Source organism: Drosophila innubila (assembly GCF_004354385.1).
Source record: "Drosophila innubila isolate TH190305 chromosome 2R unlocalized genomic scaffold, UK_Dinn_1.0 1_C_2R, whole genome shotgun sequence".
In the NCBI taxonomy this organism is placed as follows: Eukaryota; Metazoa; Arthropoda; class Insecta; order Diptera; family Drosophilidae; genus Drosophila; species Drosophila innubila.
The window spans coordinates 18,997,128-19,139,750 of record NW_022995374.1 but is presented as its reverse complement, the minus strand read 5'-3'; the positions used below and the strand labels follow the sequence as shown (position 1 = coordinate 19,139,750).

General features: G+C 35.8%; 14 protein-coding genes and 1 non-coding gene across 24 annotated transcripts in view; 5 read left to right on the top strand and 10 right to left on the bottom strand.

Moving 5' to 3' along the window:
• Nucleotides 1–14,208, bottom strand: part of LOC117785158 (homeobox protein invected) — a 46,162-nt gene extending 31,954 nt beyond the window's left edge. For both annotated transcript variants that reach the window (XM_034623063.1, XM_034623065.1), the window contains exon 1: nt 12,650–14,208. In XM_034623063.1, the coding sequence (XP_034478954.1) occupies nt 12,650–14,087 (1,438 nt within the window). In that variant the 5' untranslated portion in view covers nt 14,088–14,208. The remainder of the gene's footprint in view (nt 1–12,649) is intronic.
• A 10,930-nt stretch (nt 14,209–25,138) lies between these two features.
• Nucleotides 25,139–45,294, bottom strand: LOC117785607. 6 transcript variants are annotated; one of them, XR_004617518.1, is made up of 12 exons: nt 44,628–44,965; nt 42,595–43,938; nt 42,391–42,526; nt 41,519–41,757; nt 41,276–41,430; nt 40,891–41,058; nt 40,624–40,814; nt 39,564–39,955; nt 39,272–39,408; nt 35,534–39,207; nt 32,346–33,796; nt 25,139–25,155 (listed from the first exon to the last, which is right to left on the bottom strand). XR_004617518.1 is itself a non-coding variant. In XM_034623708.1 (12 exons), exons 2-12 carry the CDS (start codon nt 42,745–42,747, stop codon nt 32,448–32,450), a joined length of 6,189 nt encoding a protein of 2,062 aa, XP_034479599.1. In that variant the 5' UTR covers nt 42,748–43,938; nt 44,628–44,968; the 3' UTR covers nt 30,744–32,447. The 6 variants fall into 6 exon arrangements, 5 of the variants coding, with proteins under 5 accessions (XP_034479599.1, XP_034479598.1, XP_034479597.1 ...); XM_034623708.1 differs by lacking the exon at nt 25,139–25,155 and having other exon boundaries at nt 30,744–33,071; nt 33,477–33,796; nt 44,628–44,968; XM_034623707.1 differs by lacking the exons at nt 25,139–25,155; nt 44,628–44,965 and adding an exon at nt 45,096–45,294 and having other exon boundaries at nt 30,744–33,796.
• On the top strand, nt 34,149–34,764 carry LOC117785609 (translationally-controlled tumor protein homolog). Its single transcript, XM_034623709.1, has one exon. It carries the CDS (start codon nt 34,174–34,176, stop codon nt 34,693–34,695), a length of 522 nt encoding a protein of 173 aa, XP_034479600.1. The 5' UTR covers nt 34,149–34,173; the 3' UTR covers nt 34,696–34,764.
• Nucleotides 45,295–50,655: 5,361 nt separating the features above from the next.
• On the bottom strand, nt 50,656–58,424 carry LOC117784343 (protein quiver). Its single transcript, XM_034622052.1, has 6 exons — nt 57,833–58,424; nt 55,656–55,767; nt 55,508–55,599; nt 53,454–53,510; nt 51,899–52,045; nt 50,656–51,143 (listed from the first exon to the last, which is right to left on the bottom strand). Exons 3-6 carry the CDS (start codon nt 55,554–55,556, stop codon nt 50,899–50,901), a joined length of 498 nt encoding a protein of 165 aa, XP_034477943.1. The 5' UTR covers nt 55,557–55,599; nt 55,656–55,767; nt 57,833–58,424; the 3' UTR covers nt 50,656–50,898.
• A 1,020-nt stretch (nt 58,425–59,444) lies between these two features.
• On the bottom strand, nt 59,445–66,357 carry LOC117784342 (aquaporin AQPAn.G). 2 transcript variants are annotated; one of them, XR_004617415.1, is made up of 5 exons: nt 66,136–66,357; nt 61,118–61,344; nt 60,556–60,699; nt 59,789–60,311; nt 59,445–59,717 (listed from the first exon to the last, which is right to left on the bottom strand). XR_004617415.1 is itself a non-coding variant. In XM_034622050.1 (5 exons), exons 2-5 carry the CDS (start codon nt 61,307–61,309, stop codon nt 59,682–59,684), a joined length of 795 nt encoding a protein of 264 aa, XP_034477941.1. In that variant the 5' UTR covers nt 61,310–61,344; nt 66,136–66,357; the 3' UTR covers nt 59,445–59,681. The 2 variants fall into 2 exon arrangements, 1 of the variants encoding a protein (XP_034477941.1); XM_034622050.1 differs by having other exon boundaries at nt 59,889–60,311.
• A 5,689-nt stretch (nt 66,358–72,046) lies between these two features.
• On the bottom strand, nt 72,047–72,120 carry Trnan-guu. The gene has a single exon. It is a non-coding gene; the product is annotated as a tRNA-Asn (tRNA).
• A 1,957-nt stretch (nt 72,121–74,077) lies between these two features.
• Nucleotides 74,078–95,400, top strand: LOC117783645 (aquaporin). Its single transcript, XM_034621153.1, has 4 exons — nt 74,078–74,854; nt 87,213–87,397; nt 94,168–94,521; nt 94,951–95,400. Exons 1-4 carry the CDS (start codon nt 74,839–74,841, stop codon nt 95,137–95,139), a joined length of 744 nt encoding a protein of 247 aa, XP_034477044.1. The 5' UTR covers nt 74,078–74,838; the 3' UTR covers nt 95,140–95,400.
• Nucleotides 95,401–95,928: 528 nt separating this feature from the next.
• LOC117784432 lies at nt 95,929–99,184 on the bottom strand. The gene is made up of 6 exons (XM_034622167.1): nt 99,077–99,184; nt 98,750–99,008; nt 98,524–98,690; nt 96,876–98,457; nt 96,671–96,810; nt 95,929–96,612 (listed from the first exon to the last, which is right to left on the bottom strand). The coding sequence occupies exons 2-6, from the start codon at nt 98,815–98,817 to the stop codon at nt 96,437–96,439; spliced, it is 2,133 nt and encodes a 710-aa protein (XP_034478058.1). The 5' UTR covers nt 98,818–99,008; nt 99,077–99,184; the 3' UTR covers nt 95,929–96,436.
• Nucleotides 99,185–99,671: 487 nt separating this feature from the next.
• LOC117784977 (DCN1-like protein 3) lies at nt 99,672–102,870 on the bottom strand. Its single transcript, XM_034622844.1, has 4 exons — nt 101,967–102,870; nt 101,761–101,892; nt 100,798–101,131; nt 99,672–100,727 (listed from the first exon to the last, which is right to left on the bottom strand). Exons 1-4 carry the CDS (start codon nt 102,157–102,159, stop codon nt 100,385–100,387), a joined length of 1,002 nt encoding a protein of 333 aa, XP_034478735.1. The 5' UTR covers nt 102,160–102,870; the 3' UTR covers nt 99,672–100,384.
• Nucleotides 102,871–103,817: 947 nt separating this feature from the next.
• Nucleotides 103,818–109,071, top strand: LOC117785681 (Usher syndrome type-1G protein homolog). The gene is made up of 6 exons (XM_034623855.1): nt 103,818–104,098; nt 105,776–105,864; nt 105,974–106,117; nt 106,188–106,409; nt 107,185–108,219; nt 108,849–109,071. The coding sequence occupies exons 2-6, from the start codon at nt 105,842–105,844 to the stop codon at nt 109,012–109,014; spliced, it is 1,590 nt and encodes a 529-aa protein (XP_034479746.1). The 5' UTR covers nt 103,818–104,098; nt 105,776–105,841; the 3' UTR covers nt 109,015–109,071.
• LOC117785679 (multidrug resistance protein homolog 49) lies at nt 109,009–119,382 on the bottom strand. Of its 2 annotated transcripts, none has more exons than XM_034623854.1 (9): nt 119,301–119,382; nt 116,142–116,289; nt 115,885–116,078; nt 115,409–115,654; nt 115,304–115,340; nt 112,980–114,534; nt 111,425–111,864; nt 109,928–110,536; nt 109,009–109,854 (listed from the first exon to the last, which is right to left on the bottom strand). In XM_034623854.1, exons 2-9 carry the CDS (start codon nt 116,268–116,270, stop codon nt 109,105–109,107), a joined length of 3,960 nt encoding a protein of 1,319 aa, XP_034479745.1. In that variant the 5' UTR covers nt 116,271–116,289; nt 119,301–119,382; the 3' UTR covers nt 109,009–109,104. The 2 variants fall into 2 exon arrangements, with proteins under 2 accessions (XP_034479745.1, XP_034479744.1); XM_034623853.1 differs by lacking the exon at nt 119,301–119,382 and adding an exon at nt 117,045–117,339 and having other exon boundaries at nt 116,142–116,297.
• Nucleotides 119,383–121,136: 1,754 nt separating this feature from the next.
• On the bottom strand, nt 121,137–125,660 carry LOC117783592 (protein piccolo). The gene is made up of 2 exons (XM_034621047.1): nt 125,530–125,660; nt 121,137–122,674 (listed from the first exon to the last, which is right to left on the bottom strand). Exons 1-2 carry the CDS (start codon nt 125,531–125,533, stop codon nt 121,254–121,256), a joined length of 1,425 nt encoding a protein of 474 aa, XP_034476938.1. The 5' UTR covers nt 125,534–125,660; the 3' UTR covers nt 121,137–121,253.
• Nucleotides 123,647–125,668, bottom strand: LOC117783593. 2 transcript variants are annotated; one of them, XM_034621048.1, is made up of 3 exons: nt 125,530–125,662; nt 124,875–124,907; nt 123,647–124,670 (listed from the first exon to the last, which is right to left on the bottom strand). In XM_034621048.1, exons 1-3 carry the CDS (start codon nt 125,531–125,533, stop codon nt 123,811–123,813), a joined length of 897 nt encoding a protein of 298 aa, XP_034476939.1. In that variant the 5' UTR covers nt 125,534–125,662; the 3' UTR covers nt 123,647–123,810. The 2 variants fall into 2 exon arrangements, with proteins under 2 accessions (XP_034476939.1, XP_034476940.1); XM_034621049.1 differs by lacking the exon at nt 124,875–124,907 and having other exon boundaries at nt 125,530–125,668.
• A 1,722-nt stretch (nt 125,669–127,390) lies between these two features.
• Nucleotides 127,391–129,488, top strand: LOC117785418. The gene is made up of 3 exons (XM_034623407.1): nt 127,391–127,510; nt 128,213–128,766; nt 129,085–129,488. Exons 1-3 carry the CDS (start codon nt 127,492–127,494, stop codon nt 129,382–129,384), a joined length of 873 nt encoding a protein of 290 aa, XP_034479298.1. The 5' UTR covers nt 127,391–127,491; the 3' UTR covers nt 129,385–129,488.
• Nucleotides 129,489–130,948: 1,460 nt separating this feature from the next.
• On the top strand, nt 130,949–133,700 carry LOC117784666. The gene is made up of 3 exons (XM_034622468.1): nt 130,949–131,100; nt 132,437–132,990; nt 133,289–133,700. The coding sequence occupies exons 1-3, from the start codon at nt 131,097–131,099 to the stop codon at nt 133,586–133,588; spliced, it is 858 nt and encodes a 285-aa protein (XP_034478359.1). The 5' UTR covers nt 130,949–131,096; the 3' UTR covers nt 133,589–133,700.
• The last annotated feature ends 8,923 nt before the right edge of the window (nt 133,701–142,623 follow it).

Sequence of the window (142,623 nt, the reverse complement as noted above, 5' to 3'; positions counted from 1 at the left end):
TATAGCTTTTAGCTAAGTGTTTATAGATCAGAGTTAGACAATAAGCTGATAGCCTTTTGTGCACTGAGCACTTACTTGAGACATCAGACTTAGAAATTATCGCAGGCTGACATTAGTGTTCTCCTTTCTTTCTCGAGTGTTCCCCACTTCGCCTGCTTTATCTTAACTCTGTCCTACAACTCGGCTACTCATCCAATTACTCTCTTCTTAACTTCCGCAACAAAATTAACTTTATCCTATATTTATCTGCTTCTCTCTATTTCTTCTCCGCCTGGTTTTTATTTTTAATACTTTCTCCATTATATTTTCTCCTCAACTTTCAACTTCTATAATTATTTTCTATCTTTTTGCGCCTATCATTTCCTCTTATGTAAGTTGAAAACTTTTCCTGAATTTTCCTCTCTATATATATTCATCCTTTTCTAAATTCCTCCTCTTACCTTCCTTACTTTTATCCTTCTCTGCTTTTTTCTTCTTAATTATCCTCTCTCCTTATTTAGAACATATTACAAATTTCAGAAAGAACCAAAAAATTAATTTTTAAATATCAATTATCTCCATTTTAACCATTTGTTAAAAGTGTTACTCACAATCAAATTGGAGAGTTTTCCCAGCTTCAATCTTCCATCTAACCCCATTTTTCGAGCTGTACTAGGAAACTGTCTTGGCCTAAGTTTAAGGCCAAATCGAACTGTTGACCAGCTTTTATTCTGGCGCCCCTCTCTTCAGCAATTCGCTTCTTATTATTTCCGAGAAGAAGACTTAGAATCTCTCAATTATCGTGCACTACAAAAAGTGTATATTTACAGAGCACTTGAGGCCTGATGGCAACACTGTTGTGCCACAATTTGAGCCGAGTTTGAGATGAGCAACAACTACAACAACTTCAGTTTCAGCTCTTTTTTAAAGCCCAGTTTTATGTGGGTTTTCTCGACGATCACAACTTTTGTTTCTCACTAATCTCAGCTGATTTGAATTTGTTGGCTGTTTGCTGTTGGCTGTTGGCCACACAGCTTTGAAGACCTTTGAATGGCACTCAAGTGTCAAAAGATTATGAGTTGGCCAACTCCAAGTTCAACTCCAACTGCGTATTCTGATTGGACTGCGGTTCGAAATTGTTTCACATGATAATGAAGCAGTAATTCCAATAAGTGTGACTATCGCTTTTACTGCGGGCTGCACGACACTGAACAACTCATCATCATCGTCATCATCATTGTTATGATCATTGTGATCATTGTGATCATCATGATCATTCTCAAATTTAAACTCAAACTCATGTTGATCATCACGAACAAGTAATTAAAGTGAAACAAGTAATAAACAAACAATAAGACAAGACGAAGACGCCGACGCCAACAACTGATTGAGAGGGGGGAAGAGGAGAGAGGGGAAAAGGGGTGATATGCAAAGCGGCAGCCAAAAGTGAAACCAAAGTCATATAAAAAAAAAAAAAATAAAAAAAATAACAAACCAAAAGCCCAGCTCGCTTCCCAATTAAACTTGACAAATGCGGTTGACCACACACATGCAACAAAAAGAGAGAGATAGTGAGAGAAAGAGAGAGAGAGGGGGAAAGACAGATCTCAGTTTCAATATCACTTTTAGGCCCTGCTGTCGTGACCAAAGAAGATTCCTCTGACTGTCTGTCATTCACTCAAAGGCATAAAATAATCAAAAACCAGACAGACAGACAGACAGACAGACATGTCAACTGTATGACAGTCACAACAACAACCACCACAGCATCCACAATCCATAACAACAACAACAACAACTCCATCCACAACATGTCAATGAGAGACACACAAATTCCTTGTACAAGTTTCCCAACTAGGCCCAAAGCAATTTCAAGCTGTGTTCCCAAAAGGGTGTTAGTTATGTACCTCAATTAACGCCAAAAGAGCCGCATTAAAGCTGACTACAGTACGACCCCGTTAAGTGGCTTTGATCAGATTAAAGTAATAAATGAAAAACTTTGAGCTAAGCAATCTAATTTAGTTACATATTATTTAATTAGCAAATTAGATTACACAGATTTTGAATAACTCCACCTTTAAGAGGAAAACATTAGCTGCAATCTGATTAGCTTAAATTTTATATATTTTGTCATTAATAAAAAATTAAACTGAAATTATATTTTTCATATTTATAGTAAAAATGATAACGTTCTTATTTTAAAAATTTTAAGACTTTTCCTCCTTTAGTGGAAAGTTTCCTAGTCAAACTATTAGCTCAAGATAAAAATTTGTATGGCTAAAAATTGTATTTATATGCCTAAATTACCTCAAACTTACAAAAAACAAAAAAAAAACAATACAGAAAAAGCAAATGAAAACACATTTTAAAAATCTAAAACAATCTATCACAAAAATAAAACATTTATCATAAATATATTAGATTACAAGTTTTGTCCTCTCCACAAAAGGTAAAGTTATCTTCCTCCACTTTTAAATTATATATTCTTTAGCAAGTTCACTTAATTATGTGGAGCAGTCAAAGTAAATGTATCTACAAGATACAAAAGTGATTTGTCATTATGGTATCTCAATTTTATTGCACGCGAATGTGATACTCAGATTTGTGAATCAGATTCCAATTCGCAGGTGTCAACTCAAAATGTTTAACTGCAATTCAATTATGCTCTAACAAATTAGTTGTTAGTTAAACAAATCTTTTAATTGGGCGAAGACAACAAATCAATTGAATGAAGAATGAACCTGAACTTTAAGTTGAAGTCGAAACGGAATTTTAACTGAAACTAAAAGTGTTAGCAATAAATAAAGAAATATGTAGGTGTGGTGATAAATATAGATAAAGATTTATGTATTTAGCTTTAACTTAAACCAGTCGATACAAAAATAATTTATAGTTATAATAGATTTATTTATATAATTATTTAAAATCAAATGAAAACAGCACAACAAAAATAGATCAGCAATTAAAATACAATTGAAATTTAAGAGAAGGAATTTCAAGTACCCAAGTTTTAAAATAATATCAACTTTTGAGGTATAAGGTTTAAGAAACTAAAAATTTTAAAATACATAATTATCTTAAAAAAGGTTATTGGAATAAAATAAAATGTAATTTAAAATTAAAGAGTTTAAATTAAAAATAATATATGGATAAAGATATATAAATTAGATGTATACAACAGATAATGTTCAGCTACAGATACAGATACAGATACAAAGTCAAACTGAGAGCAATAAATAAACGATTAAAAACCACAAACAAATGTGGAATTGTGGCTGCCGTCAGGTTTAATTAGTTTTCAATAAATTCTTTGTCGACTTCTCATTCTTATTGTTGTTGTCAGTGTCGTTGTTGTTGTTGTTATTGTTGTTATTGTTGTTGTTGCAACAACCGCCTGCAGAGTCATAATGAGGCTTATTTTGATTATTTGTTTATTTGGTTTGGCCCGTTTGGCTTTTAATGCATGTTTATGCCCTCTGATTGACTGACTCTTTGACTCTTTGACTGACTGACGGACTGGCAGTCACCTCGTGCCAAAGATTGATCGCATTTGTATCTGTGTGGCGTGGCCGTGTCATAATAAGAAATAAATACAAAAGAGAGAGAATATGAAATACCTGCCCAGCCCACTTTGGGCACGATTATCGCAGATATACATTCAATATTGAGATACTCGGTCTGCGGCATCGGGTATGCTGATGAATGAAGTCATTTGCTTGTAGAGAAATATTTTGACAGCTGTAAATATTGACGGCAAGCCGTAAAACATTCCAATTTTGCTTTGCTTTTGCCCCGTTTCGTTGCCTCGTTTCCAAATTAACACAAATGAAGTTATAAAAATGATTTTTATATGCCAGCAAATGTTTCGATTCATCCGAATTCATGTCGAATGTTGACTGTTGAATGTTGAAACCAAATGCGGAAACTTGTCTTCTGGCGTTGAGCTGAGCTGAGTTTTGTTTTTGGCTTTCTGGGTGGTCCCCGGGGTACCTTTATCTAAGTCTACGAGTACGTTACGTATACGCACTGTGTTTGGAATTTGTCGGCATGTCGTTGGCCTCCCCACAACACAGCAGTGTCATAGTCCGTCCACCGACTAGCAGATACCCTTTACTGTCACCTTATCCAGTTTGAACTTGAACTGATTGTGAGTTGAAACTCAACCGGTTTTTACAGCTGCCTTGTCACTGTGCATAACTATGAAAACTTAATTTTGTGTGTAAATATCATATTTCAAGATCATCAAAAATAAACAAGTGAAAATGCTGCAGGCGGGTATGCTCGACTAACAGCTACCCTGTACTCAGCGTAGGTAATTTACTCTTAATACTAAGACATAACTAATCAAAAATCGAAAAATATTGATATACAATTCGAATATTAAGTACAAAATTTAATAATAATTATTTCTGTTGCTGATGCTCATTAAGCCTTTAAATATTATTACTTTTTGTATATTTGTTTTAACATTCTAGTGCTAAGAGTTCTTCGAAACTTAAGGTTATGACACTAGTACTAGCATAGTAATAACATTTAGAGGTGAAGCTACAAAGTATTAGTTTCAAACATAAAATGGTTAATTTAAATGAAATGTTTTTAACTTCCAGCCCTGGTTTTCAATGTCTACTTCGGGTCTCAGTAAACTAACTGAGGATATCTTAGAGTATATCTTAACCCCAAATGTCAAGTTCATAATATATCTATTTAATTAAAGTTTACTTCCATTATTTCGTAATGAATTTAATTATATAAAAATGTTTGTATATTTATTTTCACATAAATATACTAACATATTCTTGCATATCATTACCATATAATTTTTAATAAAAAAAATTTTAACTTAAAAGTCAAAAGCTATGTAATCAAAAAATACTTTGACTTGAAGGTATTGTATTTTATCACAGGGACTGCAAATATAAGTTGAGGTTAGAAAAATCAAAGTTAGAAAATATTATCATATTATCTGAATGGAAAAGTTCTAGATATAACATTTTTGAATAGGGAATCGTGGAAGCAACATAAGCTTTATTTTTAATTTTCAACATAAAAGATAAGTTTCGAACTAAATAAAAATTTATTATAGTGATAAATAAATTTCTTTTCTTATTTAAAAAATAAATGAGATAATATTTTATATTATTAGTTAAAAATCAAAGGAATACTCTAATATGCAATTTTTATTATAATAATCTAAGAAAAATTATTATTTTTAATTTTTATAACAAGAGTTAAAAATTATATAAAATAAACATTTAAGAAAAAAATAAAGAAGAAACTAAAAAAAGAATGGCATACCCCACCTTCATATTTGCTGGGTATACAACAGTTTGACGCAGATTAAACTGTTTAATAGATACTGAGTGCTGGGTATAACAATTAACAGCATTTGCCTCAGCAATTTCAGTCCATATCTACGACAGACTCAACACCAGTAACAACTGCAACAGCAACAGCAACAACTGTGACAGACAACAGCAACATCAGCAACAACAGCAACAACAAAAACAACAACAAGAGCAGCAGCAGATCACATTAACCAAATGCGGTCAGCAGCACAGTTTAAACGACATTTTTGCTGGCTGATATGGTCTCGTTTTGGCCTGGCCCAAGCTGGACAGTTTTATTGGCGCATGGTTGCAGCAGTTGTTGTTGTTACTGTTGTTGTTGTTGTTGCGGTTGTTGCAGCATTTGTGCCTTAAAAGGCGCTACCAGGTTGCTGTTGCAGTTGCAGTTGTTGCTGTTGCTGTTGGCGATAACTTAACAGTGGAAATTAATTTTTGTCACTTCATAAATCGCCTCGCTGATTGCCATGGCCAAGAGGCGTTGAGTTATGCCTGTTTTTGACCCAAAATTGTGTTAACAATTAGAACAACTCTAGCTTTTCATTTCGTTATAAGCAACAACAAGAATTTTCCTAAAGGAAAATGCACAGCAACAAATTGTTAGACAAGTTTGTGACTGACTTCAATGGCTCAATTTGCCTTTTAAGGCTTAAACCAAGTGGTTCTACAGGAATTGAAGGTGTGGTGGGAGAGGGGGGTGAAGGAGGAGGTTCCTCGGGCTCGACGTCTATTGCCATATCGTGATTATCATATGACGTGACAGCTTCGCATACGCGTATTTATGAATGCATTTGGGTCATAAACCATGTTGGAGTTTTCTTTTTATTTTTATGGCGCTCCAAACGGAAAACTATCGTGGGCTTCAAAAATACTAATACTAGAAAATAGTAGATAATAATAATGTCCTAGAAAATAATACTCAAAGCAATTTTAAAAGCCATTCCTTGTTTTTATTTATTGACAGTAAATCAATAATTGACTACGCCCAATAAAAAGCTGGAATTGTCCTTGTTAATAAAATAACAATAGGAAAATATATTGAAGATATTATAAATCTTCACTCTAGCTGCTATCAAAGTGCAGTTTTAATCATAATTCTAGCAGCACGATATTTGAAACTTGGTTTTAAATAATTTGTGGTTTATCTAAAAAATGATCAAGTTTTTTTTTAATTTAACTTAAATAATTTTTTTATAGTAGTTTAAGGTATTTGATGCTTGTTTTAAGATATCATTAAAAATATAAGTTTTTGTGATTTTTTCTTAAGATTCTTTTATTTAATTTTCAAGTTCAATTCTATTAGTTTAAAATTGTTGTATTTATTTTACTTAATTATTAAAAAATTATTTTTATTACTAACTTCATTTTAGACTTCTTTATAATATTTCAAAATTCTTAAAAATATAGTTTTGAATTCCTTGTATTTAAAAAAATAAATCGCCATTTTTAATGATAACTATTTTGTTACTTTGTTTAAGTTCCTCGGACTTACTTTAAGATATTCTTTGAATATCGAAGCTTTATTGAATGTAATTTAAGATTTGTTGCATACAATTTTAAAGTTTTGTATTATTAGGTAAATATTATTAACATTTATTTTAATAGTTATTATATAGGTATTTAAGATATATTTTATTTTTGTATAATAAGACATAGTAATATTATTTCAAGCATCTTTAAGAGTAGTTTAAGTTTTACCGTGCTTATTTATAGATTTCTAGTAAAAATTTCAAGCAATTTTTTTTACTATTTTTCTTTTTTCACAATGAAATCATGATAGAATCATATTCCTGAGGTCATGTCTCATGGCGAACTTAGTAATTGGCCAGCCTAACTACTTGGACACTTAAGTTGAGAGTTGTTGGCCCAACAGTTGCACAACGAACACATGCAACACATGTGGCAAGTAGGTCGCCACATATTGATTCGAAACAATGTCCGACAATGATGAGGTGGCATTATTGATGGGCGGACCCCTCAATCATAATTATGAGACCTCCTTGGGAGGAATAACCTTTGCCAACCCCTTCCTCATTCCTCCCCTCCTTTCCTACCACACTTTCAATTGAAAATTGTTGCTGTATTTGCAATTGCAATTGTAAAATTGTGATAAACTGCGCATTTTAATGGGCGAAAGTGGCTGAGAAATGTACAAGAAATGCTTTTAACTAAGAGAAATGAGAAATGCCAGAGAGCAGGCAGCAGTGACAAAAGGAGAGTGAAAAGTCGGGAGTCTTCTGCTGCTTCTTCTTGCTAATGTTCTGGTTTTTGCATCTGGCAAATGATTGTAAGCAATTTTCTAAGCAAATGTTCCATTGAGAAAACTTTTCAAGTCAATTTGCAGCGCGGAAAATTCTTGAGGCGTGCGCGGAAAAGCGACAAGGGGTGGCGAGAGAAGCGGTAGAGGGGTGGGGAGTAGGTAATTGCAGGCCGGGCTGATGGGTAATTGAAATTCGTTTGTTTATGTTGTCATTGTTGTGGCAGCCACAGCAGCCGCCGCGCCGCTTGTTGCCTGTTTGTTGTTGGTTATTTTGTTGTTTTGTTGTCGGTTGTTGGTTGTTCTCTGTTGTTCTCTGTTGTTCACTGTTGTCGCTCGTTCTGGCCAAAATGGAAAATTACTTAATGGTTCAGTGGCGATCGTTGCTGCTGTTTTTTCCCCTACTGTTTCAGAGGCTACTGTTAAATGAGCGCCAAGTGCTGGACAAATGTGAAAATTGCCAGGTCCATGGTGAGGCTGAAGTTGGCCCAAAGAGTTTATCGAGTTTGTTAGCTGTTAGCTGCTAGCCGTCTCAGCCATATAATTGGCAGTCAAGCAAGCTGTAAAAGCTTTTATCCCCAGAGTGTTAACATCGCATAATCATATCTTATAGAGAGCAAAACACACATATGAACTTTTAACACTTTAACAAAACTTCTACAACTTGAAGGGCAACAGTTAGTTAAAAAAATATGTTTAATAATCTTAAATGTGCTTTGATTTGATAAACAGAGCTTTCATTTTGTATGTTTATTCGGAATTTAACCAAATTGTAATTGTATTGATTTAAAATCGATTATTTTACAACTAGAAGCCCAAATGTGAGTTGTAACATTTGTTAAACAAGCTTTAATGTGCTTTGATTGGATATAAATTTAGCCAACAGTAATTTTATATAATCTGATAGAATTTAACAAAATTGTAACTGTTTTAGTTTAAAAAATAAATATTGATATTAATATTTAAACATAAATAAATGTACATATTATGTTAAGCTTAAATGTGCTTTAAACTGTAATTATATTATTTAAATCAATTTTTTTTAAATAAGGTTTAAGCTCTAAAGTGCTTTTAAATATTTTTATTTGAAAATAAACATTTCTATGCAAATATTTTACAATTTATTTAATAAGCGGTAACTATTATATCTTATTTAAATTATATGTTTCATTAATTTTGAGCTTTAATGTGCTTTGTATATTATTTAAGATAATAGAGCTTTCAGTTGAATATTATCAAACAGCAGTTTAACAAAACTGTAACAAGTGTAAACATGTTTATTAACAAATAATATTTTAGTTTTTAAAAAATAATTCAATTAATCAAGAAAATTAATTGCAGTTTAATAGTTAAGACTTCAAAATTAAATTAAATAAATTGACTTTAAATTGGTTTGTTTGGCGACGCTTCTAATTTAAATAAACTTTATATATTATAGAGATATATTATTATAATCCACTGTATTTCAAGTTATAACCAACTTACTTCTATAAATTTATTTAGCTATGCAATTTTCTAGACTTTATCAAATATCAAACACACACTCACACAGCATTAATTTGTCAAATTAACACCTTTTAATAATATTTAATAATTTTTCTTGTCACAGCCACGACAATTTTTCAAAAGCGTCAAATTTATGAGCATTATTTTGGAATTTTGTGTGCACTTAAATGATATTTTGTTGGCCCCTTTTGATGTTGTTGTTGCTGTTGTTATTGTTGAGCAAATCTCACGCTAAATCATTGTTGCAGCTGAAAGCAACTCCAGCATTGGCTTGAACTCCAGTTTCAACTGCAACTTCAGCTTCAGCTTCAACTTCAACTCGACGCCATCGCCTACAACATTCATTCAAATTATGGAACCGCAATGCGATCGAGATCTCGTTTTAGTCACGCTAAATTTAAAAATACAACAACACCAACAAAAAATGCATAATAAACACACCTCAAAAAAAAAAGAGTGGAGAAAGAGACAACAATAAAAACAGAGAGAGGGGGAGTGAGAGAGAGAGAGGGGGAAAACGCTTCGTTTCGTTTCGTTTTGTGGTTAATTAGCGAACGCGACAAACCCACCTAAAAGCGTAGATTTATGCACTCAACTCTTGGATTCGAGATTGGAATGAATACGAATATATGAGAGTGAGAATGAGTATGAGTATGAGTATATAAAATGGGTATGAGTTTGAGGATAGATGAGGCAACGACTCAGTTGACAACTGAGTGCCCGCAATTACTCAAATGAATGCCAGTGACATTAATCAGAGTAATGAGCAAATTGCCGGAACAAATCGTATGAGTATAGGTCTAAAACTAGCGAGATAATGAATCCATATCAGTCATTGAATGATTACCCCAATGAATAACTGAGTATGACAATGTTTAGCGCTTTTCTGATCTGAATTGAGTCAGGACATATAGATAAGACTGAGGCGATTCTAAGAAAAAAGAATCACAACACGGGATCTGTAGAAATTCCTTGAGTTTACTGGAAAAGTACGAGTATATTAACAATATTACAGACAATATATTATTACAGATAGAAAATTTCTGGAATCACAAGAGAACACGATAATTTGATAAGTGATAGGTTTTTATGAGATTAATTCATATCATTTCGTGTCTAAAGAATGTCCTTGAGAATCTCTAAGAATTTCATAAGCACTATTTCTTTGATTAACTCATTAAATATACTAGATCTTAAAGATAGCATTATTCTTTTAATTTTAATTTTAATCAATTTGTAGAGATTTTAATCATATACAAATTACACAATATTCCAATTTAAATGATATTAAAATTCTTAATTATTTGCAGTACTCCAACTTATTAATATTATTAACTAGTAATATTAATTATTCGAAATAATATAATTAATATAAATCATCATTTCATTTCTTCTTCTTTCATTTTTTATACATTTATTTTAAACTTTTCATTAATCGATGGAAATGACTTCCAAAATAAATTGAGTATTTCTAAAATTACATAATAAACTTATTTTAGGACTTGTCAACTATCATTTAATTAATGAACTTTTATTTACACTGATTTCATTAATTTAGTTAGTATTTATATTTGTAAATACTCCTCAATTACTCATACATTCAATTCCAACGTTTCAGTAATACATGTAAATGTATTTCCAAATAAATTAAATAATATTCCCATTACATATTTAAGTTACTTAAGAACTTCCAAACTGTCTTTTATTTAATACACGTAATTAGCTTTTATTAACATTGATTTATTACTTAATATTAAACATATGCTGTGCAGGCTATTATTAGGCCAAGTTAATGGGAATGGCTAACAAAATGACTAGCTGCAAATCGCACTGAAACGTGGTGAGGGTGGGGGTGGAAATGCAACCCCCTTTTGAAGGAGGGCAAAGGATAATAATGTAGAGAGCGTTGCCACATCAAATTATTAGGCAAACGATTACACCAAAAATTCTCTGCGGTGGCATAAACTAAATTCATGAGTGCCATGATTCCCAGAGGAGAGAAAGAGAGAAAGAGAGGGGTTGAGGGAGGGAGAGAGTGAGAAGCACGCGCATAATGAGCTTAAGTTATGTTACATAAGCCATAAGGACATAAAAACCACTCGAGCAGACACTTCATGAGTCCAAAGTGGTTGTGAATGCGGATGTGCCAAGGGTGAGGGTACTCTCTCTGTGTGTGTGTGTGTGTGTGGTGTATATAGATATGTGTGTGTGAGTGTGTTTTGTGTGGATTGAGCGTGTCATGACTGTGTGTTGCCCTTTTTTTTGGTGGTGGTTGCAAACTAATGAGCTGCAGATTGACGCCGAGAGTCGAAAGTCGAGAATTGGGAGTCGGTAATAGGGAAACGGGAAACGGGAATGCTCTGTGGTTGCCAGTTTGTTTGCTCAACTGTTTACGAGCCACTCAACCACTCAACTACTCAACACTCCCCACACCGACTACCCAGATTAGAGTTTGTCTATGAGGACTTGTCATCAAAATTCTAAATAGCTCCTCTATCAGCAACGGACTTGAAGAGATTCCCTTACACTCCTGTCAGGATCGTAAGGATCAATTCTTAACTAGGAATATTGATAAGGCAGCGATAAAAAATGATATTTAATTAGTAAACCATTTTGAAATCATCGATATATAATACATCGATTTAAAGGTTGTTTTTCTGTTTTTGATTAAACTGGTACAATTTTATTGCGTTTCATTCTTGAAGAACTTAAAAACACATTTGAGAAAAACATAAAGTTAGTTAATCTAAAAATATAAATTTTATAACATTTTTCGAGGTAAGAACAATATTTACTGCGATTTCATATTGCATTTGTATACATTTCATTTAAAGTTAACCTTTAGACATTTTCATCTAATTCCACCAAATGTACAATAGCACAAATCAAGGAAGTATATTGCATAATACTAAATAATGTTATTGAAAAATTATTTAAATTAATATTGATTTAATCGAAATGCGTCCTACACTGATGAACAAAGTGGCAGTTTTGAAAATCATGAACATTCGTTTAAAATATATTCTTAAAAAATCAGGGTTTCTAAGAGAAAAATCAAAAAAAAAAAAAAAAAAAAACCTACTAAAACTAATGATTTTACAATTAAGAATTCTTCTCTACTTTAAAAAATGTTTATTCTCAATCTATTTCTTAGACAATAGTATTGCTCCAAAGTTAAGATTTTTCGTTTAAAAAACAATAGTAATAGTAGTATGGAATTTGAATATAATACGCATTATTTTGTCGAAATTTATGCACAGAAAAGTAAAAAAAGGAAAATTTCGCTTCTACGATTTTTATTTTGTAACAAACAAATTGAATAGATTATTATTTATTGATTGGATGTTCCGTGGTATTAGAACAGTAAATTGATCAAGAAATAATACAATATTAAGTCGGATTCTGATCTCGTCAACAATTGTATTCTATCTATTGCCATATCTTCACATTAAACTCAGAAATTGAATTGCTAAATTGATTAATTTTAAATATGATTTTTAACTTGATTTTTTTCCCCGATTTTATCGACTTATTACTATCGATAGCTCTTTGAAAGTAAACTCACCTGAACTGGGACGATCGCTGTAACGGGTGCAATAAACCCACGCTGGCCACACAATGGGCGTGGAACTGGTTCCACTCCCACTTCCCGTTCCCGTTCCCGATCCTGTTGTGGCATCCTCACTAGATTTACTTCCTGCTGCTGCTGCTCCTGGAGCTGGCGATGTGGCATTGGATGATGACTTGACCAAATCAATGGCTGGCGTATTGTTGTTGTTGTTGTTGTTGTTGGTGCTGCTGCTGGTGGCGGTGCTGTTGGAGTCGTTGCTGTTGCTGCAGATGTTGGCCAGCGAGCTGGAGAAGCTCAGACTGGGCTGTGTTTGCACCTGCAGCTGGGATTGGGAGTGGGACTGAGATTGGGCCAGATTCAAAGGTTTCGTTGTCTTTCGGGGCGCCTTCAAGGGGGCGGCGGCAATGGGAGGCGTGGCAGCCGCAGCTGCGGCCGCCAAACGTTGTTGCAAGCGTGTGCCGAAATCCGCTTTCAAAATATTATCGATGCTGAATTTAAGAGCGCGTTCTTGAAAGTTATCCACTCTGAGATTGTTGTTGATATTATTAATATTATTATTATTATTATTGTTGTTGTTGTTGTTGTTGTGATGCTGTGTTTGCTGTTGTTGCTGGTAGCTGTGTGGCAAGTGTTGCTGCTGTTGCAGCAGCAATTGATGCGAATGCGTTGCATTGCCAATGCCCAATGCCGTGGCCGTCAGCTGAGCAAGTGCATCCTGTCCCGTTGTGGGTTGTCGCATCGCAGCTGCTGCCGCTGCCGCCGCCGCCATTTGCAGCTGCTGCGTCATCTTTGGGGCACGCAAGCCGCATCCCAGTGGCATCACAGCCGCTGTGAGGGCATTCACTCTGGCCGCCGCCATTAGCTGCATCTGCTGCTTCATCAGCTCCTCCGCATAGAGCTGAGACTTGCGCAGGAATTCCTCCTGAAAGCTGGCTGGTGTTGCCACCATTTGGGGCAGGCAGGCGGTGGCATCCTCAATGCTTGGCGGTTGCGGTACGCTGCTAAAAGCCGACGGACGATACAGCTGCGACATGAGCAGCCGTTGACGTGTGGCATGTGCGGCAGCTGCCACCTGCGACTGTTCCTGCCCCACGCTCAAGACGCTGTTCTCACTGCAGCAACTGGCCGCATCCGCGTCCTCCTCCTCATCCTCCTCCGCTTCCCCCTCCGCATCATCCAATATGTTGACCATATGCTCATCGCAGGCGGAGGATCCTTCATCCTCATCGCCATCCTCGGGCTGTTGCAGCTGCGGACTGTTGCCGTGGCTGCCACTTGCCGCCAGTGGCAGTGGCAAGCAATCCGGATGCATCGCAATCACGGACTCGACTCCCGTCTCTGCTACCGCTTGCGTTTCCTGTGACGAATTCGCGTTGTTGCGTTTCAGTTGCAAATTCAGCGTCGGTTGGCGACTTGCGGCCAGCGTGGACATAAGTGCTGCCAGTTTTCCAAGAGAAACGTCCAAATTGGCCTCACAAAGTCGCCGTCTGCATCGTTGACGAGAGAACAATTTATGACACAGCCAAAATGTTGCTTCGAGCTGAGACGCTGCACACGAATTATTTTATTTTATTTAATATTTCATATTGGCTTTAAAAAGTCGCCTTCTGCATTGTCGACCAGAAAACAACTAAAAGTCAGCTGACAATTAATTGGAGACACAGCTAAAGCGCTGCTTCAAGTTGAGACGCTGCACACAAATTATTTAATTTAAGTTTGTGGAGTTTGAGTTGTATTTAATATAATTTAATATGCGCCTTAAAAGTCGCTGCCAAATGCGCTGCTTCGAGTCGAAACGCTGCACGCAAATTTAATTGTAGTTTCACTGATAAAGTTGTTGTTGTAAATGTTGTCAGCCCCATCCCCTGCTATAGTTTGTGGGCGTGGTAATGTCTCTTAGCCCTGTTTGAGCTGTTGCAAAGCCGTCGGCATTTTTAAATAACACAATTTCATTTACAATTCACAACTAGTCACACACGCGCACTTTTGTCACGTCTCGCCGCTAGATGGCGCTTTGCCCGCTTTCAATATTCAAACATAAAAACTATTAAACGTTCCGACAGGCAGAAAGACAGACAAACAAGCAAGCAAACAAACGACGATAATAATAATAAAAAAGTCTCTCGCCCGGTTTCCGTTACGTGCGCTCTGCCAGTCAGCTGAACCAACTGAAGCTCCCGCGAACTTGCAACTAAACGAGACGGCAAAAATTGAGCAAGAGAGCGAGCAGCGTCGTCTTTCGTTTTCGTTTGCTGGGCCCAAAACCGGAACGGCAATAAGAACAAAACACACACACACACAAGCACAATAGAAATACACATGCTCTCTCTCGCTTTGACGCTGTGCGCTCTCGCAATTTCGAATAACCAATGGGGAGCAAGCTCACGCGCTCGCATTGCATTGGTGTGTGCGTGTGAGGGTGTGGGGCAGTTTTTCGGTATGCACACAAGCGTTGTCTCGCTCGCACAGCAGCAGCAGCACTCTGCTCCCAACGAGCAGGCTGTCAGTTGAGGTTATGTTAAGTGTTTGTATATTTGTTAATTAAGTGCACTGCCAGCGTCGCATCGCGTCGCTGCTTTCAGCCAGCTCCTTCTGCCGGCTCCTGCTGCTGCTCCTTCTGCTGCTGCTGCTGCTGCTGTCGCTGCTTCGATAGCTTGTCTTTTTGATTATGCGCTGCAGCATTTAAGTCGTAAATCTCCAACGTACATAAGTTGTTGCTGGCTTGTGGCTGCGCATCTGCAGTCCTTTTACTGCCTCCATCCTCTTTTCACACACACACACACGCACACACATACATAATATGTGTGTGAATGTGTAACACATGCTGTTGTTGCTCTTTGGTTTTTTTGCTGCCTCCTTTCATGTCTTTCGTTCGCATTTTGCTTATTCAATAAAATGAAAAAATATAAGAAAATTGTTTCGCTTTTTGATGTTAATGTTGATGTCATTGTTGTTGTTGTAGTTGTTTTTAGTCTGCGCTTTATAAATCACCACCGCAATTTCGTTCCAACATCTGCTGTGATTTCATAATTGTTTTTGATGCCTTTTTTTGCTGCTTCACACACATGCGCGTGTGTGTGTGTGAGCTTGTCTAATTGGCCCAAGTTTGAGGTTAGGTTGCATATGGGAAATTGACTGCATTAAGCTGTGTGTGTGTGTGTGTGCGTTCAGTATTCCACTGGAATAGCTACTGTATGTAATAAAACTATTTAGACAAAAAAACGAATGTTTTTAAATTTAAATAGATAAATAGCGCATATGTATGTATTTTTAATATTTAAAATAGTTGAGCCCAGTAAGTGCGTTACTTAAATTTATTTTTAAATTTGTTTAAGTGAATTTTGGAATTTTTCAAAGTAGTTACTTGTCTGACTGTATGTTTGTAAGTGTGTAGGGCAGCTAATTAATAAGCCACATTTATCTTATCGGCACGCATCTTTCAAAATGGCCCATTAAAACATTGCTTTTAGCTCTTTAGACAACATCCGTTGGCCATAAAAATAGAAATTCCAGTGTATAATTGTGTTATTTTATTTTTTGTGCTTGCTTCGATGCCGTCGTCCAGCATCGAAAGCTGTCCACGCTTTATTATCTGACCAACAAAGTGCCACGCCCCAATTGCACACCCAATCCAGTTTAATAACTTTGTTGGCCCGCTTTAGTATTCAGTTTTCAGTTACGGGCCCAGGTCGAGGTCCGATTCGGGTTTGGGTTTGGGTTCGGGCCCAGATGCCGACGCGTCGATAACGCAACCAACAAATTAATCAAGCTTAATTTCAGCTCTGATCACAACATATTTACACACAGTGTTGCCACAATTTCAAGGGCTAAAATAGCTAAATGGAAAAAAAAAATTGCTAGAATTAACTACAAAATTTTTAACCATGCTTTAAAAACACTACAATTTTATGAAAACAAATAATACATAGTCTTATGTTAAACTTATAATATAAAAAGTGCAGGTCTTATGTGAACTATATTTCCTTTCTTTTCCTTTCATTTATTATTTTTAACGTCGACTACGAGGAGTTGACAAAAGTTGAAGTTAAACTTAAATTAGAAGATATGATTTGAAATAAATAAAAATAACTTATGAATAATTTGAATTTAAAACAAACAAACAAAAGTAAAAAATATTTTAAAAAAGCTTTAAGTTTATCGTATAAATTGTAATATTTAAAGCTTTTAATTTGAATATAAAAATATTTACTTAACCGACCGACTTAATTTTTTTTTCTTGACCGACTTAATTTTTTTTTTTTAAGTATTCTTGATGTTATAGACTGGTAATTTCGTGCAGTGTAGTCAAATCTATTCTGAAATTAGTCAGATTTATAACTAAAATCCAATCTTAAAATTTTCCAGCTTAAGCAGTTACAAAATAGCTAAATCTAGCTAAGGAGTAGCTAAAATGGTAGCACACTCCGAGAGAGCGGGAAGGAGAGTGGCGAAGAGAGAGAGAGAGAAAGAGATGAAAGAGGCAACAATTATACAGCGATTAAAAGCGGTCGAGAAACCCTAGACACGAATTATGAATAAAATTAAACGCAATTGCTCAAATGCGAAATCGCAAACCATTTCCCCCTTCCCCTCCCTCTCACCAGTCGATGATGTACTCCATTAACCCCCACCCCTCACTCCACCCCTTGCTTTGTCGTCGTTCCATGAAAAGAGACATGATTAAAGCTGCGCACGAAACGCTTTTCACATAAAAGACGCCGCTTGGAGCGCGCGTAAGTCGATCTCGCTAGTTAATCGCGCAGAAAATCTTCATCAGAAATGGACGGCAGCCGAAGCAGCGGCAGCGGCAGCAGCAACCGAAGCAGCGGCAGCAAAAAGTCAAGTTACTCAAACTAAAATAAATACAATCAAAACATGAAGCGTACAACACAAGCAATAAGTAACGACAACGACAACAACAATAACAACAGCAACAAAGACCCAAAGCAAAAGCAACAGCACAAAAATAAAAGCGCGCCGGCAAAACATTACAAGAGAATCGCAGTCGCTGTCGCTGCCGATTGCCGACTGCGAAGTCGCAGCAACAAATAGCATAATCGCACAAAGAGAGAGAGAGAGAGAGAGAGACGTGGGGCAACCCAAGGGGTCTCTCCCCACACAATTTAGATGCGACCCAATAGATAAACTTAAAGAGGCTTTTATTTAAACAAAGCGCAGCGCAGTCGTTGAGTCTGCGACGCCAGACAGACCGAATAAGAGAGGGATAGAGAGAGAGAGAGAGAGCGCGGCTTTTGGGTGCTGTCTTTGCTGACGCGCAAAAATGTATGTAGCTTACAAACAAGCAACATAAGAGAGCAAGCTCAGCTTTGACTGCATGCTCACTCGCTTGCACTTGCAGTCGTGCCTAGATGCATTTGCTCTCTCTCTCTCCTTCTCTCTCTGTGTGCCGTTGGCTCGTTAGGCTGCCCGCGCTCATTGTCAATCTTATTGGAATTGCAGCTTTGTGGCTGATCTTTTAATCGAATCGTAGCATTTATTATTGCGATTGTTGTCGTTGTTTGTTGTCTAATGCCGTTTAGTTTAGCAAACAATGGACATGACAATGTCATAAGTCAGTTTACAAAATGGCTACAACTGTTGCGCAAAATTAATAAATTGTGTTGCGCAATGCTCCAATTGGAATCGTTTTCTGATTTGATTTGTTTTGATTTGCTTTGATTTCTTGTCATGTTTTGTGCTTCATTTTGTCTCAATTTATGTTTGTTTTGCCCATTAACAGGCAAATAACAAAATGTGCTTACGTATCGATATTTAAATACATATATACACACACACATAGGAAAACAAACATGGCTGCGTGTTGGTCTAATTGCAATTAACACATGATGAAAACCGTTGATTGCCCTCCAAAAAGCGAATAAACGATTGCATCGAGCTACCACCCCCTCCGCCTACCCTTCCCCCAACCCTTGACACGACAGTTGAGCGGGAAAATCAATAAAAGCCAAGTGGAAATTGTATTTAATTGACAGCTTAACGATTTTCCACTTGCCATGCAAATTGATTCTAATTGGACATGAAGTGGGAGTTCGTTCGTTTAGATCTGATTGGACTGCGTAACTGGCAATTAAACCTAACTTACTTTTTAATATAGAGTGCACAAGTTTTCCAATTACAAATTAATTAAAATTTTAATAATATTACACTGTAAGTTGACGTCAAATGCGTTATTTTTGTTATTATTTCTCAATCGAATAAATGATTTGTAATGAAAATATATAAAAAAGATATTGTTGAAGTTTTAAATATTAAGTGAATAATTTTTCCTGTCATAAATTAACAAATATAATTATAATTCACTTTAAGTTTACTTCAAATGTCTTTGAATTTCCATTTCTTAGTCAACTTACATTTTTTAAATGAAAGTATAAAAACGGATATAAACGATATTGTTAAAGTTAGCTCTAATATAGAGTAGACACCGAAAATTAACTATTGTAAAATTTATAACAAATGTAATAAAATAATAAGAGTTTAGTTAAAATGATTTTAGTTTTCATTTTTCAATCACATGAAATTTTTTATAATTACTAATAATTTCGTTAACTTAACAAAGAGGGTATATAAGAGCTCCTTCCTATATAAGGTTCATATATTTTAGTTGATTATAACTCACATTTATCAAGAAATTGGCAAACCATCAGAATAACTATTGTAGGGGAAAATTGAAAGGGTTTTAAATGTCACAATATGCGGGAATAAAATATGAATTGAAATGAATACACTTAGTCAAAAAAGTGAATTCACATAATCAGAAATTAAAAATATATATTTTGTAGTGTTTATTATTTAATTTATTTTTTACTATTATTTTTTATGGTTCTTAGAACAAGTTCAAAAATTGAATATAAATATGCATTGAATTTAACTATTTTTTGTAAAGAAAAAAACAAATATGGAAATTTTGACTTTGTCATAACACTTGCTTGACAAACTGTATGTATTTATTTATGGATAGTGTGTTCATTTATTTAAACAGTTTACATTCAATCAAAAGCTATAATCAAGTGTCATTAGTTGCAAGTTGTCGCTCCGCCTTAACAATCTGTTTGACGCTCCACTTCCAATTTGAATGCCATTTCCAATTTGCCGACTCCATTGTGCCAACTAGAATATACATATACACACACATATGTGAATATGTAATGCAAACAAACAAACGCGACATTTGAACCGGACAGACAATCACCTAATTACATACTCGTGTAACGGAGAGAAAGAGAGAGGGAGAGAGCGGGTATGAGAGCTTTCAAAGCAAGCTTAAGGGCGGGTAGGGGTAATTGCAAGGCGATGGCCTGTCGTCAGTTGTTGTTGTGGTAAGCAAATAGCATTAAATAAAAGGTTAATAAATAGCAAACAAAAGCAGAACAAACTGAACAGTAACGGTGCTTGCGGTTGAGCTTTTTTCAGCAGCAGAGCGAAGAGAGACAAACACAATATGGCGGACAAGGCAAGCCGAATGCGCTGACAGCAGCAACGGCAGCAGCAGCGCAGCAGCAGAGAAGCATGTGACATGGACATGTGTGTGATGGCCTCGCTGCGCTGACTGCGCTGCTTGCGTGCATTTATTTTCGTGTGTGTGTGTGTGTGTGTGTGTGTGTGAACAGTTTGTAACGCCTGCTTATTTATGCTTATTTACTGGCCTCCAAGTCCTTTCAATTTAACCGACGCGACGAGACGCAACGTCGACGTTGACAGCGCCGCTGCCGCTGCCTATGCAAATGTCAATTGTCAGTTGTTGTTGTTGTTGGTGCTGTTGTTGCTTGTTTATTTTGTATATGCACAACAATCAACTAATTATGGCTTGTTAAATTGCAGCCATTGAAATGACCATTTAAACCATTCAATTTCGATTCTCCCTCCACCTCCTCCTCTACCTCTCCTGCTCTTTGGTAAGGACATCGTTTACTTAACCATGTGTCAAGTCAGTCTGTCTGTCCCCCTCTCTCTGTCCACCATTCGCCTGTCTCATGTGTCAATTGTTGTCTTGGCCTGGCTAAAATGCCCACAGCATGCAAAATATATATTTGATTTATCGCTGATATCGCCAGATTCGTTTTGAAGCTTTGACAGCGAAGAGGAAGAGCTTTCACACAGTCTCCGTCTCTCTCGCTCTCGCTCTCTGTCTATCTGTAGAACGCCCACGAGATGTTGCAATCTATCAACAAGTTTATACGGCAGCTTAAGTCGCTTTAAGTGATATCGACTTGTTTGAGATGTGTATATCTGAAACCGTTTCTATTTTCATTTTGCTAAAATTTTCAGATTGAATTTAGATTGAGATAGTGCAATTAAGTCCGACAAAGTGATTAACAATATATTTTAAATACTTGGCCTAGAATTAACGTAAAAACTTAGATTTTATTAAGTGCTGTAAAATGACAAGTGAAAACCTAAACAGGCCTGAATACAGTCTTTATCTTAAGTAATATTATTCAAGAGTTTTAGCCCCTTGAAATAGAAAATGATTACTTACGATTCATACATTTAATTTAATATTTCACAATCTATAATTTAATTTCAGCTTGAATTTGAAACAGTGAAATTTCAGTAATAGAGTCATGATCTTAACATGAATTTCTTATAAGTTTGAAATTTTCTTATTAAGTAATTATGTTGGCCTAGTTGATTACAAAATCAGTTGACTCTTCCATACGCCACAAATAATTCATAATTAAAAAAATAAAGAAATAAAAGATTTTAATTAAATCGGACTTAGCTGCCTTATAAACTTGTTAAATGTTTACGTATCTGGCCAAGATCCTGACGCCTTTGCAATTTGTTGTACACGAATTGCAATTTGCTCAAAATTTATCGCAATTTAATCATCAGCATGGAAATATGCAACAACTGCAACAACAACATCAACTGCAACAAAGCAACAAAACTATTAACGCCAAACAATTGCAACGGCGATGGTGATGATCTTTCCACCTGCTTCGACTTTTACAGCCCCTGAGGGCAACAACAACAACGACAAGGAGCAACAGCAACAACAACTAAACAGCAAAGGTCAAACTCAGTTGCCGTTGCAGTTGCAGACAGGAACTGTGTGCAACAAACAGATGAGGCAACTGCAAAGTCTTTGCCTTTATAGGTGCATTGCCTGCAAATTTGCATTTTTAACACATTTAACGGTCTTTGGGAACAAGACAAAACAAAAACCAAAAAAAAAAGGTTTCAATGCGCAACAAAATTGATTTGTTCATGACGAACTCATTTTTGAGGTTATGCACAAATAAATGCAGATGCTGATGCGGATGCTAATGCGAAAGCTAATGCCGATGCTGAAGCTGATGCTGATGGTGATGCTAATGCAGATGCAGATGCTGACAGTTGCATTTAAGCCCGTTAAACACTCAGAGAAATATTTGAGATTCAAGAATTCAATGTCGAATACTTAAATGATTTCTTAGACTATACAAATTTGAAATTCATTTATTCAACTGTTTTTTTAGCCCCTTTCATCACACAAAAATAACTAGCCTTTATTTTTGTACGTTTTTGCAAAGTTTTTCCGCAATTTAACAAATATACGTCGATTTTTTATTTCAAAAAATTCACAACAACAGTAAAATGTAATATGTTTTTTAAACATTTTGTTAATTTCAATTGCACAATTTTATCTAGAAACTAATTTGAGGATCAACAACTTAGAGAAACATATTATCATGTTTAGTTTGAGGATTTTTAATTTTCCTATAACTACTTAGAATAGGAATATTGGAAATATAAGCACATACTATATATATATATATATATATATATATATATATTTGTCCAATAAAGACTTTAAAAAATTGTTCTAAAAATATTTGTTATAAAATTTATATAAAAGAAAGCACTTAAAGGAATAGAGATAGAGGAGGAATGAAATTGAAAGAGAGTGGAATATTTAAAATTCAAATAAAAGTAAATTTATGCTTGACGTTCTTACTCACTTTTTTCTCAATTAAATATTGTTCATTTATAAGGAAAAATTGGTATAAGAAACACTTAATAAATGATGCTAGTGCAAAATTACTTTCTAGACTTTGTTCGATATGGCCTTCTGCTTGTAGAATTCTCTCAGTGCATCCAGAAAACCAAAGTGCTCTTCTAGAGAGCAATATTTTACATTAAAAATACTTTTCCTTCTACTTGTTAGTTTCCCTCAGTGCAATCAATTAACAAAGCATTTGACATAGACTACTACATGATCATTTCTCTCAGTATAATAAAGTATTATAAAGTCTTTCATTTAGAGTAAGTAATATTTAATCATCAAAGTTTCGTTTCTTTCTACTTGTTAATATCTGTCAATAACTCCATTTAATAAAGTTATTCTTCTAGAGAGCAAAATTTCATCATGAATATTTATGTTCTTTCTGATTGGTAGTTTCTCTCAGTGTGGCCAGATAACAAAGCATTTGGCCCTCGGCCTCGGCAGCTGCATAACAAAATGCAAAATGCGAAATGAGAAATGTGAAAAGTTTTCAAAGCGAAATGCCAGCGATGAAAGCGACTCCGATTCGCAATTAAGCGAAATGTTGCTCCAAACTTAATGACTAACTGTTAACGGTTAACGGGTAACTGCTAACGGTTAACGTGGAGCGGTTAACGGTTAATTATGCGACGGATTTCAGTGTTGTTGTTGGGGTTGAAGTTCATGAAAAGCATCAGCTGGGAACGGAAAGGTCGAAAGGTCTGAGGTCTAAATCTAAATCAAAATGAAACTCCCATTCACATATATTTATATTATTTTGGACTTGTGACCAGACTGAGAATCGATCAAACTTGGCCCAAAGCTCATTTAACTTTTGTCTCCGTTCTGTCCTGGCCAAAAATGTCAACATGGCAAAAAGAAACCAACACAATTCTATTGATATTTGCTTTTAGAACTGATTTACCGTTGACAACTCGACGACACTTGATGCATGCAGAGTGACAGACTGACAACAACAACAACAATAACAAATTGGCAGAAAATGGCTAACAAAGTAACTGTGAAATCAATAAATCTGCTAAATCACAGCGAAAGTGTTTCTTGGATCTTCTTTACAACTTAAACTTTTCATCGACAATTTTATTATCCCATTTTAATTTAACTGTGTCCTTTTTTTATTATATTCTCCTGTTTATTTCCCCAAGTTCTTGTGAGAAATAATTGATACTTTGGTTCTAGAATTTAAATACTATTCAGCTGTATAAAAAAAAAGACTTTAATCAATTTGTAAACTGTACATTTTTATGTTTATTTACGTTAGATTACAAGGAATTAGTTGATTGGATTCCCTAAAAGTGTTTATTGGTTTTGTGAACAATATAAAGTCTATAGTTTAAAGATTACACTGCTAGAATTTTATTGATATTCGCTGTGTCAAAACTTGATTACATTTAATAGAGTAAAAAATGCACCAATTTCAAACTGTCATGACTTTGTTAAAACTAAACCGATTTTCAAACGGAATATCATTTTGATAATGGTTTGGCCTCTAAATTCATGCTGCATTCAAGTTTTTATTAAATTCGATCAAAAATTTTGAAATTTTGAACATTTAAAGTTTTGAAACACAAGTTTTTTACTTTAAACAAACTTCTTATAAACATTAAACATTAAACTTGATTTTAAGACATTTAATTTTTTTCTAAAAAAAAAGTCAGACAAAAATGTTGAAAAATTTGCTAGGTCCAAAATCTGACTAACTTAAATATTTTTTTTTTATATAATGACAACAGCCAATAAATTGAGTTTGAAAATATCATGAACTTGTCGAGGCTTGGGTCAAGCAGAAGATTCGCTTGAGGGAGAGAAAAGCAGAGAGTTGGCTAAAAAAAAGTGGCTTAAATCAACTCATGACAACGCTAACGAAGCAGTCAGCAAACAACGACAACAACAACAACAAGAACGATGCTTAACAAACAAAACAAACGAGTGAAAATCGGGCCAAAACACCTTCCCACCAAGGAGGAGGCGAAGGAGAGGAAGAAGGAGCGGAAGAAGAAGGAAAAGAAGGAGTTGCCAGAATCTGGAATTGAGTGCAAAATATGGCGCAGAGTCAGCTACCATTCCAGATTACACACAAGAAAAAGGGAATGGAGTCCAAGTTGGAGTCGGGAGTCGGAGTTGGAGTTGGAGTCATGTCTTTGCATTTGTGGAATCCATGTTAGTTGGCGTCCTAGGCGCAGTTGGCACGTCATGTAGCCAATTAAAAGCGAAATACGACAAGCGAAAATTGTGGCGAGCACTTTGAGAGCCGAGCGAGAGATGCACAAGGAGCAGGAGGAGCAGGAACGGAAGGAGGAGAAGGAGCAGGAGGAGCAGAAGACATCCAAATCGCAAATGCGAACTCACAGTCACGTTTGCCAACAGCCAGACACAAATCTATGGCCCGCAATCAAATTAGGCTTGCCCCAAGCTCCTATACCCTATCCCATACCCTGTATCCCCCTGTTCCCAAGCTCCATTGTGACCCAGAGCGAGTTGTCGATGTCGATGTCGAGGCTGAGCATAAGGATGTCTGCGAGGGTTGCTTAAAAAAGTAAAATTATTTGCATTTCTAAAAACTAATGCAAAAAAAGAAGCATTAAACATTTTGCGATTTTATGTGGTTTTATTTTTAATTTCTCGCTTGTAAAATCTCTTATTTTCCCACCTTTTTTTTTGAAGTGACGAGAAACATAACAATAATAATATTAAATTTTTTGTAAATGTTGTACTTGTTTTTGATTGTGGTGAATCTTTTTTTTAACTTTGTAAAATCTGTAATTTTATTACCCTTTTTTAAGTGACGAAAAACATATTTTAAAATTTTTATTTGCTAAGAACTATTTATTAACTAAAATTATTTTTAAGTAAGTAACTTCATAATAATTTTTATAAGGGGACAAAAAATAACTTTTAAAATGTTCTCTGAAATTTCTCATTGAAAACAGAGAATTTCCGTATTTTTTTTGTTTAAACCTTCTAAAGCCTGTCATTTATTTAAGCTTATTGTAAAAGGTGACTCGAAGTTTTTCCACATCAAAGTTTATTTTAATTAGCATTAAATTATTTTCAAAACTATTGCTTAAAATCACCAGCTCATATGTAATTTAAAAAAATTACAAAGAACTTTTAAAAAACTCTTTAAAAATAATTATATTTAAAAATGTAAATATATATTTCGACATACAAAAATATGAATAAAAAAAGTTTATTTTCACAAAATAAAATATGCTTAGCATATAGGTATGTACATTTATAAAAAGTAAAGTATTGTTTCCTAGTGTACTTGAGTAACTGTCGATTCAAAGTTAAATGAAATTGAGTTATGGAGATTGTCAATCTGCTAGTCGAACTTTAGCCCTGTTACAACTTACAGAGCGACCCTCGTATGGGCCACTCACACATACTCAGCATATGTGCTCGAGTCTTTACTTAATTGCGACCTAATGCGACCTAATCAGTGCATGAGATTTCAATTGTGGGCCAGGCCAATATGCTAATCAGCATTTGTAGCATTATTTGTGTGGCAGGGGTTCAAAGGTCACACAGATTTACATGAGGTGGACACATCTTGATACGAGAGTGTCAACGTACCGTTAACGAACATTTCATGGATGATGGCTTTTCCTTTTGGCCAGGCCAACTGCAAAGCTGGCTAACTGGCAACTGGCTAACGACAACCGGCAGCTGGAACATTGGCAACATGACACCTCGACATGACAACAAAATGAGCTTCTGTTGCTTTTTTGAGATCACAACAACAACAACAACAACGACAACGAAAACAACAACAAGTTTGAGTGACAACTGCAACGTTGCTGCTTTCAAATAGTTAACACCAGAGTCAAAGCCTAAGCCATTGCTTTGGGCCGGTTCCAATGCGTTTTGGGCCTTCAAACGCACCAAATGCATGCGAAATCCAAATCGAAGCCAAACAAAAAAATACAAAAAACATGTAAGAACGTTGAACGTGAAGCTGCTCGACTTTTAAATGCCCAGCAGTCGTTCCATTTTTAATATAAATACTATACTATTTACTATAATATTTTTTTATACATTATATATTCGATAGTATGAAATATTTACAAAAAGAAAAACAAAACAGTCTCATTCAAACCGCTTTTTTAGTTTATTTAATTATATTTTATTTATCATCAACTAATAGCAATTGACAAGAAAATTATAAAAAAAATTCAAAATAATATTACAGATTAGAATTTTAAATAAACAACTAAAAATATATATAAAATTTAAAACTGCGGGTAAATAAACCAAACTTTTATAAAGTTGTAAGGTGAAATATTCAAGTATTTAAACGCTAGATCGTCAACCACATAAAGAAATTCCTTCTAAAGTATATTTTTAAAATTTTCCACTTCTTTTTATTTTCGTTTGTGCAAAATTTTAAAGAATATTTAAAGAATTTATAGTAAAATAATTCGAATCTGAAATAATACAAACGGCATAAAAAACTTTTAAATTAAAGCCAATAGCCAGTGTTGGTAAAGTAATTGTTTGCCGTTGAAAGTGCATTAAACTATTTATAACTATTAACTGAACTATGTATATTAATTATCTTTTCTGTTTACTAACCGATCCAGATAAAATGTTCGGCCAACTTTCACAAAATTGGACGTATATTCATAGAATATATAGAATAGCATACAAATTTATAGAATAGCATACAAATGTATTAAATTACAAGACTGTAGCCTTAAAATTGCCGCTAATATTCGATATTTTCCAATCTGCATAAATAAACTTTATATGTGTGCAGAACATAGAAATATTGACCCAAAAGTTGGTAGCTCAAACTTGTATAGTTTCTGATATCTGCAAAGATATTATCACAAACTCAATAGCCTGCATATAATTTGATAACTGGGCTAAAAATAAGAAAAAAAAACATAATGAAAAACGAACAATTTTCACACCCGAAACGCAGTCAGTTAACTTGGCTAACAGCCACACGGGCCAACTTGAAGGGGAAGTTGCAAGTTAGAGACGCAGTTTGGGGCATGCAACATGCAAAGCGCTTGCCTTTTTTTGATTCCAACTAAACTGGACATTTTGGCATTCATTTATTCACAGTTGAGTTTCAGTTTCAGTTTCGATTTCGGTTTTTCTTTAATGTTTTTTTCCCCATTGCCTTAATTGATTTTGGCGCTTTAACGAGGCGCTAAGTAAACAAACAGGTTGGCAGCTTCGTCAACGCCTGCAGACTCCGTTCCCGACTCCGACTCCGGCTCCGTCTCCGGCTCCGTCTCTTTATGTTAAAGTGTTAATTGATCTCTGCTTGAAATTGCAATTTGTCAGCGCCAAATTGTGTAAAGATTTCAATAAAATCGTTGGACTCCGACTAATGTACTCCGGCTAAAGAGATGCGATAAAGAGTAGGGAAAGCTGCAAACTGAACAAATTAGAAATGAAGAAAATTTAATGAGGATGTTTCTTTTACTCTTCAAATATTGTACTCTTCATTTTTGTGTATATTTTTATTTTCTAAGAAACAAACTTTGTTAAGTACTTATGAAGAAGTTTAATGAAAGCATTATTGAATAGAGATTTCTATAATGCTTCGAATTAATTTTTTCTCAATCTATCTAACTTAAGAATCGCAAACTAAAAGAAAGACTAAAAAGTTAGGAAATATTAAACAAACTCCAACTGTAAATTTATAACTTTTCCAAGTGTAGCTCTCATCTTTCGTTATTTAATTTTCTTTCCACAATATTGAAAAAAAAAATTGCAATCAGTAACTATTATATTGGCAAAGTTTTTCCTAATCATTCCAAATGTAACTTCTTGCTTACTCACTTTCTACTTCAGATACTCCAAATTCCTAAACATAGATAAAATAATATTTTTCTAAAATTCTCATCGATGAATCGATAAGTTGTAGCTTATAAAAATAAGTATATTTCGCATTACAAACCGTCTGATACTCTATTACCTTTAGACTTTTCAGTATATTCCCAGATTTATATGTAGATCAAGTCATAGATTTCATAGATTTATTTCGCATGCTGAGATTGTTTTAATTAGCTATCAGAATTGTGAGAATTCTTTTAATCGCCGTCAATGATGAAATTAGCATACCTTGATCAAAGTCCTTAATTAAACGTATATATAGACATATATGTAGTCATATGAACTAGACTATATTACGAGTATTTAAGATTCTATGTAGTATATTTTTGGGGAAACAGTTAAAATCGCCTTATCGTCATTTGTTATTATTATAAACATTAATTTATTTTCATTTCACATACGATTTATATGTACTATTTATAATAATGTTGTGCTTTAGTTTGTTTGTTTTTTTTTTTATTTTCTTTTTTTACAGTGTACCAAGTTTATGTCGTCTCTATTATGTAGATTATCATATGAGATACTTTTGTAATTGTAATTTCTGTTTTTTTTCTCTCAGTTTTTCGTGTTCGTTTTTCTTAATTACCACAACAAGCGTTTCCAGTTTTCTTATTTGATTTACTAACAATAACTATTCAATATGTATATATTTATTTATATATATACTTATAAAACAGACGCGTTCTGTACGAAGATTTCGAGCCAAAGTCTCCGATATTCATTAGCATACTATAGATTTGAAATTTAGTATGTAATGAGAGATTTCGATTCGAACTCGTAGCTGAGAACGTAATCTGCATCTATATATTTATTTCTTAAATATTTCTATATATGCGAAATGGTTTACCAAATTGTAAATAGTTGAAGATTTTTATACAGAGACTATATGCATATTTAAGCTATTAATACTCGTTTGGTAATTTTACATAACCGTTAGTTAGAGAGCGTTATCAAACAGTTTAGATGCGATTTGGGCGAGATTTGGGGAGATTTTGGGAATTTTTCGAGGAAGGGAAAGAGTTTAAGAAATTGCAACTGTCTGTGTATGTTGTTTTGTGTATTTTTCGCTGTAAACAATTTGAAAATTTACTTAATATATATTTTTTTAAATACAAATACGCAAAATGGCTGTATCGGTTTTATTATTATTATTATTGTTTTGTCTGTGTCTTCTGTTTAATTATTTCTTCATGCAAAAAGAAGAAGAAAATGTTTAAAAACTTTTAAGTACATATAAAAAATATTACATTATTCTTGACGTTACATACATATTTACAGTTATGAATTACGAATTACAGTTAGAGTTACGAGTATTTAAGCTAAGAAATCTAAATAAATACGAAAAATAAGCAAACCCATTCTTGTCGCCCCCGGAGGCCCCAACGAGCGTCTAATGAAAGCTATTTATCATTTAGCATAACTATCGATTATCGGTATAAATCGATTATGATCGTTTATCGATTATGCAATTTGCTGAAATTAATCGGAAAAAACAAACCATGCACCAACGAGAATTCAAATCTAAATATTTGTATTTTATTTATTATATCATTTGTTATTATTTTTTCTATTCAATTGAAATTTTAAACAGTCTGTGTATGTGTTTGTATGAGTGTGTGTACGCTAAGTATATATACTCTTTGTTTAATAGATTTTTTTCGTGTTTTACCCGTAATTGTAGTTGCAAATTTCAAATGAAAATAATACACATCACAAAGTTCTTCATGGAGGAGGAGAAAAGATGATGAATCAAACAAATGGAAAAATGGAACCCAATGAGTTCTATATAGAGTATTATAATTCCTTAAAGGGTCGCCGATATATATAAATAAATATATATATCTGTATATCTAGGTGTATATTAAGTACATTATGTGTAAGGTACAATATACAAACATGCATTTATCATTCGCATACGACTAACTACATATGTGTATATATATATTTATGTCTGTGTGTGTATCATGTATATAGACAAGAAGAGACATTAGTTTTCTATATAGCGGAAGTCGGGGTTGATTTATTTCTCTCAGTTTATAAAGCTTTTTCACAAATGCCTTCGCCTTTCTTTTCTCAACTCAACTGAAATTTGAACATAAAAAGATAATAATAAACAAATCAATAGTGATGTTTTTTTTCTTTACTTGAAATCGCAATAATTATGTATATTTTTTTCTGCTGTTGGTTTATGAAATTTTTCGGTTGTTGTTTTATTAATTTGTTTTTAAGTTGCATTTTTGTTTCCATTTTTATTATCGCTTGCTCTTATGAATCTAAATTACATGCTAACGAAAGTACAGCTACATATATTAATTATACTTTATTTAATGTTATTATTAAATATATTTATATATTTTTATTTATATATATGTATACTATTAATTTTTTTGCATTTTGTTTTGGATTTAAAATATTTTTTACTCATGCGCAAGCATTGAAATTTGCTTTTTGCAGTTACAGTTACAATTAAAAGTATTACCTTGTATAAAAATAATAATAATATTATTATTAATAATAGCGTACATTAATAGTGTTGGTGTATGTGTGTTTTATGTGTGTGTTTCTGGTTGTTTGTGGGAGTGTGTGTGTGTTTGTTTACAGTAATCCCGCCCTTACGATAATCACCAAAAACATTATCGTTATCATTACTTCCGTTTTCACTTTCACTTTCTCTCTCTATCTCTCCCTTTCCACATCCTTTCATTTTGTGTTTCCATAGTTAAAATAACTAAATGTAGTTTAATGTTTTTGTTGTTACAGCATAAGTTAATTTAATTTACGTACATTGAAAAATGTTTTGCTCTCTCTCTCTCTCTCATATTAATTATTAGTATTATTATTATTATTATTAAATTATTATATTCTGTTTTCATATTTATTTTTGTTTTGTTTGTTGTTTACGCACGCTGCCAAAACGCCTATCGAGTGGGCGTGGCAGCGTTGCTAAAGCGCGTGGTTCTGAAACGGCAAAAACAGCTCAAAAAGCCAACAATGCCAAATGTTCAAGTTGTTTGTTGTGTGCCTTGGTTGTGTGTGTGTGTGTTTGTGTGTGTGTATGTTGAGTTGCCAACTAACATTACATTTCTAAACATATTTATTAGCATTATCATTTAAAATTATTATCAAATATGTACAGTTTGCTATTTAACACATGAGTTTATAGTTTTATTTCCTTTCGTTCTTTATGTTGCATTTAATTTAGGTTAGTTGCTGGCTGAGCGCGATTGCGATTCTATTCATTAATTAATTAATAATTAAGCTTTATGGTTAGGCGATCTTGAAAATAAGACCTGAATCGTTTGTTACACACATAATCTAAAATTAAGCGAACTTTGTTATTGGTGGCTTTTTCTCTCGTTTTATACACAATAGTATCTTTCTTACTTTCTTCTCTCTGTTTTCATTATCTCTGCAGAATTGAAGCAAATGTTTAGCAAAGAAATCTACAAAGTACAATTTACATTAATAATCATAAGAGTTACTAAATCATCACGCTCAGTTTGCAGCAGCTTTTTTCCGCTCTCTTTTTATATATGTTACAAGAATTTGTAGAATCTATGGGATTTGTTTTTGGGGCGAGTTGTTGTTGGCTCTCTCACAATTTTAAGATATACTCTGATGTAGAATATTTCTTGGTTTTATGGTATGCTAAATATTATCTATATATATATATGTATATATATACGGGATTGCCATCTAGGCAGACGTCTGCTTGCCGTGCTTCTTCTTATTGTTCGCCAGGCAGAGCGCACAGCAGCACTGCGAGGGCGGCTGCAACAGTTGCCCCAAAGCCAGCATTAATGGACTCGAGGAGGATGCCGATGACAATGCGGATGTCGATGTCGAAGTGGATGTGGATGTTGCCAGGCTAAGCGAAATGCCGCTGGGCAATTGTAGAGTGCAACATGCTGCATGTTAGCTGATTTCCGTGTCTCATCTGTTGATTGTTGGCGTTGCATTCACATTGCTCGTTGTTGCATTTACTCCACCAGCTGCTCCTCCATTTCCATTGCCACTGGCTGCTGCTCCTGCTCCTCCTCCGCTGCCATTGTTGTTATTGTTGTTACTATTGCTGTTGTTGTTATTGTTGTTACTATTACTGTTGTTGTTGTTGTTGGTAGTTGTAGGCATTACAACGCCTCCATTGTTGGCACTGGCAATCTGACACACTTGCTCCACCGTCAGCTGTGTCTTGCCCACCTCCTTGGCTCCGGCTGTTGCCACATCCACAGTGGCCACATTGTTGTTGGCATTGCTGCTGACCAGTTGTCTTATTGTTGTGGGCGCGCCTCCTCCTCCACCTCCGCCTCCAGTGCTATTAACAGTTGTGCCCAACGGCAGCGTACGCGTCAGAATTGCCGAATTGTTAAGACGTCCACGCAGCACCTGCTGCAATCCAGCTGGACCCAGTTGCATCTGCATCTGTCCCGTGTTGTTCTTCTGCAGCGGCTTCACGTTGAGCAAACTGGTGTAGAGCACACGCTTATCTCCCGCTGACACGGGCACCTGCACCTGTCCACCACTCGTCTTGAGTTTCTGATGTTGTTGCTGCTGCTGTTGCTGTTGTTGTTGTTGTATGGCTGTGGTGAGCGGTGCTCCCGTCTTGTTGAGCACCACTGTGGTGGCTCCCAGCTGCTGCGATGCCTGACTGACCAACGCTTCGGCTGTGCTCACCGAACCGGCGCTGCTCACGAAGTTTAACTTGAGTGGCGCCTCCTTGTAATGTAGCTTCTGTTGACCCACCACATTACCGGCGGCCACCGCAGCTTGGAGTTCACTGGCCGTGGCAATTGTGAAGTTGCCACCGCCTCCACCTGCTCCTCCGCTGTTGCTGCTCGTCAGGAAGATTTTGTTGGCCTGTTGTGGCGCCGCCTGCGATGTGATTATTGCTGTTGCCGGCTGAAGACTGTAATTGTGATTGGCCGCAATTGCTGCTGCTGAATTGGGTTTCTGTTGTTGCTGCTGCTGTTGTTGCTGCTGTCCCGTTTGTTGTTGCAGATTCAGGTCGGACACCAAGAGCGGAAACTGTGCCATTTTTATAACCTTGCTGAACTTTTGCAACTGCTGTTGTTGTTGTTGCTGCTGCTGCTGTTGATGCTGCATCGCTTCGCCGCCATCCTGCAGGGTGAGCTGCTCTCCAGCTCCACTGGCCACCAGCTCATCCTCCTGCAACATGAGCTGCTGCAGCTGCTGCTTCGTCAGCTGAATCTGCTGCTGGGCCACCGCCTGTTGACCCACCTTCCTTTGAGAGAATTTACGATTCAGCAGCAGTTTGTTAATATCTGCAAAAGTCAGGGGAATAATAATTAATATCAAGCAATCAAACTTAAACAAATTTTGATGCAGAATCAAAATAGAGGCCAAATAAAGATAAAATTGACATTCCGCAAGAAAATTTGACAGTTTCAAGTCGAACTTACAACTGTTTGTTAAACTTACAACTCTGATTTACGATACCTGATTTAATTTTGTATTTTATGTATCTTTATTTAATTACGCCAAAATTAGCCTTGTAGTTTATGTCAGATAAGCCGATAAAAACTAGATTTCGTAATATTGTCTTTAAATAGTAGACTTAAATTATTCTTAAAGTACTTAACCTCTCAATATTTACAGGGTATTCATTGAGTCAAAAACATCCCATTCTTAGCGCATCATAATGAAAATCTACAAGGACATTATCACTGGTGACGAGATGTTCACAGACACCTATAAAATGAAGCTTGTGGATGAAGTTATCTACGAGGTACAGGGTAAATTGATCAGTCGCAATCAGGACAATATTATCCTTGCCGGTGCAAATCCATCGGCGGAGGGAGGAGTCGAGGAGGGCAACGATGATAGCGTTGAGACAGGCGTCGATATCGTATTGAATCATCGTCTTCAAGAATCCTTTGCCTTTGGCGACAAAAAATCCTTTACACTCCATCTCAAGGACTATATGAAGAAGGTGCTTGAGAAGCTGCAGGACTCAGCCCCCCATCAAGTTGATGTCTTCAAGAACAACATGAATAAAGCAATGAAGGACATTCTGGGTCGCTTCAAGGAGTTGCAATTCTTCACTGGCGAATCTATGGATGTCGAGGGCATGGTAGCAATGTGCGAATATCGGGACATTAATGGCGAAAGTGTTCCTGTCTTTATGTTCTTCAAGCATGGTCTCGATGAGGAGAAGGTCTAAGGACGATCTATTTGCATGCTATATATATTTATTACTTTATTAAAGCGGTTTAACATTGAAGCGATATTATAAGTTTTGCAATTTGTCATTTTAAAAACATGTAGTTCATTCCATCAGTTAGAATTAAAATAGAGGCCAAATAATGATTACATTGGCATTCCGCAGGGAAATCGGTTAAGACTAAACAAAGTTATGAAAGTTATGAAATTGATGCAGAATTAAATTAAAGTTGAGTCATTCATTTTTTATGAAAATCGATATATTTAACTAGTTTGATCTTCAAAACAAAAATAATCGTGGTAAAGTAGTTGAAAATTTATTCCGCGAAAATTGAGTTGTCGCTTTTTTGGTGTATTTTTTCATCACTAGCTTCGACATTTGCAATTTCTCAATGCTTTGTCGTCTCCTTGTTGTGCTGTGTACTACACTCTCACAATTTTTGGGCAAATATATTAAAACAGGTCAGAATCAGTAGATAGACTTGAGGAATTTTGAATAGAGCTTTGAGTAGTTAGCTACTTGAATAAACTTACAGTTCTGTCAGTTGGAAATACCTAAGGGTTGTAAAGTAAATCAGTAAATCGGAATCTCCACTAAAGATGATCGACTTGTTTACTCTTCTTTCCCCTGATTAATCTTTCAACTTCCTATACAGGCTGACCTTCTCTCTATGTTTTTGATTAATCCTCTGCTCTCTGTTCTCTCCTCTCGATCATCTCTCTCCTCTTCTCTCTTCTCTCCTCTCTCGATCATCACAACACACAGTCTATGGGAAAAGTGCTTGAAAAGTGTTTTTCAATATGTTGCTAAAAATCATAGTGTAACGTTGTTGTCTCACCTGTGTTTTCGGGTCCATTTAGCTGTCGCTTTTGTGTCGCACGTCCCGCCCACACGATCTTGTTGCCCACCGCAGTGGCCGACTCCGAGGTGGTGCTGGAGAGCACCGCTGTGGTTGCCACCGCTGTATTTGTGCCGCTAACTTGACGCCACACAATTGGTTGTTGCTGCTGTTGTTGCACCAATTGTTGTTGTTGCTGCTGCTGATGGGCGTTATTGTTGCGCGTGGGCGTGGTCACAATCAACGGTGTGCTTGTCGTTGTCTGTTGTTGTTGTTGTTGCAGTTGCTGCTGCTGTTGTTGTTGCTGCTGTTGCATGTTGGAAATGCTGTGCACCGCCAACTGTTGTCCACTTGCCGTATTGATGATGTTGACACTTGAATTCGACGAGGCATTGGAGGAGTTATCATTATCATTTTGTAGCTTAACATTTGACAGTGTTATGACAGTGTTGGGACCCAGGGAGGTGCTACCACCGCCTCCGCTCTTTTGTATGGCATAGGTAACCTTCTGACCACCAACTTGAGCAGCGGCTGTCATTATCTCACCACTGCTGGTGGTATAAATCATGTGGTTGCCACTGCGTGTTGTCACAATGCTCTGTGACGAGATGACAGCCGGTTGTCCACCAACAATATCACGCTGCATTTGAAACAGCAATTGTTGCTGTTGCGGCTGTTGTTGTTGCTGCTGCTGCTGCTGCTGTTGTTGTTGTTGTGGTGTTGCTTGTCTTTGTTGCACGGTCACATTGCGCAGCTGCGCCTGTTGCAACTGATGCTGCAACTGTTGCTGTTGTGGCGTCAATGTCAACGGACTGCTGCCCGTGTGCGGCGTAATTGTCACAATGTCACCCACCGCTGCACCACTGCCCACGAACTCAGTGCGTGCTATGAGCTGTGTTGTTGCTGCTGTTGCACTTGCCGCAAATTGATTTAACAGCTGCTGTGTGACAGCAACTTGTTGTGGCTTCTGCTGCAGCGGCAACTGTTGCAGTTGTTGTGGCTGTTGTTGTTGCTGCTGCTGTTGTTGTGTTGTTATCTGGGCGGGTATATTGAGCAGATGTTGTTGTGGTGCAGTTACTGCTGTTGTTGTTGCCGTGGTGCTGGCAATCAACGTTGGCGCTGGCGTTGCCACTGCAATGGGCATTGTTGTTGCTGCCGCAACTGCAACTGTTGTTGTTATCGTTGCTGCATTGGCGGGCGTTGGCGTTGTTGTTGTTGTTGCTGCCGCTGCTTGTGGCAACACTGTTGTTGTTTTTGTTGCTGCTGTTGTTGCTGCTGCTGTTGTTGCCAGCTCCACAGTTTCCAGCTTCACAGGCACCGCAACTTCCGTCACTATTGGCGGCTCCTCTTTAACAGGCGGCGGCGTTTGACTAAAGAACAACGAAGGACGCTCAGCAACCAGGAAACTGGAACTTCCCACTGGTGCCACATTGCCTCTGTGATGACCACGATGACGTGGCGTGCGTTTCAACTCGTTGGAATTGTTATTGCCCGCCGTTTTGCAGTCCAACAGATTGTCAGCATTCTCAACCTCATCGACAACAGCTGCTTCTCCATCAAGGATGCCATTCCAAAAGTTGGTCGCTTGATTTAAGGCCTTGGGATCATCCATGCTGCACTCTTGCAAGATGTTGACCAACATGTGATCATCACCCAACAGATTGTTAATGTCATTGAGGGAATCGCCACCGCTGAGATTAAACTCCAATGCTGAACCGGAGCCGGAACCGGTGTCGGAGCAGTTGCCATTGTTGTTGTCGGGACTTTGATTGCTTCTGCTGCTGCTGTTGTTGCTGTCACGAGCGTAGTCCAGCGCATAGGCGGTCTGCAGCAACTGTGCATCCGCATCGAGATCCGTGTACTTGAAAGCGCTGCTCATAAACTGAGCATCGTCATTATCATCAACTCCGCTGCTGCTACATTTGCCCAGGCGACTCAGCTCGATGCTAATGGGCGTGTCCTGTGTCCAATCCACCAAGGCGCCATTACACAGCTTGTCATCGTGATTCGCTGGCTCCTGGTTGCTGTCCGACAACTCATCCGTGGGCGTCTTGGGTCGAAAGTGCAGCCAATCTCGGCGAATCTCCGACAGCAGCTCATTGCAAATGTCCAAACGCTGACTGGATGTGGGTGACAAGCCGCCCATGTAATCATAGGCATCGTTGTCATCCTCTGTTGGCGTTGCTCCTCCCATTCCCACTCCAGCATTAATGTGCAATTGCTTGTTGTGCAGTCGAATCACATCGGGCATTTGGTTGAAACAACGCACCTGATTCTGTTGCTCCCACTGTTGCAACTTCTCCTCCTGCAGCAGCTGGCGTTTCTGTTGTTGTTGCTGCTGTGCCTGCAACTCCTTCTTGACCGCCGTGTGCCTAATGATGTTGCTCAATTGTGCCAGATTCACATCATCCTCGGCCTCATCATCGTCCATCAATTCGGCAGGATTCTGCATTGTTGTTGTCGCTGCAGATGTTGTTGCTGTTGCTGTTCTTATGCTGCTTAGTGGCTCATTTGAATCATCGGCATCGATTAATTCACGTTTTATCGTTTTAGCCACTTCTTCAAGCGTTGCAGTTGTTGTTGTTGTGGTTGTTGCTGCTGCTGCCGCTTGAGCGGCACGTGCGGCGGCTGCGGCTGCCGATGTGGATGCCACCGGTTGCTCATCGAGAGCTAATCCTAATCCATCAACATTCTCATTGGCATCCGCATCCGCATCCATTTCCTCTTCCACTTTTATCACATTGAATTTTTCGCTAATGCTAACATTCTTATTCATATTATTACTACTACTACTACTACTATTGTTGTTGTTGTTGTTATTATTATTAAACACGGTGTTGTTGTTGTTGTTATTATTATTGGAACGGTGGTGCTGATGATTGGCATGACGTGACTGCTCCATTAGCTCATCGCAGCTCATCTCCTGCTTTAGTTCCAGCTCCTGTTGCTGTTGTTGCTGATGTTGCTGCTGTGGCTGCTGTTCTGCAATCTCCACCTCCTTAGTCTGCGTTGTTGCCTGCAGCGTCAATGCCAAGCGTTGCAAATACGCTCGGGGCAATGGACGCAGTGGCAACAAACCCGCCGCCGCCTCACTGGCCACGCCCCCATCTAAAGCAGCGCTGTTGAAACGCTTGGCGGCATTCAGTTCACGCATTTGTTGCTTTTTACGACGCAAACGACGACGCTTTAGACGCGTCTCGTGGGGATTCTGTTGCAGCGTCACCGCCGAGCTGTAAACGCTCAGACGTGAGATATTCTCATCTTCCGTGCACACATCATCATCATCATCAATCTCTTCCTGCTCCTCCTCCGCCTCCGCTTGCTCACGCTCTGTTGTCTCCAGTTGCTCCTGCTTGGGCTGCACTTTATCGCACAGAGGCTCCACCTTGAGAACTGTCTCAGTGACCACCACATTGCCATCTGCTGCTACTGTTGTGGTTGTTGTTGTCGCATTGCTTGTGGGCAAATCCACGACGGTGGGCGGGGAACTGGGCTTGGGCAGTAACTGCAACGGTTCAGTTTGATTCTTGAGCGGCTTGTGACTCCGCACCACATTTTCCAGCACCGTGTAATCAAACTGAGACCACAAGTCATCATATCGGCTACTGGCACGATCCAGCAGCACACGCCCACCACGCCCCAAACGTCGACGTGCAAAGCCAATGCAGCGAGGTCTGGAAGTAAGAGTTCATACTTTAAGTGACTTCAATTAATGTCAGATATATTGATAGATCGCACCTGGGATAGTTGATCGAGGTGAGCGTATAGCGATACTTGGCATCGGGCCCAACAGCCGCACCGGGCGGCAACTCATCCTCCTCCTGGTTCTCATCCGGCGACTCCCAGGGCCAGCGACCTTCACGATCTCCACGCATCTACAAAGATAAGGACGAATTGGTTAGTTAGTTGAATTACTTGTAGTTTCTTCATACAGGTTTCTAATATAAAGCAAGTTATCACTTGGAATTTGTTTGCAAACTTAAAATTAATTACTTATGATTATTATTTACTTAATGAATTAAATGCTTACCCGCAGGTAGTTACTGCTGACTTTGCGTCTAAATGCAAACGGCGCTTCCTCTTCGCTCTCGGAGCCCAGTTTGTTACCATTCTGGTTGCCAACACCGAGATAATCCTCCTCCTCGCTGTCCACATTTGACTCGTTGTTCGCCGGTGAAGCGCTCTGTCGATGCAGATGATGCAGATGGGAGAGATGCGCAGGTGAAACACCAGACGCAGATGAAGCCAGGCCGAGACCAGGCAAATACTGTTGTTGCTGCTGCTGCTGCTGTTGTAGTTGCTGTTGCTGCTGATGTTGTTGCTGCTGTTGCTTTTCCCTTGGCAGTTTATGTTTGCGCTTCCTGTACGGTCGCTTCTCCTTACGACTGCTGCTTCCATTTCCGCTGCCTGCGCTGATGCCTTCTAAAAGTACAACAAAAATAATCAAAATTAACTCTTGATTGTAATTTTTAAAATACAAATTATTTCGTATATATAAATAAGTAACTCTTGTTATGAATATAAATACAAATTTCGAACATAATAATTGTTACATTTAACATTTTGTTTAGATATCATATAACTTGAAGTTATTTAGAATATAAATTTGTTTTTATTACGTCAAAGTTTTTCTACATGTACATTTTAATTGATTTTAATTGATCTGTAATGGTTTTGTTCATCAAATGGGCAATTATAAATATTATTACATTTAACTTTTTCGTTTAACAACTTTTTCATTCATTTTCGATTTTAATTTAGAATTTTATATAATTTAATTGTTGATTTACTATTTTCAATAATAATTTTAGCCATCTTGCTAAACTTTTTGTTGTAGACGGCTTTTAGTATTATTAAACATATCTAAATATAATTATTTTATATTTTGTATTTAGATTAAAAATAAAAGTTTGATTTAATCTATTTCAGAGTACATGAAAAATAGATATTATTTGTTTTCGAGAAAACCACTTTCAATAAAAGTATGCCTGGGATTAACGTTTTCTAATCTGGTTTTCTTAAATGCTTGGCTCTTATTTGGAATCTCTAGTTGTACCTGAGCTGAGTGAGTGATGGTCCACTGTACTTACCCATTGTCATACTCGATGTGTTCAGGTACTGCGACGCCTGCGCATAGACGGCCGTGTTTCCGGCACCTCCGGCGGCCAGGATACCCGGAGGTAGGACACCACCTGCTGAGAGTAGAGCACCCGTGCCAGTTGTGCCACCTGCCGTTGCGCCTTGTGAGTATTGATTCGCATACAATGAATTGTACACAGGTCTGCAAATGATAATAATTATTGAATTATTTGTAAAAGCTTTTCAATATCAATTGCAATTGCAGTTTCAAGACGCACCTCGAGTTCTTGTATTGGGCATTGAGCTCAGAGTAAACGGCACCGTTAAAGTCGCGCATCTCGACGCGTTTCTCAAAGATGTTGACTGTCATCTTGAGATGATCACGCTTCGTCTCCTCGCGTCGCCTCACCATCTCCAGTATAGTTGTGGCGCGCTGCAGATCGCGTCTGTAAAAAGCAACAATTAATTAGTATTGTATAAATAAAAGTGTTTTAAAAATATTCTCAAATCTATCTGTATTTTTATAAAGTTCAAATACGGTAAGAAAACGAAACGAAAAAACGGTCTTTTTGATATTTTCTGTCTTTTTTAAACATTATAAATATATTAACAAAACCTTTTTCTGGCTAAAATTGTCTTTTTTTGTTATATCTCATTACTTACCGCAGTTTGAGCATCTTTTCGTAGGAGGCTTCGTCGTTTTTGCGATTCTTACGCGTTTGCATTTTCTCGGTGCGCCGTCGAAATGCCAGATAGGGATTATTGGAGCTGGCGCCAGGTCGGCTCTCTGTCTTGACGGTGAGTATCAGCGGATGTTGCTGCAAGAGTGGAGAGTGGAGAGTGAAGAGCGGAGATAACGAAGATTGCAGAGAGAAACTCAAAGAGAATTTGGGCATCTTAGCTTACCATCTTGAGGCGCTTGTTCAGCCAGTAATCGTACACGGATATGCTCGTCTCATCGTCCTGGTTGAGCAGCGTTTTGGCCTCGTTGAGCGTGACGACCGTCTGACCGGAACTCTTCTCCAGCCGATCCATCATCTGCTCGAATCGCAGCTCCGTCAACTGCAGACGCTGCTGTTGACTCAGCCATTCCTCATCTGCGCTATCCATGTCATAGTCTGGCACTTCCGTATCCAAACCCAGCGCTGTAAGAGTTTCAGGTTCATTAATGAGAAATCGGTAAATATGGTATCTAAATACGAATTCCAATTATTTGTAAAAGAATTACAAAAACAGAAAACAAATAATACAATTTAGGGACACCAAAATAAGGATGGAATTAACCATTAAAAGAAAACTAAGAAACATATGCAGAGTACAAAAGCTTAGAAAATTAAATAAACTAAGAATTCAGAGTACAAAGAACAGGAAATTTAAAAAAATAAAAGAATACAAAAATTTGAATTTTAAATTGCGTTTTTTGACCATATTTTGATGTATTATTTATAAAAGGAAACTGGTTATTATAAAAAAAAAAAGAATTTTTAAGCAAATGATAAAAGAAAAATGTTTTGAATACCAAATACCAAAATTAAAAGTAATTTTTTTAATTCTTATCATGAAAAAGTAGGAAAAACTAAAGAATAAAATGTAATGAAACCAAATAAATATGAAAAAAGCATTATAAATAAGGAAATTAAACCAGACAATGATTAGAAGGAAAAAGAAATGAAGTTTTCAAAAATGTAGCTAAAAATTAAATGCTTTATAGTTTTGTATTCCCCATTTTTGGTGTTCATTGATCAAAATTGAGTATAATTAAGGAATTGTCTGCTTACGCTGCATGTGAATCATTTGACGTGGCATCTTGTAATCCGGCGGATAATACGCATCGTAAAATGGTTGATCCGTCTGCAGGACTTCGGGTGTTGGGATAATGAGACCAGTGCAAATGGCGCGTTGCAAATGATGCTCCTGTTGGTGTATGGGATAAGATATTGAAGTAATCTTTATATGGTAATTAATAGATAGATCTAACTCACCGACTCCTCCTCCTTCTCCATGCCACTGGGCATTTGGGGCACTGCGCGATTAATGGCCGAGTATTCGGGCAGATCGGGCAGCTCCTCCGCCAAGTAGATGGGCATCTGCTTGGACGGATCCAGATGACGTGCTCTAAACGATAATTTTGACATTTTGTGGCTGTTGTTGTTGTTGTTGTTGTTGTTGTATGGAACGTTTTGCTGATAAATGTGTGGAATTCTATGTTGTTAATGTGGCTGTTTTGTGGTTGTTGGTTGTAGATTGTTGTGGTGTTGTTGTGATAAAGGTGATAAAGGGGACTCTTAAGTTGCTATTGATGCTATGCAGTAACAATTGCCAATAACAACTGACAACTGTGGATTTCTACAGCAGCGATCTGTTGCTGTTGTTGCTGCTGTTGTGGCCTCTGATTCTATGCAGAAGTCGGCCAACAGTTTCGTTGTTCTTCTTGTTGTTGTTGTTAGCCTCACAAATGTGACGTCTGTGGATGGAGGAGATATGCTGCTCTTAAGCGTATGCAACGGCGTTGATATTAACGCCAAACGAGTCTTATTTGTTGCTGTTGTTGCTGCTGCTGTTGAATGTAGCAACTGTTGCTGCTGCTGCGGCTGTTGCTGCTGCGTTTGTAGCTCCTCCTGCGCCTCCTCTGCCTCCGCCGACTGAGCACCGGGGCTGCGGTGGCAATGGCTGCTGTGCCAGCAAATATACGCAGCCCCTGTGCCCGTTCCCCTCTCCGTACCCACGTCCTGGCTCCGGTTGCTGTTGTTGTTGCTGCTGCTCCTGTTGCTCCTAATGGGATGTCGCTTAACTACAGCAACTGCTGCAGTTGCTACTGCTGTGTACAGAGTTGTGTCCAATGTAACAATTGTTGTTGCTGCTGTACTATTGCTGTTGCTGTTACTGTTGTTGTTGTTGTTGCTGCTGCGGCTACTTCTTATGTTGCTGCTGCTGTTGTTGTCCGCTGTCGCTGCCGCTGCCTCTGCTGCCGTCGTCTGTCGCTGCTGCTGTCGTTGCTCGTTATATGCGAACAGCGCTGAGAGCAACAACAGGGCCAAAGAGATTAGTTTATTGCAATTACGACGACAACGCAGTGGTAGCAACAACAATAACGAGTCCAGCAATTGTGTCGACGACATTTTTCACGTTGAAATCGAAAAAATTATGTGAATTGGCATAATTACGTTGATCAAATTTGCACATTTCAGTTCATCTTTATTCGAATTAATGTTTTTGTTTGTTATTGTTATTATTATTATTATAGATTTCTAGTTGCGTTGTTGTTGTTATTGATCTTCTTCTTCTTGATATTCCTGTACTTTTCAGTTGCTGCTGCTGATAATAATCTGCAAGACAACAACAAAACAAATAAGTAAACAATTCACACGCACACTCACTCAAACACACACACACACACGCACACACTGCGATTATCATACAGCAACTGATAAAAATAAATGCGCGCGCGGGAAAATTTTGTTTTTGCCCGTAAATTTGAATTGCAACTGCACACACACACACATACACATACGCCTAAAATTGCAGCTCTCACACACATGCATGCTTAATTTTGTTATTGTCTTCAGATGCGTTTAAAAACTCAAGTTCGTAATTTTGTTCCACCCAAAAGTGATGAATCATTTTCATTCTTTTTTGCCCGCAGTTAATTCGGTGTGCGAAATGATTTAATCAAACAGTTGTAGTTGTTGTGTATAAAATGCGAAGCAACAAAAATATGCATAATCATAGGAAAGGCGAGAAGAGATAGAAGCAGAAAAGCCGCGCCGCCGATGCGAGCGTAAAAAAGGCGGCATAAACAAACACACACGCGGCGAGTTCGCCCAAACAAACGCGGCGAATTGCACGAAGAAAAAACACGAAGCCTATGCGCAAAATACGATGAAAAAAAACGTAGCACTTCATGTGGGTTTTGTTTTTTGCAATTAATTGCTAAAGCAATGCTTATTTTCAGCAGCGATATATTTTGAGGCGTTTTATTTAATTTTTAAGACACTTTACCGCGCTTTTCACACACCTGCACGCACAATTTTGTTGATAATTCGTTGAAAAATTTACACAAATTTCACGAATTTTGCGTATAGCGTGGTTTTGCTGGAAGCAGTAATGGCGGCCAGAGCCGAAGACTAACGACGACGCACAGCACTTCGAGGCCGCGAATTATTTGACATCGTCATCGGCGTTATTCCAAGCGGCTTCGGAGCAACAATAATAAATATTATTTACACAGTGACTAATAAAGCAAATAATGCATGCAGAAAATATATTTAGGCACTACATTAAATTATTTTGTTATTTATTTCCGTTGCACACACAAGACACAATAAATATCGTCGGAGTGAGCAACGGCGTTAAAGATTGTTAGCACGGCATACAACTCTGCCACTCCGAAGCGTGCACTAGTGCCGCCCTCTGGCGAGCTACACTCGAATGAGTGGCAAGCGTACCGAAAAGATTTTTTTCACAAACAAGAAAATCGATTTACATTTTTCACGCACATTTTTTTGCACTTTATTTGACTTTATCGCGTCAGAATTGGGTGGAAATCATGTGCTTTCACTGTATTTTCGTTTCCCGCAGCAATATAAGCAATATTTTGACAGTTTCGTCAACAAAAACGTTTAAAATTGTTTTTCTTCTGCGGACACGTTTTTACTTAATGGCGGGCGGCCATCACGAATTGATACTAAAGTGTTTTCGGAGTTGAACGCTCGTCGTAATGCTGTGGAAATTATTTTGGGTCGCTCAAATTGCGTTGCATTTGACGAATTCGAATGGGGTTTTTGCTAAAATTTGCAGAATATAATTCTAAATTTAATGCATACAATGGGAACATAAGCATTCAGCTGGAATTGTTTAAATTGTTATTACCAACACCAATACCTTGCCAGCGATAACGATAACAACTGTGGCGCCACATGCTGTCTGTTTTGCAAAACATAAATACGCCACCTATGGGTTTGTTTTAAAGCTGATTTGATCAAAATACGGAAATAGATTAATTTCTGTTAACTTGTTTTTTCCTGCAACATGACTGCTATTAATGTTGCTTATATATTGCTAACATGTTTAATAAATACCATTATCGTAATGTAAAATAAAAACTTTTTTTAATATTCAGGCGCTAGTAAAAATTACTGGCTATGTCTCGGTGTTTGTCTATCGATGTGCGACTCGTTAAAATTTTAAACCAGCAGAGCTGCAAACTATCGATTACCAATAACAGGAACGATAAAAATACTAGAAAAAGGAAATTTGATTGAAAAAACAGTTAGATTCAAACATAATTTCACATTCAAAGCTCCGTTTTTTTTAAAGCCATTAGCTGTTGAATTATTCCCAATAAAAACATGTAAATTGACATTTAATGTGCTTTATTTGTAAATTGTGAAAATTTGTGGTAATTAGCTTAACTTCCAACGAATCGTTAACTTTATTATTTTCAATTATATATTTGGTGATATTCTTGAGAGTATGTATTATAATTATTTCATGTGTATTTAGGTATTTAGGTACATTAATTGAACTTTATACAATCATAGAGTTGTATGAATCTAGTGCTTTCGGATCAGTATATAGTGCTCATAGGATAACCTGATAATATAGCTAAATAATGTCTTGAGAAACTCTTCTTATACAGTAATGTACTTGTAATTGCTGTTTCAGTTTCGGGTATTGTCTTAAAAAGTATTAAGAATTTACAAGCTATTTTCATTGTGAGTAATTTATAATGGATTACATTCATAATGTTTAATACTAATTAATAGCTTAATTAAAAGTATCGCATATTTTTGGAAGATTTAAGGCTTAACGGAAAACTGAGCAATATGAACAAAAGTGAAAGCGTATTTATACTAAAAACATGTATTTGTATTTGTATTTGTATTTGCTTATTGGATGAATATAACAAATTGAAAAGCTTTATTGTCAAATAGCCCTCAAAAGCACACAAAAGCCTCAAAGCTTAGTCATCACTTGCTGATCTATCGATTGTTAGCAGTGATGAGCCTCACTTGCTGATCTATCGACTGTCAGCAGTGATTACTCCAGCGACGATATCCCCATTGTTGTTGTTGTTGCTGCTGCTGCTGTAGTTGTTGCTGTAGTTGCGGTTGCGGTTGCGGCTGCTGCTGGTGTCGTACACATTCATACAGTAAATTGTGGCTGGCCCTGTGGCCGAGTGCGAATGCCTCGCACACTTGCATATGACGGACTCACACACATGGACACACACACACGGGCACAGGGCCGTGCCCACTGGATGCAGTTGCTCGCAATTGAACGCGCGCAGTTTGGCCTGCCCACAATTGGAACGTATGTGGATTGTAACGATCGCGATTGTGGAACAGCTGTCGCGACATTGCGGCTACTGTCATGGTTTGCGATGGCGTACATGATGAAAAAATTTAAGTCAGACAGTGGTGGCGTATGTGAAAAAGCACCATAGCGATATTAACTGTAATTAAAGCGCCTTCGCGTGGGAAGGAGTAGGAATAAGGGAGCAAGCAGCTGCGAGAGAGCTTTTTCGACGGAGCGAAAAGGCAATGCCGCAAACTGTGCGACTGCGACTGCGGCGCCTGTGCAGCTGTTATACACTGAGAGGCTGTGAGCAAGAGAGAGGGCGCTGACGAATGGGGTTAACTGAGCGCAGGCCTTTGTTATACACGTTAAATATGTTTGTATGTGTTTGTATGCATATGCAAGGAGTGAAACTGAAAGTTGTTGTTGTTGTTGTGCCGTGTAGTTATCTAAATCATAGAAATTATAACAGAAATCATGATTGAACGAAAGCTGCGCGCGCTGCGTCTCAGGATTTAAATGGGGATTTGAATATACAATGTACAATATACTCGTACTTAGGCGCTTCTGAATGAACTCAACAAAGGAATTAACAAAAGCAAATATAGGGGGATACGTATAAGGAAATGTTGGTTTTTTCTTGAGTTCGTGTTTGTTGGTTTTTGTTTTTTTCTTTTTTTTTTTTGTCATTATAATTATGCAATATTCATCAACCAATACCAATATCATTGAAATATTAACTGTTTATATTGGTAAAGTCTTTGATATTAATTTAGTGCTTTTTGTATTGTGAGGAATCTATGGAAATGGGTCGAAAATTCAATTTGAAACGCGCCTAACACTACTCGCATTGTAGAAATTGACGATTGCTTTATGAGAACTGAATTGTAAGTATTTTGTGCTTTATTGTAGATCATTTTGTGGGTCGGATATGCACTTGAAACTTAAGAAACGGATCAAAATGTCTGCAAACCCAGGATAAGTATATTTTTTTTTAGTAATACCAGGGCTGGGCAAATTATACAAGTATGCTCCAATAACGAAAACGGAGCTCGGTAAGCCAAGTTAGCTAGTACACTCCCAGCCCTGCTTTTTAAGATGGTCCTTTCATGCTGATACAACAAATTTATCAATCTGACTTTATATTATGTGGATCCTTTGATATATCCCAAATTCCAGTTACGAGTGCATATCCCAATATGAAAAGGGTGTCTTTTTGTGTTGTTGTACCTTAAGAAAACTACGATAGAAGTGTCTAGTATAGAGTTCTATGTTTTGTGGAGAATATTAGAAAAGTAAAAAGATTGTTAAAGTAAAGAGAGTTTTGTTTTTAGTTTAGAAAAATGTATACAGATAAGATAAAGATATAAAGAGATTGAGAGATAGAGAGAGAGAGAAATAGAGATTCAGAGAGATGGTTTTTAACTACAAAAAGTACTAAACTAAAATGATATATTTTTTCACTTTTGTTTGCACTACAAATCTGTGTGTGGTGATTGTATTAAATTTTGTTTGGTTTTGTATTTATTTTAATTTACTAAGAAACTGGAAACTGCATTATCTTTCAATCAAATACTGGTTATAAGAATATTGTCCACATTCACAAACCAAAATTGGTTATTATATTATATATGTTAATGTTAGTATATATATGCATATTGTATTATGTATTGATAGAGTCAAATAAACCAACATACCAGAAATTAATTCAAACAAAACTCAATTCAAAACCGAACAATACTAGAAAATTAAAAAAAGGGGGTTAGTAGGTTTGCCAAGTGTTAAGAGTTATTACAATAGCTTCCAAATTTCTGGGGTGTATATAGTGATGCAACTACAAGTATTATCTATAGGCCGGGTATCTGAAACTGGATCAGTAATCGTAGGGCAACGAAATCGTAAAAGTTATCGTTATCGAAATGAGCGGATGGTGCACAACGTTGAACTTACCTTGGGATTTGTGACGATAGATCTGATGATATAATCGGGGATTTTCTTTATGAAGAACATGCGTCACAATTGGACGGAGATGAATTTGTATTATTTATAATTATTTATTTTTCTTGAAAGCATGTCCTAAGGTTGCTGTTGTTGTTGTTATTATTGTTGTTGTTATTTATACAAGAGTAATTAGTTGAGCAAATAGTTAGTAACTAAAGCCAGTACTAAGTAAGTATATATTTTACAGATGGAGAGTGCAGGTTAAGAAAAAGTTGAGAAAGGTGAGTGAAAGTTGAGATAAATTACAAAGTATGTATTATATGTATATATATAGTACAAAAAGCAAATACAAATGTAGTATGTAAGTACAATGGTATTAAAAATGTTTATTTCTGATTAGCCAATTTGTCAATTACATAAATCATAAATTGTTCTAAGTTCTTTTAAATTTAATATATGCCTAGAATACAATCTATAATAATCGAATAATCGAATGATTGAATAACAAATCAAAAGCTATATTATAATCGTATGTTTAAGTACAAATTGATGAATTGAGTAATCGGTATTTAAAACTATCACTAGCATGAACAACAAACATGAGGACCATGACAGTCGAGCTGCCCGACCACAAGATACCCTGTACACAGCTTTACCCGTCGAGTTTCTTTTCAATATTTCCAAAAAATGATTGTATGTCGAGTAATCGAATCGGACTTTAATTTTTCCTATAGTTTTTAAATTCCAGGGTATACGAGGGACTATGTAATTGGGGTGTTTTTGTTTTTTTTTTTTTAAACTTACTGACTAATTATCACTTGTTGAAGGGCCAAACCAAGGGACAGTGAAAACCATGAACATAATTCTTTATACAAATTGAATAAAATTAGATATTGTTGTATGTAGCAACTCCTGGAGTTCTAGATGATATGATTGGACAAATAGCTTAAAGTCTACTGATCATAATAATAATTGTAATTATAAGAAGAAGAAGAAGTGTTTGGAGTTGGAGTAACATTTTGTGGTTATATCGAAGTTCTTGACTTTGGAATTCAACTTGATGAGCAAATTTTCATTAATATTTTCATTATCATTTTGAGTTAATGCGGCAATTGACAAGCATTCATCAGACTTGATCATTGCACAATACTTAGATTCCGATTCGGTTCGATTCAATATGGACACACAGATATATAAGTATATATGTATATACAAAAAAAAAAAAAACATATTTATACATTTGCTTAAAAATGTAGTACGCATGTATGTACGATATAATACCCTATAAGCTTACTTAAGATAAATTATCATAGATAAACTTGTGTTTGGTTTTCTTCTGATGATGATGATTTTCAGATTGGGATTCTATAAATGTAAGTAACAAAAGTGAATGATGAAATGTAACTACAGATACGAGTACCTACTTAAGCGCTACATGCTTTAGCATTAACAACATGCATTTCAATTCAATTCAATTCAATTCAATTTCAACTTTCAAAATTGTCAAATAGTGTATTCATATTCGTATTCGATTGTGTAGCAAACATTCCAAGTATTCAAGTATGTTGTATTGTGGCAAGTGCAACAAGCGCGCATTTCAGTTACTTTCGATTGTAAATATATCGATATATTTATATAAATATATTGTGGATTGTACTTGTTTCAATAGAGCAGGAAGTAGAAGAATAAGAAGAAGAAGATCACTTTTGTCAAATGCAGCACTTCTTTCTGTAGAAGTTTCATATGCATCATCTTATATCATAATCATATATTAAATATGTGCGATATCTACTCTTTAAAGATTATTGCTTAGAACTGTGCGAAACTTAAATAATCAGAAGTTGGCTACAAATCAAGTGAAATTAGATGTTATAGATGTGTTCAGAGGTATGCTGAATGTCTTATATTGTATATTGTATATTGTATTTTGTATGTCGGGTGTAGGCTGTCGCGTGTAGGGTATATATGTATGTGTGTAACTCTATGTACTCTTTTAACGCTTCTGGATCAATCTATCGATCTATTGATCTATCGATTTATCGATCTGTCTATCTGTGCACTGACAACTGTACTACAAGTTGGTGTATTAGCCATGGCATTGTGATGATCATGAGGTAATGCTGGTAACCCTTGTACTTTGCGAATGAGTATAAACTTGGACTAGAATTGCACATATCTTCCTCACAAAAGCACATATGTCCATTGCCTGAACTTTCCATCATGCACACGTGATCGACCATGAATAAATTGATTTGTAACTGTGACGTACACATGCGTCGCACCACCTCGTAGGCTGCAACGACACAAGCGGGAAGAAGAAGACCAAGAATTCATTCATTGATTCAGATACAGAACTCATACAAACTACTCGTTCCACCCTCTTAATCGATAGGCCGATAGGTATACACAGAGCGAAAATATCAAGTATTTATAACTAAAAACTCTACATTTCTAATTTGATTTCTGACTAAAAATAAAATTACTAAAATCAAGGTTCTCAGTCATATGTTAAGTGCGAAGAAAAGAAATTGAAAAAAGCCATTTCATATTTATTCATGCTAAATCAAGAGTTTTACTTTATTCAAAAAGCTGTTCCAGAAATCTCTAGAGATTTTGAAGGGAAATGTTTTTGAAAACAATGTTAGTGTTCCTAAAATGTCAGAGATTTAATATTTTCGAACATATTTGTTTATTTGCATTTTTATTCAATTTTAAGATATTTTAATTCAATTTAAAAAATATTTAATTTGGTCAAAACTCTCAAATTTACTTAAGACATTTGAAAGCAATGGTTACTTTTTTTCAGGAACACAAACAATTGCTTTTGGGTTGCTTTAGGGCTGTTTTAAATTTGTAGAACACACATGTATAATATTTTTACAGCATAACTAAAGTTTTCGCCCAGAAAACTATCTTTTTTATCAGTCTAGTCGGTTTGACACAAAAATGTTTATGCCTATTTTCGGTAATAAATTTTAAGAGTCGCAAATACTTAATTCGAGTTATCTTTTCTCTCTGTGTACCCCTTTGATTTCTTGGTTCACTCACGTGATCTCTGATGCCGCACCATTTTCACACAGCAGCCGTTGCAGGTCATCAGGGGCGGCTGATCGCGGGGCAGGGCCGTGTAGTTGAAGGGATCCTTGCAGCGTGCATCCGTCCATGAATCGCATTCATAACAGTAAATCGAACGCGCTGCAGTATAAAGCACAAACTGTATTATTATCGTATTCTTATCGATGTCTTATCAATTGCTTTTGCCGCTTTGCTCCGAACAGAACTTCAGTCAAAGGCAGCAATACTGGGACCTATTTATATATATACAATTCTACAAGCAATTCTACAGGTAAAATTCACATAGAGGCAGGCAAACAAAAAATGCAAGAGTGTAAAGCAAGAAAGCATTCACTACACTCAAAGTTTTTCTACAAATTGAAAAATAGGTAAACAAAATTAATTTAAAAATGCAAAACTATTTACAAATCTATAAAAATTATAAAAATTTGAATATAATTTTGTTCTACAAAATTTAAAAAACATTGCTAATTGGTCGATTTAGTGTTAAAATAGCCTGTGATGAGTTTAATTTTTATCTCAAACTCATTTTAAAAGAGATATAAATTGTAAAAATATAACGACTGTGGCAAATCTAAGATAGATAAATGTACAAGTGTAATATTATTTTAATTATAACTACAATAAAAATAATATGATAATCAAAATTTAATTCAATTTTATTTAAGAACTTAGCAGTACACAATTGACCATAGTTGTCATATTTACATAAAATAAAAATGATAAGACTAATAAAAAAACACTCTTAACTTAATTTTAATTAAAAATAAGTCCAATACATGCCGCATTCAAATTAATTATATGGTACGGAACAACTCAGGTGGAGTTCCGTGCAAATATCAGGCGATTAAAAGAAAATTTTCAAATGTTATCATGCAAAGTAGAGCACACACTGTGTAAAGGATAAAGGATGCTGCTTGGAAGTGTCTTAATCATGCACACATAAAAACACACACAGATTCACACGCACACATACATAAGAGATAGGAGAGATTTAAAAACTAGAAATGGGATAAGGATAAGGATAAGGCATCATGAGGTATATGGATTGCAATTGCAATTGCAATTGTGGTTGCGTTTGAACATATGCTGGCAGGTTTATGCCATGAATTAAATGATAATAAAGTATGCATAGCTTGAGATAAGAATAAAGATAATGTAGTTCACATTGAGTAAAGCAAAAGCTGTTTGTCGCTAGATTTAAGGAATTTCATGATGATTTTGTAATAATTGCTTTTTTATATATGTAGACATACATCAAAAGATTTGAATATTAAGTTGGTATCAAAAACATTTATAGTCAAACTGTTGCGTATTCACAGAGCCTTTCTCAACATAAAAGTCTCGATTTTTTTTCATTTGACAGTTGACCAATTTTTTAAAGTTACAATTAAAGTACATATACTTATGCATGACTTTTGTATTAATATTTGTTTTTTTTTTTTTTTTTTTTTTGCAAAAAGGTTATAATGTAATAAGTATATATTTAAGCATTTTTTATATAGGCAAAGGATCAATGGATTCATACTTTGACATTCGGCTGAGGCAGATGGAATCCATACGAATGTTAGAAATCCAAAGATGGCTGCAAATAAACAATGAAAGGAAGAGCAAAAGTAGAAGACAGAAAAATGAAAATGAAGTTCAAAGGTTGCGTGAAATAAGGTTGAAATTAGAGACATTTACAGAGAGCCTCAGCAAGCAGCGTCAAACAATGGAATGATGCTTATATTCTTGAATATATCTATTTAAGAACAGGTTCGGGAATTTTAAATTGATTAATTGAAATCAAATAGTAAAATCATGTCGCATTTTTATCCTTTTTTAAATAAATTCAATAGCGACATAAAGAAATGGATTTTTCTTTTGAACTTTGTGGGAAACTGGTTAAGCCGTTTATAAACTGTTTAACAAAAATCTTTTCCATTTACAAACTGGTATGTTTTTATTTTATAAACTTGATTATTCCATTGATTGGCAACTGTACCTGCTGATGGGGACTTGAACGGGGGACATACAAACTCTGGGAAACAGTCAAGTTAAAAGAACCTCACCTACTGGAGATTAGCGAGTGTAAAGTGGTAGAGCAGCTGTCGAGGATGGGGAAATTTCTGTTTTTTGTTTGTTTGTTTTTTTACATAGTTGGTGAAACAGTTACGCTTAAAAATAATGCTATACATAGTTTGGTAAGTTGACAATGCATTTATACAGTGTTTTAAACGACACGTCCTTCACTTTACAAGGTGTTATACTTTTGAAATAATTTTTTTTTTGCAAGACAAGTTACGATACGATACAAGCACGACACATTTGTGACCATCGCACTTTCAATGTGGAACAGAGCACGTGTGTACAGACACGAGACTGCTACGAGTATTACCAGTAATCGTACCAAACTAAACGGAACGAAACGGAAAGGAAATGGAACACAAACCAACTGATGTGGCATTTACGAATAACGTTTATTTTACAGGGAATCACAATGGTCGAAACGTGGCTTTGAGTATTCTTGCAGTTACTTTTATAAATATAGTTTATCTTTTTTTTTTGTAGAAAGTGTTGGCAAATGCCAAATATTTTTGCAAGTAAAAATTTTAATTTTTTTTAAATCCAAAAAATTTTATACATAAATTTATAATATTCAGATATCCTTTAATTTCATCTATAGATTCGTATTAATTTTATTAATAAAACTTTTTAAAAATTTAAGTAAAATTTATTTTCAATTAATTTCTCATTCTTATTTCAGAAGTGTTTAATTTAATTCAATTAATTAATAAATTAAACCACTGCAAAAATGCTTTAAGCTTTGTCGCGCCAAATGTACTTATAGTTGGTTTTTTTTAGTACGAATTCGAAACTAAATAAACAGAATAATGCACAAATAGCTTAGTAATAACACAAAAGTTAAAGAAAACTAAAATGAAGGAAAGGAAAACTGAAATTGAAACAAACGAACGGCACAATTTTGAAACGAAATGAAAGTAAAAACTTACTTGGAAAACAATTATCAGCCGTACCGAATTTTGCCAATGCCAAAATAACTTTTGTACAATTTTTACATACGCAGATGGAAAATATGTGAAATGAAATTTGTAAATTAATTGTAAGCTAATAAATTGAGAGAAATTGAAATCGAAATTGAGTTAACATATTTGTTGTAGATATAAAACATCTTGTCTAATAATAATATTAATTTAACAATCAATATTATTTGATTAATATTTTGTTTATTTTCATGTCACATCACACATCTCACATCGGTCATACGACCCCCGTCGCAAGTGTGAATACGAATTCGAGTATGAGTATGAGTATGAGTATATGTGAATATATGAACGACCCTCTTCGGGGCACATCTTCAGACTGCTAGGCTATTTATACACTTCACTCGTTCTATATTGGTCCACAATTATTGTAAAAACAAAAGTCCATCTGCCAAGTTGTACAAGTATGAATTGATTATCTAGTCGTAGTCGTCGTAAATAATCTGATTCTTTGGCTTTGAAGTACACCCTTCGATAGAGCTAATAAAACTTGATGGCACAGCTCATCGTAATGGTGTCAGACTGTAGTGATTACCTGCCAAGGCTAGCAGCCACTTTCCATCTGCGTTTTCTCTGGTCCACATTTTATTTCAAAATTTAACTTCTCTTTCTCTTCTTCCTCTCCTCCTGTAAAATATATTTTCAATAGCTGAATTTATAGTTGGGAACATTTGGAGGTATACCTGGTACTCCGATACGATATGGCTTAAACTTGTGAGTGGTTTCGGCATTAATGCGCTAAGATCTGCAGCGTCTCAACTTCATAGCTGTTTTCTGATTATAACGCCATTGTCACTGAAAAAAGAAAATATCTGAGTAGATATAGTACCTAAATTATGTAAAATTGTAGCAAATTTGTTTAAGTAAGCATATTATGCATCTTTTAAATTTATGAAAAGCTAGAAAAATATATGGATCTTAATTTAATCATCATAATAATATCTTCGCTAAAAATTACGATATAAATTTCACAGTTTATTTTACAATATTCTACAATAAAGTATAAATATAAACGTTTTCGTCATATTTTCATTATATTCTCTATTTATATTCTCAGAACTTAAAATGATAAACTTATAATTAATTAATTTTAAACAAAAAAAAACCGAAATAAATATACGAATATAATTATAGGGTATATGCCTTATAAATGTACAATTTACATCTTTATTGTCAGCTGAGAGTTTTAACTTTACAAAATCAGAAAAAGAGTAAATTGCAATTAAAAACTTTTCAGAATATACTTTAAATATTTTTTAACATTATATTTCATGACAAACAGTTAATATGACACATTTATGAGCCATAAATTCAACTCGATGATTATCAAATTTCCACCTCAGTGGCCTCTCAAATGGGTACGTCATTATAACATGGTAAGTGTGTATGTAGATATGAACATATGGATATATTTATATATATAAAACACTAATAATAGCAACGCATAACCTCTAATAAGTGTTCTAGGTCAATGTGTGAGACCAAATAAAGATAAAGTCATGGCTGATGTTGATGTCAATCGAGTGTGTAGGAAATCAATGAATGTGTCTGAACATTGAACTCATACTACGAGTATATAGTAAGAATCTATATAAATATATACATATATATATATATGTAGATATTGATGCCATCAATATTGTCTTGCCACATCAAGTTTGTTTTCCACTTTATTTTCATTTACATATTGATCTATCTAAGTAATTCACATTGTTTGATTCGCATATTTACAATGAACTTTGGCAAAGTGTCAAGAAATGCGGCAAATTCAACAAGTTTTTAGTATTTATTTATTTTATGTATGCCACTATGCTTCGAGACTGCACAAGAATGTCGCACAATTCTGTATTGATAGTTTCTTTTCAGGTTAAGGCTTTGTATACCCTAACACAGGGTATTATAAGTACGAGTATATCACCAAATGTATGGCCCATTGATAAATAACATTGGGTAATCTTGTTTAATATAGTTTCTATATACATAGCATACTTTTAAGATCCTTTACTGATACAACCAGGATATACAATTTTTTTGATTTTGACGCATGTTTTAAAGTTGCAAGTTAGGCAAACTTTACATAGAGTATTATTATCATTGATGCAATGTTTTTCTTTACAAAATTATGAATGATTTCTTAAACTGGCAAATCGTAATTAATATCATATATAGACTAACTTAAAGGGTATCGAATATTTGGCATGTCAAAAACATATTTTTTCTTATTTGTTTTGATTTAGAACAACTCGAAAGACTTGAGAAATTTTTGTTGCGAAAGATGCGCAAGCTTAAAATTGGTTTTATATCGTATTTAAGAAGCGTCCACTTTTGAACAGTGGCTGATTTAAGTAGGCGGACAAGTGCTTATCATTTTCACTGATAAATGGCAGTTATCACATGGGCAAATAGGATCATGGCTTAAAGCGTGTGATTAACTTAATGGCTTTAATTATTTGCTGCAGTTAAATAAATGTTGGTCACTGGTTGCCGGTCTATTATTATTACAGCTGAGATGCGAGACAGGCATAAATAGAGCAAGAGACAATGTAAACAACACACACACACACGCACGCATACGCACACACACACACATTGCAGCAGCAGCAGCAGTGCATTTGCTCTCTTTTCGAACTGACACTCTCACTCTCATTTTCTCGCTCGCTCTCTGCTAGCTAGCGTGCTCTCCCTTTCAGCTACCTTTCTCACACGCACTTGCAGCAAATGCTGCTACTGCTGCTGCTGCGGTTGCTGCTGACGTCGCAGTCGGCGTCAGTTCATGCATTGCAAATCGTTGTTGTTGTTTTTTTTCGAACTTAGATTATGAATTGAATTATGCAGTGTTGTTGAATGAAACTTTGATTACCTTATGCTGCAGCCAGCTTAATTGATTTACACTGTGTCACAAAATGCTGTTTACACTGTCCTGCGGGCAGCTTCAGAGGTCACACTGCCCGTCGCGCAGGTGTTTCATAATATTCAAGTAGAAATCGATTCAGCAGCTAAACTGGGCCAAAACCAAAAAATAAATAGCAACACCTCTAATGCAATTTACACTGTAGCGTCTATTTTGGCCGTATGCTTTTTAGCCGTTTTCGCTTTTGGCTTTTACAAGCTTGACACTGGATTCGTATTGATTGGATTTTCTTCAATTTTCAGTTGACACTCATCAATATTTCTTTCAACACATTCACACCACAGTGTACACTGATTTCATATGCTGCCAAATACAGTTTTAATTCACAGAACATTTGTATTTTTCACAGATATATTATTTTCATATTATTGGTGACACAAATTATGTTAATTTCGTTTTTTATTGCATTTATTTGAAACGGCCGTGAAGGTTGTGTCTTTTTACGCTAGCAGCCAACACGCAACGACGTCAACTGAGGCTGTGCGTCCAATATTCCGATTTTCCGATTTCCTTGCGTTCCTCGTGAGTTTTGGCGCATGTCACTTTGGGGCTATTATCCAACACTATTTACATACATATGCTCGTTGAGCTTTTGGCGCCAATACGACACAGAGCTAAAGCTCTATAACTGAGCTTTCAAACGGTTATTTAAATGTACATTCATTAGGACATTAATTCATTTTACGCCGAGCCCGAAAGTATGTAACAGTGCTGCCAGAATATTGTGGGCTAAAATTGCTAAATTGAAAAAGAAATTGAAAGAAAATTGCTAAAAATAGCATAAAAACATAACATAATCCTATAAAAAAAATAAATAGTTTTCTGAACGGATTTAGGACAGCAATGTCGATGACATCCTGGACAACATGTTCAAATATTTCGAGCTCTGAATTGTGATATCCGACAACTTTGTACACAAAAAAGTCGTCTGCCCAAAACTTTGTGCTGAAGAAATAGTTCTCCCATTTGACAAAATGGATTTTCTTATAGCATTTCATTAAAATTTTTTAACTTTTGTAATTATACAAATTCTAAATCTAGCAATAAATAGAAAAAGTTGTAGTACCTAAATCATTTTCTAAAATTGCTGGATTTATGCAACAAGTGGAACTTTTTTTCTACTAGAGCTCGAAAGTATGCAACACACTTTACAGATTTTGATTTCGGACTGCAAATTTTTTTTCCATACAAGCTAAGAAGTATGCATTACATTTAATACTAAGTATTAGGAGTGTCGTCAAGGTATGCAAAGTTTATTGAAAGTATGCAATAAATTTTGGTTTTCACAACGTAACGTAGCAGGTTCAAATAAAAATTTTGAAATGAAGTCGTTTCTAGATAGCCCGAAAGTATGCAATGCATTTTACAATGTGCAGAATTTCGGAATGAAATTTGTATTTTATGCACGCGCTAAAGAATGCAACAGATTTTGCATATAGTTTTCTCTCAGTGGTTTTCCAGAAGTGGGATTTTTGGTTGGTTTTCGGTTGGTTTTTTTTTAAGTTATTTTATCTTTCATTTATTGTTATAATGAACTCATGATGTAAATACATATAAATAATTAGAAGTGGTTGTGTTAAGCACAGCTTATATATTAACAAATATTAGTTTAAACAATGAACTCGCATAAATAAATACATAAATACTTGTACATACAATAATTAACACGTATACGCAGAATTATTCAAGACGAAAACGAAATGGAATCGAGAAATTTAAATTATTGCATACATTTCCCTACAATTCATGTGGATGAGCATTTGGATTTGGATCGAGCTGGGATATAGAAAGACGATCCTTAGGCATAGTCGCGGGTTCCTTCCAATTTGCGTAGCTGTAAATGGAGAAATGATTTGAAATTAATAAAATTTAAACTGTTTACATGTTAGATATTATTGTATTTACAATGTGAGTGTGTGAGGGTGAGTGTAAGTGAGTGTATGTGAGTGTGTGTATGTGTGTTTCAATAGAAACTTTTATCATGCCAGGCCGCAAAAGCTCTCACCTCACGTTCGTCGGCATGTGTGCGATATTTCTCAGACGCCTCGTTGTTCTTGGGCAACTCCTTGGCCTCGAGCACCTGAGTGTAGAGCAGAGCAGCCGCCACACCGCCCAGCACTGGTCCAGCCCAATATACCCAATGGGCACTCCAGTTATCGGTGGCAAAGGCGGTGCCCACTGTGCGAGCCGGATTCATGCTAGCACCTGTATAACGAATTGTACCCAAATGTCCCAAGGTCACAGACATGCCAATGGCCAAGGGTGCTGTGTAACGGGAATCCGGCTTGTTGGGATCACAGGCACCAAACACGGTCAGCACCAGGACCAGACCCAGGAAGAACTCAATGCCCAATCCCTGCAGCTCGCTGATATTGATAGCCAGGCTCGTGTGGCCAAGACCATTGTGGTAGTCCGAATCGAGCAGTGTCTGCACAGAATATTTAATTACAGATTAGTTTAAAGCAAAGTAAATATTACTTTTAATTTTTACGAGTTATTTGTGATTACAAAAATAGGAATTACAAAGTAGAAAATTATACAATTATTAAATACATCAACAATAATTAGTAGTCGACTTTTATTATGAAATCAGTCTTAAAATTATTAAAGCAATCTTATATATAATTGATTAATAGTTTTTTAATATTTAGAGGGTATTGCAGGGTATTTACCTTGACAGCAGCTGTGCCCGCAATAGCACCCAGACACTGGAAGACTATATAGAAGAGAGCACGGATCACGCTAATCCGACCTGCTACCAACATAGCCACGGTAACAGCGGGATTAACATGGCCGCCACTTAAATGACCAACGATCTAAAAACAAACAAAGGAGATTTATTAAGTAATCGAAGCACTTATTTCGACATGAATTGTTGAAAAATGAAAACTTGAGATTTAAAATTTTCGAAACTTCTCATCAAAATCAAGAGGTAAACAACTTAGTGAGCAAAGTTAATAAAATTGGAAACCAAAATAAATTTAAAGGCCAAACTAATGATTAAAATGACAGTCCATTTGAAAATTGGTTCAGTTTTGACAAAGTTATGAAAGTTTGAATTTTATAATATGAACTTGATATTATTCACTGACTTAAAATTTGTACTGTCACAGCTGAAAAAAGATTCCATTTTAATTTTTAATTATAATTATTAAAAAAAAAAAATATCAAAAATTAGATTATTGCAGTTGACTAGATTATTTATCCAATTAGAGTCAGCTTTTGTCTACTCACTGTGATGGCCATGAAGACACCTAGTCCAAAAGCCAGTGCCTTGAAGGTGCCATCCTCAATTTGTGTACAGGCACCACAGGCAAAGAAGTTCAATATGAGATTTCCAATAAATTCTCCAATCAATGCCTGCCAAAATCGTTGATCCTTCGACTTGAACTCATTGAGGCCCAGGGAATACTCGAATTTGCCCATCTTTAACAGTTGCCGATCAGCTCAACAATGACACACTGAAAAACATAAAAAGAAACAAAATACAAATCCATTTTTATTAACTATGCACTCGACTTGGAAGTGAACAATTGTCAAACATGAATCGTCGGCATCGTCCAAGTGAACGATGACCGCATTCAAATGCAGTTCTTAATAGGGGTATGACTAAACTAGTCGCAATGGATATTAATATGGACATGGAACCCAGTCTGACACTTAAAGAGAAGACGCGACGCTGTTGACAGTTATATCCGTTAGTTTTCATCGTTGATTTGACACTCAATTGGCCATAAAACACCTCCATACTCACTAAAAATGCATTTCATTAATAGTTCTTAGAATTTGCATGGAACAAAAGTTAATTTTTATTATGCATTATAATTTAAATGCAGTTTAAAGTAGTACCAAGATAGCAGTGAGTACTCGACTGGCGGTTATTCTGCAAGAAGAGTGCTAACTGGGTTGGTATGGAAATAATCAAAGATGGTCGATAAAAATTAAATTTTCTCGATAACCAAAATTTAAGTGCAGAATCAATTTGAAGTCCAAATTATGATGAAAATGGCATTCCGCATGAAAATCGGTTAAATTTTGATGAAGTTATGAGAGTTCAAAGTTTTTGAAAGTTTTCGATGAAAGGAATTTAAATGAAGAATCAATTTATAGTCAAACTCATTATCAAAATGGTATTCAACATGAAAATCGGTTGAGTTTTAATAAAGTTATGTGCGTTTGAAATTATGGAAATGGTAAAATTTCTTAAATAAACATCATTGAGATAGGCAGCTGCAACAACATTGACATTGGCAACAACATCAGTTTACATTCAATTAATCATAAAATCTGTGCAAATATTTGGTCATAAAAATATCAGTGGCAACAACACTTCAAACTCTCAACCCCATTACACTTGTCCGGCGGGATTAACAGCCACTTCTGATTGTTGGCCAAGGCAAAAAGCCTACTCATGATATGGCTATAACAGTGGCTAACACTCGTACTGTAGCCAACAGCCTATGGCCAGATTTGGTGCAAGTGTCAGACGCAACGCGGCCAAGATCAGTTGGCAGTCCCAAAAATGGGTTACAAGTGGTTGACCATGCCCCCACACAACAACAACAGCAACAGTAACGGAGGTAAAAACAACAACAGTAGCAACAATTACAACGTCATCATAGAGTTAGATCTATGCATTCTAAATTTATATTTTAGCCATTAATATCAATCAGCTTTACACATTGATGCATTTGAGATGAAAGTCTAGCATACAAGTATGTCAAGTTATTCCTATTCGAATACCCTGTAAATGTAACGGATGCTTAAAATGGGTATGATCTATGATAGTTCTTTGACTCACTTTTCTTAGCTGAATAGGTAAGTAATACAATTTACAGGGTATCTGTTCAAGTTATTTATCGAAAAATGTTGTATTTATAATATAATAATTTTTTAAGTTATTCAACTCAAATAAAATTCATTGAAGCTATAAATCCTTAACAAAAATTACAAGGTATCTACTTTCACTAGCAATTTTATTTGAGCGACATTTTTTTTTATATTTTCAATATTTTAAGCTATAACTATTGATGTTAAGAAAGCTTAAAAGTATCTAAAAATGACTTACAGGGTATTCGTTAGTCGTGTATTTTTCTCTACGTGTTTTTATGCCACTCGAGTGTGTATCAATATCAGACGAATGACTTTAAGTGTTCTTTTGATATCGAAACCTCTGCCGCATTTTAAATTAATTGACAGTGGACGCTTTTAATAGATATATGCATGTACAGTGGGACGAAGAGGAAGCAGTGAGGAGTGACATCTTCTTTAAGATTTTCCATAAATTAAACTGGTGAATTGACAAATATATTGTAATTGATTAATTAATTAATTGACAAGTGTGGATCGTTTCAGTTAAATGCTAATTTCAAGTTCAGTGATGTCATCGAATTTCGCAAATGACACTAAATAAATCTTTATAATCGCATAAATCAGTTAAAGTCCAAATTGTGTTCAAGCTCTCAAACGAGTTTGTCTGGAAAATTCTCGAATTTGAATCATAAGTATAATTCATTTAAATATATAATATAATTTGAATTTATATTTATTATTCTCACATTTATCATTGAAAATGAATTACAAGTATTATTCATCTAACAGCTTGTACAGGTAATGAAATGTAATGCTTTGTATAAATTACACATTTAATGAGTTTTACACACGGTTTTCCCAATGAAAAACCACTGAATGAGTGATCAACATTCCAAAGTATCTCTATTGTGGGATAGAGTATCTAATAGATTTCGCAAACACCTGTACACCGATATAACCAATTGAATTCTGTCAAGTGGTTAACAATAAGTACAAGAATAACTAGAGCAATGATAGCGTGTAATTAATCAGATGCAGCTTATCTGATAATGTTTAGTTTTAGCAAGTAATGAAATCAGCCCTGACTGATTAAATATACTTAACTCATGGCAATAGAATACAGTATGATCCATATATTTATTACCCGTGAATACGAGTACCCAATTCCGTAATACTCATATTACTCGCCAATTCGTGCGTGATATTTTCCATAAAATCGGTTCGCCCACGTCAAGTTGAAATGTTTGTTCAACAAATTAACGCAAAAGCTCTGAACGAGGCACACAAATTAACTGAATTCTTGCACACAATGCAACAAAAGACGCCGCCACATAATATAATATTATTAACAATATTTGCATACTTATAACAATGCATTCTGACACCTTCCAAAAGCCACACAAGCTGATTTTTAAATTCCTAAAAATCGAATAAAAATACCACGAATATATTCCTGTCGAATGTTGTGTATAATTTAAGCTGATAGTGAACGACTGGGAGGTACCCAGTATTAATTACCTAAATTCTGTCGCTGCATTTCTTTGTTTTTCAACTACTTTGGATTTTTAAGAGTATAACTTATACATTAACATAACTCTTTGTTTCTATTTTACGGAGATTTATTCCGCATAAATATTACTAATAATAATATTAAATAAAACGGAAAATTTACTATTTCTAAGTAAATGAAAATTATTTCTATAATAATAATAAACATATATTATAATTATATTAATTATAGTAACGTTGAAATCTCTATTAAAAAGTGGAGTTTGTTCCCATGTTATCTTATTGAGGAATCTATAAAAACAATATAACAACATCACAAAAAAACCACACACGGAGTCATGAACTGCATTAAACCTCATTGTTAAGCTGAGTAATAACCATAAAAATAAAGTGCAATCAAAGATATTCTCGCCTGAACTGAAATGACTTTGTTTTAAGCTCTTTAAATAAATTAACGCATAAGGAAATTAATTTGCTTGACAATTACAAGTAAATACAATTTTATTGCCCTGAACAAAAAGTTCAACGTTTCAGTCAAAATGTGTGAATTTTCCTTCATCTTTCGTGTGAAACCTCAAGATTATAATAAAAAAATACAATGAAAATAAATATATAAACTCGTAATAACGGGACAGCGTAGGTGTCATTTAAATTTGAAAAAATATGATGTAATTGTCAGCGGGATTAGATTAATTTAGCAGCTGGTATAAAGTGTTATACTCATACATTGTTATACGCTAGATATGTAGACATGTCGACGGAGAAACAGAAGTAAGGCTGATGACATGATTTGATATCATCGTCGCATTTCTTTTCTCTATGGCAACTTTATCACTTAAAAAAAGTCATAAAATTTACTTTAAATTGAAATTTGTATGCATCGCCAAATGTTGTTCAACTACAAGTAGAGCTCAACTGCAGATGGTACCGATTGTCCAGTTGTAAATTAATCAAAAAAGTTTTCTACAGCGGAGTTACACTTTTAGAAAACAATGTAAAATTCGCTTAAGTCAACATAAAAAGTAAAATGCATTTAAAATAAAATAAAATGGGAAAAATAGATCTTTCTTTTGTATATTATTTCATTTTTCTTAATAAATATAAATACAATTGGTTCTAAGAACAAGCTAAAAATAGAAATATTGTGTTCCATTTGACTTAAGAATATTTTGTAAATATTATTTTTTGTTAGAGGAATTACTTGACGTACTATACATACATATACATCTACTATATATATAAAATATATAATATTAAAATGACTTTTTTTTAATCTGTTTCCCAAGTTAGTTCTACTTTGTGTAAATATACGTATTTTGGGTCAATCTCAATACCCTTCATAATTGTACACTAAAAGTTCGCATCATTTTACGCTTCGCCGCATGCGCAGACAGTGAAAGCTGCCTAAAGAAAACCAGGAGTATAATATGAAATTAGCTTAAGATTGATGTAAAAATGTAGAATTTATTGTGGTCGAATTTGTAAACTATAAAAAATTAAACAAAATAATATGAAAAATAAAATGAATTTAAATCAATTTGATCTTTAATGACTGTCTTCACTGTTGTTGCTTGCAATGTGTATTTATTTTAATATATTTTGGCAGCAATGCATTAATTTAAAGCATATCTCTTTTATCTCTTTTATCCCAGAATCATTTGCGGTTAATTTTAATTTTTGTTGACTCACAAAGATGGAAAATAAATATTGCATTTTTGTTAATTTTAAACGATTTGTCAACACGTGTGTTTTGGGTGCAAATTTTGTATTTGGATTTGCGGTTGAAAGAGCAACAAAATAAAAAGTGAAAAGGTAAGGAAGGTACAAGTTCAAAAAGAGAAGAGAAGAAGATTCTATACAGTAAACACTGTGGAATAACATAATCGTGTACATTTGCTAATTGGCATATTGAAAAGTCCTTGTGTATTTACCTTTTTAAATAATTAACTTTAACAGGCTCGACAGCTTGTTGACACCTCTGGACATGCAATAAATGCCACCTTTTCAAATGATAAACATAAAAGTCTTTGCAATAACGAAACGAAAAACACACACAGAGTTCACTTAACGACACTGATTAACTTATTTCGATTGACACGCTTACAGGAGTCTCTCCCCTCTAAGCGATCCGCGCACTTTGACTCAACAACAAACACTGTGCGCGCCACGAAAATCGCAACGCTCGAAGACGGTGAAAAAGCAAAAGCGTCAAGCGCAATGCGTCGCACAGTGGGAAATGTCGGTGTAAAACTGATCATTAAAATATTTTATAGCTAATTACGAGTGATTAATTTCATATAATTACAATTCCACTTTATTTAGCGTCGTCATTAAAAAATTAAAGTTACCAAAATGATTCATTGTTAGAAATTTGTTTTATCTCTGTTAAATGTTGGGTAATCACTTGTTCCAGGAGCTATAAACTTTGTCTGAAAAGAAATGTGCCAGTCTAGGAATAAATTTGCATTTTAACTTTTGCTATTTATTATAATTATTACATGGACTGCATTAATATTTATTAAATAATTGAAATAGCGCAGCTGTGGCGACTTATCTGTTGTTTTTTTTCGTTAACAGTATCGCTCGCCAACGGCTTTTGGGTTATAAAAGTTTGACGTTAAAAATTTATTTCAATTTTTAAAAATAAAAAAGTATGTGTGCTTTTTAGCCAATTAAAATGTGTATAGTGAAGTTTAAGCTAAGAATAAGCAAGTTTAATGTGTAAAACCATTAAAATAATTGTTTTTCTCATACAAAATATGCTAATCTTAAAAGTTTTGAATTTTATAAAGATTTATTTTGTCGGTTGCTTTTACTTGACTTTAAGTAATAATTTTTTTGGAATGTTAAATTAGTTATATTACTATCAAATAAAAACCTTTTGCGATCATAATTATTTAAAATAAAAATTGCATTAAAGATCATTGAATGTATGTGTGAATCAATTGCACCACTGTGCGCAGCTACAGCACACGACGTAATTAGCAGAGAGCAAAAAACAATCGGTAAAAATGTGAAGTCTACATAGGTGCAGCGCAGGAGGAAGAGGGACAGCCTTAAAGAGAGAGCCACTTGTGTGACAGCAGTGAGCATGAGCAGGAGGAAGAAGGAGAGCAAGAGAGCGCGCGCGCGCAGCGGCATTAAACTGAACTAAGGAGAAATGTTCTAGCTGTTGTTGCAGTTGTTAGGTTACCGTTGAATGCTGTAATGCTTATCAAAATGAAAGATTGAGCTGTGGAGAGTGTGGAGAGAAGGCGGAAAAAGGAAAAAGATATGGAGACAATGAAATTAAGTCAATACGCAGTGTCAATTCGTGACGTCATTCGAACTTCTTGAGCAAACAAACTTGTGCAATCAGCAATGAGAATTGTTTTATGATCTGTTTAATTACTTATTTAAACATTTATAGGTGCAAATATGAAATTGGTACAACGCCCCGTTTGCTACAAAAAAATTCCACAGTGCCTGAATTAATTTAGTGCAATTTTCATAGGCGCTTATCACAAAAAAAAACAATAAAAACAATTTGTGAAATGTTTTGATTTTTAATTAATTTAGTGCATCTCCAATTTTTCCATTGTGCCAATTGCCATAAATTTGTTATTTACTTCACATGACACATTGTAAAAGTCGTCACGTTCAATTTGCTTTAGCTCTAACAACCTCATCGTGACGGTTATTAAATGTGGGTGTTTTCAATGAGATCCGATTTCATATTGCCAAGTCCATGACATAAGTACGACAAATTGTTGGTCATTAAGTATTATGAGTTAAATGAAAGTGCTACAAAACTGCGAGTAAGTTCTTTAAGACTTTTCAAGTGTTTTTAATAAATATTTTTTATTAATGCTCTCTAACACTGTTAGTAAAGCAAAGATCTAATGATTGCCTCACTTTACATTTTAAATGAGAATATCCTTTTTAATTTCCCTGAAATCTCACCAGAAGCACTAAATAATTCCTAAAGCAATAAAATTACCTAAAACATATGTAGCATACTTTTATGAGGCGTCATAAATTACAGTTGGTTTGTGTCCTTGCTATTATCTCTCGGTTTCCTTACTAATTACATTTTTTTCAAATATTTTTTTTTCTTTGAAACTTGGCAAATAGTTTTCACAAGTACCCCTTGCGAATATGTAATACATTGCATAATTATTCAAAGAAAATAATAGCATTAAAAAACATAAGGCTAAGCGTAAATAAACTCAAGAATACAAATTCTTTTTGATATTCTTTTAATTAAAAAAAACTTTGTAACGTTTTAAAAGCTCTAGATCTTATGACCAATAGCACACACTGGAAACTTGGACACATAATAGCACGAAAATTGTTTTAAATGAGCAGTTAAGTTTATAATATGTATTTATTAAATTTTCTATTACTAGCGATAAGGAAATTCCACTCACACATCATTCCAAGCACACGCTGACTTTTCATTATTCAAATTTATATTTGACGTGAACAACGCCCAACATTGTGTTGTGGAAGGACAATTGTCCTTGAACTTTGGGGCGCAGCATGACAAGACTGCTATTTGCATGCCTATTCCTCCTACTCCTTCTACCCCTTATCCCCCACTCGGCGGGACATTGCGAAGAAAGTTATGATAGGACCGTGAATGACTTAAGCTTTTACCTGGCGGGACATTGACTAATGAAAAGCCGGAAATTACCCGGAGGGTCAATCAATTAAGCAAATTAAACGTAAACTGCGAGTACACAATAAAATTTCTAGCTGAAATAAATCAAGTGCGGAAGTTTCAGCAAAAAAATCACATGCAGTTCACAATTTTCTGGAGCCCATTAAATGGAACTGTTTTAAGTTGCGAGATTTGCAAATCTGTTGCTTATCAGTAACATATGTATAGCTCATACTCATTCCGATTCCCATTACGATTTCCATGCTAATGAGTCTCGAACAGAACACGTACTTTTTAGCTACGAGATACAAGCTACAAAAACAAAACAAAAGCCGTTTGCAGCTTAAAAAAAAAACCGAAAAAAAATAAATAAAAAATCGAAAGATAAAAAAAGTAGCTAAAAATTGAATTACTGTTCTCGGTATTCGAGTCTAAGCAAATACGAGTATGTTTTTATACAACAATTAAATAAACACAAATGGCAAATTTCGTTAAAATGAGTCTAAAAAAAAAGAAACAGAACACAAAAGCCCCAACACACGCACTTGAGTGTGTCAATCAATTCTCGATATTCTTTTTTTTTTGAACTCAAGTGTTGCCGGCATTAAGCGAAAAAACCTAAGAAACTGAAAACTAAAACCATAATTGTTAATTGCCTGCAATTTTTTGGCAGCGCACGCGCCTCGTTTGGCAGGAAGTGCCCCAAGAAGACGACGCCTCATCTATCAAATCTCATCTCATTTAAACTTATTTTATTTCAAGTCAATCGCCGACTCTTTGTACTCTTCCGATGTGTATTCCACTTGATAAGCAATCTATCAATGTTTGAAAGCTTTCATCTCCACATTTAGACAGAAAATCTTCAGTGCTTTAAAAGATAGCTCTGTAAATCGATGATATATTATTTTCAGTTTATATTAATTACAGACACAATTTCATAATAACAATTATGATGTTTGATCGACATAAAGATAAGTCAATTTTCAAGATATTCTACAATTTTCATTACAATTGCTTCATTGAAACAGAAGTTATGAAACTTATAACTGTAAATCTATAATACTTTGATTTTCAACTGTTTTCAAGCTCAACAGAATAAAAATCCAAGCCAAAGACTTTTGAAAGAACTCAGGACGAATTTAGTGTAGAAAAAGAGGCTTTAATTTATATATGTTGTAATTCTGAAATGTCTATCTTCAATATGAGATTCAAAAGGACTTTTCAAACTAAAAATGTCTTCAACGACATATTTGTTTAAGATTTTTAAATTTTTGTTGCTCTTATTTAAAAAGTTTAAAAGATTTAATTTTATTTTAAGTAGAGCAGAGTATCTGAAAGTCCAGTGAACTCATTGCACACTTCTTTGCAGGTAAGTAACTCATTGCTGGGTAAGAGTACATATAAAAAGATTGGTACTCAGCCGATAGGTGTTCATTGATGTCTGGGCCAAGTGGAGCTTGTAGGACGGATTAATGCGTAGATTTTTCCAGTTTATAACAGTTTGTATGGCAAGTTTTTGCCATTATTTAACAGGGCATATTTGAAGTTTGAGTACATTGTTGAATTGGCATTGGCAAAACGCCCCCGCAGCCAAGTTAAGCGAATTTCCCACGATATGCGTGTGTCAAATGTTGGCAACAACTTGTCAATAGCGTCTAACAATTTTGGGCCAACAATAACAACAGTTAGTCTTAGTCATGACAAGATAAAAATTGAAAAGAATTCAACAAAGTATGAGAACAAAAGCTGATGACAAGCGACGACCTCAGAAAATGTATCTGAATGTGAAATATTGGGTACATATCGGCGGCTCTTAGCCATAATAAGCCTGGCTAAAAGCGATGGCGCTAACAAATTTGCATTAGGCGGTATCTGAACAGTTTGAAAGGGGAACAGGTACAGGAACAAGTACAGATACAGATACAGCTTAAGATACAGATACAAATACAGCTACAAGTAGAGGTTGAAATACTCTCGTATTTCAGATTGATGGATGAAGTTGAAGTTGCGTTTTGAAGTGTCAAAGCTGGCGACATTGACCTTTATTTGTTATTTGCATGGATGTGTGTGCTTCGGCCAAGTTAATGATCATCCGGATCATAGTAATTGCACCGCTCAAATTGAACCAATTTTCACAAAATTTGATCAATATTTTTGCATTTTTTTTTTTGGCAATTTCATGGCCCGTTTTGTACTGACTCATTGGCGTTTATTGCTGGCAGTTAGGTTTTTTTTTTTATTTTGACTTTTTGCCTACACACAAAATTCATTTCATGATTAGCGCCGGCAATAACTGTATATCATTCGGGCCAACAACACGGCCAAAAACGATCGCTCGAACTTTAACTGGATTCCATTTGAAGCCGCAATTTCTTGCCTGGAAGCGCACACTTACAGATACTTTTTTAAATTTCGGCTTTAAAGCTCGAAAAGCTGCTTCAATGTCGCCATCGATTGAAGGCGCGGATTGTGGGTGACAGCGGGGGCCAGGGGTGGGGGGAGTGGCTATTGAATGATTTTTGAAAAATTGTTTTCATTGTTGCAACAATAAACAGGCCGCAGGTTAGAGTTATTTTTTGTATACCCTGTATACAATATATCACTCAACGGGTGTACTGTTTTTATACTTAGATTGGAACATGCATCTAATTTACCAATGTCAAATGTCAATAATAAGTCAGTTTGCTTTAACTAACTTTATTTTCTATTTATGATTTACAGGGTATCTGCATGTGTTGCTTTTGAGTGTAACGTGTTTCATTTATTTGTTTAGTGCAGACCATAGAGTTAATTGAACAAACTATACACACTTTTTGGGCATATTTGCTACCAATTGCGCATAAATAACCTGTAAATGTGTTAACGTGAAGGGTATGCTGTGCTTGTGGGAATAACAACTCTACAAAATTTCAACAATAACATAATTCTAAAGTAGAACAAATAAGATACTAAGAAAAGTCATTAAAATTCAATAATTAACTGTCAACAAATATTTTGTAAATTTGACTTAAATGGGAAAAAATCTTAAATGGAATGAAAATCTTTCTTCTATTTCTAAGAATTTTGTAGACAAAAGTTTTTAAAACAGAGCTCATTTTCTGAAAACTAAGAATTTTCGTCTAAAATATTTTTTTGTTTAAATCTTAGAACTTTTGTCTACAAAAATGCGTTGAAAACCAAAAAAAATAATTATTTAGTTTCGCCCCCGGGTGGACTCGAACCACCAACCTTTCGGTTAACAGCCGAACGCGCTAACCAATTGCGCCACGGAGGCTGTTGATAACATCGAGTACAAATACATCCTTTTTTATTAGTCTAGGTATGTTGACGAGATTTGCATGGACAACTGATAATTATGTATGTATTGTACTATTTTATTTATTAAACTTTAACTTACAACAGTTGACCAAAGGTAAATATTAAAATAAAAAAATTAAAATAAAAATTTTTAAAAGTAATTAAAATAGATAAAGTATATACCGAATATTTAGATTGAGTTATAAAAAAGTATTCAAATATGTACATTATACATATTTGAATAATTTTATATCAAACTTTTGTTTAAGCACCAAAGCCCCAATTCAGGCTTTAAGTATTTACAATTATAATTGCCCAAAAGCGAACCCAAATCGGTATCTTTACCGCCCCTCTCATAAATAGAAAATCTGTCTGAGCGGTTATTACTTATTATTGTTTATCAAGTAACAAAAAAAAAAAAAACAAAAAAATGAAAGAAGAAAAAAGTAACTATGATTGTTTTCGTTGTTGTCTGTCACTTGTTTTGTCAATAAGTTTGCAACTGTTGCTTGGGCCTGAAATAAATATGACAAGGTTTACGTAGCTCTATGGCTAAATCGGCATTCCCAACCCATTAACTAAGGCAAAAAAATAAATAAAATAAAAATACTCTAATGTGCAATAATAATCAATATTAAAGCGGAACCGAGACCGGTGAAAATTGCTTTGAAAAGTGAAAAATGAATCTTTCCAAGCAGAACCCATTAGTGGGTGGCAAGAAAAAACTGCTCTAATGTGGTAAACAACTTTAAAGGTGGAAAGCAGTGAAATGTAATGGAAATGAAAAGTATCTGATATCACACAGAGTGGAGGTTGTGCTTGGATTAATTTAGCGTAATCAGTTTAAACGGATTAAGTTCTCCATACATTGATAAGGCAATCAGTTTTGTGCCTATATCATATCATATCTGAAGTGGCAAAATGTTGTCGAATTAAATGTAGTCAAGTTAGCACTAAAGTTGAAAAGTGGACAGTTAGAGTGTGTGATTGACTAGCAGATATCCTGTAAATGGGTTAATTTATTTTATAATAAATTGTATTAAATATTTCAATTAAAAATAAGATAATAAATATTACAAATTAAATTGTAAAACGCTTTACATTCGAAGGTTTTACAGAGCAGATAATGACAACAACTATATCCTTTTCCAACTTTACCACAGGGTATAACTAGTGAACTAAACAGTAATTAAGTTGCTTAGTCTTAATCCCTAAACAATCGTTAAGCGACATATACCCTAAGCTGCCTCGGTTGAATGGTATAACTAGCTGGATTATTTTATATAATTTGTTTTTTCCACAATTTTTATATAAATAATATTTTCTTATTAAATAATTTTTCTTAACTAAAGGATGTCAGAGCATGCACTTTGCTCACTTCATTCCAGGGTATACGTAAAAATCTGAGCTTTCAATAGCTCGCCCATCAAGTTATTTTGCTTATCACACACCTGCATATACCCTGAACAAACAGCGCTTACAGGGTATGCAACTGGTATGCAGAACTATTATAAAATGTGCTAATTAAGTCATAAGGGCAACCACAAATAGTGATGTAAAAACATTGATGAATTGACTTTTTAGCATGAAATATGTTATGTTATATTATATTTATAAATATATACATATCTTGACTAACTTCTTATATATTTATATGACACAGTGATGTTGGGAAATCAATGAATCGAATTTTGATTTTTCATCGATGAATCGATGTTTTTTGCATCACTAACCACAAGTACAATCCTTTAACGACTATAAAAAAAAACAACAACTGAAAACTGAAAGCAAAAACGACAAGCCCAAAAAAAACTAATAATACTGAAAACCCAACGGCGCAGTCGCAGTCACTGTCGCCGCTAACACAAGCGGCAGCGACGTCGACGTCGCAGTCAGCACCTGGCCGACTGAGAGTATATCAGTTACAGACACAGCGCCAGCAACGTTTATTTGCGCTCGAGCAGCGAACGTGGCAGCAAGCAAAAGCAAAAGCAGAAGCAAACGCACAAACGCAAAAGCAAACGAAAAAATCAAAGACAAAACAAAATCAAGTGCGAGGCGAATCGAATCGAAGCAATAAATCAGAGTTCGTCAAGTGTTAACAATAATAATTTCATTTAAATTTCAATTAAATTGTGAAAATTGTTATTGTTAATTGATTATAATCGAGTTACGCGCTTTCATTTTCGTTTTTCAATTAAAAGAAGAAAATAAAATTTGAAAAAAAGAACTAAAAATAAAATACATGCTCAAAGAAGTGGCAATAATTAACCGTTAAGTGAAATTGTCATTGCAAATTGAACAATAAACTCGAGAAATAATAATAAAACTCTTAAATCATTATTATTTTTGTGTTGTAACAACATTCAAAAAAGGCGCTTTTCAATTTTTTCCAATTCGATTTCAATTTCGAATTCAATATTTATGGTCAAGTGGTAATTGTGCAACACCAGCAGCCACTTAACCTTAACAATTATTATTATTATTTGGCAATAAGACATTTGGCACAATAATTTCATTCAAGTGCGCCAAAAAAGCAAACTTTTACCGCAAAAAACGAAAGCAAAGCAACAACAACAGTAAAAAAACTCAACGAACCCACGCGGGCGCTAAACTCTAGCGGCAACAACAACAACACCAACAACTAAAAAAACAGCAGCAACCAAAGACAGCGGAGAAGAAGAAATAGTGCAAAATGGTTGAGAAAACAGGTGAGTAAAGAGTGAACAAGTGTCTGAAGTGAACATGAACAATTTAAAAAAAAAGAGTTAAAAAATAAAACAAATATTTGTGGGAAATTTCAATTGAAGGTTAACGGTAAAGTGCGTGTGTGTGGGAAATTTCAATTGGCACTTTAATTGTTGGCACGAGTTTCAAGTTTTCAAATAAATATTGCAATGTAATAATTAATTTACAGTTTTATTAAATCAAATAAAAAATACTATATATTTTTGATATTTATTTAAACATTTTAAAAGAGTTTTACTGTAAGTGAAATAAGTGTAATAGAAAACGTATGATAAATATTTAACAAATTAAAAAACCATAGCAAAGATATGTAAAAAACATTTGAAAATTATTAATTTATAGCAACACTTATTATATCCTGTGTCCATGAAAAATTGGCAAATAAGAATATAATATGTTCAAATATTTCAATTTTCAATGAACTTTAAAAATAGTTATTGTTCTCTTTTTTATTATTTTTATTTATTATTATTTTAATATTCATGATTTTTTCCATGGCATTAATTTAAAAATGTCAGCAATTGTCATTGCATTACTTCACAAAGGCATAACTTTAGTAAACAAAAACTTAACTTAACTGAAACTTGCAGCTCGTAATTTATTTCCTTCTATTTTAAAGTTCCTCTGCAAAAGTTAAAACAAATGCAATTACAATAGAAAGCAAAGAAACTCGACTTGTTTGTAAACAGCGATAAAGTTTAATGTGCAAATAACTCGCAAACCACTTTAAATTGTTAAAGAGGAAATACTTTTACTGTTTAAGAATATAACTATAAATAAAACGAGAAATTGTTTACTTTAAAAAACCAGGATTGTTTGCTGACTACATAGATATATTACGCATACATTCTTAGCTTTTACTTATTAGCATTATTTCATTTGTTTTTAATGAAAATGTTATGGTTATATATTGTGTTTTATATTTAATTTTCAAAGTTCATCAGAAAAAAGATTTAAAAAGAATTGCTTTCTTTTAATTAAAATACATTACCTTTTATAAATTTTCTATGCACGTATACTTAATATTTCTGAGGCTCATTTACATATAAAACAAATTACATTTTAAGCTTTATTAAGCAAATTGATATAACAATGAACTTTGAATACATATAATTTATCACAATATTTATCTAATCGAATTGTTTTTATATTGTGGGGATAATAAACACAGAAGTTATACAAGAAACTGTATCATAAAGTGTGAAGCAGCTTATCAGCTGATTGTTAGGGTATCTCTTAGTTCACCTCAAGTGTTGCCAAGCTGAAATATCAAGCTAAAACACAACAAAGAAATTTAAAAATAAACCCAAACTGAGTTGTATTTTTAAAATCCAACTGTAAGTCATTCAATTCTTTCTTTTTTATATGTAAATTTGCCAAGAAGAGCTGCAGATAAATGTTGAGCACTGAAATGAGTGTTGTAAGTCGCAGTATTAATCATTTAAAAAAGTGTAAAATCATTGGCACACGTTTAATCAAATATGCATGCTGAAGATGCCAATTGTTTTTTAATATCTTTGTGTACTTTTGTTGCTTTTTATCAATAACAAGATAATTACTTTTCAATATTTTCACCGCTTTGTTGCTTTTATGGCATTTGCTTCCGTGCCATTTGATGCTGTTGCCAATGATTTGATTTCTGAGCTGAAAGTTTTCATGACACAACTTCAAGCAGCGAAAGAGCGAGAAAAAGAGAGAGTGAGAGAGAGACAGGATGATGACTTCCTCGACGAAAGCTGGCCGTAATAAAAACAATAAAAGAAAACAGCTAAGAGCGCAAGTGAATGAACTGAGATTACGCGCCATAAACTTGGCCCGAATCTATTGGTATTATGGCCACATTTGCGGTCTATTTGCTTCCAACTGGCGTTAAATTCACAGCGATAAGAATTGAATTGATAAATAATAAAAAAAGACAAAAATATATATTTGCCAGGCTAATTAATTTACCGAGCGACTAATGCGATTTCCGTGAAGTTCTTTGACCAGGCTAATTAATGTCAGCCCGGCTTGTTATTATTTAAACAATTGTTTCAACACACCGCGCACATGAGAATTACAATGCCAATATTTGATTTAAATATTAACTGTTTACGCTAAACAGTGTGCAACTTGTTTGGCTTTAATAATGCGGCTAAAAGCCACTTACATGATTTTTCAGCCTTGGCATTGAGGCCATTTGTAGATCTGTGTGTTCTACAATTGATGGCATGGCCATAACGAGTTTATAATTTCTCGCTCTCTCTCTCTCTCTGAACTGCGTCTTGGCCAACATCGTGAAATTGCTGGCAATCGGAAGTCGAGACGCGTCGAGGCATTAGACTTTTGCGTAGTTGATAAAATTGTGACTTTAACTACACACAACTATTTCATTTTAATCGCCAGTCAGTTGACAGTTGACAAGTGACAGTCATGACATCACGGTGAAATTCGCATGCGCACAGTGGTGCAAAATATTATGAAATTTTGTCGTTAATCAATTTACCTGACCCAGAACATTAACATTTGAATACAAGAATTTTAAATATAAATCGTTATTTAATAATTTTATTAGAACTTTGAATTTGAATTTATATTATTTTGAAAATAATTAAATAAATTATACAAATGAAATTATAGAAAGTATTGCATTTATTGATTAACTATTATAAACATTTGAAATATTCCGTATACAATAAAAATAACAATTTCAATTTCGTAGATTATTATTTTCCTGGAGCTAAATTAGGCCCCAATTCTCTGGAGTGAAGATTTGAGGTTGGGTTTCAAAGCTTAAGGGGGAAAGAAATTGAGACGTATAATCATACCCACGTGTTATTAATGAATGCGGCTTATAATTAAGTTATTAAGCTGGCGTTCTCGGATTTAACAAAAGTCTCTAAATAAGATCTTCCCATGAAAACTTTTTGTTAACGTAACTCTGATTAAATCATAACAACGGCATTCATTTGATTATTTTTATAAAACAAATTACAGAACCCTAGCTCCATTGCAATGTCATCTAGAAGGCGAATTAATAGCTGTCATGCGATCTCCGAAAATCTTTTTATTATTTGGGATTAATTACATTTTACACAACAATTACAATTAAACTTAGAAACATTATTCATACAAAGATTATACAGATATCACAGATTCATTGATTTTTGCTGATTTGCTGATAATTTTAAAGTTGTTTGATATTAGTGATTATATAGGGATAATCCATATTAATACCAGCTCTTTAGATCTTATGTAAGGAGTTGAAACTCTCATATAGATTTAAAATTCCATATTACATATCTTCAGATTTTATTTAAAGAATCAAGCCATTATTTATTATCATGAATTTGTGGATCTTTCATAAGAATTAAATGATTATCTTATTACAGAAGATCTTTGAACTTTAAACAAGCAAATTTCTTGTCAAACGTTTGATATGAATCTAAAAAATATCAGCTATTGTTAATTAGATAATTTGAATAAAATTCGCAAATGTTTTTAGTTCATCCAATAAATGATAGAGCGGTGACTATTAGCCTAAAGGAGGAGTCCCCAAAGTGCGAATTGGCGCTGATTTATCGATATTGTAATCGAGCCAGCTTAGGGGCATAAATTAGCAGGCCATAAAACACACCTCCCGCATACAAATCGAGCTCGAGACCGAGTTGACTAATTAATGAATTTAACATAAAATTTATGGCCAAAACCGAAATTTAAGCTGAAACAGGTTTAGGTCACAAATTATGAAGAACTGCGTTGCACTTTGTTGTTGCTTTGGATGTTTTAATAAAATCATCACCTTAGCTAGTCAAGTGCTGGGAAATAAAGAGCTTACCATAGTATAAAGAAATCTAAATAATCCGAATAAATTGATTAATTGTAGTCGTGGGATGAGTTGAAAACAATTTAATGTTTGTCTTTTGTTTTGGTTTTTCATTAGCGCGTACACTCAAAATAATCTTACCCTAAAATTGCCTTAAAAAGTACATTTTCAAACTAAAATTTTGAAAAACTCTCTATATAGACATAAAATTTCAGAAATTCCCTTCTAAAAATTACGAATCAATTTTTCTTAATCTAGGGAATTCAAATTTAAAAAAGCTTTTAAACAGACAGACGAAGCAAGTAAATTTAAGAAAATTTTTTATTTCTAGAAAATTAAAATATATCAATTGTATTTAAGTGAAGTACTTTGTATTTTAAAAAGATATATTTCTCAGTATAAGAACATTCTTTTCAATTTTAGCTCAATTCTTAGTTTATGGCGATTTTCTTAATTGTAGAAAGTTAATTTTCGGAGTGTACAGTTCGCCAAGGGAGCTAGACAAAAGGCTAAAATTAATGTGTGTTGCCAAAAACTTTCATAAAACATTAACAAAGATATGAGTATTCTCATATGTGCAAATAAACATACGTAAATTAGACAAATTATGCGATATTCGCGTGATTCCAGCTCCTAAATGTGTAGCTTGTTGTTCTCTGAACCTATTCAGCATTTGCTTATGGCCATTTGCCATTTACCATTTACCATTTGGCATAATGAAGTTGGCAGCAGCTGTCACATTGACATTGCTCATACGCCGCGTGGTGCGTTCATCAGACAAGAATACGCAGTCAATGCCACGCCCCAAAATGAACAGTGCTAGTGATTTCTTTTACAGGATTTGGGTGTGCCACAACACAGAAAAGAAGTGGAAAAAAAAATAATATAGGCAAGCCTTTGACACAAATCAAGGTGTGTGTGGCACGTGTGGCAAGTAGAAAGGTGCAAGGTGCGCCTACTATTGCTGTTGGTCAAGGCTTTAGCTGCACCTTGACGTTGCCTTTCTTACAACATCCTTTTTGGCCAAGCAAATGTAGCACGTAGCATGTAGCATGTAGCAGGATGTGGCAACGGAAGTCAGTTGCAACTGCAACTGCAGCGACCATAAATTTGAAAATTTCTTGGCCATTTTTCGCGCCACATCGCGTGTCCAAAGCAAAAACTCAAGGTCAACTCATGTTTAAAGATATAAATTTCACACACTGATCAGTCAGTAAGTCGGTCAGGACTAACAGTTTGATGTATATAACAGGGAACAACCGAGAACTCATCTGAATACACGCATTCACTCTGATTCGATCACTCACACTCACACCCATTATTCAGCCGGTAGTCAGTCGAACCTTGTCATTAACATTTACCATTTATCTTATCAGTCTGCGCATTTCTAACGCCCATAAATTGTTGAGGATTGTCGGAGCACATGAAAGGCGGACGGACACTGAAGATTGTATCTGAATGCGAGTACCGCAATTTGAGTGCGAGTATCTGTGAGCCATGCCCACAAGTGGGCAAAAATACGAGTAGTCAAATTCAAGTTGTCAATCAAAAAATCACATTCCTTTGCTCATAAATAGATTGTGAAATTCAAAACTTAACTGTCGAAATACCCCATTTTAAATAAGATACAAATAGAACTGTATATAATTTGATTAAATTATTTGTCGAATGAATTTAATGAGTAATTTGTTAAAGACAAGAATAAATTTATACAATTTTACAGTAGAAAATATATTTGTAATTGGTACCAATAAAATTCTATTTTATATTAAATAACATATAATATAATTTTTTTTAATATTCACATATTTGCCGAACTTACGAAACTGCCCTCGCTTCAAGCTCCTTGCGTTTTATGCAAATGCCTGCAGAAATTTCCTTTGTGGCCATAAGATTTACAGTTAGCCGGCCAAGAGTCAGTGGCAAGGTCGAACCGTTGATGCCACAATGCTGATAGGGAAACTACCCGAGACGAATAACATTTTGAGTCTGAGTGCAATCATGGGTACTCGTTCTTAAGTGACCTTGACATTAGAACTGAAAATGTACAGTGTTTCTTAGTAATTCAACATATGTATTTATTTATAAACACAATGATTTGCCATCAAGAACAACAACCACAACAACAATTGCAACACCAACAACAATTGCCACAAAACAACAAGATTTTAATCTTTCGAGCCAAATGCGGAAGAGTCTAAAGCTAAAAAAAGCTGATAAAAACTGTGCTTCTACCTGTTTTGCATAATAATTTTTGCGAGTACCCAGTTGAGTACGAGTGCCAGTATTCATCTGCGCATTATTCACGAATCGCTCGTTATTCACGCTGAATTGTATATGGGTTACCTGTTAATTGCTACCTGTTAACTGTTACCTGTTTACCTGTGCCACTTTTCCCGCTCCAGAATTCACAGAATTACACATGCCGCTGGAATGTCTGCCAACTGGCGCTAGGGGGCGTCTCTGCACTGCTGTCGCTACCAATCGCTGACATTTCTCAATTAAAAATCAATGTTATTTGTATTTGATAACAGGTTGTTCAAAGCGCACTCACTAATTAATTTCATGTACTCGTCGTTGTCTTGGCCTCGAATCGATTTTGTAGAAAAAATGCTTCAACTAACTGTAGACAAAAAAACCGCTGTTAAAGAAAGTGCTCATAATTTGTTAATTGAATCAATTAAAAGCCATTAAAACAATACTCACAATTTATTTGCACAGATTTTCGTGTATCCATGAGATACAATCAAGTTGTAGCCTTGTCTTTACATTTTTTATTTATTTTATTTATTTTTGTGTGTTGTTTAAATCCATTCAATGTCTTGTCGTCACGCCCTCACAAGCAAAAATAATAGTAATCATAATAATAATAATCACCTTTCGTTGGTTGTTTTGTTATTGTGATTATTGTGTGTTAATTCGATTTTATTATTGTGTTGTGTTTTTTTTTGGCAGCAATTATAATTATTAATGTGGCCCATTCATTTGCTTTTTGGCATTTTCTTAGACCCATTTTGAAGTCAAGATCACTTAAGATCAGGCCTCTAAGCACTAGATACTCATCTATAGCCCAAGGATGTGACAAACCTACAATAATAAATTTGATGTGATCTGCACACGACACACCCAAAATTAGAGAAGGTTAAGGCGAATCCATGACACAATTCTCCCTCTCTTTCTCTCTCTTTCTTTCCTTCTTTCTAACCGTAAATTTACGTTAATAAGTGGTCCCATAAAATAATGTGAGCAATTTAGATTATGCTGGCCATTGTCGTCTCTTGGCTCAGACAGAGACTGATAAGATTTGTCCAAATCCACAGAAGTGGAAGTGGACTTCTGATTTCATTACTACTCTTGGCTTTCAACTTATATATGCTGATAAGCCAGCATGGAAGCCAAAATGGTAGCCAAATTGTGGCTATCTTTATCTTTATGGGCATTATCCGGGTGGTAGTCATAGTTTTAAGGCCATAAATTCAGTCCATACTTGTATTTGCTCTACGACTAACTGGGGAAACTGGTAAATAAGAAGAGACTCTCACTCTAATTATAATTCTAGAACAAATATTTTTTAAATATTCTTTTAGCTTAGTAAATAGCTGAGTATCTTGTCAAAATTTGGTTTATTTTGAGCAAATTATGTCAATGTTGACGACTAAACTGACTTACAATCCTTACTTGACATTAAGACTTCATTATAGGCTCTGATAGATGGATTAAAAATATAATCACAAAATTGAAGAGAATCGACTAAAGAGTAACTTTTCTTGTAAAACAATAGGTTAATTTAAAGACTGATTGACTCACTAAAGGATTGATTTTTTAATCAATTACAAAGCTTAAGTAATATTGTAATATAAATAAAAGAAAAGACAGAACTTAAATAAAATGCATCTTAAAAGGGAATATTGTTCTAAAAACTATTATAAATACAGCTAGAAAATTAGCCCTAAGATTTTGTAAATATTTCATCCACAAGCTGAAAAATCAACAAAAAAACAGTTACTTACAATTAAGTTTGTCAAAATCACTTTAAAGAAACCTGGCCAAAAATAAAGCCATATTAACAACTTCAAATTCTTGAATAAGAAACTCATTCTTAATATAACTAAGCTATACCAATAATTTATAGGCATATAGCATTAGAGTGTTGGAGTATGACATACGAATACTTATCAGAAATATGTTAACCCATTCCAATTCCCTCTTGACCATTGGCAAGGTAAAACCCATCAATTATAACCTGACTCACAGTCAGTTCGGGGTAATATCAAAAATAATGTACAAGCTGAACGAGCCTATCAACTAAATGCTGCCTAAAGCCAGTTGGCTAAAAGTGTTAGTTGGTCTAAAAATAGCACATATATTTATGATATTTACGTAATAAAAAATGTTAAACTTTGCTAGTAATATTATTTCATTTGGCGACAAGTAAAACTTAGCACCTTTTTCATGGTCTGTTTGAAATTTTAATGTCAGTTTCAAATCTCCCATTTTCAGATGACACTGCAATTCAAGTTGAAAAGCGGATTGAAGCAAATGTTTCAATCAACAAAATGTTGGTTTCATTGAACTTGAATTGTGAATTGTGATTCTGGGAGCCTCGATGAATGGAAATGAAAATGATTAATAGACTTGTACTTGTTGACCGTTATGGATAGAGCTATTAATGATGAGCAGCACTGCTTTATTGATTGATTGACTGACTGATTGATTTATTGATTTATTGTCGCACACATTAGCATCACTTGTTTCGATCGGGCAATTCAATGCAATTACGAATTTGACATTTTGCAGCCTTCAATTGCCACTGATTTTTTTTTTGTAATATGTGATTTGTTATTGTTGCAACCACTGTAACCACTGTAACGACTATTGCAACCACTGCAACCACATTTTGCATTTGCATAAACAAATTGAGCTCACAAATCGCTTAGCATACAATGCGTTGAGCGTGAATTAAACAAATGTCCAATGCAAATAAACCATAAATTTTAACCATATGCTAATTGAACTGATCACCGATCACCGATCTCAGTCTCAGTCGGATCTTGTCAACAAGCTGATCTCGTTTCGTCGAGATTTATTTATGATTATTTTCTGTTTTCAACTCCAAATCTTTTCATCTTTTTCATCAACTGTGGGTGTAAACTGTAGACTGTAGATTTTCGACTGTAGACGGCAGATCGTTGACAGTTGTGGGTTGCTTTTGATCTCCCAACTTATTGCAACTTTGTGAATTTAAATTAGCTACACATTTAAGCATTTACAGCGTATTATCTATATAATACACCCGCAGAGATATTTTTCATATACAGTTCAAATCTCCTACAAACTAATCAATATTTAATAGATTTTTTTACTTAGTTTTCTTTTGATAAAAAGTATAAAACTATAACATAATTCTTTAAAGGAAATATCATAATGTAGTCAAATCAAAGTTGTGTTCTATTGAATGACAAAATATCATTTATTTAATTATTTCTTTTGATATATATTAACTCTGTAATCGTAATACTTTTGTACAAAAGTTTCAGCTCATATAATATTTGATAATGTGAAATAATAAAATATTCTTGCCAAACTTTATTAAAAACATTAACTTATAAAATATATATACCATTTTCTATTGCAATATTTCGAATGTAAAGATCATAAAATTTATACAATATATTTGAGAGTATTTATATCATTTTTGTGCGATAGTTTTAAATCGATTTCAATTTGTAGAGTTTAAATAATCAATCTCTTAGTTAATTTACTATCTTATTATACGCTCTACTACAATTATTCTGTTGTTTTCCTTTCTATTATAATTTTCTCGGGTTTTCATGCCATATAAACTGTTTGTTTTACTAATAATATATTCTTAAAATTGTTGATACTTTGTGAAATTTCAATAGCAAAATAGCTTGGAATTTTTATCGCCATGATTAACGTTGTTTGATTATATACTCTGTACAGTAGTCGTATTCAGTTAATGGATTTGGATTTGCGTTGTTGTGCTAGTCAAAGTCTGGATGTGATAAACCCATATAATAGATAGTAATTTCCTCCCAGTTTTTCTTCCCCCATTTCGCATTTTAAGCACGATTGAGTGCATTCTGATTCTGAGATTGCACAACGATTCTCGTATTTGCCACACGATATGTTTTGAGTATGTTCAATGAATCTGAATGAAATGCTAGTCAAGCGATTGACGTTGTCATTGTTGTTGTTAAAGTTGTTGTTGTTGTTGTGACAACACGTTGCCAATTGTTTTATGATGTGACTTAAACAGTTGCACCGCTGATTTAACTGTTATTCTTGTTAACACCCCTCCTCAATCACCCTCCATATAACTGGCGCTATGAATTTGTCTGTCCGTTATCATAGTGTCATGGGACTGTGGCCAAAAAGACAACAACAATAACAATGGTGAAAATAAAACAACGACAACTTATTTATGAAGGCGTGAGCAACATAAAAAATATGTATTTAAAAAGATAATTTAAAAACGCATTATTAAATTGAATAAACTATTAATTAAAATAAATAAAACAAAAAAAATTAAATAAATTTCTTTTGAATTATATGTAGTATGTATCAAACTTGTAGAGCTGATTTAAATTAAATAAATGTCGCTTTAAATGAAGTTGATAACGTGGCTTATCATAAAGAGAAGCAACAAAAAAGAGAAGTACTTCTGATGCGTTGACACGCTTCCAACTGGCATTAATTGATAAGCATTTTCCCTATTTACATGCGGATTACGACCAAGTTTTATTACCCCATTTATGGCCTTGGCCTAAAGTCCTTTTGTAAGACCCCGAAAAGTGAAGATATCAAATAAGTACTCTAGAATTATAGGCAATGTGCGTGCTGTGCTCACAGCCATAAAATAACAGTACAGAGTGATTAAGTCAAAACTGCTCGACTATAAGATACCCTCCAATCACTTGTGATTCAACTCTAGATTGCTTCATTTGTTTTCCAATTATTGTGAGTTTTTTGCGGGAATAAATTTTTCTGTAAAATAAAGGGATCGACTAGTAAATACCCTGTACCCTATAAATTAATTATTTACAGTAATTAGAGTATAAGTAAAGAAGCAGAAAAGTTATCAATGTGGTCGACTAAGAGATACCCTATGCAAACATAGTTTGCGTTAATTTGTTTGCCAAAATAACAAATTTAATTTTTTTCAATAAGTTAAAGTATTCTTTACTTATCGCCTAGTACACCTTCCACCCATTTAATGGTTACAGGGCATGGAAACTTGTGCATTAAATGCAACAGATAATCGTAAATTGTGCTAATTGAAGTGTGTGTAAAACGACAATACGAATTATTGAGATATTTATGCCAAAACACGTCGGAGAATTAGCTATATAATTAACACCCTCAAATGCGGATCGTAAATCAATATTATTATTAATAATTATTGTATTGTTAAGCGATACTTTCAATATTTGATTTATTCCATTGTTTATTAGTGAATCAAGTATTATATATTGCCAATATTTAATCTAAATAATCGCAAGTATTCACTTAGTATTCAATCAGACGCAATTGCAAATGAGGTGCTAATATAACGTTATTATTTGTTTAAACAAATTAATTAACACCCGCTGTTTAACATTGAGCTTAGATAAACAGCACAAACAACAAATTACCGCTAACTAAATAAATGGAAGGAGGAAACAATGCGCAGAGTGCGATTAAACAAATTAATTAATCAAACTGTGCGAAATTATGAGTCTCATTAGCTTGTGAGATCTTCAAGATCAAGATAATTACATTAAGTAGACTATGCGAATTTATGTAGGGATAAAGAAAGTTAAACAACTATTATCGCTTGTAAATAAATAAGAAAACTTTTATTTCTTGTAAATATACTTATATGTTGTAACAATTATGCAAAAATATATATTATTCTTTAAATTAGCATTCTAAAAATTTGCCGAAAAATAAATGCTATTTATTACAAAATATTTATTTTATGAGCTGTTAAATAAAATTGAATAAGATAATAATTTTTTTGAGTAAAATTGAACAGAGGGCATTAAAAATGTACATGGTATTCTGATTATGAAATATAATATTTTATTTATTTATTTATGCACGACTAAAAGCAGTCGGCGAAGAAAAAAAGTCATAATAAGGAATTATATGTTTAAATTTTTAGAAATGTTACCTCGTGCCAGTTTAAAAATATTATTCAAAAATGTGTAAGGTAATTTTTAAGTGATTAAATTTAGTTGCAATTTTAAAATCTGGCATTATAATATTATTTTAAATTTAAGTAAACATTTTCAGAAGTTAAATTAAATATATAAATTATGTGAAAAAAGACCACAAATTTCCTTTTTATTAATTGCAGCTTGATTGATTAAATTAATAATGAATTAAAATTTGGCATGCGCCGGGCGAGTTCTTAATCAACGTGTTGACAATAATTGAATTAATACTAATTTTGCTTGTTGTTGATTCTTAATCATAATTTTTTTCTTCCATTTTTTGTATCTTTGTTGCAGACATGTCGAAATTCGTTGGCGTTGCCGATATCACGGAGAACAAGAAAATCTGGCGCATGCTGCTCGGAGAGTTGGTGGGGACATTTTTCTTGGTATTCATCGGTGTTGGCAGCACGGCGACCGGAAATCCAAGCGTAGCACAGATAGCGTTCACCTTTGGCTTGACGGTGGCCACACTGGCCCAGGTAAGCAACTGGCAACTGGCAAGCACTAGTATTTTTCAAGCGTTGAGATTGCCATCAAAATTGTGATTGAGATTGGGCCAATAGCGTTACCAATACTTGTATGTCGGCTGCTGATCTGGTCAATAGTAAATAGTAATGGCAAAATCATGCGTTCAAGGACACGCCACCGCCGCGTTACACTTTCGGCCGGGCCAAAACTCATTCACAAGTTGCATTCGCATTTTGGGCAAGACATTGGCATTTAAACGACAAACGGCAAACGGCAAACGACAAACTTCAAGCGAACAACAAACGCATTAAAAAAAAAACGGCAATCGAATGTTTCAAGTCGAAGCGTTGGCCGCGTGCGAATGTAATTTACAAAATTGAAAGATAGATTTACAGACGCACAAAGATACAGATACAACCAACCACAAGAGCAACAGATACAGATACAGATACATATACAAATACAATTCGGTGCTCTGATCATGATCATTAGCGCTGCACACGCTGCGTATGAGTAACGCACAATGTTTCTGAATACATAATGCGAATGATGTGAATGCGAATGCGAATGTGAATGCGAATGTGAATAATAAATGCGCACTCGCTGCGAAAAGCGTCTGCGTCGGCAATTAACATTAATCAACACGCAAAATATGCAATTAGATTATTATGCGTTTAATTACGTTATGCTTTTGATGTTGTTCGTCTTGTTTTTTTACGAATTTCAAATTTTAAACACTTGAAATTTGAATTGATGACAACTCTATGGGCATAATCAAGACTTATAGCTGACATTTGGATCATATCTAACTCAGCAATTACTATTTAACGTATTTTTAACTACGTTCTTGTAAAATAAAGAATATTAGTATTGATTAATGGCAGAATCAAGGCAGCAAACTTTCAAAATAAGATAGATTTCATTTAATAGTGTACAAAAAAATTATTTTATTCTTTTAAATGTGTAACAATTTTTTTTTAATATAAATTATTAATTTTAAAGATTGCTTACATTTAATAAATCTAACTTAAGATATGGATTTTATTATAGTTTTTCTACAATTTCAAAATAAAGCTGAAGTAAAATTATAGCTAATACTATTTATACAAAGGAGTGTAAATTTTATGTAATTCTTTACTTTTGAACCTGTTTCAGCTTACTACAAGAAAATGCATTTATTTTCTTATTTGTTTTAAATATTTTTTGATTTTATAAGTCTTTAAAATTGTTTTATAGCTAAATGGTAAAAGGCAGTTTTAGGAAAAAACTAAAAATATAATTGTAATTTTTAAATAAAAGTCCCGAAAAATATCACGACATATAATTATAATAAGGGATGCAATTGGAGAAATTATATTTTTTTTGATTATTATTTATCAAAGTTTATATACACAAAGAGTTTGGTTCAAATTGAAATGTATTTGAATTTTGCAAATTTTGACTGTTATATGATAACTAAGTATTCTTCGCGATATGCTAGATATCACGATAAGCTGACAGTCACACGTGTGCACGCCATGAAATAGTTTGTTAGAGGAATATCTCTGAATGTATCTGCCAGTGAGGTTTTCCACACTTTCGCCAATTGGTAAGAGATTCGTTACGATTGCCCAATGCACTCGACAGGTGAAAGATACGAATAGTCACGAGTCATTCGAGGCCTGTGGCATATTGAGTTGATTGTTGTTGTTGTTGTTGCTGTTGTGTTTTTCCTATGAAAACCGAGCAATATTTCAACGATTAGTTGCACTTGCAGTGGCAGCTGCTGTTGCATTCACAACCCAATATTCATACATACATATGAGTATGACGTGTGCCACGAGAGTGTGGCCAATAAGCATTTGGCCATTTGGGTTAACTGAACTCGATCCGTGACCAGACAATGTGACGACAATTGGCTCGAGGTTCCAAATGACGACGATTCCCTTTCCCAATTGCCGGTCAATGAAGCGTAACAAATCGAAAACGTGACAATTAACAGTAATTTAATGCAAACACAAATATACTCTCTTACCTATATACAACAGAAAACTTCAGAGTAATGGGAGCAATACATCTGGAATGTGAAATTGTTATATTTAAAAATCTATTAGTCATTTACAAATGTCCTTTCCCCGAAAAATTATGTATTAAAAAGATACTTAAGATTCTTTTAAATGGATCTGTATTTTAACATTTCATTTGCGAATACATTTAAAAAAATTTAAATGCCGATCAATATAACTTAATATATTAACAACTTAAATTTAAAAAAAAAAATGAAAAACCATAAAATATAAGTAAAGAAACGGTTAACATTATCTTGCATTTTCTAAAGTTTCTCCCATAATTTCAAAAAGTTTTTCCTGAATATGTTGTCTATGTATAGATCAATTTGACTATTTTATTATTTATGGTAAAAGTATTTTATAGAGTTTTGTTTAAAACCATTCTCTAGTATTTTATTTTCTCAATATAACAATATTTTTCATAATTTAAGGTCAATAATACATAATTTGACAAGAAAATAAAAACCCAAGAAATTAAAAGATCATTTTAATAAGTACTCAAAACTAATTTTACAAAATTTATTAAGCTTTAAATTTTAAAATAATAATAATGATATATTTGAATATTTTTCTTTTATTCAGCTCTGATCTGCGCATTAAAAGAAACTCACTTTGAGTGTACTTCCCTCTTTCGCTTTCTACCTCTTCCCTTCTCTTTCTACTCCCTTTTTTCGTCTTCTTTTCTTCTAACAATCGCGACATTTGTATGCAATTTGCATTAGCCACGTTTCATGTGCAGACGTTCGCTTGACAGTTGGCCAAAAGGAAGTGGCACAAAAAGAAAATGCAAATAACAATTGCATAGTAATAGCAACAACAACAACAATAACAGCATGAACTTTTTGATTATTATCTTGCCATACGAATCGGGGGGGAAATTCCAGCTTTTTTGATTTTGATGCGGGCCAAGTGAATCAAATGAATGAATGCCAAAAAAAATAATCAAAGCTCATAAATTGTGAGTGCCGGCAGTTGAATCAGTTTGTTAAAATCAACTGCAATTATGGGTTTGGCCACATTGATTAATGGCTATTCAAACGATTCACAGAACATGTATTTAAGCAGATGAGTTACTAATACTGTGAATGGTTATTCAAAAGGCCAATGTGAATAATTTGATCCTATCTCAAAAATGAAGTCAAAGCCGATAAAACCTCCAGCGGCAATCAAGGTGCAACATGCAAGATCAATAAAAGCCCAAATTAACAACAAGTACAAAAACAACAACATTGGTAATAAAATTGTGCGTGCACCATTCACAAATTAAAAAAAAAAATAGAATAAAATCAAACGGCCCGAAATCAGCGAAAATGGCAAAGTCAGCTCAACGGTTTGGTTTGGTTTGGTTTGGGCCATTGGCTTAAAGCGAACTTGAAACGTTCAACAGCAACAATCACCAACAACAGCAACAACAACAACAACAATCGCAGTTGCAGAAAAGCAGAACGAAACAAACAAGTTAACATATAATTTAACAAAAAGCTATAAAATATGATTTAAGCGCAAATGTCGCACAACAGCAACAACAACACTAACAACAACTTTACTGACAACAACAACTTGAACAACAACGCAGACATTTGTGCGCCAGAGTTGCGCATGCGTAAGCCTCGATCTTAGCGATCGATATCTCTATATCTATCATGAATTAACTGACAGACCAAGCGTGTAAGAGACCGAGACAGAGACAGCTAAACAGTGAGACAGACAGTCAGTCAGTCTGACTGACCAACACTTAAACAGTTTACACACTTTATGCATGCCAAGTCTTCAACTCGTACCTAAAACTCAAAATCTTAAATCTAAAAAAAATATATATTTTTTATTAAAAACCATAAAATGTAGACTGCGCTATAAGGTCAATGTTCTCATGTGTATGTCAAAGTTAACAGTTGGTGTTAAAATGCTTGCCAGACAGTTCAACTGCATTGTTCTGTTTATTTGTAGTTACATTTGTTATAGCCCAATCGACCCTCTGCCATAATATTCAATTACAGAGTCGTTGGACAGTTGAAAAGGCGTTAAAAGTGTTGACATCATGTTGACGTCTTAAGTGAGTCAAATGGTGAAATCACCAGTGAATTCAGCAATGAAATCAGCATGTTAAACATATTAACAGGGAGTTAAATAGAAGAAGTTAAATAGGATGTAAAGAAACGACTGGAAGAAATTACATTTTATAAAAAAAAGAAGGAATAAAATATTAATATTTCTGTTTATTTTAAGTTATTCCAAATTGAAAAATATTAGAGATAAAGATGATTAAGAAAAGGAGCAGGTGAATAAAGCAAACCGCTGAAATATAACGTATGAACAGAAAACATATAAGAAGAAATTCAGAGATATTAAGACAATTAATTTGTAAAAATAGAAAATTAATAAAAGTTGGAGTTTATTTGAAAATGCTTGACAGTTTTTTAAGCTAATATAAAAAATTAATAAAAGTCAACAGTATAATATTTTATTTGCTTTATCGTTCCTAACCATATTGACTCCTATATATATTAAAAAAAACTTTTTTCTTTTTATATAGCTAATTTTAGATTTTAATATTCTGTACAATTTTATCAACTTAATTTAATCATACTAAAAGTTAAATTCTTTTTTAAACTACAAAGTTGAATAAATGAATCATGTAGTTGCATTCTCACGCATTCAGCTGAGTTAATGATGGGTTCTGCGTGCCCCATCGAGTGGCATGCAACAAAGTTGATTAATATGACACCGTTGCTGACTCAAGTGTGGAATTATAAAAAACAAGCTGCGATCTCTGATCGATCTGGCAAAGAGCTGACTCAGCCCACAAAAGCTGCAAGTGTTTGCCGGATCTTGATGATGAAAACGCCGCAACATAATTTCGATGGCAAAAGTACGAAAATTGCAATGCGTGCGTAGCTCAAATGTCAAGTTGCCACAGCACGGGCGTATCTCAAAGATTGCATGTATCTCAAATCTCGCTCTGGCCTAAACTTGCTCTTAACGTGGCTGTAATTAGCGCTGTGGAGCAGCAAATGGCCAACATATGGCCTGCAATCAACTCCCTCCCCTTTACAAGCCCCTTCCCCCAAAAATCTCATGCAGTTTGCGCATTTATTAATTAAACGCGAAATGTGAAACGCAGACACCCGACATTGGCCATGTTTGCACTTGAAGCTGAGAGCCTAATTCAAATCCAAAACCAAATCCAAATCCAAATCCATAATAAATAGTAAGAGGTGATCGACTGTAAGATGACCAGTATTCGTTTTCGCGCAAAAGTTCAAACAAAAATACCAAAAGTTAAATAAGTATTAAAAAACACATATATTAAGAGATAAACTACAAAAAATAAATCATTTTATTTATATTTTTTATTCTATGGAAAATTAAAAAAATTGTTAGTTAAAAAACTTGAATTTTTTTAATCAACAAAAATGTAAATGCCAATTCAATTTGGAGGCCAAATCATATTGAAAATAACATTCCGCATAAAAATCAGTTGAACTTAAATAAAGTTATGATTTTGATGATTTCCAGCGATTTTGAAAAAATATCAAATGGTTATTAAGAAAAATGTATTGATCTATGACTGAGGTCGAAAAAAAAATCATGAGGCAAAATCATAATGAAAATGACGTTCTGCTTAAAAATCGGTTGAGTTTTAATGAAGTTATCAAAGTTTTTTAAAAAATGTATATGTATTTTTAAAATACTATATATACAAATTTAGGTTTTTAAGATTTGTATACGAACGAATAGACATTGTCACAAACTTATAAGTCTTTTTAGCTTATCGGTACTGAGCCTTAAACCAAATCCGATTGCAAAAACCAAATCGCCAATTGATATCGAGCTACATAGAAGCCTGCACATCGACCTTGAGTTCAGGCCGCGAATGCGTTTTCATTCATAAGACAAGTGTGAGTGCGAGTGCGAATATATGTATGAGTGTGACTGTGCGAGTGCGTGTGAGTATGAGTATATACTCACTCTTTGCTCGAGTGGCAATTTTGTTTTATTTCAATTCTAAGTGAACTTTGATGGCACTTGAGTTACGATGACTCAACAGAACTATGTTATGGGAATCATTTACTTTTACTTTCGATCTGCAGTTGGCAATTGAACTCAGCTTTGACTTCAAGTTTGCCTAAAAGTTTGGCTGTAACTTTGGCTTTGTGTTTAGCTGTAAGTTCAGTGCGTCTCCATGTCAGACAAATTGCTTGTATCCGTTAACAGTCTCGACTGACACTTCGACTTTAACTTTGACTGCATTTAAAACTGTTGCGTAATGACCAAAATGCAGACTCCATGGCAAAGGCTAACACAAACATTACCCAACCCAGAAACGCAAATCACTTGCCAAAAAGTACGAGTAACAAAGTGCGATGACTTCAAGTGCCAACTTGGCATTTAAAGTACGAGTATTTCACATGTGAAACTGACACGAGACATGAAAAGGGGCAAAGGGAAATAGGAGAAAATGGCTAAGAATATGATTTTAAAAATTCAGAAAATCATTTTTAACTATTCCTTATATTCTGTGTACTGTGTACAAAACTTCAGACTGTTATAACTTGATCAAATCTTAACTGATTCGCTTGAAAATATTAATATATTTATTATTTAGAAAGCTCATTTTTTTTCTGACACTGTCCATTTCTTTATTACATTTTCCTTGACGCTTTTTGAATACAATAGTATTGCAGTTGATTGAAATGAAAAATAAGTAAATTTCTTTGTCTACCTTTTTTTAGGGCCTGGGCCACATCAGCGGCTGTCACATTAATCCGGCTGTAACCATCGGTTTCCTGATCGTTGGCGAGATGAGCATCCTAAAGTCGGCCTTCTACATTATCGTCCAATGTGTGGGCGCCATTGCAGGAGCCGCTGTCATCCGGGCAGCCACCAATGGAATACTCACCGCTGGATTAGGTGTCTCTTCGTTTGATACCTCTTTGGATGTGGGTCAGGTGGTGTTGATCGAGGCATTGATTACCTTCATTCTGGTGTTTGTCGTCAAGGCTGTGTCAGATCCAGGACGTCAGGATATCAAGGGATCAGCTCCGCTGGCTGTTGGCCTTTCCATTGCCGCTGGACATTTGTGTGCGGTAAGTGACACTATAAGTTTACAAATTTAACTACAACATAATCTAAATTTTTCTATTTTATTTCTATATTATTTTGGTGTGGTTTAAAATGTTGAATACCCCAGATAAACTATAAAGAAATATAAACTAAAACTATTATATAATTCTTGAAAGTTATACCTTCAGTTTGTAATCTGTATTATCAACTTCAACTACAACGTAATTTATATTTATTTATTTTTTGGATTGGTTTATTTTGCGTTTAGTCAATCCTTGACCAATCTCTAAAATTTGTAATATCAGCAGAAATTGTAATCTACATTTTTATTTTTAAATGGTATATCTAAAAGTATAAATTTGCCACCTGTATTTATTTTTTAAATTTATTAAAATTTAATTTTATTTCATAGTTGATAATAACTAAATAAATATATAATTCTTTGATTGCAGATCAAGCTCAGCGGTGCCAGCATGAATCCCGCCCGTTCCTTTGGTCCTGCTGTTGTCCAGGGCATGTGGACCGATCATTGGGTCTACTGGGTGGGTCCCTTTGCCGGCGCAATTCTCGCTGCTCTCATCTACAGATTCATCTTCAAGGTGCGCAAGGGCGATGATGAGGCCAACTCGTATGATTTCTAAGCTACGAATACCATTCCTTAGCCCACTATCTCCTCTCGGGGATTTCAAAAACTTGTTGTTGTGTGTGTTGTGTCTATTGTCTGCAGATGTTTCGCATTCACATTTGTGTTTGTCTCATTCACAAATCGCATTCGTTTGGAACGCGTTCACAATTCACTCAGATTAGCCGAGCGAAAGCCGCACAATTAAAATTGTACAATTTTTATTTGTTGAAAAATAAAAATTATTGTCGCTTTGTTTTAGTCGTATTAACATCAAAAATATTCAGTATATTCTATATTTTAACGCTTAAGATAAATTTAATTCGCATTATTATTAAACGAAATTGTATCTCGAAATGTAGTTACAATGAAAAATGCAATTTACAAAACAGAATTCCCAATTATTTGTTAAAATTGTTATTATTATATCTATCAATTAATTATTGAGCACAAATAAACCTATTTTATAAATGACAAATTCTATGTGTAATAAAAAAATATAAAATTATATATTGCGTTTTAATTAAAGTACGTTTCGGACTGTAAACAAATATATTTAAATTATAGAGAGTGAAAAGTTGAACAATTCAATCGATTATATTTTACAATTTCAAACGATGTTTAATATCTAAATTTGGCGGCAAACAACTATGACAAACAGTGCTGGACAGTGCAAAGTAGTGCTATGTCGTGCTATCGATATGTCTATCGTGTTTCGCATCGAAAAAGTGTTGGTAAATTACATATTCAGTGCTGTTTAGTAGGAAATCAAGTGTAGCGCGCATTTTAAACAGACAATAGGCATTGCTTTAATTTAAAATATTTATTTCATTGATGTAAATGCGTATCTAGACGAAATTTACAACAGTATTTATAATAGATTCCATAATTTACAGTTTACGGGAATGTTAGCTTATCTAAAACTACAACTCGATCATTCCACAAGTACAAACAACAAGATAAATAAAAACAATCGCCAAACTATTGCATAAATTAAATACGTTAGTTAATACACACTTTGAAAGTTGTATACCTTAATTGTAACACAATTGTCTGTATGTAAGATATATAAGGAAACAAAGTTATTATTATCTTGAGGTTCAATACAAGACTCACCAACGATAATCTAAATAGCACATTCTGTGCATTAATTTTTGAGTTTGTTTGTTTTTTTTTTATACATAAAATGTATGTACGTGCACAGAACAGCAATCACTTGGCCTCCCTCCTGGATACCATAATACATATATAGTAGTATACATATTCCTAAACCAATAATCAAATCAATGGGCTGCCATTTACAATAACAATTACAATTATGCCCTAAAGAATCTTACAACTCGTACAATATATTGTCGGCAAATTGGGCACTCGGGTAGCACTTTTCCACAATTGGTGCATGTCGCCATATGGCCGCATTCCAGGAATACGCACTCGATTGGCGCATCCATGCAGATCTTACAAAGCTCGTCAGTGGCAAGTTTCTCAACAGCTGCAAGGGGAATTTGAATTTTAATCAATTTATTAAATAGAGTTATGGGAACATTTACCTGGCGCAGTGCGCATTGTTTTCCATAGTCTTTCCACACGATCGAGCAATTCCTGCTTCTCACAGCATCCTTTGTAGTCAACACGATGCAACATCAGCACCTCCTTCAATTGTTTCACCGTTAAGTTTTCCAAGTCTTTTCTGCAATGGGAATAGCAATGCATATAGATGCTGGATTATATATAAATTATTCAAGATTCACTTACAGGTCCTCAAAGTCTTCCAAGTTAATGAAGCGTGAATCGAAGCCGTTGGCGGGTTCAAAGCCAAGCGGCGCTGCATACACATGAATCCCCTCATCGTCATCCCAGTGAGCATCATTATCGTCCTGCGTGGGTGAGAACTCAATGGTGGGTGTGATGGGCATGCCAGAGCCGGAGACACCGCCGCCAGCTGCAATGCTGCCCACATCTGCACCGCTGAGCGGTGATACCATATGACTATCTGCTTCGGAGCAATCTATGGACTTGGTGCGCTGCTCCAGATACGTGAGAAACTCTTGCAGCTCTCGCTTAATATCCTCCTCGGACATTTGCGAGTTCTCCAAATGTCGACGCATCTTCTCCACATGTCGGCGTATATTTGTTTTGTTCTTGCCACAACGCTGACAGCTGCTGGAGGCTGTTCCCGATCCCGTTCCCGTTCCCGTTACCGGCTCTGGCTGTTCACTCAATGTACTTAAAGCTGGTCCGGTGGTCGCCACTGGTGATTCATCATCGCTGGAATGATGACGACGATTCAGGTAGCCATCGGAGCGTCGCCTGGTCACCTTCTTGACACGCAGCGGCAACTGTGGCACTGTCACCGTGCGCTGTTCAATGTTTGGAGTCTCCCCGGGCTCATGTCGCAGCGTCACCTCCAGAATCTCTTCTGTAGTTGCACCAATAGACTGTGGATTCAGCTGACTGCTGCTGCTTGGAGCTGCAGTTTGCTCCAAGATCTGCCATTGATCCAAATTGCTGCTGTTGGTATCTGTAGCTGCCTTGCTCTCATCCGAGATGCCGCCAATGGCGCCCAGTTCCTCGAAACTGGACTGCGATGAGTCCGCACCACATGCATCCACCTTGGAGCTTAGTGAGTCTGGCTTGGAATAACCTGGACTGAGGTTTGTTGTTGCCGCGTTGTTCGTGGCCCCTCCCACAGTTCTCAGCTCCAGGGGCGGCCTGTTTAGACTCTCCTGTCCAGCACTCTGCTCGCTGTTCTTATTGGAAGTGCGTTCGCTGAATGTGTTAATAATTTCATCATCCGAGCATTCGCATTCGGAGTTATCGGGATCATTATCAATAATGCTCCTGACAGCTAATGTGGCTGGCACTGTGGCTGATCTGCGCTCCTCTGTGGCCGTTGGTGAAGTGCTTGTGTGCGTGGATGAGCTTGAGGGACTCACATGTACATGGGCCACCTCCGTGGAGTTGCTTCTGGGTGTTGTTGGTGTCCTAACATGACCTGAACTCGCGTATGTGGGAATCTCGCGTGTGGAGACACGTGGCTGCTCGAATATATGAGTGGGCGAGGTCGGAGCAGCTGCAGCATTGTCATGGGAGGCATGACGACTGTTTGCCCGACTGTTTTCCGCCGTCGTCTTCGCACTCGTCTTGGTGTCGAAGGAGGCAAAGGAATCACTGAAGTTGTCACTCAGATTGGTGAAAAAGTTTTGGCACGTTTGCTTCAGACTGTCCATGGGATTGGCTTGGCCATGTCGAGGACTATTATTGGATGACGGTCGACGGGAATTGCGATCCGTTTGCGCCACATGAGTCAGCACCAGGCCGACCAGCTCTTCCTTCTCTGCAAGATGAGTGAAAGAGAATTAGAATTGATTTCAATTATCTTCAAATAAATATAATGACTCACCCAGGCAGCCCTCAGTGGAAATGTGCTTGGATTGCAAATAAAATATTAAATCTTTTGGCTTGAGTTTCAGTAAATCCGTGCGCAGCAGCGGTCTCTGAGCAAATATTGCACATCGTTGGCAGCGTCGCGCCGTCGTCAGCGTCAGACAATTGTTGCAATAGTATCGCCTATCGGTAAGCAATTATTTAATACCATTTTAATGGATGTCATGTAAATATTTAATTACCTGCAATCGCAGCAGCTGCGCTTGCGACGAAATACTGTGAATTCAACTCTACAACTCTCACAGGGCATGTTGTTATTATTGTTGTTGTTCTTGTATTATGTCCTTTCTTCGATCGACCGTTTCCGTGTTTTTATCCTTGCCCTTCGCTCTTCGTTCTCTTCCTCTTCGTGCTCTACGCCCACCACAACCACCCCAGCATGGCATTTGTTTTTCAATGTCAAATCGTGATTCAATTCACAGATTCTTCAATTTGTGTCTACTGCTTGCGAATAAGCACGTTGCATATCACTAATCTCAGCTGCCTGTAAATCTCATTAAATTACTCACTAGGACAAAGAAACATCAAAAACAAGTGATTTCACAAATTTTTATCAAATATATGGAAAAAGTACGTGCGCTACAGTTTGGGGCTGCCACCCGGTCCAAAAGTTCGGTGCCAGAAAAAAATATTCGATCTGGCATGTCGAACCATTTTAGTCCAATTGCAAAAATAGTAAACAGAAAAAATAACACTTTTTTGAATTTTACATAATTTTAAAGCAAAAATTTGTTTAAATTTTGCCGTATTTTTTGTTAGAATTTTGTCGATTTTTTAATAGATTTTTAGAATCAAATTTGTATCTTCTCTTCCGAGGTGTGACAAACTTCAAACGATTATTAAAATTATACATTTTATTGTATATCGTATTTCACATTTTCATCAGATTATAAATTGATTGCAAATTTAAATTAGTGTTGGCGCGTGCGCTAGAGCTGTCAAATCGTTCGGAAGGCCGGCCAGCTTGTTTGTTCGCGGACACAAATTATCGATAGCTTGGTAGTCTGGCAACCTTTCTTTTCAATAAAAGTTCGTTACCGCGAACTTAAAATATTTGGATTGCGCTTTTAATTTGATAAAAGAAATGTAAATTTGAAATACATAGACAGAGTCATAAGTTTAGTTTATTTAATTCACATCCACTACTTAGAGCTAAGTATGTAATTTATATGCAATTCAATAGTTAAGTGCCATAAAATGTTGCAATCTTTTCAATTTTAATTAATACATCAGTTAATTGCTATGTGTATATAATATATATAATATACGATTTGCACACATTGAAAAGATGTTTGCTCTTCTACTTGATCAAGTCATTTAGTATATATACACATGTGGTTTCGTATGATTGAGCGTTTTTAAAATTCTTGTTGATAAGTCTTTAATTTATAAACAAATGCGTCCGTTGCCCTTTTTGCTACGCGTTTAATGTTGTTTGCAAGGTAAATTATCATCTAGCTGATTGGCTGACTGTCTGGCCGACCGACTGACTGGTAAGCTGAGTGCATTTGTTGTTCTTGTTTGCTGATTGTGTTGGTGGTTTTGTATTGTGGTTGTTGTGAATCATCAAAGCAGCGCCAGCACCGCATCGTAGATCTATGACCGTTGGCCAGAACTGACTACAGATTACAGTTTACAGGTAAATTTATAAACAATTAAGCGTATGCTAACAGCATTTAGATATTTTAAAAGAGAGAGCAAATGATTATCGAGTTTTTAAATATACAGCTTTAAATAACTACTGGCGAGTTGAACGTTGGTTGCTTGGCCCTAGACGGTTATGTGTTTGGCTACTGAATCTGAATCTGCATCTTAAACTATGACACGCCTGATTTCACATGGCTCTGTAATGGATCGTCATTGTTGTTGTCATCATCGTGAACGGCCACATCCGTCTTACGATTCTTTTCGTATTCGACAAAGTCATCGAAGAGACTTGGCCACGCCTCGGTATCATCGTAATTTTCTATATCACATTGTTCGGTAAAATTGAGGTACATGTTCCATGTATCCTTGGGTATGCGGCGTATGTTCGGATGCTTTTCGAGGAAGTTTACCCAGTTTGAAAAGAGATCAGGTTTTTGTACAGTGAACACAAGTTTCCACAAATCGATTGCCATTTCCAGCGACAATACGCGTTGATCTGGCTCCAAGCCAAAACTACAAAAGATACAAAATAATACATATAATAGAGACATAGAGACAGAATATGATAAATTGAATGGCATACCGAAAGGTAAAACGATAGAGCTGCTTAAACATTTCAGCATCAACCTTAAGCATCTCAATTGTCTGTTCAAGTCTCAAGCGTATGCTGGCAATTGTATCTGCCCGCATTTTGTGTAGGCCATCAATGAATTCGGTTTTGGTAAAGCGGCACATCTGTGAGGCGTCCAGGCACCAGGCAAGCACAAGTATTGCAAATTCATCCGGCTGATAGTTAAGATCATTGCACAAACGTTCAATGCCATCAGTGAGTATCATATCTTCATCATCTGGATCTTTGTACACATCGAATAGTTTGTTTAGCGTTTGATGTGATACCTCCATTGATTCCTTGACCGCTGCAATATAAAATGGTAATTTTATTTAATCTGAGAATGCAAATAAGAATTAAGCACGCGATCAGCTGACTTGTTTAAATATTTAATTGTGTGGGATGTTAAGCTAGATCAATAGTAGATTTATTTTTATACAGAAGGTATTATAATTTTGTCACGAGATGTGTACAGTATTAACGGAGTTGTGCGAGATCCCATAACATCTATATATATATTCTTGATCAGAACAATAAAATGAGGAGTTCTTGCAATGATCATCTCATTCTAGGCAAATTAATCTCTTACTACTCAAGTTATCTTGATGAAATTCGGTGTAGGAATGACTATTGTCTGTAGGCAGTACATATGTCTAAGCTGGCCGGATCGAATCAGTTTATCATATAACTCCCATAGGAAAGATTGATTGTAAATTAAACTTTAGTATAAAAAACTAAGTTGTTTCTTGAGATATCTAAGCCAAACTCACAGAGTTTACATTTGGTATGGTTTTTTACATGCTGACTAAATTTGGTTAATATCGGATCCCTATATCATATGGCTGTCATAGTAATGATTAGTCAAAAATTGATATTTACTCTTTGGCGTGCCAAAGGTAGGCTTTCTTTCTTATTTGTAGCATTTTTTATACATACCAGTTGTTATAATTTCGCTCATGGTGGGCGCACTGCCATTAAGCAAGCCTAAGGACTTAAAACTATTACGCTTAGTATCACAATTGTTTGCTGGCTTGAGTGGATTTCGATTCGAGAGCAATTCATCGGTTTCTGCAGCACAACAGAAAGCAGGAATTAACATATATATACGTATATTTGTTTATTCTTATTTGACAATTACTCACCTCGTGGCCTGTCGTAAATGGCGCAACGTTCATTTGAATTTGGACCAACAATATCGTAGCAGTTGACAATACTGGTGGCCGCTTGGCAGCTGCTGCTGTTGGCGTTTGTGTGCAATGCGTTTGGTGATGAGGAGCTTGTTGGCAACGTGGGTGCGGCAGACGACGACTGGAAGCATTTCAGGCAATTGCCCATAGTGCGTTACACGCTCCACAGCGGACCCTTGGGTTTAAATATTTTCTTGGCTGCTATTCTGAATGAGAGTGTCACAGTGTCTGTGTGTGTGTGTGTTGACACTTGTTTCTGATTTACAATGGGAGGTATCGATATCTGTAGTTGTATCGTTATCGTTATTGATATTGATAATGGTTATGCTAAATTGGCTGACTGCTATGGTCAATGAAAATGAAAACTGCTTCTATTTTGGATGTTATTGATATTGACAATTACGAAGCTAGGCGTTAGCTCGCTTTGACTTTGACTGATTGACATTGGCACTGAAATTCGCATGGAACGTAACCGAGCTGATGATGCATCGAGCATATGGTTAAGAATTCTTTGTTGCTACTGTTACTGCTATTGCTATTGCTGCTGCTGCTACTGCTGTTGTTTTTATTTTGATACCACCTCCTACGCAAAATCATGTGTATTTGTATATCTGCGTATGTGTGTGTATACATACACATATACAATTGTAGTAGTGAGCAACCACCACAAATGTGAATAAGTCAATACGCTGGTTTTCACATTTTACTTTGATTTTGCACTGCACTGCGATTGTTATTCAGCATATTTCTATATAATTTAATTTATTGTATTTTTGTTCTTGTGGTTTATGTATGTTTCACAAAGTTGTTGCAATCGTTCAGAGTTGTATTTTTATCAAGTGTGTGTTGTTGTCACTGTTGCCAACTTATCTATTTTAAAGCTAGATCTGGATATTTTCAGAGTTCGTTTGGTAGACAAATTTTGAAATTGCTAATAGCTAGAAATATGGCTATTTTAAATATATATTCAGCTTAGTTTTGCTATTAATATTTTCGGTAAAACTGTACAAAACTGACCACAATAACAAATTTAGTTGCTCTCCACATGGAAAAAGCTATTGTTCCCCCTAAAAACTTGCCAGCACTGGTGTGGAAGATTGCCACCCGGTGCAAAGGCTGCCACCCTGAAAAATTATCCGATCTGGCAGCATGTACGATTTTAGCTAAACTAAAAATTTAGGTGCACCCAAGAAATTTCACCTACATTTGAATTTTTCTTAACATTGGAATTTTTAAATTTTTGCAGAGAGTTTGTTAGAATTTTTTCGATTTTTTGATATATTTTTAGAATTAAATTTTTTAGTTCTCTGCCCTGTGGGTGACGAGCTTTAAGCCTTCATAAGAATGATATCCTTAATTTGATTGATAACGCGTTCTAATTAAAAATGACTCTGTATTTATTAATTACCATCTGATAAACCAGAAAAGTCTGGTATATTTTAGGTGTAAAATTTAACGACGTTACTCCTCATTGGCAATTTGCTCCTCACTTGTAGTTTGCCAAACACACAAGTGATGCCGCCACTATTTAAAAAATGTGCGGCAGCTTTGGTTACCAGCAATCAAGGGCTGCACATTTGTTGTTTATATTTAAAACAACAGTATTTCACGATTTTTGCTTTAATTTTTTGTCCTCATTGCTGATAAATAAATAATAATATTAACAAAAACCATTTAAACAGAGGCAAGTTGAGCATCTTTGTAAATGTAACTTGGCAACTCTAACACCAATTGCGCGCTCTCTTGCACATTTACCCGCTCGCTCGCTCCCGGTTTTAAGCCAACTTCAATTTCAGTTACCAACAAGCACTCGACGCGGCAGAAAGCGTTTACACACGTTAACTCAACTGATCGCAACAGGGAAAAATTTCAACTCTCGTTTCAGCTATCTGTGTGTTGTGCCCAAAGAAAAGTGTCAAGTTGTTGGAAAACGCTTCGTGTGTGAACTTTGCCAAAAACAAAAATAACAATAACAATAAAAGACATTTGCATTTGTTGTTAATGGTCGAGTGCCTCAAAATTCATACATTGGTGGTTTTTCGGTAATTCGAGACCAAATAAACAAGGTTGACTGAACTTGTTGCTAGGTATGTACAGCTGAAAGTACATGCATATGTTTGTAGGTAATTTCTTGGGCCAAGTTTATGTGACCGTTTGTATGAGTGTGTGTGTGTGAGCATGCATTACATGTCTTTATGTGTGTGTGAGCATAAACTCCAGGCGGAACGTAGTCCAAGCTTTTCCTTTTCACTTCACTGAAAGTGTCATATGTACACACGAATCCAAATGTTTACACGTTGGCTTAAGTCATTGAATTAAATTTAAGATAAGGTACACTGCATTTAGGAGTATATACATTTTTTTAATGCACTTTTGCAAAGCTTAGTAATAAATCGGCTTAAAGCTTTTCAAAGTTATAAAAAATCAGTCGATTGACACATAAAACTACATTATACATACCATACCTACACTAAATAAAAACACCATTAGCGCACTTTCAAATAAATTAAAAAATAAAAGTAATGTGTCAAAACAATTTTAATTAAATCAAGCGTATCTGCTGTATAAACTTGATACTATTTATTTAACTACAGCGTGAGAATCTTGAATCTTCAGTTAAACCGAATTCACGTTGGTCTCAATTTTTTTCCATATAATTATTACGTTCTTGAAGCTTAATTTAAACCAGTTCTTTGACTGCCCTTAAAGATGAAACAACATTAAACTTATTAACTATACATTGATTCAGCCATTTCAGACATTTTCTTGGGTATATAAATAATGCAGTCAAAGTAAGAAGCCAACTCACTGACCTCATTGGAGTTACTGCCACTAAATAATACTTCCGTTTCCATAACTCTATCACATTCAGTTATTAAATCACCCCAGCTGCATGTTGGCTTTAATGTCGTCTTCTTTTGGTCAATTGCTTTTAGCCAAGAGACTTCGTGTTGCATTTCTTGCAAGTTGCATTTAAGCCAGTCTTTACCCTTTGACTTTGTAATATTTTGTAGATGGTGCAATATTGGCTTTTTTATTAGATTTTTCTTCAGATTTGGTAGCTTCTTTACTCCCTCGCATCCCTTTTGCCAGAGACGTAGATCAGTGGGCTTATAAGATACGTAAAATGGATTCTCTTCAATGCGCGTACAAATTTCTTGGGAATCTGTGAGTTTCTTAACGTTCAGTTGTGATGATAATGCTTCCAAACGGTTAAGAGTCGTGGCCAGTTCCTGATCGATGTCCTTCGTCATGTTTAGTATTAGGTATTTTATTTGTATATCGTAGTAAAATATATGTTGTGAATGATGTCAGTGCTGGAATATAATAGAACGTGTATAATAGTTGACAATAGTGTTCAAATGGGTTACTATATTTACTTATGGAAGTCATAAATATCAACAAGTTAAAAAAAGTAGTTACTTTCTCTTCTTTCCGTCGATTTAAATGAATAATATCTTAAACGACTGCAATTTTAACAAAAAATTTAAAAAACAAGCAAAAAATACTTCGTTATATCAAGAATTTATGTTTCTAATTAAATTGACTTTAGTGAAAAGGTAAAGCTATTTAAATGCTTAAGAAATGATTAAAAAAGCACATCTTTTAAAATACTTTAAAAAATATGAGAGATTTCAATTTTTAATTTGCCAAGGTTTTTTAACATAGTTTGAGAGTTTGATAAAGGTTTCAACAAATTCTAAATTTTCTTAACTTGATCTTGGTATGGTCAATTTGTAATTTGTCTTTACTCCGATTTTCAGGTACTTTCGCATTGCTCATCATAATTTATAGTCTATGGAAATAACTAGCAGATAAGAACGGTGAAAATGTCTTCAGATCGATTTCACAAGTGAGTTTCGAACATGCAATTAATAATACTATTTTCGTTCTCTATCTTATCAGTCATACTATATGTCATGCACAAGTTTCATTAATTGTTATACCCGTTCACCCGATAGGGCTGCCAAAGATGGACTCCTCGATGTGCTTAAGGAGGCGACACGCAGGGATGCAAATGCCAAGGATGACGACTCAATGACTCCCGTGATGTGGGCAGCATTTGAGGGAAGACTGGACGCACTACGTTTGTTATGTGGCAGAGGGTTAGTTTCAACTAATCTAAACCTATATACATATATACTATATACATTGCATATCTTTTATAACTTACAGTGGTGATCCCGACAAATGCGATCAGTTTGGCAACACTGCTCTTCATTTGGCCGCAGCCAAGGGACATTTACATTGCGTCGATTTTCTCATCAAATTCGGTGTCAACATTTACGCTCTGGACATCGATAGACATAATGCCAAGGATCTGGCGGCTATAAATAATCGAGATGAGATCTTGCGTTATCTCGATGCAGCCGCGGCCAACTTTGAAACAAATGAAAAGTAAACAAAAGACCAAAACTTTGATAAATAGTGCTTAAGTGTGCTAAAATGCACAAATTTGATAGGCGATAACGATAGGCGATAAATCGAATCGTTCATAATTATAAGCTCTCAATTTGGCGGCTACGATTTTAAATTGTGGGAGAGTATTGCTTTCTTGCTTTTTTAACGAAATTGGTTTATGTTAAAGAAGTATAAATGTTCTTGATAAGTAAGACAAGCTGAGTCAATCTATTTCTTTTCTTTTTCAAATTATTCGCTCAGTTCTTAAGCTATATTGATAAAACTAAGTACAGGCCCGTCGTTATGGCAAAATTGGCCTTACCAGATCACTTTATCGCATAGCTGTCATAGGAACTATCGGTAAAAAATTTAACTTTTGTACAAACAAGTTTTTGATATTTGAGTAATAGCTATTAACCTCACAGAATTGACATTTGTTATGGTCCTATATATCCTGACCTAATTTTTTTAAAATTTGATAATTATTTCAAATAGTTGCTTTAAAACGATCGGTCAGAAATAAAACTTAAGTTTGAAAAGCTTTTTTGTTTCTTGATATTTATAAACCAAACTCGCAGATTGTGTATCGAATATTCTTTTGTGCATTTATTCCAAATTTGGTTTAGATCAGTTGACTATATCATATGGCTATCATAGGAACAATCGGCCTTTTAAGGGTACCAAATCTGCGGGGTATTCAAGATGCATTTTTAATAGATTAAACTAAATTTTATTAATAATTTAAAATTTCTTGAACTTTTTTCATTTGCAGAAAGAAATCAAAGGCGCTTAAAGAGTTGGCTGAAAAGGAGTGCGAGAAACGCGTCAAGGAATACATGAAACGTCAGCAGCGCCAGGAACACGGCGAATTCAGCGATCTGAAGCCGCATAGTGGACAATCCTACGCCACCAGCAGCAAGTCCAGCAACATGTTGTCCACGTTGAAGCAAAAGATATGGTCCAGCCAAGGGAATTTAAATAAGACACCGCGGGAACAGACACCACCTATAGTTCCACAGCAGCCATCGCGTGGTGGAGCCAAGTTCAGTGATCTGGTGGGCAGTGGCAGCAGCAGCAGCGGTGGCTCCACCATTGCCAGTCGCATTGGCACCGTCCAGAAGAAGCCATCAATGCATCAGCAAGTGAAGAGTCAACATTCCAGCGCCTGTCCACATGCAGCTGCAACCGATGGGGGATTCAAAGTACGAGAACTCGAACCCGATGGCAAAAGAACAATAACATCGTTGACGGGACTCCAGAGGGACTCGGAGGTGCTTTACGTGGGCACCTTCAGTTCGACGGAGGAGAGCATTGGCAAGCGTGGCAAGATCGCTGATGTCTTTGAGGTGGATGATGGCACAGAGCGTGATTCCAGCAGATTAGGATACAGTACGGCATTATCACGCTCCTTTTCTCAGCCCGATATACTTGGCGATGCACAGCTGACACAGGAACTGAACGAGGAGCTGGTGCTACAAAGACCAATTGGCCTTTTCGATCGACCCACCATGTTGGGCAGCATTGCCTTTAGACGCTCGGTAACTGCGGCTCTTAGCCAGCTTCAGTTGCAGTCGGATTCTGTCGACAACATGTCCAGTTCGACCATGAGAAATGCTGCGGGCAGCAACAACAACAAGTCACGTACTGGCGGCAACAAGGCGAGATTGTATTTGAATCTATCCGATGACTCGGACTCCGAAGGTGACGGCGATGATGTCTACAGCGAGGACGATGAGGATCAGGAGGCAGCTGCAAGCGCCTTGCAACGTTTCCTCACTGTCTGGGCATTGGATGAGTATCTGCCAGTGTGAGTATTCCATTGAATTTTATTAATTTTCATAACATTCGTTCAAGCCAAGGCTGCAAACCTCAAAAATTTTCTTAAAGGTTCGGTTCTGCGGTTCGAACCATAGAGCGAGACATCGGTTCGGCTCGCGAATAGGTTAATATACCCCCTGAACCCAAAATTTGGGTTCGAATCTTGGTTCAATTCTATACAGTAAAATATTTTTATTGTTATACATTTTTCTTTACATTTTGAACTAATTAAATTTTTTTTTTTTTAAAGAAATCAAATTTTGATTTAAATTTAAATTTATTTGAGGATTTAAATAGGACCTTTTTTAATCCGAAGTCTCAAATAATTGCTTAATTAGAAAAACATAAAATTTATGTAATTATTTTTTTTTTCGAACCGAACCTTTTTTTAATAAGTGGTTCGGTTTAGTTTCGGGTTCGCAAAGTAAATAACTTCAAGGGCTCGGTTCATGATCCGGTTCAGGCTGTTTAAAAATCCGAACCGAACCGGTTCTACGAGGTTCGGTTCAGAACCGGTTTGCAGCCTTGGTTCAAACCATTTTTTCCCCCGTATATCTTGATTCATCTTTTCGCTTAAAGTACTTTTGAAGAAGCCAAGACTCATCAATTCCAATTTAGTTTTCAGAAACAGGAGATCGATCAGGAAACCCTTATGTTGCTAACGGAAGCGGATCTGAAGTCGTTGGGTTTGCCCTTGGGTCCCTTTCGGAAGCTAACCTTTGCAATACAGGAGCGTCGCAATGCCCTGGCCAATCCCGGACCCATGGTGGACAGTAGATTGTAGTTAATATTAGAGCTTTAATCGATGTACAACAAGAATAATACTACAAACTAATTAAGCTATTAAAATCTGTTAACAATTAGAGTTTCCTTCCTAACCAGCGACCTGTTGCATCAAGTAGAGATTGGCATAGATGCCATTCAAGGCCATGAGATGGTCATGTGTGCCCTGCTCCACCACGATACCCTTCTTGAGGACACATATCAAATCCGCATCCCTCACGGTGCTCAAACGATGAGCAATTGTTACACAGGTGCGTCCAGCGCGTGCCTCATCGAGAGCCTGTTGCACGACCTTCTCACTCTCCAGATCCAAGGCGGATGTGGCTTCGTCCAGAATGAGAATCTTGGGATTCCTCACCAGCGCTCTGGCAATGGCAATGCGTTGTTTCTGGCCACCGGACAACTGAGATGTCTTGCCCAGACGCGTCTCATAGCCCTGTGGCAAGGAGCTGACAAAGTTATGGATGTTGGCCTTCTTGGCCGCCTCGATAATCTCCTGCATGGGAACATCATCTCGGAAATTATTACCATAGGCAATATTCTCCGCAATGGTGCGATCAAAGAGCACAGGTTCCTGGGAGACCAATCCCAACTTGGAGCGTATTGTATCCAGTGGGAAATCCGTGCTAGGTACACCACTCAAATTAACAGAGCCGGAGACGGGATCGTAGTAACGCAGGAGCAGTTGAATGCAGGTGGATTTGCCGGAACCGGAGGGACCCACCAGAGCCACCGTCGTGTTCTTCTTGATGGTGAGATTCAGACTGTGCAATATGGGCGTATCCTTGCGCGTTGGATACTCGAAGCAAACATTCTCATAGACAATGTCTCCCTCGGATTTCTGCAAGAGATTTAAGAATTTAGTAAACCTGTAACTTTGGATTTGAAAAACTTAAAAGCAATTGGAAACTCACATCTGCCGTGTTGTAGGGATTCAGCGGTGGATTCGACTGTGTGGGCAATTGCTCGAATAGCTTTAAGAGGCGTCCTGCCGATATGATGGCATCGTTGACATTCGGAGCATAGGCCAAGGCCTGACCCAACATCCAGGAGCCGAAGATGAGCGCCTCGGCCACCTTGATCACATCCTCGTAGGGCAGACCATCATTGGCGATCAGCATGCCTCCATAGTACAGGGACACGCCATAGGCCACAAAAGGTGCCGTCTGTCCCAGGGCAAAGACCAATCCGCGGAAACGCACCTTCCTGCGGCAGGCGATATCCACCTGATCAATCTGCACCGTGTAGCGCTCCAGCACCTGTTTCTCCAGTCCCAATCCATTGACAGTGCGTATATTGGCAATGGCTTCCACGGCCACCTGGGAGGCATCCTCAATGGCCGCCTTGGCCGACTGCACGTTCTTCGCTATGAAGCGACCCTCCAGATACACGGACAGACAGAGGAAGGGCAAAGTGACCATGGTCAAAAGCGTTTGTTGCCACGAGAAAACAAAGCCAATTAACATGCCGACGGCCAAGGTGACGACAGCCTGGAGCATGATGCCCACTCGAGCGCCAGTTGCCTGTGGAAGAGATTAGTTGAGTCCGAAAGACGAAAGAAATGTTATCTTCGAAACGCCGAAGATTTTAAACCGTTGCAGATCGCTGTATTCAATTTTCCTCTGATCGTTCCTAAGACAGCTATAAGATATAATAGTCGGAATTTAATCGAATTTGGTCAGATTGTATAAGACAATGCCCAATAAATAAATTGTGAGTTTGATTAAGATATATTACGAATCAAAAAAGTTTTTCATAGAAAAGGTGGAATTTCGAAAAATCGTTTCTATGGAGCTTTATGATAAAGAGAACCGATTCAAAACAATTTTTTTACAGAATGTATAAGACAATAACAGAAGTATATTGTGGTGGAATTTCGAAAAATCGTTTCTATGGAGCTTTATTATATAGAGAACCAATTCAAAAACTCTTTTGACAGAATGTATAAGACAATACCAGAAGTATATTCAGTAAATTGTGTTGAGATATCTCAAAAAACAAAAAAGTTTTTCATAAATAAATCGTGAGTTTGATTAAGATATATCAAGAAACAAAAAAGTTTTGCATAGTATTGGTGGAATTTCGAAAAATCGTTTCTATGGAGCTTTATTATATAGAGAGCCAATTCAAAAACTCTTTTGACAGAATGTATAAGACAATAACAGAAGTATATTGTGGTGGAATTTCGAAAAATCGTTTCTATGGAGCTTTATTATATAGAGAACCAATTCAAAAACTCTTTTGACAGAATGTATAAGACAATACCAGAAGTATATTCTATAAATTGTGTTGAGATATCTAAAAAAAACAAAAAATTTTTTCATACCAAAATCGCTACACATTTTTAAAGAAAACTAAAATACTTTCTGCAAGGTTATAAAAATCTAAACAGATTAATCTCATCAACTTACCCCCTGAACATTGGAACAATCGCCAGCAAGACGAGCACACAATGCACCCACGGAGTTCTTCTCATCATCAAAGAAGGCTATCTCCTGGGACATGATTGTCTTAAAGGCCGTCTTCCTCAATCTGGTTGTCATCTTCACACCCGCCGTGGTGAACATGTAACTTTGTAGCATGGTGCCCAGTCCAGCCATCAAGCCAATGCCAATGAAGATGTACGAAATGTTGTTGCCCTCATGACGCACCACATCCGCATCGCCATTGGACAGGATGCCAAAGAAGTCACCGAAGAAGAGACCCCACAGTGGAAAGGTTACGCCGTGCATGGCGGCTGCAATGCAACCCCAGACAATGTAACGCCATTCGGGAGCATTCAGTTTCATTAACTGCACGAATGTGATCTTGGGTTCTTCAATCTTCTTCTTCTTGCGACGCTGCGAGCGACCTGGAAAAGATAGAACAAATAAATAACAATTTCTTTTGTAAGGAAATTCAGTTCACTAAATATGGTACTTAAAAAAAACAATATTTTTATCATACATTGTGTTTTACCATTAAATTAGAGTTTTTATCATAATAAAATTTTAAGCCGTTAGAGTTTTATTCCTATTGAGCCTATAACTTCCGAGTTATTCAAGCGATCATGATGAAAACTTACAAAGGTAAACAAACTTAATTTACTTTGAATATAGATGAAGCTACGTACGAAGTTTGCTGTAACTACACTTAGAAAAATATGTCATCATAAAATGAGGTACGACCGTACTTGAATTTATACTTAGTCAGAATATATAAGACCATGGAAAATATATAATCCGTGAGTCTCGAAAAGAAACCTCCAGAAACAACTAAGTTATTTCTACTAAACCAGTTTAAGATTTGCTTGTACTTAGTTTAGTTATTTTTCAAGATTAAAAGGAAATTAAAAATAAGATATTTTCGTACTTAAAACAAGTAGGTTTTGTGATATTTCTTATTCATAGTCGAGCCCTCGAATTCTCAACTGGTTCTAGCGACGCAAATATGACGTTATTTAATTTTGGTATTTTGAATAATTTTAGTACACATTCTAGTGTATGTTTTAAGATTAAAGTTCATTAATTATGACAATGTTTTGTACTTGAAACAAGTTCATTTTGGGTTAAGTTCAAGATTTTTGTGTACTTAAAGTAGTATGTTTTCAATTTTTTCAGACTTGAATTAAAACCAAAACGTACTTAAAGTATTCCCAAAAAATCTGATTTTAAGATTTCCGTACTTGCGAAAACGGAACTTGAAATAAGATTTTTGTTCTCAACTTTAGAAATTCCGAACTTAGACAGCTTTTAAGATCGTTTGTACTTAAATATCTCCTGTTTAAGTACGGAAATCTTGATTTTTTTACTGAGTGTAGCTCCTATAGTTGCTGAGATCTACACCTTTATGCAGACGATCGGACAGATGGACTTGCCTGTTACTTGCCCTCGTTACAGGGTATATAAAAGTGAGCAAAGGGTAAGAACCGCTTTCTTACCCTTCATTCCCTTTCTTAGGATTCTTTCTAGTGTTAAATCGACTTACGTTTGCCTCGCGAACTAACGCAGAAGACATCGTCCTTGCTGTTGTTAGCCGCACCCGCTGCCGCACCATCATCGTCTTCCTCATCCTCCTCATCTTCCTCCTCCTCTTCATCATCTTGGGAGTTCATGAATTCCTGTTCCCTGCGCTTTGTCAGTGCCAATTTCCCTGCCACATCCTTGTCCTCGTCCGCACCCTGCTCCGTGGCCTCCTTGCGCTTGGTAATGTTCACCAGTTCGCAGTATAAACCACCCCTGTCCATCAGCTCATCATGGGTGCCTTGTTCAGCCACCACGCCGTCCTTGACAAATACAATTTTATCGGCATTAGTCACAGTCGATAGACGATGGGCAACCACAAGGGTGGTTGGTCCTTGGCTCGCCAGTTCCAGAGCATCCTGTACACGCTTCTCGGAGGTGGGGTCCAACGCGGATGTCGCCTCGTCCAGCAGCAGGATCTTCGGATTACGTACAAGAGCTCGGGCAATCGCAATCCGTTGCTTCTGGCCACCGGACATCTGGGCACCACGTTCCCCCACCTTGGTGTCGTAGCCCTTGGGCAATTTACTGATGAACTCATGGCAATTGGCATTACGGGCTGCCCGCTCGATATCCTGCTGGGTGGCCTGGGGATTTCCATAGCGTATGTTCTCCCCAATCGTGGTGGCAAACAGCACCGGCTCCTGACCCACAACTCCGATCTGGGAGCGCAGCCAGGCGACGTTTAAGGTTCTCAGATCGCGACCGTCCAGCTTGACGTTGCCCTGTTCCGGGTCGTAGAAGCGTTGCATTAACTGAATGACGGTGCTCTTGCCACATCCCGAGGCACCCACAAAGGCCACCGTCTGTCCCGGTTCCACATCCACCGTCAGACCCTTTAGGATCTCAATGTCCGGCCGTGAGGGATACCGGAAGTGTATGTCCTCAAAGCGTAGTCTTCCCGTAATACTGTCGGGCTTGTTGCCAATCTCCGATATGGGATCAATTTCCGACTGGCGATCGATAATCCTGAAGAGATTACGTGCCGCTCCGAGCGCCACACCAAAGGAATCCACATGGGGAGAGGAGAAACCCAGATTCTGAGCACCCATAATAATGGCAAAGAGAACAATGACAAGAACAGCCGGCGTATATTGACGATCTTCTAGGCCACGATCATCCAGAATCAGGCTGACTCCATACCAAATGGCAATGGCCATGCAGCAGTAGATGATGAGCCACATCACACCAGCACCTATTCCAGAGTAGAGACCCTTCTTCCGACCAGTAACCTCCGCAGGAACAAGTAGCTTGGAGAAGCGTTCATTCTCCTTGCTCTCTCCACTGAAGGCCAGCACAGTTCTAATCCCACTGAAGACTTCCTCCGCCACACCGCCAGCATCGGAATAAGCCTTCAGCTCCTTTTCGGCCAAGGAGCTTTGAATCTTGGCCACCAAAGCCGTGGATATCATGATAAAGGGACTGCAGGTCAACACAACCAGCGTTAGCTTCCAGCCATAGATAAAGGATGCCACAATGCCCATCACAAAGGTCATGATCAGAAAGGTCACAATGGCCACCTAAAAAAGGAGTTACAAATGTATTAAGTAAGCAAATCAATTTAAAGTTCAAGTTTTGAATTCCTGATTTTAGCATGAATTATTTGAGTATGCATTAATTGTTAAATTAATAGTACACATTTAATAAAAAAACTGCATTCCAGTTTAATATTCCGAATTTTAGCACGTATTTCTTAAATTTGTATTAATTGTTAAATTAAGATTATATTCGGTTGAAGTGGCATAAGATAACCTTCTAAATTAATGCTCATAACAAAATCATAAATTTTTTTAACTAAACAATTGATTACCCTACTTACTATAATCTAATAGACAAGATTTTGACAAAGATTGTCTATAATAAAATTGATGTAATTTTGGTAAATGGCTATTTTCTAATTATTGTTTTTGCAAACTGCATTTTAATTTGTTTTTAACTTGCGGCTAATTGCCTTTAACTGATTTTGGCATTTGATTTCACTAGCAATTATCGTGTAATTTTCGATCGTGTGTTTTTGATATCTATAGGACTTTTTAGCTAGGTTTCTTAAAAAAAAAATATGCAAATATTCCTGAAATATTTGACTCAAATACAAAATTCTTAAAAGAAAACAGTTGATCAAAATAATTTGCTGAGAGCAAAATAAAAAATGGAACTTGATTCAAGTATATAGAACACCGTCAAAAAAAGTCACAGAAATCTTAATTAAGGATTAGTTTTAGCCCGAAAATCCCGCGTTTTTCCTTGTAAGTTTATTTTATTAAAGATATTTTTAATTGGAATACACACCTTCTCGCCAATGCCCTCCTTGACCTTATCCAGATCTCTGTAAGACGCAGAAAATGTTCCATTAGTTTACTCTCGATTTCATTTTCGAAAATCCCCTCTACTTACTCTGTCATTTTGCTGGCGAAATTGGTGCCCGATGAGGTGTCATACCAGGACATATCCTGACGCAGTATGGCCTCCAGAAAGAGTTTACGTATGCGATTAATTTGATTGAGAGCCACACGATTCGATACATCAATGGCAATGAGAATAAGGATGAACATAATCACTGATCCCACGAGACTACCAATACCAAAGGCAATGGAATCATCTATGATGGCCTGAGAATTCTCCTCCTTGCTGGCATTGGTGCTACAAGAAAATAATAATAATAAATATAAATATCATAAATATAGGCTAAAATGATAAACATTCTTTAGACGAAGAATGTAAAATTTTAGTCAAAAATATGTACTTTTAGTACTCTCGACTAAAAAATTCCAAAATACTTAAACATAAAAACTTAGAATCTTGGATTTTAAAACCACTTAATTCTGTATTTTTAGCTTAAAGTTGTTTTAATTTTAGAACACAAAACTTACAGTCGTTGTCCGCCTCCAAAAAGGGCGAGAAAATATGCTGGGGATGATGTACCCTCTCCAACAGTGCGATCGATGAGCAGAGATGTGAATTCTCCGTAGATTAAAATGAAATAAGGAATGAATGCGGAGGCAATTGTGGCCACAATCATACTAAATACTAGTAAAAAACGCTCCCCACATGTGGAATATCGAAACTGTCAAAGGAAGTTAATCATAAGAAAGCTAGATCACTTTTATTGCAGAACCTTTTGACTTACCAGATCAAAGTAGGTGTAATTTCTTTCAGGTTTCGTGCCGACATCACCTGCGGTGGTTTTTTCCACCTGAAAGTCTCCTAAACCGGGAAGCTTGGCATTGCCTTTTTTGGACTCCTGTTGGCTTGACATATTGAGATTGACTGCAGCTCTAGAGTTGAAAAAGAACGACTTTAATCTAAGTATTTTGTATTTCACATTCAAATTGTCGATGCACTCAATTGGGATGCGGGTTTTTATTTCAATTTAGAATCGACACGAAATAATTAACTTTTTTTGTTGTCTGTTGTAAAAACAATTTATATAAGCATTGCATGAAGAAAGGAATAAAAAAAAAAAAAAAAAAAACGAAAACGAATAATTTCCCAAGACAATTTGAAACAGTTGCAGCTTGATAAATTGAAATGACGATGATGATTGCACACTTGTGTCAATTGAAAAACTGGAAAAGCATCCATAAATTAATAAATTACACAGAGCATTCGAAAGTGAAATATCTTTCTGACAATGACCGATCCGATTGATCGATGTCGATCGACAGGCGACAAAGATCGCAATTGTAAACGTAAAATTCTAGACCAATTACCGAACTATGTAGATTTATTATTCTAATAAGTTTAATAATCGAATCAGAAACTTTTAATTCCACAAGCAATTTATAAGACCGAATTCTTTCAAGTTTTTCAATTATCAATTTATGTAGATTTAACGTTATTACAGGTCTAATGATCGAGTCAGAAATTAATTATTCCACACCTATGGATGATTATTCGTAATGCAATTGATTAGATCGAATTGTTTCAACTGTTTAAATTTCCAAACTATGCACATTTATTATTTTGACAAGCCTAATAATCGCGTTGGAATTTATTTTTTTAACACCGATCAGACCGAATTTTGTAAACTTACGTAGATTTATTATTTTATTACGTTGAATGATAGAATCTCAAATTATTTATATTTAGTACGAAACACAAAGACACCGATTGATTATTATTTTTATTGTAATGCTATTGATAAGCCCGAAATCTTTAGCTGTATTTTTCCTTAGATACGTTGATGATTAATATTGTTAATGGGACGTTATGGCTTTGGGTCGCGGTACATATGCGATTTCACGGTCTTTCCGGGTATGGCAAAAGCTTGCATCTCGACAGTTCGCGATTGGAAATGGAACTGTTGAAGCCTGAGAATTGGCGTTAACGACAATACCTCGGTTCCAGTCTCTGGTCTCTGGTTCTGTCTCTGACGCTGGTTCGGGTTCGGGTTTGTCTCTTCGTCACACTGCGAGTACATTGACGCTGGAGCATGTTATAAGAACGCAGCCGAATCTAACCGATGTTATAATAATAAACACGATCGTATAATTTAATCGGCAAAAAGGCGGCAATTAAATTATTCGACTCGTTTCTGGCCAAAAAAAAAGTTTATCATCTGTGGGTAAACAAATCAGCAAACTGATAGTTACTTATCAGGTACTTTAGTGACGGGATCTACCATCTCAGACCGACCCGCCTACCTCGAACACGCCATCAACCTTTGTTGTCTGTTGTCGCCCAGTCAAACTGGTAGAATGACTCTACAGAATTCTCAGAGCTCAATTCAAGCTTTCACTGCAATTTCAAGCGAGATTTCCCCCGTCCAGATGCATTACTAATACAGATCACGCACCTGCGAAGGTAGATGATGAGAGACAAAAAGGGGAAATACCAAGATCGTGGTACATACCCTGTCAAAAATTCCTTGAAACTGGAAACTGCTTCCCGAAACATTGTGAAATTCTCTTCGAGCTCGAAAGTTCCGTCACAATATTGGCAGTTAATTTTAATCTATATGGTGCCCACGATTAATATATGTATGTACATATGTATGTGAGATCTTTATAGGCTTCTTATAGAAACAGATCTTTATAGTCTTCTTATTAGAACCAGACAAATTTCAACAATTTATTTATATTTTTGAAATACGATAATGAAAATTATCAAGTCAAATTGCGCATTGCAATTCGCTTAATTCACACCGTAGTTATCATATTTGTGCTATTGAAGTGCACTGCATTTACACTACACAGCATGGTTTTTATTTTGTTTATATACGTATTACTAAAGGTAAGGAACGTACATCTTTCTGACAGCTTTTTACACTACACATCAGGGTTTTGGTGTTGCCAAGCCCTTACACTACTCAACATGTTTCAGTTATAATAAATATATTCGCAAGTGTAAATGTACACCACAGTGCAAGTAGTTGGTCTGTATTTGTTGGTATGTATTCAACTAATTTATGAATTTACACTACACTTCAAGCTTTGGGTTTAAGAAAAATATTTGTTTAATGTTTAATGACTTAAACTACAAAACAAGTACTAGGCGCATAAAAAATATTTTTTTTAATTTTACATTACACAACAAGTTTTTTGCATAAGAAAAATATTTGCTTAAGATATTTTTTTAATGACACTACACATCAGGGTTTAGGTGTGGGTTATGTTTTTTCGTTGGCTTCAACTATGCACTGCACAAAAAATCTGGGTATGAGATACATCAAAAAAAATCAAATATAAAATATTTCAAAAGATGGCATATTATAAATAGTATTTGGGTTGATGACCTTTTCATTCGGTAAATTAAATAGTTATATATAGTTTTTGATTCGAACAACAAAATAAATTTATGTACATATAAATACACACGTGTGCTTCGCCGTTCTGTAGATATTGTAATTAGAATCGTGTTTAAAAATTGCCAAGTAAAATGTTAATGCTTTAAAATGTGAGTGATTTATTTTTTTCAACATATATTCGACAAAAGTAATGGGTTTTTAGAGTTTATTAAAGCATAACTCTAAGTAATCTAAAAACTATAAATAGATAGTACTGTGGTTTGTATGCATGAATTTCACAATTTCATATGTTTATATCAGCTTTGTGGCGCAATCTTGTTGGGCCGTGTTAGGGAACATTCGGCACTTATCTGTTGTAAGTGCTTGTACCTTTATGAGGGGAATACTAAAATTTATAAACGCTATAAACAAACCATCAAGGTTAGGCTGGCAAAATTACGTTTATGCGTGTCAATATTTACCAAACCAACTGTTATACCCTCAAGCCTCATGTGGAAAATATGAATACCGCTTAAATTGATAGTGCCGAGTGTCATTTACCTGTTCCCTCTTTCGATATTGCGATTGAATAATACTGGAAATGGAATTATTTCTCTCGATTTATTGAACTAGTCACCGTCCAGCCAGGCAATCATTATTGAACTAAGCACCATTAAACGAGAAGCACCAATATTTATAGTTTGGACTGTGAATCTACCTGAACCACTCTACCACTCGAAAGTTACATCAGCAGACACATCTAATATTAATTCGCACTGCAGTGCGATTATATTGTACATTGTATAGCAAATTGACTTGGTCAGGTCAAAACACAGTCTACGCTATTTAGTTGACATTTGATAAGGTATCTGTAAGTAAATCCGTTGTTTTTTAAGTTCCTAATGAAGCAAGCAATTGATCAAGGAACTCCGTGGATTCTTCTTTCCATATATCCTAATTAAAAACATATCTCTTTGTCTTTGGTTAATCTTTGTCCTTTAAACTTACAATAATAATGAAATCAGAAATCTTAAGCCTGATTTTATTATTTTGATTCGACATTCACAGTCTTTTACTGAAAGAATAACTTTCAATGATCATTACCACATCTAGTACTTATATGTAGACGTGTCTGGGATTTATTAAGATAAGAGCGGAACTAAAATTTTACACGTTTGTGACTTGTAAACTTTTAATGTTTTGACATTAAATGGCAAGGCAACAATATTGTGAGTTTGATCCGCTTGCCGAAGAATGGAATGATATTATATGACCTACTATAGAAGTATCTTAGGCAAGCACGTGTTGGATTTCATCACTTTAACGAGATTTATTGACTTGTATATACCCTATGAGAATTGATTTTCTATATAAAAAAATAGTAGTAATAACTCTTACTCTATATATCATTAATAACTAAATTAATTTAAGTAAATTAAAACAAAAACAATTTATTATTATGATTACAAAAATTAATAAAATATATTAGCGATTAAGCAATCTTTGTCAATAGGCTTAAATATCATTATTCTTTTATTTATTATAAGTAACATAATACTTGAAGCGCTAGGAATCAATGAAATAAATAAACTAAATGTAACTAAAACAACAACATAATTCCCTCTTATTTAACAATTCTTAAAAAAAAATTATATTTTGTTTTTTGCTGTAAATATTTTTAACTTTCAATATGATACTTACTGATTTCATTTTTCATTTAACCTGTCTACCTAGGCAGCAAATCTAGCATATTTTATTTATAAATTTATATCACCCCTTTTTTCCACTTAGAACCCATTATCAATAACTGAGAATATTTTAGAATAAAAGGGGGTCATTAAACCTGTCTGGCCAAGGTTAAGCTCGTGGCTCTTAATGTTTAATAACAACAGATAGGAAGTGAGATTTTTATGACGTAGATCATATTAAAGGTTGAAGACATTAGATGGGGTTTACGTTCGTGACGTGCTTCTAAGCGGAGTTCCCATGATTCATTTCAAGAAGTTGAGTTGCTTGAATAAATACAAGTTTATTTAGTGAATTATAGTGAGCATACGAGTACACTGCTAATAAAACTGGTTTTTAAAATCAAAAATATTATTTAACATTTTGATCTTTTTTAGCGAAACAATTTTAAGAATTAAAGAATAATAAAAAAACCAAGTCTTACAGATAAGATTATTTGCTCGACGCTTTTTTCAAAACAAATTGTTTTCAAATGAATATTATTCTCACAAAATTAAGATATGAATCTTAATTACTATTTGTGTTTAAGAGAAATCAATTGAAATCCAATCTTATAGTGAAGATGATTTTTTCTTACTTTAAGAATTAACGACGTTATTTTCAAAATGGTTTTAAAAATATATTTTTTTTTAAATTACAATTTTTTGTCAATTATCTGACAAAAAAAATATTTTTTTTTCAGTGTATAATAAACATAGGTACAATGTGTCGAGGTAGCTGCTCAGTTACAATAGAATCTTAGGTGGACTGTCCTTGGATCAGCTTGGGTTAGTAGGACAGGTTGACGGCCTGCTGGCGATGGAAGAACTCGCTGCGGACGAGGACCTCGTAGGTGCTAATGTGCACCTCCTGGCCACCAAACGGAATGTGGATGCAGCGATGGGACTGCTGAATCTTGCCGGGTGTCAGACTGCCACAATAACGAGCACGTCCCACATAGAGCGGCTCCCCATTGTACGATCGTCCCGCCTCGACGGCTCCAGGGGCAATGCTGCCCTCCGAGCGTGGCACCCAATGATACTTGGCCTGGCCGATGAGCACCTCGTAGCTGGACTCGATGATCTCGCGACCCGAGTGCGCAATGTAGGCGCAACCACGACTCGGCACCGCCTTGCCCGGTATGCGTAATCCCTCGTAGTAGGCACGACAGACGAGCAGAGGCGCCATGTCGCTGTCATGACCACCGTGGACTGCATCGGGTGGCGTGTAGCCAGCCCGGGCTGGTAGCCACAGATCGGAGGCAGTACCGTGGGTTGGCGGTCCTCCATAAATAGGAGCAACTGCAGCGGGAACGGGAGCATATTCCGCTGGCGTGTAGCTGGAACAACTGGGAGCATAAGGATCCATGGGGGGTTTATAGGTTTCCGCGGGTACAAAAGAGGAGCAGGAAGGTCCAGTTAAGGGAGGTGCCACCTCCGCGGGTGTATAAGCCGGCGGCAAGGCGGGTTTTGGCGGTAGGGGCAGTGCCACGCCCACTGGCGCCTGATACGCTGGCATGATCGTTGGTGGTGGTGGATAGGGATCTGTGCTCGCCATTGGCATCGGCATCGGCATTACCGAGGGCGAGGGCGAGGGCGTATATTGAGGCGGTCGGTCGTGCATGGGAAAAGGTACGGCATCAAAGTCCGGCGGATATTGATAGGGCTTGCCACAAGCTGCGCCAGCTGGTGGTGGTGGTGGCGGTGGTGACAGCGGACACTTGTCCTCCTCTAGCAGTGATGGTGGTGGTGGTGGCAATTGCCAACCCGGCAACGAGCGTCTTTCCTCCACCAGAATCTCATACGAATCCAGACGACGCTCCGCCCCGCGATAGGCAATAAACAAGGCGCGATGCACCGAGGATATCTTGCCGATGATCAAGTGTCCCTCGTAGTGACCACGTCCAATGTACACGGGTTGATCCAACGTCGTGCGTCCACAGAGCACAGCTGTCTCGGGAATCACATGATCATAGCACTTGATCCACGTCAGATTCTCGCCGCACAGCATCTCAAAGATGTCCTTGGGCAAGGCCTCGCCCCGCTGGGAGATGAAGCCGATCTGCTTGGAGGGCACCACCTTGCAGACGAGCATGTCGCCCTCGTGCTCGGCCCTTCCCACATAGATCATCGCCCCGTCCTCATCATTGCCGCCCACGACGGCCATTGGGGGTATTGAGGCATACGACGAGGATTGCACCCATTTGTAACCTGAAATTATACCAAAATATCAATATTAATCAGCGTCTAAATATAACTTTAATTGATCAAAATTTCGAATAAGAGAAAATCAACAATAAGAACTTTAAGAATGTTTGCAATTGAAAATACAAATATACAGACAATAAACTTTTACTTAAGACTTGTTATACTTACTCTACTTACTCCAATATTTATACTTTTCCTAAAACTTATTGATCTGATCTAGATATTCTGTGGTTTTTGCAATCCATTCAATTTTGGTTCATTTAATAATTTTTATAATATTCTTTTTTATTTTATTTTAAATGTGTAATTCCTTTGATCAACTGCCAAAAAATAAGTAAAAACAATAAAAAAATGTATCGCTTTGTCATCGCATGCCAAATTAATCAAAATATATATAGTTACTAAGTCCATATCAATCCTCATTATCTTATCAGTTAATGGTTTTTTTGTGTGGTTACGTGTAACCTTAAGCTCATTGTTAAGATTTTTTTAAAATATTGAATCATTTGCATTGTGAATATTATTTTCTAAAAATATGTTTGTTAATACATATACTCATTCCTTTACCAATCTTAACTAAGTAAATATAGAAGTATATAAATATTATACCTCATCATATATGATTTAAATAATGTATGTTTATGTATATATTTTCTACTCTTCTGAGTTTGAGATCGAAACATTAAGATACTATGATATCTAATGGAATATTAAATTTAAAAAAAGTTTAAGCTAACGTTAAGGAGATATTCTCCTATACTTATTTCAACTAATTTCTAAAACTAATACAAATTTATCTTAGTGTTTCATGACAACAACATTTGGTATAAGATTTATGATAAGTAATATAAAGATTGATATTTGGGGAAGTAACTATTTATCAGCAATATGTTAAAAAAAAATACTATCACTTTCCATTAGTCGACTTTCATAAAAGGTATTATAACTGGTTGCTCTATTCAAACACTCTTAGAATTGAAAATATGTAGTATATAAAGACGCACCTTTATTGGGAATTGTTTAGATCGTTTATGGCATTAACAATGGTACGGCTTAAAGTCTATATATATATATATGTAAACATAAAAAAGGAATTATCAACTGAATAGGGAAACAGGAATAGAATAAAGTCGGTTCATTTATTGCCTGCAGAGCACTTCATAGGAGTCAACGCGGATCTCTCGGCCGCCGTAGGGAATGTAGAGGCAGCGTTGTCGGGAGGAGACCAGGCCGGGTGTAAGGCTGCCCTGGTAGTGTCCACGGCCATAGTAGATGGGCTCACCATTGCGGGCACGTCCCGTTGTCACCGCATTTGGAGGCATGCCATGATGATGGGCGTGCATCCAGACATAGCCGACTCCGGTCAATACCTCGTATGTGGGTTTCTGGAACTCGTATCCGCCGAAGCAGACGTAGGCACATCCCTTGCTGGGCACCACCTTGGCGGGCAGCATCTCTCCCTCGTGCATCGCTCGGCCGGCATAGATGGGAGCTCGGTCCGTATCGTGACCGGCAATCACGGCACCGGGAGGTGTATAGCTCGGGTTAGCGGGAACCCAGACATCCTGCCGCTGATAGATGAGCACCTCGTAGGTGTTAATGCGCACCTCCTGCCCGCCAAAGGGTATATAGAGGCAACCATGCGATGGATGCACTTTTCCCACGCACAGCGAATTCGAATAATGACCGCGTCCCACATAGAGCGGCTCCCCCGAGCGGGTGGTGCCACTGCGCACCGCATTTGGTGGTGCACCACCGCTGCAGCTGCTCACCCAGGCGAATCCCTGGCCAACTAACACCTCGTAGTGGGTCTTTGCGTGCTCGGTGCCGCCATAGCACACATAGGCGCAACCCTTGCTCGGTATGACCTTGGCGGGCAGATTCTCACCCTCGTGGAAGGAGCGGCCCACATAGATGGGCGAGCGGTCGGCATCGTGACCACCGACTACGGCAAATGGAGGCAGTTGGGCATATGGAGACGAGTGCACCCAAGTGTGTTCTGCAACGAGAGGAGACAACGGACAACGGGCTCAGTAATTTGTTCAGTAATCAGTTCCGATAAGATAGACGATAGGCGATAGGCGATAAGCGATAAGAATTTGCATTGATAAGGCGCGAAATCATGAGTTGCGTTGATTTGGTTTCGTCTTGCATTTGAATGCGATTTTCGACTTTGAGGGATTCACTTCTTGCACTCGCCTACCAATGCTCACAACTGCTCCTGGCTGCACTGCACCTGCAGGAGAATACCAAATATACAAATACACAAATCAACACGACTCCCAAATTCGGCACGTGATGCAAACGATCGGATTTATAAGATACATATATTGTTTTTTACTTAAGAAACTAACAATAATCAAATCTTATTTAATTTTGAATTTAACGGATTGACACTATAACTATACCTTCTTCATAAAGATATGTGTGTGTTATAAAGATATGTTATATCTAAGTAAAGAGTAACATATAGTTTTTTGCGGGTTAAAATAACCAATTATAAAGTAAAACGTTTTTTAAATAATCAAGAATTTTGTCCGCCTGTTGTGTTTGATTTTTTTTCTCAATTAAACTTTGATAAAAATTCCACTTTTAACGGGTTAAAAGTTCTTATTCATAAATATACTTTTTTAATAGGTGATAAGGCCGATATTATACTTCTAAAAATGAGTAACATCGGCCTTATCAACCCAAAAATAGACTTGTTAAAAATTAAATAACTAATTTGTTCCAATTACAAAATATGTATTACAAAAAGCTGTTCTGGCAACTCTGTTGTATAGTGTAATATACTTTTATTTTCTTTCTAGGCTGCACACTCTTATCATATATTTTTACATGTGAACTTCATAACTTACCCATGATTCACTGTCGATAGGTTTGATAAGCGTGTCTTGTTTTGCAGTATTTATCTCTCTCTATATATTATATATTATGTTATCTATAAGGTATTTATAGAATTTCCACTTGTTTTGTTCCTTTTGTGCTGCAAGTCAACCGTTCAGCTCGCTGTTTTATTTCTGACTAAACGCAATTCAGAGACGACAACTGAAAGTGTTAAACAATAATAACGAGCTATGAACTTCTATTTCAGCTGGTGGTTCGATAATGTTGGTTTAGATTTTGGCTCTTATCAGAAAGCTTTTGTGTTCAGTATTAATAAATATTTCAATTTATAAACATGCTTATCAATTACTTCAATACAATTTTGGAAAAGCTTTTTCCACATGCTTTCATCATATCAATCATGATGAATCATCCTCATGGCGGGGAATTTTCTGTTGTCTTTAACATTTCGCATGTGAAGGTGCAACAGGTGAACTCACAATTAAACACTGAAGTTAACCAAAAACATTATGAAATTTATTGAGGAAATAACTGTCAAAGCGATTACATAATGGACTTATGCTCATCTTATCTATAAGTGAATTCCCCTGTTCCCCTAATCACTATCGGTTCAAGGTGCAGTCAAAGAATTCTTTGAAAAACAAGTAACTATTTTAGTATACATTTTCTCATTAATAATTTAAACAAATAGTGATTTGTATAGCAGCACAAATTAATCAAATTAATAGTTAATATTCCATGTAATTATTATTAGTTTAAAACTAGAAACTACTCAAACAATCCTTTTTATTAGAAAATCTATTTTGAAATATTTCGATAACTAACACCACAAATTATTAATAATTATTATAAATATAGAGAGGAGTTTGGTTGACTCAAGTTCTAGTTTTATTGTCGATTGACACAATCAACAACCTACAAATAATATCCATTATTAAATGGATTTTTAAATTTGTTATTTTATTTTGCAATTATTATAAATACTGCAATATTTTTTTGTTACCCAATATTCCAGAGGATTCTTATAATAACACAGGAAAGAGACTTTTGCAATATGACGAGATATTTATAATCAGGGATCAGAAATTAAATATATGAGTTAAGAAAACAAATCCGATAAAAATTATCTTGATAAAAAAAAAAACTGCAGGCCTAAAATATAACTCTTATTTTTTATATAAAAATTTAATATAAGATTTGTTGTTTCTTTTTTTTATAAGAATTGAAAATAAGGCATATTTTAAACTTGAAAAATAAAAAACAAAAATTTTATTTTTTTAATTATAATTTTTTTCCTATTATTAAAAAAAACTTAATCTTAATAATTTAAGGATACATTTTTACATTCAAATGTGAAACATATTAAATAACATATGATTATGACAGTCAAAATTAAAAATGTATCTAGTACAGTTAAGCGAAGTAATAAATTTGCATATTACTTATGATACGCCTAAAGTTCAACTTAAAGAGCTTTGACTGTAAATAAGACTTCATTGAACTATTTGTGGTATTTTTTTTCGCAACAAATGTGTAAAGATTATGGCTACAAATTGTTTCGAAAAATAACGAAACTTGCTTAAAAAAAAAAATAAAAATTGTATTGTTGAGTCATAGAGTATATTTAAAGGTTTTTAGTAGGCGTTGTTCCTGTATTTTGAGTGAAACTTTTTACATGTGGACTGAGTCATTTGGTCTGAGCATATAGAAGAAAAATAAATCAACAACTCAGAGAGGCTGAACCCAAACCATAAACTGAACCCGAGTTGTATCAGGGACAGAAACAGCTGTGGGTTTATAATCAGCTGCAAATTACTCTGTACACATTGTGGTTATATTTATAATACAAAGACCTCTATGCATCGACAAGTCGAAGTCTGGAGAGCATAAATAGCGGATGTATTCGTATTTCAGTAATTCAGTGTATTCACATCCACAAGTGCCACAAGTTGCAACAAGTTCGTCGCGTCAAAATGAATCCACTTACTTTCGGTAAGTATAGTGCAAATAATTGAACAAATATTTTTATGGATTTGTCGTAACAGTTCTACAAGCATACACGTATACAGAGATTTTCGGGACTCTGAAATAAAATCAATTCCATATTGTTTCAAATGTTTAGTTATCTTAAATTTTCGGAAATCGCTGACATTCTTGACATATTCTTGATCAGCATTAACAGCCGAGTCGATATAGCCGTGTCCGTCTGTCCGTCCGTGTGAGCACCTAGATCTCAGAGACTATAAGAGATAAAGATACCAACTTTCAACAGACTCCAAATGCGTTAAAGCAGGTCAAGTTTGCTTAAAATTTTTGACAAATCGCGAAAAACCGTCTGTTCGTCTGTATAAACAAAAGGATCTCGGAGACTAAAAGAGATAGAGTAACCAAATTTGGCACACAGATTTATATTAATATTATCAATAATCTCACGGAGCCGCAGCAAGATCGGACAAGTAGAACGGAAGTAATAGCTATCCAAATTTATTTATAAAGTTATTATTTCAATACAATTACCTTAAAATATGCAATAGCTTTTATTAGGTAGTTATTTCTTTAAAGTACTTTTATATATTTTGAAATAAGTAACGGGTATCTTGTGGTCGGGATCTCGACTGTAGACTTTCCTACTAGTTTTTTCTTTTAGTAATAAACCATGGAAATTTTAATTATTTGAGTTTTTTGGAATTACAGATCACAAATGGGTTGCCTGCAGTGTCTACGATTCGCTGCCTCCATTCGCCATCGTAGCTGGACACGATTCGGACAACGATCCCATCTACGTGGGTCGCGCTAGGCACAGTGGAGACTTGCTCCCGGCCAAGGTTATTCCCAGCAAGAAACAGGCTTACGTGGCCTGGGGAGGTCAGGAGATTAATAAGCACAATTTCGAGATTCTCACTGGACATCACTACGAGTGGAAATCCGCCAGCAATGGTGGGGTACCTCCCCATGCTCTGCGCGTTGGTCAAACCTCCGACGGAGAGCCTCTCTATATCGGACGTGGCCACTATTGCGGTAGTCTGACACCCGGAAAGGTGCATCCCTCCCACGGTTGCCTGTACATTCCTTATGGCGGTGCCGAACACAAACTGGAGGCCTATGAGGTTCTGGTACAGCCCGAAACTTGGCTCAGCTCCTCGGGCAGCCACATTGTGCCCGGTACCATTCTGGCCGGACACGATTCCGACGGAGATGCCATCTACGTTGGTCGTGCCTACCACGAGGGAGATCTGCTGCCCGCCAAGGTAAGTTACAAAGAACTCTAAACTCTTTTCAGCCTTAAATACCCTATAGAGGCTTTTCAATAGAGTAGAGTGTACAGTGTAGAGCACTACCGGTTGCGTAGAGACTGTAAAGCAACTCTACAACTATAAAGTAAATTTGTGGGAAAAGTTCTACAGTATAGGTGTCAAAACGGTCTACTGTAGAGCTCTACAAAGGGTCTACCTGCCATTAACTCTGCCTAACTCTACTCTACCTAACTCTACACTCTATTGAAAAAAACTCTATGGAGTAAACGAGCCTTTATCGGTTGATCGGTTAACTAACTTAACATTTTCCAGGTGATTCCCAACAAGTCTTGCGCCTATGTGCCCTACGGCGGACATGAGCACGTCAAGCACGACTTTGAGCTGCTTGTCGGTTACGGTTACGGTTGGGTACCCGACGGCAACGGCAATGTTCCCGGCGGTGCCGTCGTGTGCGGTCGTACCCGCGATGGAGAGCCCCTTTATATTGGACGTGGGCATTACAATGGAAGCTTCACTCCCGGCAAGATCCATCAGTCGCATCGCTGCATGTACATTCCCTATGGTGGTCAGGAGGTGCGCCTGGAAAACTACGAGGTGCTCGTTAGGACCTAGACTGATACAATCCAATTCCACAAACCACTTGGGTTCACTCTGGTTCATTACTTTCTACTAATCTTTCTAAATAATCTATTAAATTATTCATATTTAATCAGTAACTTTTCAATTATGCAAAAATTATTCAGTTATTTGTTACGATATTAAATAATTTATAATAATAAATAATTAAATCAATTATTTCGATGAAGGCTGCAAACCGGTTCTGAACCGAACCTAGCAAGGGTTTTCAAGCATCCCGAACCGGATAACGAAACAAACCCACGAGCCCGAACCTGAACCGAACCACTTTCTTAATTCAAAGGTTCTGTTCGAAAAACCAAATATTTACGTAATTTTTTCATTTTCTAATGTCATTCAACTATTTGAGACTTCGGATAATAAAAACTCATATTCAAATCTACAAATACTATTAATTTAAATTTTTATCAAAATTAGAATATTTTTTTTTTATTAAAATGATTATTGTTATATTATAGCTATTATTATATTATAGAAATCATAGAAACATCGCAATAAAGTTTCATATTTCTTGCAAAGCGATTTAAGTTCGTTCTAAAGAGGTTAGACTGTAGACAAATAAGAATTCTTTGAAGTATTTGTTTTTTTTTTTTTGAAACGAATGTTTGCAGTTTATGGCTAACAAATTTAAAAAAAAAAAAACAGTACTTTGTTTAACCATGCTGTTTAAATGAAACTTTTCACATGTCGACTGAGTCATTTGGTCTGAGCAACTAGAAGAAAATAAATGAACAACACTCAGAAGCTAAATCCGAACCCAAAACTCATTTATAGGCGAAAAATTAATAAAAAACTACAAGTGAAGTGCAATTAATTAAAAAAATATTTATATGGACCTGCCATAACAGTTATTAATACACGTACACATAGAAAAACTCGGGATTCGAAACTAAAATCAATTCCAAAACTTCAAAAGTTGAGTTATCTCAGATTTTTTTTGAATTTTAGTATAAAGGACACACATCAAATACAGTTTTTTTGCCTTTCTTTCTTATCAAATATTTAGATTTTCTGGATGCTTTAAGTACTTTGTCTTTTTTATTATTTTATATTCTGAAATTCTGTTTTAAATTCAAACTTTTAAGCTTGTATTTTAGAATAATTTTTTTTTCTGTGCAGACCTCAAAGAAAACTCTGGATTTTTGGAGTAAAGGGTTCGTGTGTTTATTTGGTATATGACATATATTAATGAGGCTATTGATTAAATGTATTTTGGGCCACGACACTCTTGATAAGGCCTAATCGATGCAATCGCTCAAAGATAAGCCGACTTACGAACTTGGTCTAAACAAATAACCTATTGGTTTTTAAGGCTGTCTGCATGTAATACACATTTTATAGTTTGCCGCTCAATTGTAGTTGTTGTGGTTGTTGTTGGTGTTGTTAGTGGAATTTGAAGTTGTCTTAGCGCTGAGTTCACACCTGGACTGTTGGCCCGGTCTGTGGGGTGACGAAGTCGCATTCGTACACATGTTTACTAGGAAAAACGCCATAGGCTCCGATACGATATCTTATCATTGCCGGCTAGCGACAACGACAACACAGTCAACAGTTTTTGTCCGATAAGAGAGTCGCAGCTTTATAACACAACCGCTAACGGAACAGTCCAGTCAGTCAACTACCAACCTCGTTCAGAATAGTGTCAGATATCTGTCAGTTCTTTCGAAAAATAAATATATATACACAAAATGGGTGAGTTGAAAGAAAACTGTTGAAAAGAATCCTGCAACTGTGGAATATATCAGTAATATCTGGAATATAGACGTATACCTGTTAAGGATTATCATCATGTGACATATTTTCATTAAACAAAAAAAAAAACAAGTGAAATAATCTTAAGATCTTAAAGTGCTCAGTGCTGAGGCAATCGTTCTATTTTCAACCGAAAAACTATCTGATATGATAGATAGATAGTTAGTACAGTTCAATATGTTTCGCGCACTATATCAAATATGATTTTCGTTGGAAGACAGTTGAAATCCAAGGGCTTGCCAAGAAACTTATGAGCTTTTATCACAATTCACTCTGATAAGACACAAGTTTCGTGTGAAATGGCCTAAATAGTGCCACGATTTCAAAGTGTACTTGATAACAGGCCCAACTACCTGTCTCTGTCTCTCTCTCTCTTACTCTCACTATCTCTCTTTATCTATCTATCTTTCCATATCTTCTCTTTCCCACATTCTTTTTACTCGAATTTGTCATCATATTTCTCTTCTGAAATTCTGCACTAACTCAATAGGAAAGTTATAAATAATTATAAAAAGTAATATAAAGAATGGTACGTGAAAAATAGGAAACAAAATTTAGAACACTTCTAAGCCTAAATGCATTGAAAATACTAGGTGATTTTACTGTATTTCCTAAATTAAAAAGATTTGTTAAATTTATCTTCATATATATACACTGATAATAAAAAATCTAAAGATTTTGGTCTCAAAACTAAGAATTAAAAGATTTTAAATTTCCACTTAATGCATTTTTACCTAAATACTTTGTGTATGATATATAATTTTTACTTAAATATTAATATAATCCCATGTCCGTTCAGTATTCAAACTATATATAACTGAAGTATAGTTTTTAATGGATAATTCAACCCATTCTTCGATTTGTCGGCATCAATATGCGAAAAATAAATATCGATACCCATCCCTAGTACAAATCGACAGCAATGTTTTTTACTCAAAATTTCATCAGTTTTCTCACTCTTTAAATGCTGTACTCAATATTGGCCTGAGTGATGAATAAGTCTCCATGTGTACACTGTACATGTCTCCACAGGGACACTGTGCTTGCTTTGAGCTCAAAGTGCAGACTCGCTTGCCGTCTCTCTCTGGCGCTTGCAGTTGCAAAGCTCTGCTCTCTGCACTCAATATTGAGTTGAGTGTAGTAAGTGAGTAAGTCTCCAAAAAGGAACGATGCGATTGCTTTACACTTGTCATCTCCCTCTTTCTTGCAGTTGCAGAGCTTTACTCGTTTTAATTGCTTGAACTGCTTTAATTAATTGAGTCATTTGGTATTTCAGATCACACCTGGGTTGCCCGCAATGTCTACGATTCGCTGCCACCATTCGCCATCGTAGCTGGACACGATTCGGACAACGATCCCATCTACGTGGGTCGCGCTTATCACAATGGAGACATGCTCCCGGCCAAGGTGATTCCCGGCAAGCAGCAGGCTTACGTGGCCTGGGGAGGTGAGGAGATTAACAAGCACGACTTCGAGATTCTCACCGGACACCATTACTGCTGGATTCCTGCCAGCAATGGTGAAGTACCTCCCCATGCTCTGCGCGTAGGCCAAACCTCCGACGGAGAGGCTCTGTATGTGGGACGTGGCTACTTCTCCGGCAGTCTGACACCCGGAAAGGTGCATCCCTCCCACGGTTGCCTGTACATTCCTTATGGCGGTGCCGAACACAAACTGGAGGCCTATGAGGTTCTGGTACAGCCCGAAACTTGGGTCAGCTCCTCGGGCAGCAACATTGTGCCCGGTACCATTCTGGCCGGACACGATTCCGACGGAGATGCCATCTACGTTGGTCGTGCCTACCACGAGGGAGATCTGCTGCCCGCCAAGGTAAGTTACAAACTCTTTTAAGCCTAAAATACCCAATAGAGGCTTTTCAAAAGAGAAGAGTGTACAGTGTAGAGCACTACCGGTTGCGTAGAGACTGTAAACCAACTCTACAACTATAAAGTAAATTTGTGAGAAAAGTTCTACAGTATAGGTGTCAAAACTCTGTACTGTAGAGCTCTACAAGGGGTCTAAATGCCACTAACTCAACTCTACCTAACTCTACACTCTACTGAAAAAAATTTTATGGAGTAAACGAGCCTTTATCGGTTGATCGGTTAACTAACTTAACATTTTCCAGGTGATTCCCAACAAGTCTTGCGCCTATGTGCCCTACGGCGGACAGGAGCACGTCAAGTACGACTTTGAGCTGCTTGCCGGTTACGGTTACGGTTGGGTACCCGACGGCTTTGGCAATGTTCCCGGCGGTGCCGTCGTGTGCGGTCGTACCAACGATGGAGAGGCCCTTTATATTGGCCGTGGGCACTACAATGGCAGCTTCACTCCCGGCAAGATCCATCAGTCGCATCACTGCATGTACATTCCCTATGGTGGTCAGGAGGTGCGCCTGGACAACTACGAGGTGCTCGTTAGGTCCTAGACTGATTAATCCAATCCCACAATTTAATACTTCGGTTCAGTCTACTTCATTATTTTGTACAACATTTCTAATCTATTAAATTATTCGTATTTCATCAGTCACTTAAAAATAATAAAAGAACTATTCAATTATTTGTTACGATATAAAATAAAGCCTGTATGTTAAACAAATTAAAATTTATTATTGCCCGTTTATCATAGATACATTTGAATCGAGATATATTTTGACAAATTGGCATTCATTTCTATACTATTTTGTCAAAAAATCATTTAGATAGTTCTGACTTTGGATATATGAATATATAAAAATATATATTATATGAAAAATTACAATTCTTCTAAATAAACTTAAATTATTGAAGATTTTTCAGTCACTTAACAATTATGCATAAATACTTCTAGTAATGTTTACCATATTAAAGTATCTATTTACAAAGCTGTTTTTTCTTGAAGGTACTCATATTTTTATACCTTCCTAACTCTGTCGAAAAAATCTCCACAAATGTTCCTTGCACTGTAAGTTAATTCTTTACTTGCTTTCATTTCAGCTTTTAATTTATCAACCCAAAAGTATGCTACATAAAATCTTGCATTAATTGCGCTATAGAAAATATCTCCACAGTACCTTTCATTATTCTTGCAAATATCATTGGAGTTTCAAGAGGAGTTTTTCTGTTCAGAAACTCTACAATTAATTCTTTATTTACTTACAATAATATTATTTTTTAAATGCCTTTTACATTCACTTTTTTTCAATTTCTTGTCTGTATGTCTTGTATGTATGCATTTGTCTGCAAGCTTTTGCTGAGCTTTTGAGCGCTTTCGACAATGTGGAGAATTGTAGAGTTGGCAGCTCTCGCGTCAAATACGAGCTCTACACGCTTTCAACTGCACTCTCATTCGTCGTCGTTTGTGCCTCAACGGGATTGGTCGACAGCCAGCACGGCGCTCATTTTGATTGGCTGCGAGTTTGTGCAGCAATTTGAGGGCGTGCTTCGAGTCGAAAACACAGACTAAAAAGATACACGACTAAAAGTGGTTTTATATTTATTAAATGTTAATTAGTAGCTCAACATGTTTTATTTATATGCAGCTGTGTTCGTTTTTTATTCGTTTGAACTGTTGATTTTTTTCAAGGTGTGCATACTAAATAAACTGGTTTTCGTGGATCTCATTTTCAGCTCATTTCAGCTGCAAATGCCGTCGCTCTGACAACAACCATTGAACGTGTTGCGACTGTGGCAGCAACAGAAGTGTGTATCTCAAAGATACAAATTTCAAGTAGATTACCCAGTAAATTTGCGAATTTTTGACTGAGTTTCTTTGAACAATTGCTTATTTGAACAACTACATTTAATTGGATTTAAATAAAACAAAATTAAGTCATTTTATTTTATTTATTATGTGAAAAAATTGTTTTGTTTTAGTATTTTGTATATATTTTTAAAATACACAAGAACATCGCGGGTTCATTTACTGTCTATAAAAATAATCAGAAAGTACACAATTTCGTTAAAAAAATAAATATTTTTTGTGATTTGAGTTTTGATAAATAAATTACTTTTTTTTGTTTCTAGTAGCTTCTGTTGAGAATTTTAAGCTGCTTAGGTGGACTGAATTTTACTGCTAGTATTATTTTACATATATAAAAAGAATTGGGAAATTAATTGTTTAATAAGATTCTGGGAGTGAAAAATGTCAAGTCTTTCTAATTTGTTATTTCAATCAGATTTTTGGAAGATTTCATTGGTAACAAGACAAAATGGCTTAATGTGATCTGTGAACAGGATGGTAAGGTTGAGTTATAGACGGTTTTTTAGGAATTGACGTATAGAGAATCAAGCCCTACACCATGGAGTTTTTTCTAGTAGAGTGTAGAGAATAGAGCTAAGTAGAGTTAGGTAGAGTAGAGTTAGATTAAGTTAGAGGTAGGTAGAGTTAGGTTATACACTTTGTAGAGCTCCTCTACTGTAGAATTTTCTCTACCGATTTACTCTATATTCGTAGTAGTGTTTTAGGAAGTGTTCTACACCCTACTCTACACTCTACTGATAAAACTCAATAGTATACTTAAGGCTTAAAAGATAGCGAAAGAAATGTGTATTATATAGAATCCACAACAATGTGGAGAATAACTGTACGCCGTCGGTAATATAGTCCCATATTACTGGGTGCTACTCACATGTGCACAGTCGTATCTTATACTTTAACTTCAAGTTAAACCAAAAGACCTTTTAAGCTATAATAAAATTGTTGGCGAAAAATGCTTAAATCTCTGTAGGCAATATAAATTCTTGTAATTTCATTTATTTTGTTGCAAAAGGAGTGTGGCAAGAGGAAGAATGCCCCTTCTGCTTCATAGATGCTGCGACTGGGATACTGTCATATCAGCTTCAATATCCATTTAGCTTAAATGTATTAAAAAGTAACTCAGATGCTATCAGAGACCATCCCATTCCATCTTATTCCATCCATCCAACCATTCAAGCTTACCAGACAGACACAGAGAACGAAGGACGGAGAACAGAGAACAGAGGACAGCGACAAAACGCCGCAACGACATCCCTCAAATAACTTTCGAGAAATGCTCGAAATTCTTGCCCAGAGCAACGGGAACAACAACAACATGGTAGCTTTGGAATATCAGTATCTTCTTCAGCGACAGCAGCAACAACTACAAGCAGAGTAGAAGCAGCGACAAAAGGAATGAAGCGAATGACAAAATTTGGCCTGTGGGGCTGTCGCTATCACTACACTCACACACACACACACACGGAGAGACAGACAGAGAGACAGACTCACACATTAAATTGTAGTAGAGAAGGAAGTGCGTTGAACGCAGCAACGAATGAAGGCAGCAGAGCAGCAGCAGAGCAGAGCAGCAGTCGCAGTCGACAGCGGCTGAATGGGAAGCTCTCTTATATACAAGCCCATACATAAATGAACTCTTTTATGTCTGCTGCAGTTACAATTAGTGGAGACAAGAACCGAAAAAGTATGAAACAATAAGGCGAGCTATATGTGTGTGTGCATGTGTGAGAGTCAGTAAATGAGTGAGGGCTGAGCGCAGAGCGTACAGCGAGTGGAGTGAGCCAAATGTAGAGGGTTTGTTGTTGGTTGTATTGCAGCTACAATTAGTGGAGACAAGAGTCGAAAAAGTATGGAACAATAAGCGCAAGCTACGTTTTTAAATAACTGTGTGTGTGTGTGTGTGAGTGAGAGAGTGAGTAAGTAAGGGCTGAGCACAGAGCGAGTGGAGTGAGTGAAGTGTGGAGGGTTTTGTTGTTGGTTGTACTGTTGCTGCCGCTGTCGCTGCCAACGGCGACAGTGAAGCAGAGAGAATATTGCTTAAAGGACACGCTGTTGGGTATCAAATCAAGGCTTAGGGGTGGAGTGTGGTGTGGTGTGGTGTGGTGTCATGTGATGTGATGGGTTGTGGATACAGAGCAGTAGGGTTGCCGCTTGGGCTTAATATTAAAACGTGTCTCATCAGATGCTTCAATTGCAAGCGATAAATCACTCACACACATACGAATAAGCAGGCGCTGTGTGTGTGTGTGTGTATGTGTGTGCGCGCGCGAATGATGTGAAATAGAAATGCTAAGAAAATAAGTAAAACGCAGCAAAGCACACATTGAAAAATTTTGTACATAAAAATGGAAATGCGCTACGCGTTGAGTAACCCTCGGTACAAGCAACAACACCAACAATAACAACAACAGCTATGGGCGTGGAGTAAATAAAAGTATAGCCGAAAATATTAACTGAGTGTGTGTGAGAGTGTAGCCATGTATCTTTGTATCTATGTATCTACGTACATATTTACTTGGATATGCATGTAAAGCGTGTAGTTTTAGGTAACGTGGTTGAAACTAACGGTAGCTCGTTGCCTCCTTCCCCACGGCTGTGGCAACCAAGATCCTTGGCTTCCCAAGTAGAAATGAGGGCGTGACACGACACGAATTACATCAAATATCATCATAAATAAAATTATAATGGTTAAAGTTGAGGATATAATATAATTGCCTAAAGGCTTAACCATAATTTTATATAAACTGTCCAACTAGAAACTAGCGCGTGACACGACACGAAATATGATCTCAAATTTTTAAATAAAGATTTTATAAAATGACAAACATATCATCGATTTTTTTTAATTAACTAATTATTGATTTATTTATTTTAGCTTAAAGCACTATATCTACTCAAAACGAACCAGGCACGAAATGAAAAACCCTATACTAAGTCTCAAATACACTATATAGTAATTTCAGTAGGGCGTGGAGAGTGTACGTTGCGTATAGGGGAAATTCTAGAGTAGAGCTCTACATGGAGCTTACATGACTCTACCTAAATCTACCGACCTCTATTACCACATAACTTTACTTAACTCTACCTATGTGGCTCTATTCTCTACACTTAACAGAAAAACCCTAAGATGTATTAAAGACAAGAAAAATTCAATTTTTTTGTTAGTAAAGTTTTTCATTTTATGTCTGTTATGTTTCGAGTGGATATACGCAGGGCTTAGTTGTGCAACTGTAAATAAGTTCTCTATATAAGCGCTAGTCTATTCACAAACACATTTTTAGAAACCCATTTTAGCGTTCATTAATCATTCGGTATGCTACATTTTTTTATTTGTTTTTTTTAGTTAAAAAAGAACCAGTGACGTAGCCAAATTTGTGCCAAGACTACACATCTGACTTAGGGAAAACTTGTTCAAGTAGACAATAAAGAATAATAATACTATAATATTAACTTAAATTTTTTTAAATGCTGGAAATCATTTTATTAAATTATTTTAATAGCTTTAAAAATCAAGAAAAATTGAGGAACAATTTGTTCAATTGGCGATATAATATATGTATAATAAATATAATAATTAATTTTGTAAAAAATTTAAGTAAGACTAAAAACATAGCGTTGGGTTCTGAACAGAAATCTTGCCATAAGGAGAAGAGAAACCTCTACTAAGATTTGAAGGCTTGCGGCTTGACATAAATTAACCCATCCCTGGCATCTCTAACTCTCAAATCTCAACAACTCTACTCTAATTAGTTGTTATCATAAAACCAATTTCTAAAAATAAAACAAAAATACACATTAATGTGCATAAAGGGGAAATGGTTGGGGGGTAAAAGGATGGAGGGGGATGATCTGCTTCACTTGGCACCCAACACAGTATCTCTCCCTCTGTCTCTCTTCATCTCTCTCTGTCTCCAAGTCTCAACTCATCTCAGGCGCATCTCTCAGCTGTATTTGGTTGTCGCTTATGCGTGATAATTCAATTAGGAATGTGTGAATCAAGCAGCAACAACAACAACAGCAGGCACTCAAGCAACAACAACAATAACTGCAGCAACAACTGCAACAGCAACAACAAGCAAGCGGAAACAGAAGTAGCAAGAGAATTGTACAGAAATACACACACACAGCATTACATACTCTATCCCAGCAGCCAAAAGCAGAAAGGCAGAAAAACAGAAACCGAAAGAAACCCAAAACTCAGATATGCCCAATGTGCAGTACTAAACAACGGACAGTTGCATGCAACCCTGTTTCTCTGCTCTGTCTATGTGTATATCTGTGTGTGTGTGTGAATGTGTCTGTGTGTGTGTGTGTGTGTTTGCCTTGCCACAGGAACAGAATCACAATCAGAATACGGCCTCGGCTCTGGCGGCCTCAAACAATTTATGTGCCATGTATTTTGTACATAAAAATAGCGGACGAGGCAACACAACAACAACAAAGACAACAACAACAACAGCGGCAGAGGCAGAGACGCCAGCACAAACAGCGAACGGAGCACGGGGCAATGGACATGGACATGGATAGTGAGTGGAAGAGGGGCTTATGTACGTATGTATGTACGATTGTGAATACTTATGTATGTATATATGTATCTATGTGCGCAGCTTGCCTCGAAAATATTTCAGCACGAGCATGCGACTGAAAACACTTAGGGTGCAGTGGCGTAGTCAACAGGGGGCAGGTGCAATGTCAACTATAAGAAATTATTATTAGAAGTTTAGCGGGTAATTTGCGCTATGATCAAGTATAAATTATGAACTTACGACAAAAGAGAAATGGAATTAAGAAAATAGAGTATATCCATTTATTGTTAAATATTATTAATTTTAATTACTTGACATTCTTGTAATTGAAAGTAGGGCTTGTGTTATAATTTTTAAGTAATCTCTAATTGTGCATCACTAAAAAACATAGACAAAAATAAAAGTTGCATATGTTTGAGTTAATAAACTGTCAATTGTTAAGAATCGATTACAAATATCTAAATTTTTTTCGAAATAAACAACTGAAGTTAACTGAATCCCAACAAGGTAATTTTATATTTTATGGTACTAGAAATTTATCAACTTCGAATATAAAAACAAAGCAATAATTCAAAACTATCCAATATTTGTATACATATCAAAAATACAAACGTCCTATACCACAAAATATTCATTTATTGAATTGGTTTCCAATTTTCTAGATTTTTAAAATCAATCAAAAATTTTTATAAAAAAGATACGTATTGCGTTTCGACTGTTAAAATCTAGTTCAAATTATGTTTGCAGCCTGGTTATATGCAATATAATTACAACTACAATTGTATACCACAAACATATTGGTAATTCAAAAGCATTTCTATTTTTCTCGATTTTTAAAAGCCTATAACACTATTTTATAACAATATTTTAAACTTAAAAAAAAACTAACTTAAGATAATTAACACAGCCTTTTTATATGCAATTTAATTGCACACTCGTAAAATTATTATCTGTGAAGCGATCCCCTTTTAGTGATCCCCTCTGAGCTACACCTCTGCCTTATATCTTGAATCTTGCTGTACATACAAATACAAATATACTCATGCAAACGGACATACAAACACAGTCCGACGTATGTATAGCACAGCCACTCTCTATGTGTGTGCGTTTGTGTGTGTGTGTGTGTGTGTGTGTATTCAAGTGTGCGGCACTGCGATAGCAACGAATAACAGCAACAACAACAGAAGCAACAACAACAACAACAACGACGACGTCGAACAACGTCAACCACGAGTTGGGCCTCGTCGCATTACCAATTTAAATTCCCATCCAATGCCCGCACGTAGCAAAAGAGCCGGTAAGGAATAAAACAGACAGACGGAGAGACGGACGGACAGAGAGACAGACAGACGGGTAGATTCAACACGACAGACTCGCAAAGATAGAGTATTTAATGAGCGCTACTGTTCAGTTCAGCTTGTTGTTGTTGCTGCCTTTTTTTTCTCTTCTTCTGTTTTTTTTTTTTTGTATTATTGCTTTCAATGCAATGCCAGCTCGATATGTTACGCTGTCTTTCTCTCTCTTCCTCTCGCTTTCTCTGCACATGCAAAGCTGTTGTTGTTGCTGTTGTGTCTTCTATTAAATTAGGTTCATTTGCCAGAGTGAACGGCTGTTGCTGTCGACGTCGACGTCGCTGCTGCTGCTGCTTCAGTAGCTTTTGGCAAAAGCACCCTCTCTTTGCTCTTGTTGGTGTGTCAAGTGGGCTGTGCAAGTGTGTATGTGTGTGTGTGAGTGTGTTTGAGTGCTTATCGACTATGTGTAAACCGCACGGCTCACTGGCTGCCCGGTTGCTTGGCTGCAGCGTTGACGTTGACGTCGCCGTCGCCGTCTCTTTGACGCCGTCATTGCGGTTATGAGTTTGGGTGTGTGTGTTTGTCATTATATACTGCAAAGATATATTCTGAGTGGTGTATATAAATATGTACCACCACCAACAGCCACGGCTGCTGAGGCTGTGGCATGTTGATAATTCAATAAGCTGAAAAAAATGCGAAAATGCGACTGCAAATTGGCAATGAGTGAGTGTTTGACAAACACACACAACCCTCATGCACATACATACATACATACATTCATGCATATGCATATGCATATTTAGTACCACATATTTGCTTGTATTTATTTTCCATTTTTTTTGTTTGCGCTCATTACATAAAATCCACAACGTCATGCAGCTGCAGTGGCAGCGGCAGCGGCAGAGGCAGCGCAACTGTTTGCTCTTACTCAAGAGCAGCATCAAGTCTAAGTCTACGACGACAACTCTCCCACTTCGTTCAACTCTCCGAACTTCATTTGCAATGCAAACGCAGCGCGTGAGAGTAACAAATGAGTGCATCAAGTGTGCAAGGGAGAGTGGAGAGTGGGAGCGCAGCAGTGTGAGAGCAACAAGCAGCGAGCAACAAGCAGTGAGCAGTGAGAGTGAAAGAAGTCGTGAGTGTGTCTTGTGTAATCAACTAATTACAACTGCCGCCAATGCCCTGGCACCGTCTCCAAGTCACACTCACTCCCACCCGCTGTGCGAGTGTACAATTTGTCTTGTTTAAATGACTTTGAAGCTTAAGTTGCACTCTCCCACTCCCGCTGCTGGTCCATGGTCATCAAGAGCAGCTCATCATTAGACACAATTGAGTAGCACTCAAACGTTGAAGTCCGTCACTCAAATCAATCAATGTGAAGCTATGGGCAGAGTGAGAGAGAGCACAAAACAGAATGTATGAGAGAAGCAGCAAGAAAGCAACTTTACCGTTGCGTTATCGCTTCTTTAGCAATTCATGCAGTTATTATTCTTATTTCCGGTTCAGGATTTTCGTTCGTTGATTTCGTCTGGCCCAGGAACAAGAACAGGAATGAGAATGAGACCAGGAATACCGCGCCATCGCCCTGACGGCCCTTGCACCCCATCAACTGTTACCGTACTCCTCTTCTTTCTCATTCTCTCCGTAAATTGATACTTTTTTCGGGTTTCGCATTTTTTCCAAAGGGCATATGATGCAAAAAAAAAAAAATTACCAAATAACCCAGCGAAGCAGCGAGAATGAGATGGCAAACGAGGACATAATTTTGGGACTCGGAACTTGAAATTCATCTGAATCCGAACTGCTCAACTCCCATGCATATTAATAATGGTGCTCTAATTGGATCTTAATGCTGAGATTTCATTTCATTACATGACTCAATTATGTCTGATGAATGAAATTAC

What these genes read in the sequence shown, in the direction of transcription:
- LOC117783645 (XM_034621153.1), top strand. An exon ending in CGGTGGCCACACTGGCCCAG is followed by an intron (nt 87,398 to 94,167) that starts GTAAGCAACTGG and finishes ACCTTTTTTTAG; the next exon opens with GGCCTGGGCCACATCAGCGG. An exon ending in CCGCTGGACATTTGTGTGCG is followed by an intron (nt 94,522 to 94,950) that starts GTAAGTGACACT and finishes CTTTGATTGCAG; the next exon opens with ATCAAGCTCAGCGGTGCCAG.
- LOC117785679 (XM_034623854.1), bottom strand. Translation starts at nt 116,270, where the DNA reads ATGTCAAGCCAACAGGAGTCCAAAAAAGGCAATGCCAAGCTTCCCGGT. An exon ending in TTTGGAGGCGGACAACGACT is followed by an intron (nt 115,655 to 115,884) that starts GTAAGTTTTGTG and finishes ATTTTCTTGTAG; the next exon opens with CACCAATGCCAGCAAGGAGG. An exon ending in ATCCCTACAACACGGCAGAT is followed by an intron (nt 109,855 to 109,927) that starts GTGAGTTTCCAA and finishes AATCTCTTGCAG; the next exon opens with AAATCCGAGGGAGACATTGT.
- LOC117784342 (XM_034622050.1), bottom strand. Translation starts at nt 61,309, where the DNA reads ATGGGCAAATTCGAGTATTCCCTGGGCCTCAATGAGTTCAAGTCGAAG. An exon ending in CGGGCACAGCTGCTGTCAAG is followed by an intron (nt 60,312 to 60,555) that starts GTAAATACCCTG and finishes TATTCTGTGCAG; the next exon opens with ACACTGCTCGATTCGGACTA. An exon ending in CACATGCCGACGAACGTGAG is followed by an intron (nt 59,718 to 59,888) that starts GTGAGAGCTTTT and finishes CTCCATTTACAG; the next exon opens with CTACGCAAATTGGAAGGAAC.
- LOC117785609 (XM_034623709.1), top strand. Translation starts at nt 34,174, where the DNA reads ATGAAAATCTACAAGGACATTATCACTGGTGACGAGATGTTCACAGAC.
- LOC117785607 (XM_034623707.1), bottom strand. Translation starts at nt 42,747, where the DNA reads ATGTCAAAATTATCGTTTAGAGCACGTCATCTGGATCCGTCCAAGCAG. An exon ending in TGAACAAGCGCCTCAAGATG is followed by an intron (nt 41,431 to 41,518) that starts GTAAGCTAAGAT and finishes CCACTCTTGCAG; the next exon opens with CAACATCCGCTGATACTCAC. An exon ending in ACCTCGATCAACTATCCCAG is followed by an intron (nt 39,208 to 39,271) that starts GTGCGATCTATC and finishes TCTTACTTCCAG; the next exon opens with ACCTCGCTGCATTGGCTTTG.
- LOC117785418 (XM_034623407.1), top strand. An exon ending in GAGATCTGCTGCCCGCCAAG is followed by an intron (nt 128,767 to 129,084) that starts GTAAGTTACAAA and finishes AACATTTTCCAG; the next exon opens with GTGATTCCCAACAAGTCTTG.
- LOC117784666 (XM_034622468.1), top strand. An exon ending in GAGATCTGCTGCCCGCCAAG is followed by an intron (nt 132,991 to 133,288) that starts GTAAGTTACAAA and finishes AACATTTTCCAG; the next exon opens with GTGATTCCCAACAAGTCTTG.
- LOC117785681 (XM_034623855.1), top strand. Translation starts at nt 105,842, where the DNA reads ATGTCTTCAGATCGATTTCACAA. An exon ending in AACTTTGAAACAAATGAAAA is followed by an intron (nt 106,410 to 107,184) that starts GTAAACAAAAGA and finishes TTTCATTTGCAG; the next exon opens with AAAGAAATCAAAGGCGCTTA. An exon ending in TTGGATGAGTATCTGCCAGT is followed by an intron (nt 108,220 to 108,848) that starts GTGAGTATTCCA and finishes ATTCCAATTTAG; the next exon opens with TTTTCAGAAACAGGAGATCG.
- LOC117784432 (XM_034622167.1), bottom strand. Translation starts at nt 98,817, where the DNA reads ATGCCCTGTGAGAGTTGTAGAGTTGAATTCACAGTATTTCGTCGCAAG. An exon ending in CGCAGCTGCTGCGATTGCAG is followed by an intron (nt 98,691 to 98,749) that starts GTAATTAAATAT and finishes GCTTACCGATAG; the next exon opens with GCGATACTATTGCAACAATT. An exon ending in AACAATGCGCACTGCGCCAG is followed by an intron (nt 96,613 to 96,670) that starts GTAAATGTTCCC and finishes TTCCCCTTGCAG; the next exon opens with CTGTTGAGAAACTTGCCACT.
- LOC117783593 (XM_034621048.1), bottom strand. An exon ending in AGGAGCAGTTGTGAGCATTG is followed by an intron (nt 124,671 to 124,874) that starts GTAGGCGAGTGC and finishes CTCTCGTTGCAG; the next exon opens with AACACACTTGGGTGCACTCG.
- LOC117784977 (XM_034622844.1), bottom strand. Translation starts at nt 102,159, where the DNA reads ATGGGCAATTGCCTGAAATGCTTCCAGTCGTCGTCTGCCGCACCCACG. An exon ending in CATTTACGACAGGCCACGAG is followed by an intron (nt 101,893 to 101,966) that starts GTGAGTAATTGT and finishes GTTGTGCTGCAG; the next exon opens with AAACCGATGAATTGCTCTCG. An exon ending in GAGCGAAATTATAACAACTG is followed by an intron (nt 101,132 to 101,760) that starts GTATGTATAAAA and finishes TTTATATTGCAG; the next exon opens with CGGTCAAGGAATCAATGGAG.
- LOC117784343 (XM_034622052.1), bottom strand. Translation starts at nt 55,556, where the DNA reads ATGTGGACCAGAGAAAACGCAGATGGAAAGTGGCTGCTAGCCTTGGCA. An exon ending in TGCCTCAGCCGAATGTCAAA is followed by an intron (nt 52,046 to 53,453) that starts GTATGAATCCAT and finishes TTTATACTGCAG; the next exon opens with CGCGTTCGATTTACTGTTAT. An exon ending in GGTGCGGCATCAGAGATCAC is followed by an intron (nt 51,144 to 51,898) that starts GTGAGTGAACCA and finishes GTGTCGTTGCAG; the next exon opens with CCTACGAGGTGGTGCGACGC.